Source organism: Loxodonta africana, chromosome 1, assembly GCF_030014295.1.
Source record: "Loxodonta africana isolate mLoxAfr1 chromosome 1, mLoxAfr1.hap2, whole genome shotgun sequence".
In the NCBI taxonomy this organism is placed as follows: Eukaryota; Metazoa; Chordata; class Mammalia; order Proboscidea; family Elephantidae; genus Loxodonta; species Loxodonta africana.
In genome coordinates, this window is record NC_087342.1 from 230,201,419 (window position 1) to 230,343,787 (window position 142,369).

A 142,369-nucleotide genomic window follows, 5' to 3' on the forward strand; every position below is an offset into this window, starting at 1 on the left:
GGCATCAGGTGGTGGGCCAGTTGCCATGTTTTCACATAAGGGTTCGCAAATACGATTATCAGGAAGATTTTAATGTACATAAAGTGCTTGTACACAGAGTTCAATAAATGTCAGTTTCCTTGGCCTCTCAGCTCTATTTGATGCAACTGACCACTTTAGATCCTAAGCCATTCTTTCCATCTGGCAATTTTCTCTTTCATGTTCCCTATTTCTATACTTAATTGCGGTTTATCCCCTGTACTCAGTCATTGCCTACTGCTTTTCTCTGGTGACACTTCATTCCCACGGGTACAAATCGCCACCCTGGATAATGACCTAGCATGGAAGCGTTGTGCTGAGGAACTGTTGAGCTACCCCTAGTGGTAAGGAGTGTGCTGCTAACCTCCAGTATGTGTCTAGCCCACTTTGGTGATTCGTTTTCCCTTATTGGTAAATTCTGCCTCTGGCCAAACCCTGCTGCACTCCTACAACTGTTTGTGGAACTTAACCAAGAATGGTTGTCAAGGTCCCTTGGGGATAACTGGCTGGGCCCTGCTGTAATGGTGGCCCATCTGAGGCAGCTAGAGATCATAGCGGCTCCCTGCCTACTCACTCCTGCTTACCACTCTAGGTAGCATATGATCTTAGATCTAGAAATAATTTTAAAAATTATTCTTTTCCACAATGAATATCAAAAAACAATTTACAAACAATTTTTTAATTATTCTTTTCACTCCCCAATTCATTATTCTTGGTCACCATCTGGCCCAGACATAACTATGAGGTAGATAGTAATGAGCAGTTGTAATGAAAAGTCCCCAGAGGAGAGGTGCTGTGTGTATGCAAATACCTTCTAGAGATCTGCTGTAAATTGGTTCTGGGTAGAGTCTTCAGGTAGGAGACAATGGAATATATCCCTTGGATCCAGAACAACATTTGCATATTCCTGTGCTAAGCACTGTGTAATAAAGAATGTATTTGTATTCATTCACATTTAATGTCTCGCAGTGGTTAAGAGCTATGACTGCCAAGGTTGGCATTTCAAATCCACCAGCCATTCCTCGAAAACTCTATGGAGCAGTTCTATTCTGTCCTATACGGTCGTTATGAGTCAGAATCGACTCTACAGAAATGGGTTTGGTTTTGGAATGTGCTAGGAACTGCATAAAGCTGTGTAACAAGATCACCTTGCAAAGTTTATAGTCTAGTAGAGGAAACAAATGAAACTAGGAGTCATAAAGTGGTAAACGCGAAGATAAAGTTATGTATAAGATACCGAGGGGACACCAACTGCAGGAGACAGAAAGGCTTGGAAGAAGTGATGCCTGAGGGAAGTACAAGAGGGAGGTTTCTGGCTTGGTTAATGTAAGATACTTGTACCACACACTGACAATTTGAGTAGAAACAGATGAGAAAGATTGGAAGAGGTGCATATAATGAGATTGTTAAATTTGAAGTACTCATGGGACATTTAAATAGACTAAGACTAATTATTTGGAATAAAATGGATATTGAGAACGTATCACCATAACTGAAGGTCCCTGAGTGGCGCAAATGGTTTGCACTCAGCTGATAACCAGGAGGTCAGAGGCTCTAAACCACCCAGCAGCACTGAGGAAGAAACAGGCTTGGTGATCTGCTTCCCTAAAGATTACAGCCAACTCGACTCTGGAACACATGGGATTTCTCCAAAGAACACCTCAGCGACACAACAAAAACAAAAATCAACAACAATCACCATAACTGGATATGTCCATGTGAAACCAGTGAGTCCATTCCAAATGCACATGAAATTCCAGCCATCACTGAGTACCCCATCCAAGTCCTTACCCTTTACTCAAGCACGCCTTATCATTTTTGACACATACGTTGATGACGGCTCAATGTTCATTACTACTCAAATGGTTGTAAGTCTCTATACCTGTGGCTGACTCTAATTCCTACGGGGCTTCATGCAGCCCTCAGGAATTGTTATAAGGAATGCTTCCGGATGATAATCATGAAAATTCATTAACATTTATTTAACAAACATTAAAGTCCCTACTATGTGAAGATTTTTACCAACTTCTGCACTCTGAAATTGATCAAACATGCAATCAAGATGCAATTATAATTACTGGTGATTGGAATACAAAAGTTGGAAACAAAGAAAGATCAAAAGTTGGAAAATATGACCTTGGTGATAGAAATGATGCCAGAGATTGCATGATAAAATTTTGCAAGATCAGGAAAATATGAGCCCAAAAGACAGAAAGGGCCATATAAACCATAGACTACATCAGCCTGAGACCAGAAGAACTAGATGGTACCTGGCTACCACCAGCGACAGTCCTGACAGGGAACACAACAAAGAGTCCCTTACAGAGCAGGAAAATAATGGGATGCAGAACTCAAATTCTAGCAAAAAGACCAGACTTAATGGTCTGACTGAGACTGGGGGGACCCCAGAAGACAGGGCCCCAGACTCTCTGTTAGCCCAAGACTAAAACCATTCCCAAAGCCAACTCTTCAGACAAAGATTAGACTGGACTATAAGACATAAAATGATACTCACGAGGAGTGTGCTTCTTAGATATGTAAGACTAAATGGGCAGCTTCTGTTCAGACAAAAGATGAGAAGGCAGAAAGGGACAAGAGCTGGTTGAATGGACAAGGGAAATCCAGGGGTCACATCACAATGTGTGTAAAAATTTTTGTATGAGAAACTAACTTGGACTGTAAACTTCACTTAAAGCACACACACACACAAAAATCTCAAAAAAAAAGTTTTTTGCAAGACCAATGACTTACGGAAAATACCTTTTTTTAACATCATAAACAGCAACTATATTTTTTATATATAGAGAGAGAGACCTTGCCAGATGGAATACAGAGGAATCAAATCAACTACATCTGTTGAAAGGGATACTGGAGAAGCTCAATATCATCAGTCAGAACAAGTCCAGGGGCCGACTATGGAACAGACTGACCATCAGTTGCTCATATGCAAGTTTAAGTAGAAGCTGAAGAAAATTGAAACAGTTCACTAGCGCCAAAATAAGACCTTGAGTATATCCCACCTGAATTTAGAGATGATCTTAATAGATTTTACTCATTGAACATTAATGACTGAAGACCAGACTAGTTGTGGGATACCATCAAGAACATCAGACATTAAGAAAGCAAGAAGTCATTAAAGAAACAGGAAAGAAAGAAAAGGCCAAAATGGATGTCAGAAGAGACTCTGAAGCTTATTCTTGAATGTAGAGCAGCTAAAGCAAATGGAAGAAATGAAGTAAAAGAGCTGAACAGAAGATTTCAAAGGGTGGCTTGAGAAGAAGACAAAGTATTTTAATGAAATGTTTAAAGATCTGGAGTAAGAAAACCAAAAATGAACACGTTCAGCATTCCTCAAGCTGAAAGAACTAAAGCAAAAAAATCAAACCTTGACTTGCAATATTGAAGGAGTCTATGGACAAAATATTGCATGATGCAGGAAGCATCAAAAAAAGATGGAAGGAATATACAGAAATACTGTACCAAAAAGAACTGCTCCACATTCAACCATTTCAGGAGGTAGCATATGATCAAGAACCAATGGTACTGACGGAAGAAGTTCAAGCTGAGCTGAAGGCACTGGTGTAAAAATACGGCTCCAGGAATTGACGGAATACCAATAGAGGTGTTTCAACAAACGGATGCAGGATTTGAGATACTCACTGGTCTATGCCAAAAAATTTGGGAGACAGCTACCTGGCTGGCTGACCGGAAAAAAAAAAATTTTTTTTTAAGAGATTGGTATTTGTACCCATTCCAAAGAAAGGTGATCCAACAGAATGCAGAAATTATCGAATGATATCATTAATATCACATGCTAGTAAAATTTTGATGAAGATCATTCAAAAACAATTGTAGCAGTACATCAGCAGGGACCTGCCTGAAATTCAAGCTGGATTCAGAGGAGGACATGGAACAGGAGATATCATTGCTGATGTCATGTGGATCTTGGCTGAAAGCAGAGAATACCAGAAAGAGGTTTACCTGTGTTTAATTGACCATGCAAAGGCATTCGACTATGTGGATCGTAACAAATTATGGCTAACATTGCAAAGAGTGGGAATTCCAGAACGCTTACTGTACATAGACAAAGAGGTAGTCATTTGAATAGAACAAAGGGGATACTGCGTGGTTTAAAGTCAAGGAAAGGTGTGCATCAGGATCATATCCTTTCACCATACATATTCAATCCGTATGGTGAGCAAATGATCTGAGAAGCTGGACTACATGAAGACTCATTAACAATCTTGCTTGCAGAAAACAAAGAGAACTTGAAGCACTTACTGATGAAGACCAAAGACTACAGTATGGGTTATACCTTAGCATAAAACAAAAATCCTCACAACTGGACCAATAAGCAATATCATGATAAATGGAGAAAAGACTGAAGTTGTCAAGGATTTCATTTTACTTGGATCCACAATTAACACCCACGGAAGCAGCAGTCAAAAAATCAAGTGATGTATTGCATTGGGCAAATGTTTTGCTAAAGACCTCTTTAAAGTCACTTTGAGGACTAAGGTGTGCCTGACCCATGGCATAGTGTTTTCAATCGCATCACAGGCATGTGAAAGCTGGACAATGAACAAGAAAGACCGAAGAAGAATTGATGCATTTGTATTATGGTGCTGGTGGAGAATATTGAATATACCATGGACTGCCAGAAGAATAAACAAATCTGTCTTAGAAGTACAGCCAGAGTGCTCCTCAGAAGCAAGCATGGTGAGACTTCGTCTCATGTACTTTGGACATGTTATCAGGAGGGACCAGTCCCTGGAGAAGGGTATCATGCTTGGTAAAGTAGAGGGTGGAAAAGAGGAAGACCGTCCATGAGATGGATTAACACGGTGGTTGCAACAGTGGGCTCAAACATAGCAACAGTTGTGAGGATGACCCAATACCGTGGTGTTTTGTTCTGTTGTACATAGGGTCACTATGATTCGTAACTGACTCGATGGTGCCTAACAACAACATGAGTCAGACGTGTTCTAGGTGCTGGGAAGACCTAGTACCAGAACAATGTGAGAACTCTCTCTGGGAAGGAGAGGCTCGTACCACTGCATGTTGGTGGGGGTGGCAGAAATATGAACCTCTGGTTACTACAGCACAAGAAGTGATACACAGAGTTGTACACCATGTGCTAATGGAAGCACAGAGGAGGGAATGGTTAATTGGGTGGGGGAGGGGGAAAGATACAAAAAGTTTTCACAAAGAACTTTGTGAGGGTTTCACCTCCATCAGGGAGTAGGTGATTAGGCAGAGCCAGCTGCGTGAAACCAAGATACAGAGAAGAGGGCGAATGCTCCTTGAGAACAGTAGGAGCCAAGCACAGCTAGACTGGGGTGTGTATGGGGGGAAAAAGGAGGGGTAGCCAGAGCTGAGGCTGGAAATTGGTTGAGGCCATGTGTTGGGGTTCCTAGAAAGCTCTGAAAAGTTTTGAACTTTGCCCAATAAGCAATACGAAGTCATGAGGGGTTTTAAAAAGATGAATAGCCCCACATGCTTCTCTCCTTTCAGTCTATGCAGACCTTCAACCCAAGGAAATGCTTTTTGATTTGGGGGACATGAAGACACTCCTGCCTCCCTCACACAGCCGCCTCTAGAGCTGATATTCTAGGACAGAAAGGCTAGTGGTGCCAACCCTAAAGGAGGCACAGACAAGTCCTCCACAAGTCTGCATAAAGGAGAACCCAGTTGCTACCTAACGTGGATGAACGATTGTTGGCGCCCAGGCAAAATGCATGGGGACTTCTTTGGGCCTGAGCGCGAAACCGCACTTCTTAACAGCCACTTAGGCCTGCAGTCTGCAGGAGTCAAATCTGTGATTACCAACTCTGGGACTCCAGTGTTGGGCTAACCTGAGATAGTGTTCTGTTACCCACACTCATGGTTGTTGTTAGGGGCCGTGGAGCCGGTTCCGACTCATAGTGACCCTATACACAACAGAACAAAACGCTGCCCGGTCCTGAGCCATCCTTACAATCCTTGTTATGCTTGAGCTCATTGTTGCAGCCACTGTGTCAATCCACCTCGTTGAGGTCTTCCTCTTTTCCGCTGACCCTGTACTCTGCCAAGCATGATGTCCTTCTGCAGGGTCTGATCCCTCCTGACACGTCCAAATTATGTAAATATGTCCCAAGTATGTTTTTACTGAGTTTTTTTTTTTTTTTTTTAATGTTTTTACTGAGTCTTTACTGACTCAAAAAAACTGTAAGTAAAAAATAACAAGAAAAGCATCGGGTGTCTGTAGGAGAGTCTGGGGGTTTCCGTCGGAGTGTCCACAGCCCAGCCCCCACTGGGGTGTCAGTGGTAGGGTCTGGGGGTGTGAGGGTGTTGGGGTCCGCAGCCTCACCCGCACTGAAGTGGCGGTAGGAGGTTCTGGGGGAGCGCAGCTGTCGGGGTCTGAGCCCCACCTGCACTGGGGTGTCAGTGGGATGGGCTGGGGGTGTCTGGGGTGCCGGGGTCCACAGCCCCGCCTGCACTGGGGTGTCCGTCTGAGGGTCCGAGGGTGTGGAAGTGTCAGGGTCCGCTGCCCCGCCCACACTGGTGAGTCAGTGTGAGTGTCGGGGATGTGGGGGTTTGGGGGCCCGCCAATCTGGAACGCCGCCCCGCCCCCACCCCTGGCCTGCGCACTGGCGGCTGCGCGGACGGGACGGGGCGGGGCGGGGCGGACGGGACGGGGCGGGGCGGACGGGACGGGGCGGGGCGGACGGGACGGGGCGGACTCTGTCTACGGCCCCGCGCGGCCTGTGTGCTGCAGGCCGTGCGGGATCTCACAGTAGCAGAGCCTCGGCAGCGGCGGCAGGATGAGCGCAGGCTCGGACCCCGTGGTCATCGTCTCGGCGGCGCGGACCGCCATTGGTGAGCAGCCCGCAGGCGGGCGGGGTGGCGTCCGAGCAGCGCGTCTGAGCTGCCTAGCCATCTGCACGCTCACCAGGCGGCCGGCAGTGCACAGGCGAGGGGACCCGCGGCGGAGGAGGGCGCGGCCGGCGGCGCACGGGGCGAGGGGACCCGCGGCGGAGGAGGGCGCGGCCGGCGGCGCACGGGGCGAGGGGACCCGCGGCGGAGGAGGGCGCGGCCGGCGGAGCACGGGGCGAGGGGACCGGTGGTCGCCGGCGTCTGCCGAACCCGGGCTTCGCCCCTCCTGGCCTTTGCCCCCCACCCCCGCCTTTACCCCCCGCCCCCTTGGCCCCCCGCCTTTGTCCCCCCCCCGCCTTTGCACCCCCGCCATTGTCCCCTCCCCGCCTGGGGCTGCGCCCGGTGCCTAGCGGGGGTGGGCCGCCCTCCTGCGGGCTCTGATTGGTTCCCTGAGGATAGAGCCACTGTCGTCCCGGCACTGCCATTGGCTGACTCAGGGATGCGCTCTCTCGTGAAACTCCTGATTGGCTACCGTCAGGAAGGGCCACCGGTTACCCCTCTGGTGGCGGCGGCGGGGCGCCTGGGTGATCTGAATTGAGAGAACCAGGAGGGGGAATGACCTGGGGGGGGGTGGTTTGAGCTGAGGGGATGAGCTGTTGGAGGGGGGACAGACGGGGGGGCGAGGGGGAGTGAGATGTGGCTTGGGGCTTAGAGAACGTACTGGGGGGACAAACCGTGAGGGATCTGAGGGGACTGGCGGGTGGGGGGCATGGAAACGGGGCTGAGGGATCAAGTCGGAGAGACAAGCTGGAGTGGGATAGGGAACGAAATGGGGGCCTAGTTGCGGGGACAAGCGGGGGAGGGGGACAAGCTGTAGGAGGACTGAGAGGGCAGCCTGGGGAAATGAACTAGGGGAGAGCTAGCGAGTAGGATCGAGGGAGGGGAACCAACTCGGGGGATAAACAGGTGGGGGCAAGAACTGAACTGAGGGGACAACCAAGGGGACCAAGCCAGAGAGTATAAGCTGAGGGGATGACCTGGGGGGGATGAGGAGGAGAGGAGGGATTGAACTGAGGGGAGGCGTGGGGGGGAAGAAACAAATGGAGCATGGTGGGGGTGGGGGTAAGGGGAAGCAGGGCAGAGATGAGCTGGAGGGAAGTGGGGGGATGGGTTGAGGGAACCCCTGGGGGGATGAGAGGGGGAAGAGCTGTGGGGGAAAGTTGGGAGCACCACCTGAGGGGACCAAGTTGGGGTTGAGCCAGATGGTGGAAAGTACAAGCTGTGGGGACACAAGCTAGGTAGACTGAGCTGGAGAGGACAAGCCGGGGACTCCTCCGGTTGGTTAATGAAGAATGGTAGCTGACGTCCATGTCCTTAGTTTTTTAGAATTTTCAAAGCGTTTCCACAGGGATCTCCTGGCTTCTTTTGTTTGGAAATCACTGGGAGGTATCCATCCCCTCAGTTTTTTAAAAATAGATGGCAAAGTTTCCCCACCCCCCTGGCCAGAGCTTCTGTGGAGCCCTGGTGGTTCAGTGGTTAAAAGCTCAGTTGCTAACAGAAAGGTCAGCAGGTCAAATCTACCAGCTGCTCCTTGGAAACCTTATAAGGCAGTTCTAGCCTGTCTTATAGGGTCACTATGAGTAGGAATTGACTCAAAGGCAACAGGTTTAGAGGCTTCCATAAATCTTTCTAGTGTTGCATATTCCATTCTGAGCTGTGGCCAGTGTGACAACTGCCCTTGCCCTTTACCCAGACTCGCTGGTATGCAAGCCTGTCAGGTAAAAGGGCTTGCCACATGGGCTCATCTCGCAGTTTGGGTGAGGGGCTCTGTAGCCCCAGGCATGGGTGGGCTTCCTTCATCAACCTCAGGATTCAGCCGTCCTCTCTCTCCCTCAATGTGTTTTAGGTTCCTTCAATGGTTCCTTATCTACTGTTCCTGTGCATGAGCTGGGTGCAACTGTCATCAAAGAAGTCCTGAAGAGGGCTAGTGTGGCTCCAGCGGAGGTGTCCGAGGTCATATTTGGAAATGTTTTAACAGCAGGTAACTCCTCAGTGACCCTGGCAGAGGTCAGATTTGTTAGGAACACCTTGTTCACACACAAACTTACATTCTCGTCTCATATGTTTGCTCACGGATTTCCCTCTGTTAGAATGCCTCCTGTCCCCCATCTGCAAAACTCTGCCAATAGCTTATTTAATACGTGTTTCCAGAATGAATCTAGACATCTTGTCCTACACCATTTTTTCATTCTTCAGAAGCAGGGCCTGCCCGATGCATAGGAGGTTATACATGGCCCTCCATGCTCCCCAAAATGTCACCTTCAGTAGAATGTACTGAATTTCTCATATGTGCCAGTACTGTGCTAGGTGCTGGGGACCTGGCTCCAACAACACAGATAAGCTCCTTGCTCACATCAAGCTCGCTTCTGAGCTGGATAAGGAGAGTAAAGAAGGATATGGCTGATGGATAGGGATAATGTGAAAAGTCACCAATCTGGAAGGAGTCCCTGGGTGGCGCAAATGGTTAAACACTACTAACTGAAAAGTTGACAGTTCAAACCCACCTAGAGGCTCCATGGAAGAAAGACCTGGTGACCTTCTTCTGAAGGTCATGGCCTTAAAAACCCCATGGAGCAGTTCTCCTTTGCGCACATGGGGTTGCCACGAGTTGGGATCAATTCAGCTGCAACTGGTCTGTGGTCAAAGAATTGTACTCATGTGCTGGTGAACAGGTAGTGGAGTGTTTGGTTAAGTAAACTGAGAATTGTGCAATTGCTGGTGATGATAAACAAGGTCTAGGGCTTGGCCATTAGTGTGGGGGAGTTGAGTTGGAACAAAGGAAAGATGGACAGGAGAGTTAAAGGAACTGGGAGTTGGGTGTGTTGGCTGGGGCCACCATATGGGCGGTGAGGCAGCTGTGAGAATGAGGCAGGAGGAGAAAACTAAGGGATTACATTTAGAAAGAATAAGGGGAGCAGCCGGAGTGATGCTTTGGGGGAAGGGAAGAATGCTGCCTGCGGGCATGGGCTGCAAAGGAGCAAGGGGCAGGGTCTTATGGTAGGTCAGCAGGGTCATGGTCCGTGAGTGACACTGAGGAGCAAGAACAGGGCCCTGCTTTCACTCTTTTTATCAGTGAAACTCGAGAGAATGAGCACCTCCCACTGATGAGGCTGCAGGAAAAGCAGTGTGCTCCGGGGAAAGCTGTACAGAGGAGAGGTGGAGGAAAGGGGTAGTTTTGAATCACTGAGTGGGAAATCTATATGGAGCCATGTAAGGGCGGAATGAAGAGGTTATGGGCTGGACTACAGATTCAAATCTCAGTTCTACCACTTGTTCTGGCGTGATTTTAAGGTTTTTTTTTTTAAGCTCTCTGTGCCTCATTTTCCTCAGGTATAAAATAGGGATGAAAGTAATAGTATTTCCTAATGTGAGGATTAAGTGAATTACTGCACACAGAAGTGATAAAAGTTGACTTCTGAGATTAGTGTAATTGTTGTTGTTAGGTGCTGTCTAGTTGGTTCCGACTCTTAGCGACCCTGTGTGCAACAGAATAAAACACCGCCTGGTTCTGCGCCATCCTCCCAATCTTTGCTATGCTTGAGCCCATTGTTGTCGCCACTATGTCAGTCCATCTTGTTGAGGGTCTTCCTCTTTTTTGCTGACCCACTGCTTGACAAAGCATGGGGTCCTTCTCCAGGGACTAGTCCCTTCTGATAAACGTCCTTCTCCAGGGACTAGTCCCTTCTGATAAACGTCCAAGTTATGGGAAATGAAGTTCACCATTCTCGCTTCTAAGAAGCATTCTGGCTGTACTTCTTCCAAGATAGATTTGTTCGTTCTTCTGGCAGTCCATGTTCTATTCAGTATTCTTTGCCAACACCATAACTCAAAGGCATTAATTCTTCCGTCTTCCTTGTTTGTTGTCCAGCTTTTGCATATATGAGGCGATTGAAACTACCATGGCTTGGGTCAGGCAGACCTTAGTCCTCAAATTGACATCTTTGCTTTTCAACACCTTGTTGTCGTTAGGTGCCGTCGAGTCGGTACCAACTCATAGTGACTCCATATACAACAGAACGAAACATTGCACGATCTTGTGCCATCCTCACAATCATTATGCTTGAGCTCATTTTTGCAGCCACTGTGTCATCCATCTCATTGAGGATTTCTTAGTCATCTAGTGCTGCCATTACAGAAATAACCACAAGTGGATGGCTTTAACAGAGGGAAATTTATTTTCTCACGGTCTGGTGGGTTACAAGTCCAAATTCAGTGTGTTGGCTCCAGGGGAAGGCTTTCTCTCTCTGTCAACTCTGGAGGAAGGTCCTTGTCCTCAATCTTCCCCTGGTTGAGGAGCTTCTCAGGCGCAGGGACCCCATTTCCAAAGGACGTGCTCTGCTCGTGGTGCTGCTTTCTTGGTGGTATGAGGACCCACTCTCTGCTCGCTTCCCTTTCCTTTTATCTTTTGAGAGAGAAAACTTGGTACAGGGAAACTCCCTTTACCTTGGATCAGGGAGATGACCTGAGTAAGGGTGGTGTTACAATCCCATCGTAATCCTTTCGACATAAAATTACAATCACAAAATGGAGGACCACCACACAGTTCTGGGAATCATGGCCTAACCAAGTTGACATATATTTTTGGGGGGACACAATTCAATCCATGACAAGGATCTTCCTCTTTTTCACTGACCCTCTACTTTACCAATCATGATGCCCTTCTCCAGGGACTTGTCCCTCCTGATAACACGTCCAAAGTATGTGAGACGTTAGTCTTGCCGTCCTTGCTTCTAAGGAGCATTCTGGCCTTACTTCTTCCAAGACAGATTTGCTGTTCTTTTGGCAACATCTGAAAGTGTTCCTTTGCAGCAGTTTGCCCAATGCAGTACATCATTTGCTTTCTTGACTGCTGCTTCCATGGGTGTTGATTATGGATCCAAGTAAAATGAAATCCTTGACAACTTCAGTCTTTTCTCCATTTATCATGATGTTGCTCATTGGTCCAGTTGTGAGGATTTTTGTTTTATGTTGAGGTGCAATCCATACTGAAGGCAGTGGTCTTTAATCTTCATCAGTAAGTGCTTCAAGTCCTCTCCACTTTGAGCAAGCAAGGTTGTGTCATCTGCATAACCCAGGTTGTTAATGAGTCTTCCACCAATCCTGATGCCACATTTTTCTTCATATTGTCCAGCTTCTCGGTTTATTTGCACAGCGTTCGGCGTGAATAAGTATGGTGAAAGGATACACCTCTGACACACACATTTCCTGACTTTAAACCACACAGTATTTCCTTGTTCTGTTCAAATGACTACCTTTTGTTCTATGTACAGATACCTCATGAGCATAATTAAGTGTTCTGGAATTCCCATTCTTTGCAACGTTACTCATAATTTGTTATGATCCGCACAGTCGAATGCCTTTGCATAGTCCGTAAAACAAAGGTAAACATCTTTCTTATATTCTCTGTTTTCAGCCAAGATCCATCTGACATCAGCAACGATGCCCCTCGTTCCACATCCTCTTCTGAATCTCGCTTGAATTTCTGACAGTTCTTGTCGATGTACTGCTACAATCGTTTTTGAATTATCTTCAGCAAAATTTTCCTAGCATGTGATATTGATGGTATTGTTTGATAATTTCCACATTCTGTTGGATCACCTTTCTTTGAAATGGGCACAAATATGGATCTCTTCCAGGCAATTGGCCAGGTAACTGTCTTTCAAATTTCTTGGCTTAGGCGAGTGAGCGCTTCTAGCACTGCATCTGTTTGTTGAAACATCTCAGTTGGTATTCCATCAATTCCTGGAGGCTTATTGTTCACCAATGCCTTCAGTGCAGCTTGGGCTTCTTCCTTCAATACCATCAGTTCTTGATCATATGCTATATCCTGAAATGGTTGAATGTAGACCAGTTCTTTTGGGTGCAGTGACTCTGTGTATTCCTTCCAACTTCTTTTGATGCTTCCTGTGTCATCCAGTGTTTACCCATAGAATCCTTCAGTACTGGAACTCAAGGCTCACTGTTATTAGGTACATGCAATCCCTCCGCTAAGGATTTGCTTATTGATGTTAAGCATGGTCCTAATCCTGAGCTAGTTTTTAAAAAACAGATCGCTCAGGGATAGCTAACAGCCCAACGTGAGGTTATTACGTTTCTTTCCCCTGGTGCATGCAAGTGGCTTTCATGAGGAGAAGATGCAGAGAAGTGATTAGACACTGAAGCTTGTCCTACCTTCATTTTTCCTTGAGGTGATTTTGCTGTTATATTTACTATGGCTCATCCTTCCTTTGTTGCCTTATTTCTTAATTTCTTTGTGCTGTGCTTATTTCTTTTTCTACATGTAGCTGGGCTCCAGGGCGGGACCAGGGTGAAGGACCCAAGAGTCCCAGTTCTAGCTGGGTCTAGAGTCGTTAGCAATGCTTCTAGCCTCCAGGTAAGGACGAGGGTTTCTTCATCTCTGTAGCCCTACCGCATGCCTACTGAAGTGAACAGCCCCCTTGAGGAATTCATGGGAATGGTTTGCTGGCTGCCTGGAAAACCCCATGTTGGCCTCTGCACTCCACACACCTGGCTTCTTGTCCAGAGAAGCTCTTGCTGAGGTGCTACTCAAAGGTCCTGGATGTGCAGCAGAAGACAGGTGCTGTACCTGCGCCCCTCACAGTGGGTGGGGGGGCAGTCTCTGGGTTGGAAGTAGAGGAGTGAGGAGAGCGCTCACATCTCGCTTCTGATTCCTGCTTAGATTGTAGACCAGTGACCCCTGACCACTCCTAATAAGTTACTGATCACTAATAATTTTGTGCTCACTCGGCAGCATACATTCTGATTACTAGTAATGAAAACTGGTAATGTTCACCCAAAACCACCTTTAGCACTTACTCTGTCTCAGAGCTGCCTTGTTTTTTTATGTATTTACTTGGTAGTTTTGTAGTTCCTTCTCCTCATTCCCCCTTTCCTAGCTTGTCCTTACAGCATTGATGTCCAGTGTAAAGCACACCACTTTCCTATGATTTTCCAAGGCCCTTGCAGACCCCTGACTCATTCTTTCCTGATTGTGAAGGACACTCTGCTGGTGCCCCTGCTATCTCCTTCCATGTCTCTCACTTATGGATAATCTCCCACACAATCAGTAGTAAAAGTAATAGCCATGTTTATTGTGTTCTAACCTTTAACAGCAACAACAGGCCTTTAAAGCTGTGCTAAGTGCTTTACTTTTATTAGCTCGATCCTGTGAATAACTGTTGGATCTTATTATTTCCATCTTTATTATCTTCTGATTATCTTCATCTTTAGGGACAAAGGGCAGAAAGCATATAACTAAAATAACTAGAGAGCAGTATAAAAAACCAAAAACCAAAGCAGTTTTCGAGTTGATTCCGACTGATGGCAATCCCGTGTGTGTACAGTAGAACTGCTTCATAGGGTTTTCAAGGCTGTCCTCCTTCGGAAGTGGGTTGCCAGGCTTGTCTTCTACAGTGCTGGTGAGTGAGTTTGAACCACCAGTCTTTCAGTTAATAGTCATTTGTGCCACCCAGGACTAGAGAGCAGGACATGGTAATATGTATTCAGGGGCTCAACTGTGTCTGGCATAGATTGCACGCAGGCCTGTCTGCCTCTGGAGGGAGCTTAGCTGGCCCATGGGCTTTCAGAAGTGGCAGGAGGCAAGCTTCTGATTTGCATCTATTCTTGCTGTGACATCCTGTCGTGTTCCTTCTCCCAGGTTGCGGGCAGAATCCTGCCCGACAAGCCAGTGTGGGCGCAGGGATCCCCTACACTGTGCCGGCCTGGAGCTGCCAGATGATCTGTGGCTCAGGCCTGAAAGCTGTGTGCCTTGCAGCCCAGTCAGTAGGGACTGGAGACTCCAGTATCGTGGTTGCAGGAGGCATGGAAAACATGAGCAAGGTAAGGTAGAGGGGACAGCTCTTGGCGACTTCTCGCAGATAAGCTCACTGCTGTGCCACAGCCGGGTAAATGGAGGCATAGCAGAGCTCAACCGCAACAGGAAACAAACAAGCAGACGAAAAACTAGATTCATCCTTGAGCCCGCCTGGATGTTAACGTTCATCATGGAGGATGGGAAATTCAGGTTGAAGAAAAAAACTTGTCAACCAGCACCATTTGGAACAGAATGTATTGTCTAAAATGTTGTTACTGAAGCGTTAATTTCTCCTGAATTAAACCCATAACAGTAGTCACTGACAGCCCTTTTTAAAATGTCTTGTGAGGCAAAGTCAGAAACAGATGTTGCCACTTGCCTTCTTGCAAATGACAGGGAGGATCCTAGGGAGCAGACTTTGCTGACCTTTTAGAGGCATTGACCTTGGAAGAGTGATCTGTGACTCTGCTCTTTTCTAGTCAGTGTGCCAGATGGAATGTGTTTCTGCAAGTTCCATCCTTTTGATTGGGATAGCAGTAAAAAGTGTACCTCCTAGACCCCAAATTCTTGTAAAAAGACCAGACTTAGTGGTCTGACCGAGACTGGAAGGACCTCAGTGGTCATAGCCCCCAGACCTTCTGTTAGCCCCAGACAGGAACCATTCCCAAAGCCAACTCTTCAGACATGGATTGGACTGGACAATGGGATAGAAAAAGATGTTGGTGAAGAATGAGCTTCTTTGATCAAGTAGACACTTGAGACTATGTTGGCATCTCTTATCTGGAGGGGAGATGAGAGGGTAGAGGGGGTTAGAAGCTGGTGGAATGGACAGGAAAAGAAAGGGTGGAGGGAAGGAGCGGGCTGTCTCATTAGGGGGAGAGCAATGAGGAGTGTATAGCAAGGTATATATAAATTTTCATTTGAGAGACTGACCTGATTTGTAAACTTTCACTTAAAGCACAATAAAAATTAAAAAAAAAAAAAAAGTGTACCTCCTGCCTCCCAGTGAGGCAGCTCAGCATCTGACCTGGGAATCCCCAGTCAGAGGCCAGTTCGGCCCAGCCACTGCCGAGGCTCAGGAGCAGGGAGGCTGAAGGGAGCAGAACAGTCACTGATTTTGATGGGAGCTTACAAAACTGTACTAAAATCTGTGTCATACTTTACTGGGTGCTTTTATACATGAGGTCTTTCTGAAGTCCCCAAATAGCCCCCAGAGTTGTTGTTGTTAGTTACCATTGAGTTGATTCCAACCCATGGTGGCCACATCTGACAGAGTAGAACTGCTCCATAGCGTTTTCAAGGCTGTGATCTTTTGGAAACAGACTGTCAGGCCTAACTTTTAAGGCACCTTTGGGTGGGTTGAATCGCCAACCTTTGGGCTACTAGTCGAGTTCTTAACTGTTTGTACCACCCAGGGACTCCACATAGGTTAAATTATTCCTAATTTACAGATAAGGAAACTGAGGCCCAGAGCTGGGATTCCAGTACAGCTCTTCTGACTCCAAGTTGTACTCTTTCTACTCTGTTAGAGTTGCAGTCGAGTGGTTGGGAGTTAAGCACACCCCGCAACCCAGCAGTCCCTCCTATCAGTTAATTAGACAACCTGATTAGTCTCACCGTAGGCATTATTTCTCCCAGCAAAGTAAGCAGCACATTGTTGGTGTCTCTTCAGCCCTAGGTGAGCTATTCATTTAATGGCTAAGTAGTGGTCTCTTTGGAAAGAATAAATGGATTTCTTAAAGAATTGGGAGAGGAGCCCTGGTGGTGCAGTGGTTAAGTGCCTGGCTGCTAACTGAAAGGTGGATGATTCAAACCCACCAGTAGCTTTGTGGGAGAAAGACCTGGCATTCTGCTCCCGTAAAGATTACAGCCTCGGAGACAGCATGGGGCAGTTCTTCTCTGTCCTAGAGGGCTGCTATGAGTTGGAATTGAGTCGACAGCAATACAGTGGGTTTCAGTTTGTTAAGGAGCTTGCACATGGAATGCATAGGTTTTGATGGAGAAATGGGAATGAGTAGATAGAGTAATGGGTTCCTGAGATAGGCAGGGTGGAGTAGTCTGCTCACTTTAGGGACCTTCAAGCCTTGGGGCCTGCGTGAGGAGGGGAATGAGCAGGACGAGGGGAGAAGGGGTAGCAAGGGGCCTGGGTGAAGACTGAGGAACACTGGATAGTTTTGAGTGGGATCGTAAGGAGAGGACTGATTATAACCAAACAAATGTATTTGTATTTCTTTTCCCAGGCTCCTCACTTGGTTCACTTGAGAACAGGAGTAAAGATTGGTGAGATGCCTCTACTTGACAGCATACTTTGTGATGGTCTTACAGATGCATTCCACAACTATCATATGGGCATTACAGGTAAAGCAGACATAGCCGAAAGCATGTCAATTTAAAAAAGTTTCAGGAAATACATATTTATGGTATAAACGGTATACGTGTCTAGAAAGAGGCCTAGCTAGAAAAAGCGATATACTGGTAACAGTGAGCAATCCTCACACCTAGTTCTTCGTTTCTAAATACCATTCTCCACTAACAGGAACTAGAATTCCTTGGAGAAATGCCTCATGCCAGCACGGGGACAAAACTGCTGAAAAAATAAACAAGTGCCCATCCTGGGGACCTGTCAAAAGGACACAGGAGCCAGCTTAAAGGGGCTACCACTGCCCAAATCCTGGGCAATGAAAATAAATAACGATACCAGTGGCTGGAAGGAGGGCAGGGGAACAGGTGGAGCACAGGGCATTTTTAGGGCAGTGAAACTACTCCATGACTGTCATGGTGGACACATGCCAGGTGCATTTGTCCAAAGCCATAGGGCTGTACAACACAGAGTGAACCTTAATGTAAACTATGGACTTTAATTAATAATGTGTTGATACTGCTTCATCAGTTGTGACAAATGTCCCACAGAAATGCAAGATGCTGATAACAGGAGAAACAGCAAGGAAGAAAGGGGGCAGATGGGAACCCTCTGTACTGTCTGCAGAATTTTTGTGTAACCCTGAAACTGCTCTAAAAAGTAAAGACTGTAATAAAGCATAAATAATGATAGTAATGGATTATAACTGATTAAATGAAATGAGAATACATGTGTCCATATTGATGTAAGTAACTGAATAAGAGAGAAAGGAGGGAGAGCCCTTCTTTACAGGAGAATGCCGGTTGGTGACGTCTAGGAGGAACGTGGGAGTTAGAAAATCATGAATGAGTGCTACAATTAGTGGGGTGAGCATTTGATGAGGAGACATTTTAATAACCTGCAAGTAACTTCTCATAGATTACTTATTAATTATAAATGGAAAAATAGTAACTTTGCAATGGGGAAACCTGGTGGACACATCTTTAACCAAGTGAGGAAGGCTAATGTCGCCTGAGATACACTGGCTTCAGGTGTCCTGAGAAGATCATAGCGTCAGTCGGTGTCTGTATGCCTCCCTTTCACATAATCTTAACCTAATGAGGAAACTAGACAAGCCCCAATTAGGGGACATTCTGCAAAAGAACTGGCCCTGCCCTTCAAAAATATCAGTGTTATGGATGTAATTGTGTCCCCCCAAAACATGTGCTGGAATCCTAACCCCTATCCTTGTGGATGTAACCCTATCTGGGAATAGGGTTTTCTTTGTTACGTTAATGAAGCCTTATCAGTGAAGGGGGTGTCTTAAGCTAATCATTGCAGAGATATAAAAGGAGCAGATTAGGCCCAGAAGCAAGCAAGCAGGAATGGGAGAAGATAAAGGCCAGGCCACATGAAGATTGCCAAGGAATCAAGGAACACTAGTGGAAAAGAGACAGGGACCTTCCTCCAGAGCCAACAGAGAAAGCCTCCCCTTAGAGCTGAGGCCTTGGATTCAGACTTCTGTCCTCCTAAACTGTGAGAAAATAAACTGTTTGTTTAAGCCACCCACTTGTGGTATTTCTGTTATAGAGCAGCATTAGAAAACCAATATAGTCAAGGAACTCAAAGATACTTTGAGGAACTGCACCAGATAAAGGAACTGTAATGCATGACCCTGGGTTAGCTTCTGCACTGAACAAATAAAATAGCTATACAGGGCATCATTGGGGCAATAAAACCATAAAAACAAACCCAGTGCCATCGAGTTCATAGCGACCCTCTGAAACCCTGGGGGCATAGTGGTTAAGTGGTTAAGTGCTACAGCTGCTAACCAAAGGGTTGGCAGTTCACATCTACCAGGCGCTCCTTGGAAACTCTGTGGGACAGTTCTGCTCTGTCCTATAGGGTCGGTATGAGTCAGATTGGGGCAATAGATGAAATTTAATTGGACCAAGGATTTGATATAGTGAATACCAAAACCAAACCCGTTGTTGTCAATTCTGACTCATAAGCGACCTTTATAGGATGGAGTAGAACTGCCCCACAGGGTTTCCAAGCAACAGCTGATGGATTCGAACTGCCCACCTTTGGGTTAGCAGCTGAGCTGTTAATTGAATACTCATTAGAAGCAGGGATGGCAAGACTTCATCTCACATACTTTGGACATGTTATCAGGAGGGACCAGTTCATGGAGAAGGACATCATGCTTGGTAGAGTAGAGGGTCAGCAAAAAAGAGGAAGACCTTCAATGAGGTGGATTGACACAGTGGCTTCAACAGTGGGCTCAAACATAGCAACAATTGTGAGGATGGCACAGGACCAGGCTGTGTTTCATTCTGTTGTACGTTGGATTGCTATGAGTAGGAACCAACTCGACAGCACTTAACAACAACAACAAATTGTATTGAGGTTAAATTTCCTGATTTTGATAACTGTGGTTATATAAGAGAATGACCTTGTTTTGGGGAAATATATGCTGAAATTAAAATTTAGGAGTAAAGGGGCATGACATCTCCAACTTTCTCTCAAATGGTTCAGAAAGAGAGAAAGACAGGCAAATGGAGCAAAATGTAAACAAGTGGTGAATTTGTTTAAAATTATACCGAAAAGGTGGAAGAATGAAAGGAATGTGTTATGGGTTTGATTAAGCCCCCCAAAACGATATGTTGAAGTCCTAACCCCTAGTACCTGTGATTGTGACCTTGTTTGGAAATACTCTTTGAAGATGTTATTAGTTAACATGAGGTCATACTAGAGTAGGGTCGGCCCTAATCCATTAATTACAGTTGTAAAAGAGGAGAAGAGACAGAGACAGACAGAGGTTAGGTGCCACGTGAAGGCTGAGGCAGATGCTGGAAGGATGCATTTACAACCCAGGGAGCACCAAGGATTGCCAGGAGCCGTCAGAAGTTGGAAGAGGCAAGGGAGGATCTTTCTTGAGAGCCTTCAGAGAGCATGGCTCTCCTGACACCCTGAATTTGGCCTTTTAGTTTCCAGAACTGTGAGAGAATTAATTTCTCTTGTTTTGAGCCTCATAGTTTGGGGTAGTTTGTTATGGCAACCCCAAGTGACTAATACAGAAGGAAAGAAAGAAAATGCCTTCTCAGGAGTCACTGGGACATTTCCACATTCTTTGCTGTGGTTGCAGGATTGCCACAGAGAAAACACCCACCTGAGAGCCTGCTCGTGCTGCATGGTCAGTGCTGGTTTAAATGTGAAAAGCTTGAGCTACCAAGAGAGAGTTCATGAAAATGTCTGTTTTTTGCTTTTTTTCCTCTTCACCAGCTGAAAATGTAGCCAAAAAATGGCAAGTGAGTAGAGAAGATCAAGACAAGATTGCCATTCTGTCCCAGAACAGGACAGAGAGTGCACAGAAAGCCGGCCATTTTGACAAAGAGATCGTACCAGTGTTTGTGTCTTCCAGAAAAGGTGGGTTTACTGATAAGAGTAATATCCAAAAGAATAGTATATAGGAATGTTTTGCAAGGCCAAAATAGAAATCGTGTCTTAGGTCTTTCACAGGAAAGATAGACCTGGACACATCTGAATGTGGAAGTGGAGATGGGGGTCTTACAGGTTTACGGAGTGAGGAAACACGGGAAACCGTCAGCATTCAGATACTCTCGGTTCCCATGTCCAAGGCTGATAAGCTGATAACAGCAGGTTTCATGAAAAACTGGAGCATTTGTTCTTGGTTGATAGGAAGCTACAACTGACTTGCCATCCCTGTAGGCTGAATCTCCTCAGGAGGGAACGTCCCCTACTCCCTGTTCCTTCTGTGTGCATCTTACGTTTAGATCTCTCACGAGTGAATCTTTTTGGGTCGGTTGGCCATTGTCTACTATGGAGTGCTCTGGTCCAGTTCCCTTATTGATGACCGATTTTTCTTAGGTCCCGCACTTAAGAGATTGGCCTTGACATTCCCTGATCTTTCTGTTGTAACTAGCAAAGTCCTGTGACTCAAACATAGCAACTTTTTGTACAAGGAACTTGAACTGCTTTCCTCAGAAAGGACTGTGGATATGAAAAAGGTCAAAATGTCTCAGGGACTGTCAGATACACATATGGAATTTCATATGGACCAGAGACCAGTTACTGCGAGATAGCTCATGTAAGAGGAGTGACTTGGAAATGATTTTTGAAGGAGCAATTTAAGCAACACTTTAATAGAAAATAAGTAGTTGGTAAAGGGAAGCCAAAATACTGCATGGAATTATGTGAACAGCATTTGTGTATTAAGCAGGTTCACCAACGCATTATCTGTAGGTCCAATGGAAAACATTACTACTCATTTTTGCATTCTGGGGTTTTATCTAATTAGTTTTTTAAAAGATGTTGTGTCTTGTTTGTGTAAAGTTGGTAAATTCCACCTTCATTGTCAACTACGTGGTAAGGATCAACATGAATCCAACCCTCAAAACGTGGAGATTGGCCCAGCTCCCACCTTCCCATTCTTCCATTCTAATCGCCAGCTGACCCTGTGGCCGTCCAACCCTAGCCACCCAGAGCTAGGTCAGAGCTCACAAATTAAAAAGGCTACTGTCTTTTAGACTGCCAGATAGGAAGATGCCAGCTGCACGTTTGGGGAGTACACGGTACCCCAACCTTCTGCCCTGCTGGCCTCAGATTTGGGGCTGGTTTCCTACTACCCCTTCAGGATGCCAGCTGCAGGCTCAGGAGTCCACTCAACATCCTCACTTTCTGGCCTGCTGTGGCTCTCTGTGGGCCCAGTAATTTCTCTGGAACAACTTACAGAACTCGTGGCGAGTATACCATACTTATGACTAGATTTATTATAGCCAAAAAAGGACACAAATGAAGAAATGCATAGGGTGCGGTCTGGGAGGGTTCCCAAAATGGAACATCCATTTCCCAAGGGACACTTTACCCTCCCAAGAACAGATGTCCCCTCCAAACAGGAAGCTCACTGAGTGTGTTCAGGCTCAGTCATGCCTCCCGAGTCTAGTTGATATTGTTCTCCCAGGTGAGTCTTCTGGTCTGGCAGTCCCCAACGCAACAGCACGAATCTCGGAGCCAGAGACAAAGGCCACTGCACTTAGGGTAAAACTAGGTTCTTTACCCCACATTGTTCATTCCATGGAAACCAGGAGGGCAAAGGGCGCTAAGCTTGTCCAGTGGAAGTTGGTGGGTGCATCCTCTGACGTGGTGTCCAGCTTCATGGAAGCTGGTTTCCTAACTGTGCACATGCCGGGGGCACACTGGGGTGGGTACTCTGATGGCCTGAAATGCAGCTCTTGAGAGGGATCCCAGACAAAAAGTATAGATTCCCAAATAATTGCTGTCTTGAATGTTAAGGGTTTTCAAAAAGCAAACTGATGTTCCTTGTACTTGAAATCCAAATTTGTGTTCCTCTTGAGGTCTCTTAAAATTTTTTTTTATTGTGATAAAAATATGACGTAAAATCTGTCATTTTAACTATTTTTAAGTGTACAATTTGGTGGCATTAATTACATTCACAATATCTTGCTACCATCACCACTAGAATATTTCCACATCTTTTTCATCAGCCAAAACAGAAATGATGTACCCAATAGGCAATAGTCCCATTCCCGCTTGAGCTCACTTTTGAGGAGAGTTCTCATGAAATGTTTCAAGAAAAATAATTGTTAGTGTGTACTTTCCTCCTACTGGAATGAAAGTGGACGTATGTTAGTAAGCTTTGATTCCAAATCGGAACCCTAGATCACGCCTGAAAGATCCTTCAGACATCTGTAGTCTGTGCAGTGCCACCTTTGTACTCATCTTGCGTAACTGCTTTTCCTTTTTTCAGGTCTTACTGAAGTTAAAACAGATGAATTTCCTCGACACGGAAGCAACATAGAAGCTGTGTCGAAGCTAAAGCCTTGCTTTCTTACAGACGGAACAGGCACGGTTACCCCAGCTAATGCTTCAGGTTAGAGACTTTGTAAGGCAGTTCCACAAGTCTGCTACCAAGTCAAGACCTTTTTTCTAACTTTTCATTAACTGTTCATACAGTTATTTTCAAAGTTTGCTTTAGGAAAAAAATGTACTTTATATTTGGTAATTGATTTAACCTATATTGAAAGGATGGGTTTCTTTTTCTGACGTCCTAACTAGATATAAAAATGAAGAAATTATGGAACCCCAGCGTTTGTCCATTCCCTTTGAATTTTTCCAGTATCAGAAGCCCCTAGGTCTGAGCTTAGTTTTTCCATTTCTTTCCCTAAGCCTCCCCTCCCCCACTCTAATCTTCCCGTTCACTCTTCAGTTTGAAGGTTCTGTGGTCAGGTATGTCACATGGCCAAACTTCCCATTTATTTTTTTAATTGTGCTTTAGGTGGTTTACAGAGCAAATTAGTGTTTCTCATTAAACAATACATACACATATTGTTTTGACATTGGTTGCCAGCCCTGCAATGTGACAGTACTCTCCCCTTCTCAACCTTGGGTTTCCCATCCCCATTTCCATTCGTCCCCACTTTCCTGTCCCCTCCTGCCTTCTCAGCCTGTGCCCATTTAGTCTCATGTATATGGTTGAGCTGTGTATATTATTGTTTCTCTTATGGTCCTGTCAGATCTTTGGCTTAAAGGTGAACTTCAGGAGTGACCTAAGTACTGAGTTAAAAGCATGTCTGGGGACCATACTCTCAGGATTTCCCCAGTCTGTCAGACCAGTAAGTCTGGTCTTTTTTTGTGAGTTTGAATTTTGTCCTACATTTTTTTTCCACCTCTGTCCAGGACCCTCTATTGTGATCCCTGTCAGAGCACCATCTAGTTGTGCTGGGCTCAGTCTGGTGGAGGCTGTGGTGGTGGTGGTCCATTAGTCCTTTAATCTTTCCCTTCAAACTTACATCTCTAACTACACGGTAAAGCCTGTTGAATTATGGGAACAGTTCTGCCAAGAGGTTTTAAAAACTATTTAATTCCTATCTTCAGGTGGAAGGGAAAGTAGGCACAGATACCTGATTAGAGTTAACAAGCATTCTTCTAGAAATGGAAACATTTGTATTTTGCAGGAATGAACGATGGTGCTGCAGCTGTGGTCCTTATGAAGAAGTCAGAAGCTGTGAATCGGGGGCTGACACCCTTGGCACAGATAGTTTCCTGGTCACAAGTAGGTGTAGAGCCTTCCATCATGGGAACAGGACCGATTCCAGCAATAAAGCAAGCCGTGAGTGTCACAGTCTCAGTTCACACCGTTTAGTAACCTCATCTCTTGGGAAGCAGACAACCTGCAATGCCAAATGAAGTTCCCCACACTTCTTTGAGCCTTTATTTAGATCTCCTTCCCACTGCAAAATGCCAGGTGTTGCTTGACTTTGTTTCCCTATTTATCCCTAATAGGTGTCATTTGTTCGTTTCCTTATTGTGAAACAGTACTTCAAACCTTATTAAGCTTTAATAAGCTTCACCATTTAGTTTCCTCTCTGCTGTACTTTCCCCACCATCAAGAGACAGCCATTTGGATTGTACGTATCCTAGGGGACTGAGTCCGTGCCACCTTGCCTGTTCCTGACAGAAGCTACTGGTGCAAAACTTAGTACCCTTTAGAATTCCTAAGGGATATTTTTAACACAGCCACCTTCTGAAATTGCTGTCAGCAGGCAAAACGTGTGCAGTATGATTGGACGTACCTAGGAACCCCAAGCAGCAGTTTTTATATATTCTTCAGTATCAGGCAGCATGTTCTGCTGCTGTCTTCACGTCCTCAGTGAATGGTTTATCTTGAGCCTTTTTGTGAGCTTGACCTCTACTCCATTAATGGAAACCCTGGTGGCGCAGTGGTGAAGACCTAAGGCTGTTAACTGAAAGGCTGGCAGTTAGAATCCACCAGGCTCCTTGGAAGCCCTACGGGAGAGTTCTACTCTGTCCTCTCGGGTCCCCTTGAGTCCGAACTGACTTGACGGCAAGGGGCTCGGTGGTTTTTTCGCTTTACTCCACTAATCCCTCTCCTTCAGGTTGCAAAAGCAGGCTGGTCACTGGAAGATGTTGATCTATTTGAAATCAATGAAGCCTTCGCAGCCCTCTCTGTTGCAATAGGTAAAGACCTGGGATTAAACCCAGAAAAGGTAAGCATGAGCAAGTACTCCTAACAACTCAACTACCACAACTTTAAGACTGTAAACAGCAAAACCCATGCATATGAAATGAGCAACTTCCCAGGTGTTAGCCATACAGTAACGAAGACAGACTGAAGCTCTTACTGTGATTGGGTGTGGCGGCGGGGGCCATCTATTATTACTTCACCAAGGCAAAAACCCTCAACTACATTAATTCACTTCCTACATTAACAGGACATTTTAAGTTCTTAAAAACGTTTTTGAAGTTAAGTTTTATATTAAGGAACAAGAGCAGGTATTCAGGTACGAGAGTCAGAGGCATGAGGTAATTCCTAAGTAGTTTAAAATGCAAATTGAGAGGGGGAAATAAAAAAGGTTTAGGATTTTAACCCGAAGCCCATGGAACAATCTAAAATAAATCTTTACCCCCATAGGTCAACATTCAAGGAGGAGCCATAGCCTTGGGCCACCCCCTCGGAGCATCTGGCTGTCGGATTCTTGTGACCCTGTTACACACCATGGAGAGAACTGGTGGGAAGCGTGGTGTTGCCGCCCTGTGCATCGGGGGAGGGATGGGAATAGCAATGTGTGTTCAGAGAGGATGAATGTGATCTAACCTTGAGCCTTCTTTTTAAACTTTGTATGCTACTCAGTTAAAATGTGAAAACAGGACCAAAATGAGGATGGAAAGGACCTTCCACTTCACAGTAACCCAAGGCTTGCTAGATTGTTGTACTTTAATGTGTAATACTTGGAGTACAGGACAAGTGCATTTAACATTGTTATAAATAAAGGAGCAAGTACATCAGTCTTCAAGGGCTCCCGAGTGAACAGCATCTTCGTAACCGCCATGTTTGTCATCTTTACTGTCTGGGTGTAATTTAATGAGATCATCAATCCGTAGAATGGTTATTGCAGCTTCTGTCGCAAATTTCAAACTCTTCACTTTAACTATAGTTGGTTCAAACACCCCTGCTTGTTTGTTGTCACGAGGTTTGCCATTGACCAAATCCAGACCAATCCTGTAGGGAAGAAACAAACGACTAAATGGCCCTCTTACCTAACATACCCCATCCTCTCTCTCTAAAAGCTAATACAAAACTAACAGCCCATAATTCTATCTGTTCCATGCAAATGTTAATCTTGGGTAATGCTGGGACTTTGTGGCAAGGTCACTTTAGGACTAAAGAAATTGACACAAACCAGCAGCACTGACAGTAGAAAAGCCTAAGTGGTAGTAAAGACAAGGAACTCTGTATGCAAACATTTCCAGTGGGACAACTGCCAGGGTAGAAAAGAGCCAGGTCTTTGAAGCATTCGCACCACCAGGGCTCCTTCAAGAAGCAGGCAGAAGTCAGGAATTGAGCTAAGACACACCCATGCTAATAACCCCTCGTCAGCATCCTTTCGTTAAGTATTTGAGAGGTCTGTAATTTTCCAAAGGTCTAGGAGGGCCAAAATACAATCTACCATGAATTTAAAACAAAACCACCACGTACAGTACGTAGTCGAGGATGAAACTGACTGAGAAATCGTATGCTCACCACTTTAGATTTTTACGTTCTGGATTAACTTGAGCCTCGTTGTGAAAAGCTCTTAACTTTGCAACCAAATCTGTGGAATCTTGGGCAGCATTAACTGCGAGCGTGTTAGGAATAACAAGAAGAGATCTTGCAAACTCTGCAATAGCAAGTTGTTCCCGAGACCCCTAGAAGAAAGGCAGTTAGGCATGTTCACAAAAGGAGAAAAATTAAAGCCCGCAGTGGCAGCTCAGACAAGACATAATAAAATGCCAGAGTCTCTCCCTTGCCCATCTTGAAAGAAAGGCTTTCTTACCATGCTAGTCGCGTAGTTTTCGAGATATATGGAAAGGGCTGCTTCTACAGCACCCCCACCTGGAACCACAGATTTTGACTCCAGAACTCTCCTCACCACACAGAGAGCATCATGCAAAGAGCGCTCCATCTCATCGCACATGAAATCATTTGCCCCCCGTAAGATCACGGACGCAGATGTACGAGCCTTAGTGCTATTAAAAACAAAAGTAAGCCAAGTTCTGAAATCAGTATTTTCATATAGTCAGTCTACATGGTAATTCACTGCAAACATCCTTCTTAAAACCCTACTTACAGGAGTTCAACATGCTGTACCAAAAAGCATGTCTAGACCATGCAGAAGAGATAAAATATAGTGACTTCATCTCTATTTACAAACGTCCAGCATATTTTATCCCATGCGTATAACTGCTCATATCACTGAGAGACGATAGCAGCAAATAAATGGGAAGATGACCTCATTTTACCTTTAACGCTGAGAAAACCTATATAGCTTTGTCATTTAGAAAGTGGCCCTTACTTTTTGATTAGAATCAGTTCATCATCACAAATTCTCTCCTGTACCACCTCTTCAGCTTGTCCCAACATGGCAGCTTCGAAAGTTTCTTCGCCTTCCAGATTGGCCAGAGTTGACAGAACAGTTGCTGTTAAGAGAATTAGCAAAGACACAATAAACGTTGCTCCTTCACTCTCCTCCCGAAGACTTTAACATTCTGTCTTCAATTCAGAAACATTTACTTACAGTAAAGTGATGTATAAAATACAAGTTTAAGGTTTCCAGATAAAAGCAACTGTCCCTTTAAGATGAACTCTCATTTTCTGAAGTGACTACAGATTAAAATCATGAATTTTTCAATAAATTCAGTATGTTGAAAAACTTTCACAATTACACAAAAAATGGCTCTATCAATATATATGTAACAGCATTAAGGAAATGAAAACTTTGTTTTTGGAATGGCTTAGTCTCAATCTTCCAATGTGAAAAGATTTTTACATGGTCATGTGTAACAGCATGAAGGACCACGTCAAAGTTGGCAGAAGACATACCTCCAGAAGCTTTAGCAATACGTTTAAGGTCTCTTTTTAACACTCTTCTAACTGCCATCGCACCAGCCTCCACAAAATACTTCAGACACATATCATCAATGCCACCAGTTGTTAGAATAACATTGGCCCCAGTTGCCAGGATCTTCTGAATTCTTTCCTTGGTGATATCAGATTCTCTATAGTGAAAATGTATTTAAGTATTAACCCGATTTTGTTTCTGTGTGATACAACTACACTTTCCGAGTATTTTTCACAAAAGATAATTCTGGATTAAATTATATTAACCATCCATTCCCACCTATGACCAGAACTTAATTCAGCCTCACTAGCAGAAAATTTCAAGACGTTAAAACACACTCGGCTCTCTTCTGCCCCAATTTGAGTTCCTTGGTCCTAACTAAAAACTGTGCTTAGAAAGAAATAGGTTCCTGGCCTTTACTATCAAGGTTCATAAACCCCGAATTCACAAACACGCCAATTTTCATAGGTTTAAGTCATAACAACCCAAATCTCTTAAACACACCACTACCACCCTTTCTTTTTTTAAGTTTATGTACAACAGTCTGACTAGAGTTAACAACGCTAATCTTTAAAGTCCCCGAAGACATGCTTAAAAATCCAGCTGTATAAACAACACATTCAGCTTCCTAGTAAACAGTTCTGCTCATATGCTCCACTATCTATGAAATGAAGCACTCGTTCGTTTAAGTTTACCGTCACAGTCTTGCTCAAACACCAGGGTAATTTATAAACAACCCTTTAAAGGCCACAAAGGACCTCTGTACACACCTCTGTCTAATTTGGTCCAGTTTTTCAGGGTCTGTAATCACCACTTGTACACCAAGCTTCATTTTTGTTTTCTGCAGGCTGAAGTCAAGGCAAGCAATTTTTGCATTAACTATTCTCTTGGGCATACCTATAATTAAAAATGGTATTTAGTTCCTTTACAGTAACTATGACAATCTATTTTATACAAAACACCCTTAAATACATAATAGAAACACAAAGGTATTACAGAAACCGGGATTGTAATTTATATTTAACCTGAGAAAAAAAAATTACATCATTAAATACCTCTAATTTAAACTTGTGCTGAGTTTTATGTCCTTAAATTACAAGAGACTAATGTGATAAACAATTTTTTGCTGGGCTCCATTTAAAAGAGTGGTTAGTGTACATCTTGGACAGTTCATCTGAGAAGGTACAGTATGCAACTCATTTTAACTGTGGTCCTCTCATGACATGGCCTAAGCCCGGCCCTTACCTTGCGATCCCACCACACAGTTGAGTGCGTAGCCATTGATCAGCAGACTCTCTGTCTGACTTCTTCCATGCGCTTTCAGAATATTAATAGAATTGACTGGATAGCGAGGCTGGCCTTTTCCATCTGTGTATTTAATGGCAAGTACCGCATCTACCACCATGTTAGCAAAGAAATCACCATTTCTAAGCCAACAGTTAAGGATGGTAACTTAAAATGGACGTTACACATAAAAACAAAGCGTAATTCAAAGGGATTTGTTTCTCTTTAGCAATTTCATTCTCCAAAGAAACATGTGTTACTCATGTCGTAAAAATACCACAGTGCTATTTGTCAGTACCTTCACTTCATACCATTTTTATCCACACTTTATATTACCTTTTCTCCCACCCCTGAAAAGCAGAGAAAGCAACAGGCAACTTTAATGCAGTATAATCTATCTATAACGCATTTTATCAATTTGATATAGACTACTAAGCCAAATATAAAAACTAAGATAAAAATCTAACTTAAAAAAAAAAAAAAAACCCTAAACTTTATTGTACCACCACAAAGATACATTCCAATGATTTTGGAAGACATAGACGTCTTAGCAGCATTAATCAGGCAGTCTCTTCCAAGTTCATCTGTGTTAATAATTAGGTTTTCACTGATGTAACGCACTGCTTCCCTGTTTAAGGTATGGGGGAAAAAGTTCACATAAGCTTTTTTGGTATTTGTCAAGTTTAATATATAGTGTCAACATGTTATTAGAATTAGCTTTCTGTACAACCATTACATACAAAAGGAGGACACAAAAAACCCTCCCTCTTCAGATCACGGCAATTTTAATCTATCCCACAAGCATAACCACTAAAATCTATTAAGATCTGAAGTGGTAGTCGAATGGGAAAAAAAGATACTGGCCCTACTTCTTACTTCAAATATTACTACTTAAACACTAAAATACAATTTTTTCAAATTAAAATTATCACTAATAAAACATTTAGCCAATATTTTTAAAACTATTACATCAAGTAACATTGCTGTAAATTCAAACCATCTTACTTGCAAGCAAGTCGATAGCCACTAATAACTGAGGTGGGATGGATTTTCTGTTTGACTAGTTCATCTGCATTTTTTAGAAGTTCTGCTGCGATAATAACCTGTTGAAAAACATTCATTGTTCTTAATTCTAACGCTCAATATGTGCAACGCCTATGTACATACAACCCTCAACCATCAGACATTAACCAGAACGGTGACAGTGGTAAAACAAACTGGCCGTCGGAAAAGAGTCTACACTGTCTGGCACACAAACGGCCAGAACCAACGAGGAGCCAGAAAGATGTTCCCGCTAACAGTAGTAACACAAGAGAAAACCACACACCCATCACCTCTAGAGATTAATGATCAACAAACGATAAATCAGGAGTCTGACTACTCAAATAATCTGAACAATTTTAGCTTATGATTTACTTTATTTTAAACATAATTCTTCTAAGGAACACTAAGAGTCCTTGGGTGGTGCAAACAGTTAACTCGACGAATTGAAGGCTAGTGGTTGAAGTACACCCACAGGTACCTCAGAAAAGCTGAATACTATTCCTGAAAAAGATTAGCCATGGAAACCCTAAAGAGCATTGTTCTCCTCTGATACACACAGGGTCACCATCAGTAGGAACTGATTCCATGGCAACTGGTTTACTGGTTAAGGAACACTAAGAAATAATTACCAGAAACTTAAAAAAAAAAATCCTGTCAGTGAAAATAGGGACTGGAAAGGAGTTGCTGTCTCATTAGGAGGACAGCAACTACGAGTATATAGCATGGTGCATATAAATTTTTGTATGAAAGACTAGCTTGATTTGTAAACTTTCACTTAAAGAACAACAACAACAACAACAAAAAAGCCTGATCTGGCCTGACAGACTGGAGAAACCCTGAGTACGGCCCCCGGAAATCCTTTCAGCTCAGTAATGTAGTTACTCCTCAGATTTAACCTCCAGGCAAAGACTGCACAGGCCCATAAAACAGAACAAGACTGAAAGGGCACTTAGGCCCAGGGGCAAGGACTAGAGGGCAGGAGGTAACAGGAAAGCTGGTAACAGGGAACCCGATGTTGAGAAGGAAGAGTGTTGCCATTTGTGGGGTTGTTAACCAATGTCATAATACACTATGTGTGCTGTTTAATGAGAAACTAGTTTGTTCTGTAAACCTTCATCTAAAAAAAAAAAAAAATCCTGTCTACTTGATTTTTGTAAACTATATTGTTAGAGACATCACCATAAAACAAATTACTCAGATAAAAAACTATTTTCATTATTTCAAGAGATTATTCTTTCAGGGTTAAAAGATTAATCCATAAATACTAACTCTCCCCTGTCCCCTCCCATAAACTACCTCTTATTTTGCTAGAATTAATATCCTCCTCATCAAACAACAGTGTTTCTACTACACCAGTGTGCTGGATGGTCTTCGAGAAGTTTACATCACCTTATTAATCGCGTCTACTGATTTTTTCTATCACCGTCATACTGTGGTGCATTAACTTCTCACATTTCCGTTTTAAAATCCTGAGACTGTCAACCTCTAAAGTATAAGCTTGAAAAATACATAAGTAACATTTTTCTCACTAGGTAATCATAAAGACAAAGTTCATAAATGTCACTAATTTTCTGTACAGCCATTTCATATAGAAGGAGGACACAAAAAATCCTCCCTCTTCAGATCACGGCAATTTTAATCTATCCCACAAGCATAACCGCTAAGATCTACTATTAAGATCTAAAGTGGTAGTCAAATGGGAAAAAAAAAAGATACAGGAAGAAGGTTGGGGGGACAGATAAAACCCTTGTGTGATGTATGAATACTGTCAAAACTTTCAAAAACCAACATTAAAAATGCAGATGTTTTGCCACCCTACTAGACGAGTACCTACCACTGAAGTAGTTCCATCTCCAACTTCTTTGTCCTGAAGATCGGCCAGCTCACAAAGAACCTTAGCTGCAGGATGTTCTACCTCCAGTAACTTCAGAATGGTTGCACCATCGTTAGTGATGGTTACATCCTAATAACGGGGGGAGAAAACAGATAGCCCCTAAATTAATACAGGAAACCCTCAGGGTGGAGTGGTTAAGTGCTACAGCTGCTAACCAAAAGGTCGGCAGTTCGAATTCACCAGGTGCTCCTTGGAAACTCTATGGGGCAGTTAGTTCTACTCTGTCCTATAGGGTTGCTATGAGTCAGAATCAACTCGACCGAAACAAGTTTGGTTTCAAATTAACACAGCCCCATTATAATACATACTCACCTTTTACATCTTCAAATACCAAGGTTTTGATAAAAAAATTGATGCAGCAAAACTTTAAGAACTCTTATTTTTCTTCACAATAACATGAACACAATAGTTGTACTTACGCCAATGTCATCCACCAACATTTTATCCAAGCCAACTGGACCAAGAGAACTTTTTACGATGTTGGCAATAGAAGCTGCAGCCATAACTGTGGTCAATCAATGGAAAAAGAAGCACAATTAGAAAAACCTACAACTCCAAAAGCAATCATTTCAGCCCGAGTAAACTAAACTTCCCCAAATTCACGAATCTTCTCTGTTAAAAACCTGATGGGCCGGGGAATCTCGGAAAATTCATTTTGGATATACTTATAAAAGGGACACAAAATCTTTAAAAGAATAATCCTTTTGCTCCCTTCTAGAATTAAAAAAGCAATTTACTGGTCAGTTTTATGTTCTACCACTCCACACACTGTAACTATACATCACCCTTTCCTTCAGATCCTGACACATTTTAGGGCAGGAAAAATTACATTAGCAGTCTCTTTACCAGGAACTAAAAAAGCTGTAATGGAATGAAAAAACAGTGATTTTACTTCAAATTCGCCCAAGAAATTAGGAACCTACAAAAACGTTTTCAAAACAAGCTCAGGAACAGCAACAACAGCTTTGACTGACATAAAGCATATCCACGTTTACTAGTCACCCAGGAATCGCCTTCCCTAATTATTTCGGGACGAAGAACACTAACATACAATTCCAACTTCGCCAGCTGATTTTATTACGGGACGCCATCAGCGATAAGCGAGGTAACGACCGGATCTGGAGGTCGGGGACCGGCATCCGCTGCAGACGAGAGCCGGGGCGCTACAACCGGCGTGCCACCTATGCCCTGCGGCCATTTGTTCATCTGTAAAGGCGAGCCCCAGGGCTGAGGAAGACGCTCCTTCCCGCTTTCCCGGCCCCGGCCTCCCCGCCCAGCCGGCGCAGCTCTCATGGCGTGCTCCTCTCTCCAGGATGCTTCCCCTTCGGCGAGAGGGCGCTGCTGCCCGCCCAAAAGCGGCGACGACAGCCGACGGGACCCCGCCAAAGGAGCCCCAACGCCTCTTTTCTGGGGGTGGGGGAGGCGGCGAGATGAGAGCAGGGCAGCCGCGGGCCCAGGGCTGGGGCTCGGCTCGACCAGGCCTCGCCGCCCTTACCGTTCTGGGAGCGGATCGCCTCCCCGGTGCTGCGGTCTCCGAACACGGACAACGGTCCCTCCATCCTCGCAGCAGGGCACACGTTCCTCTCACACCGCGGGAGACTAGTCTCTCGTTCCCTGGGCAGACAGCGGCGACGGCGTGCACCTACCCGACCAACGCCGCAGGGACTGCTGGGTAACAGCGCCCGCCGCGCTTCCCAGCTCCCCCGGCCCGGCCGCGGGGCAGGCCGGGAAAAAGAGAAGGGCTCGGGGGAAGAGGAGGGTTAATATGCCGGAAGTGGGGAACAAGAAGAGGGCGTACACAAAGGCGTGTCAGCATTTTTGTCCAATTAGAGTGCGGATGAGAAGGGCGCGAAGGTCGGGGAGCGGAAGTCAGATTCCTGGGCCTCTGGAGGGAGGAGGTGCTCGGGTGAGCGCTCACCCGCGGCACGGTTGCGCATGCGAGTTGGGGCATTCTAGCGGCTTCTAGAAAAGATGGCCGGCAAGGCGGAGTTTGGAGTGGAGGTGTGGCAGCAGGGGGCCATCCTACGTCCTAGGCTCGTGCTCTCTTCTTTGTTCTGCTCCCTTGTCGATGGGGCTCAGGGAGCACGGGGCAGGTCGGCCAGGTTTCGTTCTAGAGCGCTTAAGTTATGGCCTTGGGGCCTGAACCTCGGTGGAACGCGACAGGCATCCTACAAGGCTTATACGTATTACGGGAGAAACTAGTTAGAGGAAGGCAACCACCCGTTTTAAACCAGGGAATTGTAATCTTGCCCGGCCTCATTTCCTCAGTGCCCAGGTGGGATGTGTGCGGAGCCGACAATAGTTGGTCTAAGCTTTGCGACTAATGCTCCCAAATGTGGGAATGTGAAGTTAGGGGCTACCTCGAAGCTGGAAGCTCCTTGGCCCGACCGCAACCAGCTTCGCAAGCCGGGAACGGAGATGGAATGTTAATGCTGGAGACACATGAAGCGTTTCCCTCACATAGTGCCCCACCCCCTAATGCGTTCCTGTGAAATGGTTGGTCCGTTACATGCCTGCGTGCGTCTAAACGTAAGCGGTGATTGGAGAAACTGACATGACAGATGGCCCTCTCGACCACTCAACTGCAGAGGTTTGTTAGTTCCGGGGGCGAGAGAGGCTCACGTTGAGAATTGATAACCTCCACCGGCCTCAACCTCTGGAGTGGATATGGCTGCGGCCGCGGACCGCTGAGACGCCTGCAAGGAGCAGGAGGCGAGGCTTTTCTGAGGCTTTGCTTGAGGTCCCTCAGCGATGGCGCTTCGGTCGCGGTTCTGGGCTTTGTCGGTTTGCAGAAACCCCGGTAACTAATTTTGCCCCATTTTTCTCAGATCACTCCCCAGAGTCTTCACAATAAACGTAGATATGCAAATCGCATTTTTTACTCTGTATCCACCTTCGAAAAGTAATCAAGCTAATAGCATTATGATGAAAATAGTGAAAGATTAAGGATTCATTGATCAAACGTATTTCGTTCTTCTAACAGGGCGGGAAGATTGGGGGAGCGATTGGGGATAGAGGTCAGATCATATTCCTGATTTGTTAATATTAGGCTTAGGTAAGTATGGTTGTGTCCATTTTTTAGAGTTTGGGTTTGCAGCCCTCTCAACCAGTTCCAAAGCAGCGGTGAAGCCTGAAGTGGACCCTGTGGATAATGAAGCCGTTGCCCCGGAGTTCACCAACCGGAATCCCCGGAATCTCGAGCTCTTGGCTGTAGCCAGGAAAGAACGGGGTTGGGGGACCGTGTGGCCCTCTCGTGAGTTTTGGCACAGGTAATTAAGTCTGTGTTTGTGCGGTAGCCTCCAAATTGTTCTCATCCGTTTATTCAACAAACGTTTATCCATCCCTTACTATGTGCGGGTACTGCGTGGGACTCTCTCAGGGGCGGAGTGTCCAATAGGGAGGTAAGCACTGTGCTTACTGGGCGCATTTATTAATCTGCAGTGACCAATTTCGGAAATCCTGGTGGCTTAGTGGTTAAAGTGCTACGGTTGCTAACCAAAAGGTTGGCAGTTCAAATCCACTAGACGCTTCTTGGAAACTGTGGGGCAGTTCTACTCTGTCCTATAGGGCCTCTATGAGTCGGGAGCGACTCAACGGTGGTGGTTTTTTTTGTGTGTGTGTGTGTGCTTTAAGTGAAAGTTTGCAAATCAAGTCAGTCTCTCATATGAAAATTTATATACACTTTGCTATATACTGCTAGTTGCTCTCCCCGTAATGAGACAGCACACTGCTTTTCTCCGCTCTCTCTTTCATGTCCATTCAGCCACCTTCTGACCCCCTCTGCCCTATTATCTCCACTTCAGACAGGAGATGCCAACATAGTCTCATGTGTGTACTTGATCCAAGAAGCACATTTCCTCACCAGTATCATTTTCTATCCCATAGTCCAGTCCAATCCCTGTCTGAAGAGTTGGTTTTGGGAATCTTTCCTGTCTTGGGCTAACAGAAGGTCTGGGGACCATGACCTCCAGGGTCCTTCTAGTCTCAGTCAGATGATTAAGTCTGGTCTTTTTATAAGAATTTGGGGTCTGCATCCCACTGCTCACCTGTTCTCTTGGTTTCTCTGTTCTGTTCCCTGTCAGGGCAATCATCGGCTGTAGCCAGGCACCATCTAGTTCTTCTGGTCTCAGGCTAATGTAGTGTCCAGTTTATGTGGCCCTTTCTGTCTCTTGGGCTCATAATTTCCTTGTCTTTGTTCTTCATTCTCCTTTGTTCCAGGTGGTTTGAGACTAATTGATGCATCTTAGATGGCCACTTGTTAGCACCTAAGACCCCGGAAGGGTGGTGGGTTTTTTGTGTTGTTTTAGTGACCAATTTCATACGGATTTCACCATGAAACCCGTGTGAAATTGGTCACTACAGATTAGTAAGTATGCAGAAGTAAGCCTGTGCTTACCTTGCTTATTGTGTTCTCCATCCCCGGACTCTCTCAGGAAGTTGAAATGTGGTGAAACAATAAATAAACATGTGTCATGGAGAAAATGTAAAGAGGATGTCAGAGTGAGGGACTGGGTGCCTATTAAGACTTCTATGAGGAGATGACGCTTAAGAAAGTGAGATGTGAAAGATAGGAGGAAACCAAACTGTCTCTGTGAAATGCCAGGGAGAGCCTTCCTAACAGAGGAAACAGCTGGGCTGGAAGTGAACTTGGTGAGTCTGTGGAACAGAAAGGCCTGTGTACCTGGAGCTCAGTGGGCAAAGGGGTGAGTGGTGTGGTGAGAATGGTGGAGTAGGGAAAGGACAGATCATTGCCTTTGTAGATCAAGGTAAGCAGATTAAACTGTATTTTCACTGCAGTGGTGTCTTAGTCGTTTAGTGCTGTTATAACAGAAATACTACAATTGGGTAGCTTTAACAAAAAATTTATTTTCTCAGAGTTTAGGAGGCTAGAAGTCTGAATTCAGGGTGCTGACCCTAATGGTAGGCTTTCTTGTCATCTCTGGGGAGGGGTGGGTTCTCCTCTCTTCAGCTCCTGTTTCCTGGTTCCTTGGAGATCTCCCTGTGGCTTGGCATCAGTCTTTCCTCCGTCTTTCTCTCTGCTCGATTGTTTAGTCTCTTTTTATATCTCAAAAGAGACTGACTCAAGATCCATTCTACACTAATCCTGCCTCATGAATATAGCAAAGACAGCCAGTTCCTGAATGGGATTATAATCACAGGCATAGAAGTTAGGATTTACAACACGTATTTTGGGGGGACACAATTCAATCCATAACAAATGGGAAGCTATGAAAAGTTTTAAGGTTTGAGTCTGAATTATGTGGTTTTTAAAGATCATTCTGGCTGTTTGGGGGAGAGTACATTTTTAAGGGGACAAGAGTAGAAGCAGGAAGACCAGTTAGGAGTTGCAGATTCCAGGCATGAGATGTTTTGTTATAAAGATGGTACCTTTTTTTTTTTTTTTTTAATTTTTATTGTGCTTTAAGTGAAAGTTTACAAATCAAGTCAGTCTCTCATACAAAAATATATATACACCTTGCTATGTTTTTTTTTATGTACTCCTAATTGCTCTCCCCTTAATTACACAGCACACTCCTTCCCTCCACTCTCTCTTTTTGTGTGCACTGTGCCAGCTTCTGACCCCCTCTGCCCCCTCATCTCTCCTCCAGATAGGAGATGACAGCATAGTCTCATGTGTCTACTTGATCCAAGAAGCTCATTCTTCAGTATCATTTTCTATCCCATTGTCCAGTCCAATCCCTGTCTGAAGAGTTGGCTTTGGGAATGGTTCCTGTCCTGGGCTAACAGAAGGTCTGGGGACCATGACCTCCGGGGTCCTTCTAGTCTCAGTCAGACCATTAAGCCTGGTCTTTTTACAAGAATTTGGAGTCTGCATCCCACTGCTCTCCTGCTCTCTCAGCGGTTCTCTGTTGTGTTCTCTGTCAGGGCACTCATCGGTTGTAGCCAGGCACCATCTAGTTCCTCTGGTCTCAGGCTTATGTAGTCTCTGGTTTATGTAGCCCTTTCTGTCTCTTGGGCTCATAATTACCTTGTGCCTTTGGTGTTCTTCATTCTCCTTTGCTCCAGCTGGGTCGAGACCAATTGATGCATCTTAGATGGGCACTTGCTAGCATTTAAGACCCCAGACGCCACTCTCCAAAGTGGGATGCAGAGTGTTTTCTTAATAGATTTTGTTATGCCAATTGACTTAGATGTCCCCTGAGACCAAGGTCCCCAAACCCCTGCCCCTGCTATGCTGGCCTTTGAAGCATTCAGTTTATTCAGGAGACTTTTTTGATTTTGGTTTAGTCCAGTTGTGCTGACCTCTCCTGTATTGTGAGCTGTCTTTCCCTTCACCTAAAGTAGTTCTTATCTACTATCTAGTTAGTAAATACCTTCCTCCATCCCTCCCTCCCTCTCCCCTCTGGTAACCATCAAAGAATATATTTTTCTCTGTTTAAAGTATTTCTCGAGGTTTTGTAAAAGGGTTTTATATTATAAATGACCTTTTGCAGCTGACTAATTTCATTCAGCTTAAGGCCTTCCAGATTCCTCCATGCTATGAAATGTTTCACAGATTCATCACTGTTTAGAGATGGTTCTTTACTCAACATTTTCTAACTTCCAGCAACTACACAAATTTCTTTATATGGGCTTTCTCATTTAATCCTTAAAACTACTTTATGAGGCAGTACAATTACTTTTTCCATTTCATAGGGACAGGGGAATTGAAGCTTAGGGAGGCTAAGTAATTGCCTCAAAATGACATGGTTTGTAAGTTCTAGAACGAAGATTCTAACTTGCTCTGTCTGACCTCATGGCCAGGGTGCTAAATTGTTACCACTAAACTGCCACATATAGGTGTTTTATCTGTTGCTCGTCTGCTTGGTAAGGATTCATTAAAAACAGAATTTTCTTTGAGGACTATACAAAGCTATAAGAACAAGTTACAGATCATAAGCATGTAATGTATGCTTTCATTCAACAAACATTGGGCCTGTGCCACCAGTTAGACGTTATGCCAGATGCAGACGATGCAAAGATAAAGTAGATGTCATCCCTGTCCCCGCAAGTCTTACGGTATAACAGTGGAAGATGGGGGATGGATAATACAGTGTTACAGTTGTTAGAATGCATTTTTACTTACACTCCTAGGAGTGAAAGGGAGTAGGCAGTTCAAATTGGAAATGATCTGGATCTTCAGTCTAAAAGTCTTTTAAAACACCAACCTGTTACTTTCACGTAGTGTTGGGTCATTTAAATAACTAGAGCCCTTTTTTCTTCTACCTGCCCTACCACAATGTTATCAGTATAGAATTTTGGAGTATTACAGAGCTCAGGCTACTAAATTTTTTTCTTATTTAAAAATGTAATTGTGCTCATGAGGAGCCTGCACATAGATGAAGAGGCAGTTGTTTGAACAGAACAAGGGGATACTGTGTGGTTTAAAGTCAGGAAAGGTGTGCCTCAGGGTTGTATCCTTTCACCATACCTATCCAATCTGTATGCTGAGCAAATAATCCAGGAAGCTGGACTGTATGAAGAATGGGGCTTCGGGATTGGAGGAAGACTCATTAACAATCTGCATTATGCAGATGACATAGCCTTGCTTGCTGAAAGTGAAGAGGACTTGAAGCACTTACTAATGAGGATCAAAGACCACAGCCTTTAGTATGGATTACACCTCAGCATAAAGAAAACAAAAATCCGCACAACTGGACCAGTAAGCAACAACATGATAAACAGAGAAAAGATTGAAGTTGTCAAGGATTTCATTTTACTTGGATCCACAATCAACAGCCATGGAAGCAGCAGTCAAAAAGCAAAATACTCATTGCATCGGATAAATCTTCTGTAAAGGACCTCTTCAAAGTGTTGAAGTGCAAAGATGTCCCCTTGAAGACTAAGGTGCGCCTGACCCAAACCATGGAATTTTCAATCGCCTCATATGCGTATGAAAGCTGGACAATGAATAAGGAAGACCAAAGAAGAATTGATGCCTTTGAATTGTGGTGTTGGTAGAGAATATTGAATATTCCATGGACTGCCAAAAGAACAAACAAATCTGTCTTGAAAGAAGTACAACCAGAATGTTCCTTAGAAGCTAGGATGGCGAAACTCCTAATGTACGTTGGACATGTTATCAGGAGGGATCAATCCCTGGAGAAGGACACCATGTTTGTTAAAGTAGAGCATCAGCGAAAAAGAGGAAGACCCTCAACGAGATGGATTGACACAGCGGCCGCAGCAGTGGGCTCAGACATAACAACAACTGTGAGCATGGCGCAGGACTGGGCAGTGTTTTGTTCTGTGGTGCATAGGGTCACTATGAGTTGGAACTGACTCGACGACATCTAACAACAGGCTGCTAAGCAAAAGTTTGGCAGTTTAAATCTACCAGCCGCTCCTTGGAAACCTTATGGGGCAGTTCCGCTCTGTCCTATAGGGTCACTATGAGTTGGAATCCACTGGACGGCAACAAGTTTGGTTTTGGGTTTTATAGGAGAAAGCGATCTTAGAGATAATGAGTCTTACCACTTTGTTTTACACATTGTTTGATACAGGTTAGCCAACTATGGCCTGTGGGCTATAACTGGCCTTCTGCTTGTTTTGATCTTTATTTTAAATATTAGAAAAATCAAAATAATTTTTTGTGACATGTGGAAGTTACATGAAATTCTAATTTCAGTGTCCACAAAGAAACTTTTATTGGAACACAGCCATGCTCATTTGTTTACGTCTTGCCTATGCCTGGAGCTCTGGTGGTGCAGTGGTTAAGAGCTTGGCTGCTGACCAAAAGGTTGGCAGTTCGAATCCGCCATCCGCTCCTTGGAAACCCTGTGGGGCAGTTTTACTCTGTCCTGTAGGGTTGCTGTGAGTTGAGATGACTGGACGGCAACAGGTTTTATGGCCGTTCCAGTACTGCAGTGGCTGAGTTGAGTAGCCACAGAGATGGTTATGTTGCCTGCAAAGCCTAAGATATTTACATGTTGATCGTTTATGGGAACATCTGCTGGCCCTTTAGTGAAGAGATTATGTTTTTACCAGGACCGCCAGCAAAGCCTGGACTGTGGTCGTCTGTTGTTAATTGCCGGGGAGTCGGCTCCCATTCATGGCAACCCTGCGCACAACATAGTGAAACGTTGCCCAGTCCTGCACCGTCTTCATGGTGATTGTATTGAACACAGTTATGTTGTGGTCCATAGAGTGTTCATTGGCTGATTTTCAGTGGACACCAGGCCCTTTTCCTAACCTGTCATGTCTGGAAGCTCCGCTGAAACCTGTCTACCGTGGGTGCTCCTGCTGGTATTTGAAATATTGGTGGCAGAGCTTCTAGCATCCATTGTAACACATAAGCCATCACGATTTGACAAACTGACAGACGAGGCTATGGAAAAGCGTAGACTGGAACTCACATCTTCCAGATCTAGTGCTTTTTCTATTTCATACTGAGTATCCTAGTAAGAATCTTCTAATTTTGGTGTTTCTTTAATTTGACCTTATTTTTTTTTAATGTGTGATACATATGTTGTTTCAGGTGCTGTTGAGTTGGTGCTGACTCATAGCGACCCTGTGTACAACAGAACAAAACACTGCCAAACGCTGCACCATCCTCACAATCGCTCCTGTGCTTGTTGCAGCCACTGTGTCGGTCCATCTTGTTGAGGGTCTTCGTCTTTTTCGCTGACTCTCCACTTACCAAGCATGATGTCCTTCCTCAGGGACTGGTCCCCCCGATAACATGTCGGACGTGAGACGAAGTCTTGCCATCCTCGCTTCCAAGAAGCATTCTGGCTGTACTTATTCCAAGACAGATGTGTTTGTTCTCCTGGCAGTCCATGGCATATTCAGTATTCTTTGCCAACACCATAACTCAAAGGCATCGATTCTTCGTCAGTCTTCCTTATTCATTGTCCAACTCTCATATGCATATGAGACGATTGAAGATACCATGGCTTGGATCAGACACACATTAGTCCTTTAAGTGACATCTTTGCTTTTCAACACTTTAAAGAGATCTTTTGCAGGAGAATGATACGTATACAGGTGCCATAAAACCCAAATGTTTCTTGTGTCCTTTCAGAGATAGTCTATGAGCATATTGTTGTATTTTTTAAAACATAAATTTTAGTACACTATATGCACTGTTCTGCACCTTCCTTTATTTTTTTCCCTCCTTACTTAAAGAAGGACATCATGCTTGGTAAACTACAGGGTCAGTGGAAAAGAGGAAGGTCCTCAATGAGGTGGATTGATACAGTGGCTACAACAGTGGGCTTAAACATAACAATTGTGAGCATGGTGCAGGACCAGGCAGTTGTTCTGTGGTACGTAGGGTCACTATGAGTCGGAAGTGATTCGATGGCACCTGATAACAACTCAAAAGTTTATTGTGGAGATCTTTCATGGTGGTTAGGAGCATTGGTTATAGAGTCAGACGTCTGGACTTAAATCATGGCTCTATTACTTGGTATTGGTATTGTGCAAATTACTTCATCTTTCTATGCTAGTTTTCACATCTTAAAAAAAAGATAATAATAAGATTGCTTTGAGACATGGGTTATACCTATAAACAATTAGGACAGTGCCTAGCATAGAGTAAGTGCTCAGTAAATGTTAGCTATTGTAGTCATCATTATTATAAAGCCAATAACTTATTCTTTTTAGTAGCTGGATAAATTTCCATTGCATAGATATTTGGTTCCCTAGTGATGATGATCTTTTATGATTACAGTGTTGCAATGAATTGCCTTGTGAGATTGAAAATTTTTATGGGTTTAAAAGTCATTAACATTTATGTGAACCATCTGTTCAGATCCTTTGCCTGTTGTTCTATTTAGCGTTGGTCATTTTTTTATCGATTATAGAAGGTTTTTACATATGGAAGTTAGTCCTTTAAATGATATATGGGTTTAAAATATTTTTTCTATTGTTTGCCTTGTAACATTCTTTAACTGTTTATTGCTATTATTATTTTTTACCATGCAGAAAGTTTTCATTGTTATGTAGTCAAAGTTGTCAATCTTTTCTTTATTGGCTTTTGATTTGATGCCATATTTAAATGGACTTGCTTTACTTTGAGATCATAAAAAAAATTCTCCTGTGATTTCCTTTTGTGTTTTTATGATTTCAGTTCTTAAATTTAAATCTTTGATCCATCTCACATTTATTTTGGTGTGAGCTGGAATATCAAAGTGGAGAATAAATATATCCTTACCCAGTGGAGGGTCAACAACTTAACTTTCCTTCTTCAAATCCATTTTTAAGTAGAAGCTATGTAAGTAAATAAAACACAGCTCTTCAGAAATATCAGATTTCTCGTTGATACTTTGGGTTAAGTGGAAATATTTGGTTTATTATCATCGAGGATATCCACATAAAGGCAGAGAAGAAGACATTTCCCAAATAAAATCCAAGTGACGTGTGTTGAAGCAAATATACTAAATGTTGCATTCTTGAGATATATAGGCATTTATTTACTTGAAATAATTGGTTTAGATTATTTTTTGATTTTATCCTCTTCTCACTGTGTTTAGGTTGCGAGTTATAAGAACTCAGCATCATATAGAAGCGTTTGTTGAGCATCTAAATGGCCGGATTGTGGTTTCGGCATCCACTCGTGAATGGGCTATTAAAAAGCACCTTTATAGGACCACAAATGTGGTGGCTTGTGAGAGTATAGGACGAGTACTGGCAGAGCGATGCTTACGGGCAGGAATCAACTTCGTGGTCTGCCAACCCACCCCTTGGGAGGCAGCCTCAGACTCGGTATGCTTGTTTTCATGTTTGTATCTAAAGAGTACTGTGTTAATTCTCGACAGCATTAGATAATTAATGGTAATAATTACCATTTACCAAGTAATTTTCATGTGTCAGACCCTGGTGTGAGTACTCTGACATACCTCATTTGGCTTCACAGCAACCCATGTGGTGGTGGTTATATGCTGTCAAGTCAGTTACGACTCATAGTGACCCTATAGGGAAGAGGAGAGCTGCCCTGTCGGAATTTCTATGCTGTAATTTTTATGGGAGCTGATCACCAGGCCTTTTCTCCTGCAGAGCCACTGGTGGGTTTGAACTGCTGACCTTTTGGTTAGTAGTCGAGTGCTTAATCATTGTACCACCAGGTAGGGGCTATTATTCCCATTTTAAACATAGATAAACTGAGGGTCAGGTTGACTTGGCCAGAGTCAGTGAGTGCTGGATTTCAAACCCAGGGTACTTTCCTATTCATGTATTAGCATGTTTTCTGTATCATATTTTAGAAACAGTATTGATTTTTGGTATCTCCACATTCCCTTGTTTCTTAATCTATGTTGTTATTAACATCACCTTCTGAAAAACCAGTGTAGGCTGGGAAGTTAGCAAGGAGCACATCAGTTTTGTGTTTACTTCTGTCTTTGGGAATGAGCTGTATATTTTCAGCCTTACTTGTGCTAACTTCATCCTTTTCCTTTTTTTCTCATCTTCAAAACCAGATCAAACAACTACAGAGTGCTATGACAGAAGGTGGGGTGGTGCTGCAGGAACCTCGGAGAATCTATCAGTAAACTAGAAACGTTCATTGCTGTGAACTTGTACGTACAAAACTCTCGGCTATTGCATCCATCAGAAGAGAGCACGTGGAAGAACACCAGTTGGAAGTTTTACAACAATCATTTAACAGTGAAATGTTGCTGCAGGAAAGCTCACATTCTGCCCACCGCTTTGTGTGTGGGTTTTTTTTTTTTTTTAAATCGGGCTGAATTCTTCCTCTCTCATGGACATGAGAGAAGTATCTGAGAAAAGCAGTCAACAATTTTAATTAGTTTTTGCAGGACAAATTAAAAGTTGTTTTTAAGTTAAAGAATAAAGGCATATTGTTATTCACTTACCTTTTGGTGACATGAAATTTTCCTTGCCTTTGCCTCAGTGTGGCAAGAGCACACATAGCAGGTTTATGTAAAGCACTTACTACAGTGTCTGACTCGTAGTGGGTGATGTCAGTAAATGGTACTGTTTTCCTGCTCAGGCTCCAGGGTGTGTGTGGTGCTTAAAGTTATATGTCATCTTGGCTAGGCAATGATTCTCAGTGGTTTAGCAGACATTATGTAATTCTCCGCTTTGTGATCTGATGTGTGCAGCCGGTCAGTTGGAAGGGGAATTTCCTTGGGGTGTGGCCTGCATCAAATATGTATGGATGTTCTGGCAAAGTTCACACTCTCAGTGCTGCATTTGACTCGTCATCCTGTGACCTCTGGTTCGTAGGATGTGAGCCTCCACCCTGCCACCTGACCTGCAGATTTTAGGTTAGCCCCTGTGTCTTGATTATCTAATACTGCTATAACAGAAATACCACAAGTGGATGGCTTTAACAAATTTATTCTCTCACAGTCTAGTAGAAGTCCAAATTCAGGGCACCAGCTCTAGGGGAAGGCTTTCTCTCTGTGTTGACTCTGAGGGAAGGCCCATGTCATCAGTCTTTCCTGGTCAAGGAGCTTCTCCGTGCAGGGACCTCAGGTTCAAAGGATGTACTATTCTCATTTCTTGGTGGTATGAGGTCCCCCTGACTCCGCTGGCTTCCCTCTTTTATACCTCAAAAAAGATTGATTTAAAACATGACTTAATCTTGTAGATTGAATCGTCCCTCATTAACATAACTGCCTCTAATGCTGCCTCATTAATATCATAAAGGCAGGCTTTACAACACATAAGAAAATCACATTAGATGACAAAATGGTTGACAATCACAGGATATTGGGAATCATGGCCTAGCCAAGTTACACACATTTTGGGGGGACACAATTCAACCCACAACATTCCACCCTTTGGCCCTCAAAAATTCATGCCCTTGCCACATGTAAAACATATTTAACCCATTTTATCAGCAAAAGTCTTAACTCCCAAGTCCAAAATCCAAAAATTCCTCTTCATCTGTGAAATCTAGAATAAAGTTACCTGCTTCCAAAGTACAATGGTGCATAAGCTAGACATTTCCATCACAAATGGGAGAAATTGGAGGGAAAGAAGGGATAACGGACACCAAGGAAGTCAGCAGAACACAATTACATTAGCTCTCAGGGCTGGAAAATAATCCTCAGATCATTTAGACAGTGGCCCTGCCCTCCAGACTCTGGGTGTTGGCTACACTCTCGATTCTGGGTGGAGGCCCCTTCATCCTGGGCTTCAGTTCCACCTTCCAGGCCCACTGGGATGGTAACACTGCTCCTTTGGCTTTAGGTGGCCCCATTCTCCTGGTCCATGTGAGTGGCAACCCCACCCTTTGAGACCCCAGAGGTTGTGACCCCACCCTTTGAGACTGAGGCAACTCTGCTTCCTGTGTACCTTATTTTTTAAGCTTCTGCATCCTGACTCCTTGGCCTCTCGGCCCCTTGGGCCTGTCCGCCTGTGTCTGCCCTGTTGGGGCAAGTATTCCAAAGCTCTTTGGCTCCACCTGTAAGTGCCTGGAGGCACCCCACTCTGCCAGTAAGCCTCCTGTGCAAAGGCGCTCAGCTCTTGCTCCCTGTGTCAGCTCCAGCACTCTCTCTCACCAGTCTGGTTCTGCTGCTGTCGCTTCTGTGCTGCTGCCAGTTCTCACCATCTCCAGCGTAACAGCTCCCCTCATGTCCTTTTGAGTCCTCAGCAGGATTGTCCTTGATGTCCATAATTCCACCAACAGTCTCTTTTAAGGCAATCTAGGCTTTTGCTGTTAGGCACTTTAAAACTCTCCCAGCCTCTATCCATTCACAGTTTCAAAACTGCTTCCACGTTTTAGGTATCTGTTAGAGCAGCACCCCACTCTTCTGGTACCAAATTCTGTCTTAGTGCTGCTGTAACAAATACCTCTAGGGCATGGCTTTAACAAAGAGAAATTTATTCTCTCACAGTCTAGGAGGCTAGAAGTTCGAATTAAGGGTGCCAGCCTCAGGGGAAGGCTTTCTCTCTCTGTTGACTCTGGGGGAAGGTCCTAGTCATCAATCTTCCCTGGTCGAGGAGCTTCTCAGCAGAGAAGCCCCAGGTTCAAAGGACGCACCCGTGAGTCAGGAGAAGCCTCCAGCCTGCTGCCTGACCCACAGATTCGGGACTTGCCAGCCTCCACGATTGCCTGAGCCATTTCCTTGAAACAAATCTAAAGGAACCCTGGTGGCACAGTGGTTAAGCACTTGGCTGCTAACTGAAAGGTTGGCAGTTCGAACCCAGTAGCTGCTTCACAGAAGAAGGACGTGGAAATCTGCTTCTATAAAAATTACAGCCTTGGAAACCCTGTGGGGCGGTTCTACTCTGTCCTGTAGGGTTGCTATGAGTCAGAATTGGTGACAACGGGTTTTTTTTTCTTCTTTTTTAATGTGCATAGATTTACATGCACGCTTCGCTGGTTTTGGTCTTCTAGAGAACCCAGTCTAAGACGGGTTTTTTTTTTTTTTTTTCAAATAGGGAATATCATTATCAGTTGAAAAATAAACATTGTTAGTAATGTGAAGAAAAGGAGCAAATGCTAGCCTCAGTTGGGTGTTGCTAGTGCACTTCTGGATGCTAACAGGCAGAGAACTAAGTCTGAAGACAGGAGTGCCGTGAGGAACTAGAGGTGGAGACAGCAGGGTTAGTGTATGCTAGATTTCCCACAAAGTGGAAATTTATTAGGTGGACAAAACTTGGTGTCCATGCAAGTTAATGTAAAACTGAAGCTTGGGTAGATGGGAATCACGGCGGTTCTCTGAAAGGAGTTAACTATTTCTATTTCAGATAAATTTAGGGAGAAAGAAGCTATAAGCATTTAGGAAAGCTTCTAGAGCATCATCGCCAACTTGTAAATGTACACCACAGTGATAAGGAGCCCTGGTGGTGCGATGGTTAAGTGCTTGGCTGCTAGCTGAAAGGTCGGCAGTGGCTCTGTGGAAGAAAAGACCTGGCGATCTGCTCCCGTAAAGATTTCAGCTTAGAAAACCCTATGGAGCAGTTCTCTGTCCTCCAGGGTTGCTGTGAGTTGGAATCGACTTGTCAGCACGCAACAACAACCCCAATGATCGATTTATTAGAAGTGAAATGTGATGCTACTGTCAATCTGAGTATTCTATTTTTAAAAGGTAAACACAAATCTGTGGGCACCAGCATTAAAAGAAATACGATTGATTCTGGAAAGCCTTCATAATCCAATGGCTTATATATTTTCCCTTGTGATCGATAAACGTCACAGTGGAAACACTAAAAAAGATAGAATTCTAGCATTTTCTTCCCTCATCTTAAAGATTGATGTGAGCACCTCGCTTTGAAGATCACTGCTGGAGAAGGCTGTTGAAACAGAAGTTTAGGAGGACTCCAGGGAGGGACTATAGGAAGAGCATGGACTGAACCAGCAGCTTCGGAAATGGGCAGTGACAAAAAAAGGCTTCCCCCGTAAGTGTCCCTGTAGTAGGGATTTCTTCAGGTGTATGATTGTACTAGATAGTCTCTGTGCACCAGTTAAGGTTTCTTCAACTTATTGGGTAATTCTTGAGGCTTTTGTGTGCAAAATACAATACGAGGTACTATAAAGACAGCGGTGATGTGAACAAAGCCAGGTGAGGGAGAAGGCGTCAGGTGGAAGGGATGCCGACAGACCAGTACACTGATGGAGAAGTTGGGGAAGAGTGATAATTTAAAATACGGATTTAAATTCCAGCCTCTTCCTCAGCGGCAGCTCTTCAGTACTCTGTATTCACTTACCATTCCTTCAGGTGCTGTTTAAAAACCAACTGGGGTGAATCCCTCATGGCCACCCCATGTGAGTCAGAGTACAGCTATGCTCCCTAGGGTTTTCAGTGGCTGGTTTTCTGGAAGTAGATCTCCAGGCCGGTCTTCCGACGTGCCTCTGGGTGGACCGGTTAGCCACCAAGTGGGGTAACTGCACCACCCATGGGTCACAGCCCTTTGTGAGCAAGTTGTAAATTCAAACACCTGTAAGGAGGTGTGCAGCCGAGGTTGCCGAAGGGCCCAGGGACCGGTGGTCCGCTCCGGCCTGGTGCGCGCCCTTTAAGGCCACTGTGGCGGCGGGCGGGCGGAAGTGGGCAGCACGCGGCTCCACGCGGCCTCCGCCGGCGCCTGCGGGACCTGCGTGGCCATGGACGTGGGCGCCGAGGAGTTCGAGCAGCTCTTGCCCCTGCTGCAGGAGCTGGTTCTCCGCGCGGACTTCGTGGGTGAGACGCCGGGAACCAGGCTGGGGACGCCCGGTGGGGACGCGCGGGGGCGGCGGGGGAGGGATGGGAGGCCGAGGGGCGTCGGGACGGGGAGACTGGGAGACCGAGACGGTGCCAGGCCCAGGCCGGGGCTCCGCGCCCTCGGGCGTCTCCATCCCAAGGAAGGTGCCCTGAGCTGGGAGGTGAGCAGGTCACACCCGCTGCGCTGTCGGCGGGGCCCGCTAGTGCCAGCGGGGCTGGGCGGACGGACCCGGGTGGCCTGGCTTCTCCCTGCTTCGTCGGTCTCCATGTCCTCTCCTGACCATACCTGGCTTCTTGGGCAGCAGAGGATGTTTGCCATCTGAAACGTTTAGGGCATAAATAGCGGTGCCAGGGTCTTTGCGGGACTTTTGTCTTTTCTGCTCCCTCCTCCCCCCAGGTCTGGACATAGAGTTCACTGGCCTTCGCTCCACCCTGTCCAGGCCCCAGCAGATCAGGTAACGGGGACTGACCTGTGTCACCTCCAGATGCCATCCTGGCGTCGGGTTGGGGGCAGGGACAGCTCGATGTTGGGCGCCCCCACGTGCAGGGCCGCTGTCTGTGCACTAGACTTGGAATGTCCCTTCCCTAGTTGTGTGACAGGGAACAGCTGCCCTGGTGGAGGGGCTGATGGGGAGGACAGGCAGCGTTGCCTGCGCAGTGACTTGCCTTTTTCCACAGCCTGTTTGACTTGCCATCAGAGTGGTATCTAAAGAGCCGGCAGAGTGTCCAGCAGTTTACAATCTGTCAGATTGGTGAGTTAAACACTCAGCTGTTTGTTATGAATTATTTTTATTATTCTTGTGTGCTACTGGTAAAAAAACAGCTTTGATACTTCTCTGAGATAGCGGGTATCATTTTGTATGTTGTTTTGGTTTTGGCTATGGTTAGTATAGTGGTAAATATCCTGGCTGTCCCGCAGGAGACTGGGGTTCGATTTCCCAACAGGGAGGCATGGAGAACTTGAAGTCCTAGTGGCACAGTGGTTAGAAGCTATGGCTGCTAACCAAAAGGTTGGCAGTTTGAATCCACCAGCCGCTCCTTGGAAACCCTATGGGACAGCCCTGCGCTGCCCTTGTAGGGTCGCTATGAGTCGGAATTTGCTCGACAGCAACAGGTTTGGGTTTTTTATGTCTGTGGGACCTAACACTTTGGAACAAGCAGAAACTTAAACTAGCCACACTGTTTTCATGACTGTCTTAGTTGCCTGGTGCTGCTCTCCTGGAGATGCTACAAGTGGGTGATTTAAACAAACAGATTTGTTTTCTTACTGTTTAGGAGGCTAGCAGTGTGAATTCAGGGTGCCAGCTCTAGGAGAAGACTTGTTTTTTTCTGTCAGCTCTAGGGGAAGGTCCCTGTTCTTTGGTGCCTTGGTGATCTTCATGTGGCATGGCATCTGTCTTCTCCCATCTCTGCTGCTTTTATATTTTGTAAAAGATGGACTCAACACACACCCTACACTAGTCCTGTGTCGTTAGCATAACAAAGACAGCCCATTCCCAAATGGGATGATAACCACAGGCATAGAGGTTAGGAGTTACAATGAACATTTTTTGGGGGACACAGTTCATCCGTAACAATGAGTAATGCCTAAGTAAATCATCGTTAAGAAACTGTCATTGTTAATCTGTTTGTTGTCCGTCTTTCAAGGAAAAATGTGTTATGATTTTTATTTTTAAAATTTGCCCTTCCATTTTGCTCTGTACCTTGCTTTTTTCATTTAATAGAGTTTGGAGGTCTTTCTGTATCAGGCACACACAGATTTCTTGTTTGTTTTTTAACAACTGCATAGTATTCTAATCTATGAATATATCTATTGATTCAGTCTTTTAATAATGCATGTTTCAGTTACCACTTGTGTGTATTAAATCTTGATATTTATAAATTACTGTATTTTTGTGGGAGCCCTGGTGGCATAGTGGTTAAGAGCTTGGCTGCCAACCAAAAGGCCAGCAGTTCAAATCCACCAGCTGCTCCTTGGAAGCCCTGTGGGGCAGTTCTACTCTGTCCTGTAAGGTCGCGGTAGGTTGGAACTGACTGGATGGCACCTGACAACAACAGCAGCATGCTTTCGTGATTACGTGCATCTGCCACACTTGTAGTAGTGGAATTGCACGTTAGAGAACAAGTGGTTTAAAGTATCGATGTACCTTGTCAGACTAGTCCCCTTCCTGCCCAACCCAAAACCAAAGCAAGGTCTCGAGCCGGTTTGTTCCAGCTCGACCCTCTGCTGATAATTTGCATCTCTACCGGAGATATGCCCAATCAGAGTTTACATTTTAACAAGATCCCCAGGTGATTCTTATGTACACATGCCACACCTGGGGATCTTGTTAAAATGTGGATTCTGATTCAGTATATCTGGGGTGGAAATGCACATTCTCAGCAGAGGGTTGAACTAGACCAAAGCCCTGAACCAAACCCATTGCCGCTGAGTCAGTTGTGATTCATCGTGACCCTATAAAAAAAAATAGGACAGAGTAAAACTGCCCCGTCTGGTTCCAAGGCTGTGTCATCTTTACAGAAGCAGACTGCTACATCTTTCTCCCGCAGAGCAGCTGGTGGGTTTGAACTAACAACCATCTGGTTAGCAGCTGCGTGTTTAACCACTGCACCACCAGGGCTCCTTCTCTTCCTGCCAACCACCCACAGAGTTTACGGTGATTTACATTAACAGAAGCAGTGAACCTGTCTCTTTCCCTCACCAACACTGTGATTATGAGTTTTTTTGGTTTAGTAGAGGAAACATGATCTAATTGCTATTTTGATTTACTTGTTGTTGTTAGGTGCCGTCGAGTTGGTTCCGACTCATAGCGACCCTGTGCACAACAGAACGAAACACTGCCTGGTCCTGAGCCATCCTTACAATTGTTGTTATGCTTGAACTCATTGTTGCAGCCACTGTGTCAGTCCACCTCGTCGAGGGTCTTCCTCTTTTCTGCTGACCCTGTACTCTGCCAAGCATGATGTCCTTCTCCAGGGACTGATCCCTCCTGACAATTGTCCAAAGTATGTAAGATGCGGCCATCCTTGCCTCTAAGGAGTGTTCTGGCTGTACTTCTAAGACAGATTTGTTTGTTCTTTTGGCAGTCCATGGTATATTCAATTTTCTTCGCCAGCACCACAATTCAAAGGCGTCAATTTGGTCTCCCTTATTCATTGTCCAGCTTTCACATGCATATGATGCAATTGAAAATACCATGGCTTGGATCAGGTGCACCTTAGTCTTCAAGGTGACATCTTTGCTCTTCAGCACTTTAAAGAGGTCCTTTGCAGCAGATTTCCCCAGCACAATGCGTCTTTTGATTTCTTGACTGCTGTTTCCATTGGTGTTGATTGTGGATCCAAGTAAAATGAAATCCTTGACAACTTCAATCTTTTCTCCGTTCATCATGTTGTTGCTCATTGGTCCATTTGTGAGGATTTTTGTTTTCTTTATGTTGAGGTGTAATCCATGCTGAAGGCTGTGGTCTTTGATCTTTATTAGTAAGTGCTTCAAGTGCTCTTCACTTTCAGCAAGCAAGGTTGTGTTATCTACATAACGCAGGTTGTTAATGAGTCTTCCTCTAATCCTGATGCCCTGTTCTTCTTCATTTAGTCCAGCTTCCTGGATTATTTGCTCAGCATACATATTGAATAGGTATAGTGAAAGAATACAACCCTGATGCACACCTTTCCTGACGTCAAACCAGTTAGTATCCGCTTGTTCTGTCTGAACAACTGCCTCTTGATCTATGTAAAGGTTCCTCATGAGCACAATTAAGCGTTCTGGAATTCCCATTCTTCGCAATGTTATCCATAATTTGTTATAATCCACACAGTTGAATGCCTTTGCATAGCCAATAAAACACAGGTAAATATCCTTCTGGTATTCTCTACTTTCAGCCAGGATCCATCTGACGTCAGCAACGATATCCCTGGTTCCACGTTCTCTTCTGAAATCTGCCTGAATTTCTGACAGTTCCCTGTCGATACACTGCTGCAGCTGTTTTTGAATGATCTTCAGCAAAATTTTGCTTGTGTGTGATACTAATGATACTGTTCTATCATTTCCGCTTTCGGTTGGATCACCTTTCTTGGGGATAGGCATAAATACGGATCTCTTCCAGTCAGTTGGCCAGGAAGCTGTCTTCTATATTTCTTGGCATAGACGAGTGAGCGCCTCCAGTGCTGCATCTGTTTGTTGAAACATCTCAGTTGATATTCCATCAATTCCTGCAGCCTTGTTTTTCACCAATGCTTTCAGAGCAACTTGGTCTTCTTCCTTCAGTACCATCGGTTCCTGATCATGTGCACCTCTTGAAATAGTTGAACATTGACTAATTCTTTTTGGTATATTGACTCTCTGTATTCCTCCCATCTTCTTTTGATGCTTCCTGCATCGTTTAATATTTTCCCCATAGAATCCTTCACTATTGTAACTTGAGGCTTGAATTTTTTCTTCAGTCCTTTCAGCTTGAGAAACACTGAGCGTGTTCTTCCCTTTTGGTTTTCCATCTCCAGTTCTTTGCGCATGTCAATATAATACTTTGTCTTCTTGAGATGCCCTTTTAAATCTACAGTTCTTTTACTTCATCAGTTCTTCCTTTTGCTTTAGCTGCTTGACATTCGTGAGCAAGCTTCAGAGTCTCCTCTGACATCCATCTTGGTCCTTCTTTTCAATGACCTCTTACTTTCTTCATGTGTGATGTCTTTGACGTCATTCCACAACTTCTCTGGTCTTCGGTCACTGGTGTTCAATTCATCAAATCTGTTTTTGAGATGGTCTGTAAATTCAGGTGGGATGTACTCAAGGTCATATTTAGGCTCTCGTGGACTTGCTGTGATTTTCTTCAGTTCCAGCTTGAGCTTGCATATGAGGAATTGATGGTCTGTTCCACAGTTGGCCCCTGGCCTTGTTCTGACTGAAGATATTGAGTTTTCCATCGTCTCTTTCCACAGATGTAGTCAATTTGATTTCTGTGTGTTCCATCTGGCGAGGTCCATGTGTATAGTCACTGTTTATGTTGGTGAAAGAAGGTATTTGCAATGAAGAAGCCGTTGGTCTTACAAAATTCTGTCATTCGCTCTCTGGCATTGTTTCTGTCCCCAAGGCCATATTTTCCAACTACTGGTCCTTCTTCTTTGTTTCCAACTTTCGCGTTCCGATCACCAGTAATTATCAATGCATCTTGATTGCATGTTCAATCAATTTCAGACTGCAGCAGCTGATAAAAGTCTTCTGTTTCTTCATCTTTGGCCCTAGTGGTTGGTGCGTAAATTTGAGTAATAGTCATATTTACCTTGTAGGCATATGGATATTCTATCACTGACAGTGTTGTTGTACTTCAGGATAGATCTTGAAACATTCTTTTTGATGATGAATACACCACCATTCCTCTTCAATTTGTCATTCCCAGCATAGTAGACTATACTATTGTCCAATTCAAAATGGCCAATACCAGTCCATTTCAGCTCACTAATGCCCAGGATATCAATGTTTATGGGTTCCATTTCATTTTTGACGATTTCCAATTTTCCTAGATTGGTATTTTGTACATTCCAGGTTCGATTATTAATGGATGTTTGCAGCTGTTTCTTCTCATTTTGAGTCATGCCACATCAGCAAATGAAGGTCCCGAAAGCTTTACTCCATCCACGTCATTAAGGTCGACTCCACTTTGAGGAGGCAGCTCTTCCCCAGTCATCTTTTGAGTGCCTTCCAACCTGGGAGCTCACCTTCCAACACTGTATCAGACAGTGTTCTGCTGCTATTCATAAGGTTTTCACTGGCTAATGCTTTTCAGAAGTAGAGTGCCAGGCCCTTCTTCTTAGTCTGTCTTAGTCTGGAAGCTCAGCTGAAACCTGTCCTCCATGGGTGACCCTGCTGGTATCTGAATACCGGTGTCACGGCTTCCAGCATCACAGCAACACGCAAGCCCCCACAGTACGACAAACTGACAGACATTTTAAAATAAAGAGGTTGGCAGACTTGTTCTGTAAAGGGCTATATAGTAAGCATTTTAAGCTTTGTGGGCCATACTGTCTTTGTTAAAAACAAAACAAAACAGAACTGTTTATGCCACCAAGTTGATTCCAACTCATGGCAACCCCACGTGTGTCAGAGTGGAACTGTACTCCTTAGGGTTTTCAGTGGCTGATTTTTTGAACATAGGTTGCCGGGCCTTTCTTCCAAGGTGCTTCTGAGTGGATTTGAACTGCCAACCTTTTGGTTAGCAGCCAAGCCTGTTAACTGTTTGCACCACCCAGAGACTCTGTTACAACTGCTCTGTTCTGCCATTGTAGTGTGAAATCAACCATGTGTAGTATGTAAATGAACGACCATGGTTGGTATTCCAATAAAACTTTATTCACAAAACAGGCTGTGGGCCAGATTTTATTGACCCCTGCTTTTGATGAGTGACAGTGAACATCTGTGTGTTTGTTCTCTGAATTGTCTATCGTCGTCCTTTCCTATTTTTCTATTGTGGTTGTTTTTCCTAATTGTAAGACCTCTGAAAAGAAAGGGGAACAGCTCTTGGTTTCATGCTTCTATTGTTACCCTTTATTTGAAGCCTTTTTCACTTTGTGTGTGGTCTTTTTAACAACACAGACATTTTAAAGCAGCTAAATTTATAAATCTTTAGGGTTTCTGATGTTTCCTCAGGTTAGTTCTGAAGCTAAAAAATTGTCAGTATTTACTTCTGTATTTGAAGAACCATCCGCAATTATATTTTAGCCACTTCAGTGTGGATTACAATTCGATAGCTCACATACTTCACATCTGTCTTTACTTCATCTTCCTCCTGCCTAGACTTAATAGGCTGAATTGTGTGTGTGTGTGTGTGTGTGTTTGTAGGCTTTCAGTAGTTGTTGTCTATTTTTGTTTTTCTATCTCATTTTTTTTTTCCACGTGAGATTTCAACTAAACATGCTGTTTATAAGTTAGTATCTTGGAAAATAATAAACTTTTCTCAATTAAGAGGCTGCATTGACTTCTGAAACAGCTCTCTGTGGTTCTGGCAGCTTGAATGGTTCTCGGCTCTTCCACTATATAATGGTTCTGTGGTGAGTCAAAGAGGGTTCTGTTAATGTTTATCTTGAGGCAAGAATGCACCTGAACAGTGACTTTCTAATTTGTAAGCATTACAAAGTTACACCATTCTAAAGCCCAGGGTAGTATCTTGGGATGCAAAGCACTTTTCAGAATGTTTTGGCTTGTTGGGTAACTTCAGGTCGCCTACATATTCATTCTTTCTGTTGTCGTTCTAGGATTGTCTGTGTTTTCCAGAGTCAAAGGAGAGTCCAACAAGTACGTATAAAGACCTTCAGCAAAACATGGCTCTTGTCTGTTTACCTTCTACAGCTGCTGCCCTTCAAGTTTTACCTCAGGCAGCTGAGCCTCGTGCCCCAGACGCTCCACATTCCCCCCTGCTTGTGTGCCCTTCTCTGTGAATCCCAGCTCACCCTGCCAGGCCCGAAAGCAGTGCCATTCCTGTGGGGCCTTTCTGGCCACCCTGCCCTGTGCCGTAGTGCTGCCTTCCCTGTTTCCGTTGTTGGTCTATGCACCTTTGTTAGAGCGATTACCACAGCGTGTTGTAATGAGGGTGATGTTTAAAATGCCTATCTGGCAGATCACAGGCCCCCACGAGTCAGAAGGGCCATTCCATCTGTTAAGACGGCCCCGTCTGTCACAGTAGTGTGCTGAGCTGCACGTTCTGACTAAAGAGCGGCCCTAGTGGGGCCATTCACAATCTGTCCCTGTGGGGACTCTTCCCTGAGGGCAAGTCTCTGCCTCATCTCTTTGGTCCTTCAATGCCAGTCATAGTACTTGATATATAGCAGACATTCAAATACTTCTTAAATGAAAGAGCCAACTCTGAAGCCTGCTTTGTGAGCCAGCGTTTGACAGATGGTTTCGCTTCTTCTCCTTATGTTTATCTTTTTGTAGGTATGTATCCCATTCATGTAACTTCTTTCTCTTCCCTACAACGTTTGGGATTTTGGATTCAGAATTCTCTTTCCAGGCTTCTAGTGTTCAGTTTTTGAATCAGTATGGCTTCGACTATAACAAGGTATGGCATTGGAGGAGGGAAGCGGGACCATTACAAAAGTTACCTGGTCTGTCGGCTGGATTTCTTCCCCGTCTTCCTTGTCCACGTGAACCAAAAGGCTTCTTTTCACTCTGAGTACAGAAAATACTCAGACCAGTCTCATTGCTTTGTTTTTTAGTTTCTCAAAAATGGAATCCCATATATGAATGAAGAACAAGAGAGGAAAATTAAACACAGTATCCTGTGTGGGAACTGGAGAGTTCGCAGGTAGAGCTAATTTTGCCAAGCGTTTTTTGGGTTTTGTCATTGTTTTTTCATTCCTGTGGATAGGTACACTCAGGGCCGGATTACCCAATAAGCAAGGTACGCATGGGCTGATTTGTGCGTATTTACTAATCTGTACTGAGCAATTTTACAACCAAAGGTGTGGCAAAACCCACGTGAAATCGTTCACTGCAGAATAGTAAGTACGCACAAATCAGCCCGCGAGTACCTTGCTTACTGATTATTCCGTCCCTGGTGGTGAAATCCAGTTTTCTTTCTAGGTATGGCTGGCATCTATCTGTCTGTCTCCTAAACCCATAGCACTTTCCTACAGAATCAAAGCCCGTTTTCAAGTTTACAATCCGTGACAGGGACGGATTACCCATTATGTGAGGTGCACAGAGGCTAACTCGTGCTTACTTACTAATCTGTAGTGAAAGACTTCACGTAGGTTTCGCCACATCAAAGGTACCCACAAATCAGCTATACATACCTTGCTTAGTGGTTAATCCATCACTCTTGGTGAAATCGTTCACTACAGTCACAGGGATGGTTTAACCAGTAAACAAGACATGCATGGGCCGATGTGGGCATATATGCTAATCTGTGGACCTCTGGTGCTGCAGTGGTTAAGAACAAGAGGCTTTGATTCTGTAGGAAGGTGCTGTTGGTTTGGGAGAGAGGCAGAGTCTTTGATGTGGTGAAAACAATGTGAAATTGTTCACTACACATATTCTGGTAAGCAAGGAAAGCACTGTGCTTACCTTGCCTCTTGGATAATCTGCCCCTGGATACACTGTTGCTAGAAGAAAGGTGACATCGTATCATCCACATTTAACTGGGATGGAGTCCACTCATGTGCTCAGCCAGAACAGAACCCTCTGTGGGGCTGGTGATTCCTTTCCTACACATGAGATGAAAAATGGCAGTCAGCTGTTTGCGCCATCAGGTTCAGCTCTTAGGTGACCCCCTGCCTGCACTGAGTATGGTGTTAGTGTTTAAAAGTGAAGGGGGAAAAAAAAAAAAAACTGACTCTTAATTTGGGGGTGAGATAAAGAAACAGGAGCACCATTCCAGCACTGGAGGGAAGAACGAAGGCTCTGTCGGACTGCTGGGAGATGTTGTGTTGGTCTTCCCTGGGGTCTTCTGACGGTGTGGGGCAATGAATCCCCTCATCTGGCATTTGCCCTTGGTTTGTAGAAAAATCACCATAAGGGATCTCATAAGTAATTGAGGTATCTCGACTATACCTGAGGGTTTGTTGGTGCCAGTCTGGCTAGGGAGCCTACTTGGTGACATAATGAGCGCATGGACTGGCTGATAAAAGCCCTGGAATATGGTGGCTCAGGGGAGCTTCTGGGTTAGTGAGAGCGAACATCTGCTCAGAAGAGTAAGTGCATCTCCCAGGGGTGTAGGAGTTCTGAGCTGGGACCCCTCCTGGGCCTTGCCCTATGTATCTCTTCATTTGTATCCTTTTTTGTTACATTAAAGCTGTTATTGCAGGTATGTTGACTCCTGTCAGCTCCATGAACTGTTCCAGCACATGACTGGACCCAAAGGAACAGGGGGAGCCAGATGGTCTGAAGTGGAGGGAGTCAAGAGGGACTCCCAAGCTTGCAGCTGGTACCCACTGACCCATCCCTGAGTGGCTGGGGGCACGGGAGGCTTGTGTGAGCAGCTAAGGTCTGAACTGAACAGGGAGGGAAGCTGAGATTTCCAAACAGTGCAGCTGGTGTGTGGAGTGGGATCTGTCATCCACCACACAGTTTGACATTAGAGGTGGGTGATCTTAGTTTGCATAGACTGGTTTGTATAATTGGTGCTGTGAGCGGGGTGAGCAAGAGAGAACCCCAAGACTGCTCAGGGGGAACTCCCGGGTGACTTTGGCTGTCCCAGCTGTGTGCTGTGCACAGACTTTCAAACTCAAGCCTCGGCGTGGGTGGATTTGCTCTGGTGTGTTAGTTTCTGCTGTTTTCCCTGAGGGCAGGATGTCTGTCTTCTGTCTTTGGTCCCCAGTACCAAGCATAGTTCTCGAGACTTAGTACTTAAACCCAGGACTGCTGTGGCGTTAAGAGTCTGTGTGATGAGGGTGGGCAGGCAGGGTGGTTGTGGCAGGCAGAGCAGGCCACTGGGTTCTGGTCCGGCCACTGCTCTGAATTCAGTGGGTGATTGTGAACAAGTCAGTTAAGCTCTTGGGGCTTTAAATTCTTTGCCTGTATCACGAAGGGGGTTAAATTAGCTTTTAACTCTAAAATGTTGTGATTGATTACCTGGTCCAGGAATTCTCTTATGTAATGTTGGAGTTTTTCCTTTTTTTTTAATCCTGGTGGTTTTCATACTAAAATGTAGCTCTTTGTAATGGAAAAACACAAACTGAATTTTTAACCTTATTTTGAAATGTTGGAAAAAGGTCTTTCCTTACCTCCAAATCACATTATGTTCTTATATTTCTAACACAGGAGAAGATCTATTTACCAGAGTCCCTGTCTTTTCCTTATTTCACCAAATGGTACTTCACCACCTCTGAAAGTGGCATAAAGAAGCCAGTACTGATAGTAGTGCTCAAACCAAAACCAAACCCGTTGGCGCAGAGTTGACTCCGACTCACAGCGACCCTATAGGACAGAGTAGAACTGCCCCAGAGAGTTTCCAAGGAGCACCTGGTGGATCCAGACTACCAGCCTTTTTGGTTAGCATCTGTAGCTCTTAACCGCTGCATCACCAGGGCTCCATGTGGTAGTGCTCAGTACTGACCAAATCCCAGTAACTTCTCTGAAGTCCTGGGGAAGCAGTACGGGACCTAATGTGTTCCCAGGAATGCTTGGAAGCGTATGGGCCAAGTGTTTGGCTTCTTGTTGCATGATAAGACCTGGAAATAAATGATCTTTTTGGGTCCATTTTCTCCACTAGCTTCCAGCATCAACACTGGAGACCTCAGATGCATTTTAAGTTGTCTTACAGTTCTAGTGCAGTGTCTCTGATATTTCTGCTTTCCTGTGCTTTTTTCAGTTCTTTGGATAAAGACCAAATCAAGATGGTAATTGATAGAGTTACACGGTGGCTGGCCCTGGCAGAGGAAGGCGATTGGATGACTCTCCCTGGCATCACTGGTAGGTGTGAGGGGTGTTGGGGCAGGCCCCTATCGTGGGCCAGCCACTGGGGATAGCACACCGTCTCTTACCCTGGGTTCCTGGGCCTGAATTTCCAACCACTGGGTCTGATGCCAGCATTAGCTGAGAAGATAAGTAGCTCCAGGCTTAGACAAAGGTCTGGCCTGAATGAAAAAGCTGGAGGCTTTCTGACCTACTTCGAATATTAAGACTAGGAAGTAAAATTCCGTTCAGAGACATCCTTTTTTTTTTTTTTAAATAATTTTTATTGTGCTTTAAGTAAAAGTTTACAAATCAAGTCAGTCTCTCATACAAAAACCCATATATACCTTACTACACACTCCCAATTACTCTCCCCCTAATGAGACAGCCCGCTCTGTCCCTCCGCTCTCTCTTTTCGCATCCATTTCGCCAGCTTCTAACCCCCTCCACCTTCTCATCTCCCCTCCAGGCAGGAGATGCCAACCTAGTCTCAAGTGTCCACCTGATCCAGGAAGCTCACTCCTCACCAGCATCCCTCTCCAACCCACTGTCCAGTCCAATCCATATCTGAAGAGTTGGCTTCAGGAATGATTCCTGTCTTGGGCCAACAGAAGGTCTGGCAGCCATGACCACCGGGATCCTTCTAGTCTCAGTCAGACCATTAAGTCTGGTCTTATGAGAATTTGGGGTCTGCATCCCACTGCTCCCCTGCTCCCTCAGGGGTTCTCTGTTGCATTCCCTGTCAGGGCAGTCATGGGTTGTAGCCAGGCACCATCTAGTTCTTCTGGTCTCAGGATGATGTAGTCTCTGGTTCACGTGGCCCTTTCTGTCTCTTGGGCTCGTAATTGCCTTCTGTCCTTGGTGTTCTTCATTCTCCTTTGCTCCAGGTGGGTTCAGACCAGTTGATGCATCTTAGATGGATATTTGCTAGCGTTTAAGACCTCAGACGCCACTCTTCAAAGTGGGATGCAGAATGTTTTCTTAATAGATTTTAACATGCTAATTGTCTTAGATGTCCCCTGAAACTATCAGAGCCATCCTTTTTATGCCGACTGTCTTAGTTATCTAGTGCTGCTATAACAAATATCACACGTGTTTGGCTGTAGCAAACAAATTTATTTCTCACATTTTAGGAGGCTAGAAGTCTGAATTCAGGGTGCCAGCTCTGGGGAAAGGCTTTCTGTCTCTGTTGACTCTAGAGAATGGTGGTCATCTCTAGTTTCTGCTGCCTCCGTCCTTGGAGATCTCCATGTGTCTTGGCATCTGTCTTACCCCATCCGCTTCTCTTGCTGGTTTAATCTCCTTTATATCTCAAAAGAGGTTAATTTAAAGCACACCCTGCACTAATCCAGCCTCATGAACGCAACAGAGACAGCCCATTCTCAAATGGGCTTGTAGCCGCAGGGATAGAGGTTAGGATTTAAAATACATCATTTGGGGGGACACAATTCTGTCCGTAACACTGACCCTGAGTGCCCTATATTCTCTGATCTTAATTACTTTCCTTAATCTCTGAAGTTTTTCCCCACAGTGAACATGCTCTAGAGGGCGGTTCGTCATGCCTGATCTGTGGACCCCTGGGGCTCTCTGAGACCCTTTCCACAAGATCAGAAGTTCTTAGGATATCAGCTGTTACTTGCTATTATCATTTCACCACTTACGCAGGTAGTGCCACAGCAATGGTGGTAAACCTGAAGCACCTTAGTACAGGTAAACCTGAGGCGCCTTAGTACAGGTAAGGCTGTGGCACTAATCACATGCGTGCTGTTAAAAAAAAAAAAAAAAAACTTAAGAACCTGCTTGGTGAAGAAATAATTATTATTGATTTTATCAAATCTCGATCTTTGATTACACAATTTTTTAATATTCAGTGTGTCAAAATAAGTATGCATCAAACATGGCAGCTGTGTACCTAAGTACGTACCAGGGTTGTCCTGAGAACCACGTACATAGTTTTGAGCTCAGAGCTGGATTAACCACCCTTTTTCATGGAACATCATCTTGGAAGAACTGTGGTTATTTAGACTTGGGTATTTGTCATTTTCTCGGATGAAAAGAGGGAGTCTGTCACGTCAATGAAAATAACTGACAGTATTTATTAGTGATAAAATTCGAGCTTTCAATCAGGAACTGGAATTTTTGAAAACTTGCGTCTACCACCATAAGCTTGATGGTTTCCCAGGGCCGGCTTTTCAGATGAGATCAGTGGGGATAGTTAGCTCTGTCTTTTGTTGGTATCGTGGAATGAAATGTGTGCATGTTTGGAAGCCCTGCATAACTTAGCATACCAGTATATTCCAAAGAACCGATCATGGTGTTACAGAATTATGGGTAAAAGATCCAGTCAAAGTGCAAGACAGACCAGTTGGTTTTAATGTGACAGTATGAGAAGTTTGTTGTCAGATTCTGTGTTGCTGCAACTCATCTTTAAGAAACTACCACTTACTGGATTTTGGAGTCATACTGAAGAGGAACACCCAGGGTGATCTGATGAGGCTACTAATTCTTTCCCTTTCTAGCTGCATATCTGTTTTGAGGCCGCATTTTCATTGTGTGCTTCCGCGACAATGTTTCCATGACAACAACCTGTGACGACAGATTGAATGTAGAAGCTGATAAAAGATTCCAGCCAGACGTTAAAGGGATTTGCAAAAATGTAAAAAGTGCCAGTCATTTCACTAAACTTTTTTCTTTTGTGAGAAAAAGTTAATTTTCATTAAAAATGTTAGTTATGCTAAAGTACAGTGGGTCTATTATTTTAAAACAAAATTTCAAATGTTTGTTCAGAGGTTTTATTTCTAACATGATAAATGTCAGTACCTGTAATGCTCACAAACACACACTCTTTGCCGTACTCAATAATTTAAGAGTGGCCCTGAGACCAGAAACGTTGAGTAGCTGCCCTAGATCATGTTCTGTGATCACATACGTGGGCTCTTGAGCTTCAGGAAACCTGAGTGCTGCCTTTTTTCACTTGCTCCGTCTGTTAGCTTCTCTTCCTCTGGGCTTCTTTTCTGGTGGAAGTGGGATATTGTTCCAGGGCTGCTGTGCGGCTCAGTGAGGGCCGGTGTCTCCTTGCCATAGGGTTCCAGGCCTTTGAGGTCCAGTTGGTGCTGCAGCAAGCCCTCCCCAACATCTGGACGGTGCCGAAGGACCAAGGGGTGAGTTTCTGCTTGGGATGGGGAGTCTTAGTGGCTCTGTTGTCTCTCTCTTTGGACTGGATTGGCCGCTGTGAAAGACTTCTCTTGCTGCTTTCTTCTGTTTTTTTTTTTTTTTTTTGATTGTGCTTTAAATGTAAGTTTACAATTCAAGTCAGCTTCTCATAGAAAAACTTATACACACATTGTTAATGTGACGCTAGTTGCTCTCCCTACTATGTGACAGCACACTCCTCCTCTCCACCCTGTATTTCCTGTGTCCATTCAACCGGCTCCTGTCCCCCCCCACCTTCTCATCTTGCCTCCAGACAGGAGCTGCCCACATAGTCTCACGTGTCTACTTGAGCTAAGAAGCTCACTCCTCACCAGTATCATTTTATGTCTTATAGTCCAGTCTAATCTTTGTCTGAAGAGTTGGCTTTGGGAATGGTTTTAGTTTTGGGCTGCTTTCTTCTGTTTTGAGATGAAGAACCATTTCTCTTACCTTTGTTGCCAGGAACCAGTAACCTGGTTTTCCAGGACCTTGACCCTACTTTTCACTTCAGGTGACAGTGAAGAAAGTGAGTAAACAGCATCGCTGGTACCTTGAGAACACTTCTTGTGAGCGCGAGAGGTGCTGGAAGGAGAAGATTCTTCTCTCTGCAAAGGGGTTTTCTGTCTTTTTCCAGATGCTGGTGAAAGCCCAGAAGGTAGGAAATCCAGTCTCCTTTCTTGGCCTGTAGGCAGTGTTCTGTAGATACTGATAGATCAATCACCAATAAAAGCAGATTCCATAACATAAGTGATCACTTCTCACTGATAGTGGTTTCCTGGATCTAGCCTAGCTTTCACCAAATCGTGGTAGGTTAATTTGAGAAAAGACTGTTCCATATGAAACATTACTCTTTCTTTGTTCTTTTCAGGTACACGGGAATTTCAGTACTGACCGACCTAAGGCCACCTGGGGACTACGTGTGTCTACCCGGGGACCTGCCCCAAGTCCCTACTGCTTTCTTCTTTCCCTTCTTTCTTTGGCATTTAAGCAGTTGGGCTGCCTCTCATGGGGGTGGAATGAGGGTGAGGATGGGTGATTGTATGACTAGACTTGCAGTAGGTCCTAAAGCGAAATCCTTTCCAAGAAACTTCTGTTAGTCTGTAGTGTCTGTTTGTTTTGTTTTTTAAATTCCATGTCTCTAATATGTTGATTTACTCCGAGTAGCCCTTAGTGGGACATAACATGTTGATGGATCTGCTGCATCTTCATGAGAAGTTCTTCAGGCATCTCCCAGGTAGGGAAATGTTTGCCATCCTCCTTCCCTTTTGTCCTCCCGTGCATCTGGTGAGGGGAGTGGTCCCCAGTTGTGCTCCTAAAGCAGCCCCCAAAATGCACGGCCTCCAGGTATCTGTGGTTTCTGGAGAGGTCGGGTAGGGCTCTTTACTCTGCTGTTACCGTGTCCTGGAGTGGAAGATAGGAGACTTCCTCAAGGAAGAAGAACAGATGTACTGTGAATTGACTCCCCTCCCCCCATTACAGACAGCAGAAATGTGAGAAGGAGGGAAGTCACCTTTATTCTCAGCTCTAGTCCTAACACTTCCTGTTTTCTTCTCTGATGTGAGAGTTTACATATTTGATTACATTATGTATCAGGTCTTTTTCACTTTCTGGAAGGACTTATTTATGCCATTGAAGACTTTGTAAATGTCCTTTTTAATGGCTGTGTGATTGTGTCTTAGGGCCATGTCATAATTCCCCATGACTGAGTCCATTGTTGGGCATGTGGCAGATATGTAATGGTTAAAGCTTGGCCTCCAGAGCTCTGCCCGAACCCCCCGTCCCCCCAGCATATGTGTCTTCTCGAGCAGGCTACTTTATAACATCTCTGTTTTCAGTTTCCTTACCTGTTAAATTGGGGTAATGATAGTACCCATGTCATGGAGTTGTGGGGATTAAGTGAATTAATAAATATAAAGAGAACAGTAGTCTAGATTAAAAGGAGTGAGATGGTACCAGGAGAGATTTCCCCAAGAAATGATAAAACACCTGAGTTTGAGCATATTGAGATTGGGAGAATTGGGAGAGAATTAGGGGTAAAATTAGTAGTAAGCACTGGTGAAAAGCTAAGCAAACAGCAAAACAAAACAGAACAATCCCTAGGAGAACAAAAGCTGTACAAGAAAGGAAAAGTTTTTGTAGAATATCACACAGCCTTTTGTGACTACTGCGCGCCATGGTTGAAATGCTGAGATGGCGTAATGGCGAGGAAGGCCGAGAGTGCTAGGGAATGTGTGTGATGGCAGAGGCAGGACGAAGGAGTTAGTGAGCATCTTACCTGGCAGGAAGCCAAGAGCTATGAGTCTAGAACAAAAAAAATCAACTAGCCGCATAAACAGGCTACTTAGAGATATGGGAATTGAATAACAACAGAATCAGAACTGAACGTGGCTGCCTGTGGGCAACACAGAAATGGGAGGGAAGAGGGAACAGGTTGCAGCTGTTTGTTTTGCAATGAACCTCATTAAACGGCATGTAGGTATAACTTTGATAAATACATAAATTCATAGTTTTTATTTTCCTTTTATCATTACAATGATTCAGTATAATGAATTGTAGCTGGTTTTTCTTGGGTTCTCTGAACATTTATGAGTGATTTCCTATGTGCTTTTCCAATCATGCCTCTTTCCTCCTCTTATTCCATTGGCGAAAACTTAATGGAAACCATTTGGCTCTTCCTGTTAGATGTTGTGATGGCGGGTTGGTTTGAGACTAGCAATCCTTAATGATAAGATTAAGGACATTTTCAATTGCTATTTTGGCTTTTGCTCACTTTGTTTAAAGCTAGGTTGGGGGATTTTCCTTCCCATTTTTACCAACAAATGAGCTCACTTCTGACTGTCTGGGTCTTTCTCCTCAGAAAGCTATGATCAGTTTAAGCTGAATATCCATCACCTATTTCCTATTCTCATTGACACCAAGAATGTAACAAAGGATATCTGGAAGGTAAATTAATGAAATATCTCTGGGTTAAGGAAAGCCTTGTTGGTCCCATTAACACTTAGCTTTCTGTCTGTTTTCTTACCTTTTTTTTTTTAATGTTCTTTGAACCCTTTTTATTTTGAAACTGTTACCAGTTTCCTTTTGTATTCTGGTACCTCAAGGTCATCATATTAGCTTATGTATACTTTCCTTCCTTCACCCAAGTTTCCATGTTTTGACTTACTTGTGTGTATTTCAGGCGCTTACTTAGATTGGACAACAGAACAATGTATTTTAGAGCTTGATGCCTAGTATTTGCAGAGTGCTTGAAGAGTGTCAGGGTGGGTTCCCTCTTGAAACTCTTGAGAAAATGTCATCTTTGCCTGACCTTGAGGGGAATGGGTTCTCAACCCCGACAGCATAGTAAAATCACCTGGGAAGTTAAATACTGATTCCTGGGCCTAGACCCAGCTTCTCATCTTGACTTCAGCGGTGCCCAGGTGATTCTCGTGTGCAGGCAGGGAGTCCACATGGAGTTGGGAAGGACCCAACTGATTTAAATGCTTCTTAGAAATTAAACTGAGGGACAGAGAAAGGGGAACCAGATCACTATTCAAGAAGGGAACCAGCAAAATGGGAATGGGTTACTTGGTACATTTTGGCCCACGGAGGCATCTGTTGTTTCTACTTGATATATTTTAGTGAGGATAGCATTCTGTGATGCCTGCCTGTCTCCGTACATCCAGGGATGCAATGGGGAGGATTTGGGACTGGTCCGACGAAACCATTGTGTGCTCCTTTCCAACAAGATGAGACAGAACTCTGAAGATGTTTTAACCTGGCACTGCTCCATGGTTCTTGTGCTGCCTGGTGTTCTCAATATAGGTTCTTTGCCTGGGTCTAATACCTTAGATTCCTGTCTTTATAGAATCCCTTCAAAACCTGTTTTCTAAGGGAGAAGGGTATGAGTTGGTTTCCGTGCTTCCTGACCCCCAGCCTGGGTTATGGGGACCCTTATAGGAGACCCAAGGATACTAGGTACCCTGACACCATAATTAAGGAATGAGGACAGTTAGAATGTTTGAAAAAGGGAAGCTGTAGGAGTTAGCATTTTCCAGGTCATTCTAATGGGCATTTGATAACACTGAGATAAAAATTGCAAATGTTTTATTCTCCCTGATTTGTTTTCCATCATTTCAGGAACTGAATTTCCCAAGGGTTTCAAATCTTTCAGAAGTTTATGAAGTCCTTAACAGGTAGGGAAAACATTATTTTGGAGTTGCTTCTAGAAAGTGGTTCTCAATTGGGGCAATGTCTGAGCCATTTTTGGTTGTCACAAAGTCATTGGGATGGTGGTGGTGGTACTCCTACTGGCCAAGATGTCAATAGCACTGAGGCTGAGAAACCCTGTTCTAGAGGGCAGGGAGCTTGGTAAAATGTCTACCGTTAAAATTGCTCTTGATTCGGCTGACTCAAAGCAGCCTTATGACCCGGTCCTGCACCGTCTTCAAGATTATCGGTGTGTTTGTGTCCACTGTTGGTGACTGTTGCGTCAGTCCTTCTCATGGAGGGTTTCCCTTGTTTTCTCTGACCCTCTACTTGATCAACCATGATGTCCTTTCCTAGAGGTTGTTGTTTCCTGAAGACGTATCCAAAGTAAGTGAGCTTTAATGTCGTCATCCTTGCTTCTGGGGAGCATTCTGGTTGTATTTCTTCTAAGACTGATTGTTTTTCTGGTGGTCCCTGGTGTATTAGTATTCTTCACCAGCACCACAGTTCAAAAGCATCAATTCTTCTATCGTCCTTTTTCACTCTCCAGCTTTCGCATGCATCTGAGGCAACTGAAAAGACCACGGCTTGGGGCAGGCACACCTTAGTCATCAAAGTGACGTCCTTGTTCTTTGATACTTCCGGGAGATCTTTTGCAGTGGATTTGCCTATGCAGCGGTCATTTGATTTCTTGACTCCCTGCAGCTGCTTAATCCTGTGGGATTTTCAGTTGGCAGGGATTTTGTTTTTCTTTCGGCCTGTCCTCACTGGAGTGATGAGCTCTGCTGTGTTGTAGGGGAAAAAAAAATCACAAAATTCAGGAAAGCAAAAAGGAAGTTTTATTCGGCATATATTCAAAAAGGCAAAAGTGGGAAATGGACAAGCATGTTGCTAGAGCTAATGTCTGCCTGAGTCCAAGGAAATACTACAGAATAGACAAGAATGGGAAAATGGACAAGCATGCTGCCACAGCCATGTCTACCCAAGTCCAGAGAATACTACAGAATAGGCAAGAATTGGAAAACAGACAAGCATGCTGGCATAGCTGTGTTTGCCCAAGTCCAAGGAATGTTAGAGTCATCAGTATATAACATTACCACTGAGCAAAACCATTGAAAGCTTCGCCCTTTCAGATTGTCTAGAAACTGTGATCTTACATTTTGAATTGTCTTTCTTAACAACCATTGGTGCGGGTTTCAGTAGCAAAAGACAGGAGGGTCATCACTGGTCCAACAAATTCCTATTCACTAAATGTTGATAGAAAAAGATAAGAGTGGGAGGTCTTTCGTGTTCTGGATTGTGTGCACCCCTGGCTGTCTGGTCAATTCTGACTCATAGTGACCCTATAGGACAGAGTGAAACTGTGCCATAGAGTTTCCAAGGAGTACCTGGTGGATTTGAACTGCTGACCTTTTGGTTAGCAGCCGTAGCACTTAACCACTGTGCCACCAGGGTTTCCGGCTTATGTGAAAGTTTCCCTAAAAGGTATTTTCCAAGATTATCCTATTTATTGTCTTTGTACCTCAGGGCCCAGTCGATGGTCCTTGTGAGCCCTTGTCAGCCCTTGTGAACTGAGCTCCTGCAGGGTCACGTTCTCTCTGCTCCAGGAAAGGGAGTAATGACTCCAATATTATTTCGTAAGTCAGCTGGAACAGGCCTTTTTACTTTTCTTCCCTGTTCCCTGTGGGCTGCACAGCAGGGGCAGGTTAAACATTCAAGTGAAGAAATGGCCCTCATTGCTAGGCCAACCCCTGCCCTTTCCATAAAGAAAGTAACCCCTACTTTCCTTCCCAGCCCTGTGGGTGGTGCTGGTGTAAGGACACAGTTGCCTGAAAAGCCATGCTCTGCTGGGCTGGTTGGTCCCTCCTGCCTGGGGCCCAGCAGCCCACAGGAGGGAGACGGTGGCCTCAGTGGCCACACATAGAGGGGCCTGTCTGAAGAGAGCGGTGCTCTGTGTTCCTCTTGGCCGCTTGTCTGCCTGTTTACATGGGCACTGCCATGTGTTCCCGCTTGGTGGCCATTTTCTAACGAATGCTGTTTCCCTCTGACACTGTAGATCATTTCAGACCTATTGTCTCCTCTTGCCCTTGCTGCTTCATATTCTTCTTCTTCTTCAGAAGTCTGTCTGGCCCCCCATTTCCCAAAAGAAAATAAGAGGCCAAAGACATGAAATCCCTCACCTTTCTCCTGCCCCTCTGGAACATTGTTACAGTTTTGCTATCTTTCTCATCGTCTCTCCCATCACTCAGCAGCATGCCTGCCTGCCTGCTGGGCGTGAGGCACAGTGGCAAGGAGGGCAGCCGCCTAACTTACCCTTCTTCTGGGCCCTGTGTCTGCACCTGCCCCCGGCCCCCTTACTCCATGTCATCCCTTCTGGGGTCTGTCCAGGCTTTCCCTCTCTCGTAGATCCTTTCCCTCAGCATCAAAATCTGTTGCCCTAACTTAAAAAAGATAAAGTTTTTTTTTGATTCCACCCTCAACTCTAGCTCTGCTGCGTGCGTTCTTCCCTTCACAGCAAGTCTCTTTAGACGCCCCTACTTCACCTCAGCTTACTGCAGCCAGATGTCCCCTCACTGGAATTGCTCTCAGGTCACTGAGTGGAGACTCACCTGTCATCTTGATGGGATGATACGTGAACAGCATCCAAGACAGAGTTTGGCATGTAGTAGTGGTCTGATATCAGTTATCCTTTTATCGTGGCACTGACACTCTGGCCTAGATTTCTCATTTTCTGGTGGACTTTTTGTTTGTTTTTAAAATCTGTCCCTTGTAGGCTCTTGTTTTTCTACTCATATCTTAAACTTTCCCTCAAGGGTCTCTCCTCAGCCCTATTCTTACTTATTATTGCATCCCTGGGTGACCTCATTCATGCCCCTGGCTTCAGCTCCCACCACTGTGTGCGACCCCATCCAGACCTCGCCAGCTCCAGGACAGTTAGTTCACCCGCTGTCTCCTGGATATTCCTGCCCACAGGCACCTTCACCTTGGATTCATCTCTCCCACTCTCCTCCCCTGTCCCCTCAAATCCAGTCCTGTCCTTGGTTAAGTCCTTATGGTGTCAGGCACTATGCTGAGGGTTTGAGTGTATGTGTGTGGGAGAGAGAGAGAGAGACTGTGTGTTTGTGAGACTGAGAGACTGTATGTGTGAGAGAGACTGCGTGTGTGAGACTGAGAGACTATATGCGAGAGAGACTGAGAGCATGTGCGTGTGAGAGACTGCGCATGTGAGAGAGACTGCGCGTGAGAGAACTCTGTGTGTGTGTGAGAGAAAACTATGTGCGTGAGAGACTGCGCGTGAGAGAGACTATGTACGTGAGCACATCGAGGCCCTGACAGATGTTAGAGAACAAATGAAGATTTTTTTGCTGTTGAATGCTAGGACCCTTTTCCCCCTACCACCACCGGGACTGGGGCCAAGGCCCAGAAGGGTGTCCCTGAGCCACCACATCTAGTCAATCAGGTCCTGTTAATTTTGCTTCCTATGCGCCTCTAAAACCTGTTCCCTTTCTCAGTACCCCAGTGTTGCCTTGGTTCAGGCTGTTACTTCTTATCCCGTAGTTGCAGGGCCTGACTGGTGCTCCAGCCTCATGACTTGTCCTGCTTCATGGCCCAACTGCCCCTGGAATGGTTGTGCTAAGTGTGAATTTGACTGGGCTGTTTTTCTGTTTCAAATATTCCTGTGGCTCTTGAAGCCTCCATGTGTCTTCATGGGCCCTTCACTCTCTGGTGCTGCCCTTTGCACTGTGGTATGGCCATGCTTCCCCTGGGGGCCTTGGCTCTCTCCTTGCTGTCTCCTCTCAGCTTGAAACACCTGACTCCACCCTGTCTCTTCAGCTGAGTCAGCTCCTGAGCTCTGGACTCCCCTGAGTACCACTGCCTTCAAGAAGCTTCTTCTCTGGGGCCTTTAGCCTGGAGTTTCCCAGAGCATACCCCTTACACCTTAGGTACAGTGTTTAAGGATACAGTCATTCTTGTATCTGTGTGTGTTACCCTCATTGCCAGACACTGGACACCTGAGGGCAGGGATGGTGTCCAGTGCTTTTTTGAGTGCCACAGGGTGGTTTCTTTGGTGTCTCTTGCACTGAGGTTCTTTTAACTGTTCTCGTGTACAAGTACTCTGTCCTCTTGCCTCCTTGCTGAGACCTTAGTGGTCCACACCCTTGTCCACACTTCTGTTCTTAAAGGCACCCCAGGACTGAGAACATATTTTTATTTACATTAACTTAAGGGGGTGGGGAGAACTAGAAGGATTGTCTTCAGAGAATTGTTCTTATCTCGTTTTTCTCCAATAGTGACTTGAACCCCACTAAGAATTCTGGACCCGTGATTGTTCATGCAAGCAAGTGTGAAAAGTATGGTATGTTCCCACTAGCTCCAGCTCCTCTCATGGTCAGCAAGCAGTGGAGTGCTAGAGCTAAGAGCTCTCCTTTGTCTGGGCCTCACTGCACAGTAGGTGGAGGGAGGGCTTATGCCCTATTCCTATATGTTGTTTTGTGCCATCCAGTTGATTTCAACTTGGTGTGACCCCATGTGACACAGTAGAACTGCTCCATAGGGTTTTCTTGGTTGTAATATAAAAAAAAAAAAAAATTTTTTTTTTTTTTTAATATTCATGGAAACAGATCGTCAGGTCTTCCTGCAGAGCCACTGGGTGGGTTCGAACTGCCAACCTTTCAGTTAGCAGCTGAGTGCTTAACCTTTGCACCATATAACCCCCCCTCACCTTGAGTGACCCTAGAAACTGAGTGTTTGTTTCCACCTTCGTGGGGTGTTCAGTCTCCCTGGAGCTCTTGGTTCTTTACTTTTTTCCTCCCGTGGCTCCTTTTGCCTCCGTGGAGAGGACCAAGGTAAAGATGGCAGCTGTGTGGGAAGACACAGTGTTGAGAACAACACTGGTGGTTGTTGGTGCCTCAGTGAGCATGGGTGCTGAGTCTGGGTGGGGAATAGGGATCCCTCCTTCCAGGCCATAGTTCTCATCACTGCTCAGTGCTCTCTTTTCTCCTCCTGGATGTTTCAGCTGAGACCAAGTGCCCCCACGAAGCAGCCTATGATGCCTTTCTCTGTGGGTCAGGTAAGGGTTGATGTTCTTTCAGAGAAGACTCCATTTTATGTTTGTGTTGAGTCCCTGCCAGCCTGGGCACGCCATTTATCTCCAGTTAGTTTGCACTTCTAGACATAAACATGAGTTTCCATGTTTGGATGAACCATTCACATTGTGACTTGAGGTGTATTACATTTCTAGTTTTCTTTTCCAGTTCTTTTGAAAGTGGCTCACTTGCTTCTACAGAGAGTACATGGGTAAGTGCTTCTTTGTGTTCATCCTCTTATCTAGTCGTTGGTCAGGATTCACTGAGCCCTTGTGCAGGCCTTGTGCTCCCACGGCTACACCAAAAGAGGAAGGATGTGGAGAGAAACGTGTGCCCAGCTACGGACCGCGCATTCTCACTGAGGGGCTGGGCTCAGGGTGTGGTGGTGTCTGGACAGGGCGGGGCTGATGCTGGAAGGGGACTGTAGGGGCATCATGTCAGGGGGTGACAGTGATGTCTCTGAGCATGTGGCCTTGCACTGAGTCTCTGCTGCTAATGTTTGTCACCAAACTGTCACTAGAGGGTGGTGATCCCTTGAAGCTCTGCTCTTGCTTGGGCCATTGGGAGGGGCCTTGAAGTTGTTAGTTGGCACGTTGACGGAGCCCCAGGACGTGTGAGGGGTGGAAGGCAGGCAGCAGTTCTGTCCTCAGGCCCTTGGCTACAGCCAAGGACGTTGTGAATGAACCCGTGGGCCTGAGTGCTGGGGGCTTTCTCTGTCCCTGTAGCAGCTGTTCCACACCGGAGCCCTCCTTCCCCCAGTACCTGGATGTGCTGGCCCCCTATGTGAACCAAGTGAATCTTATCCGAGCTGGGGTCCCGAAAATCGTGAGTAGACTCCAGGTTGCTCCTTCACCCTGTTTGGAGGCTTTGGGGGTGGGAGGCGGAGCCGCTTGACCTTCTCTGAGATGTGTTTGTGGGTTTCCAACAATAACACACCCTGCTAAGCCTGCTGTTATTGCTGCTTGTGTTTTTCTACCAAAACCTGACATGGACTCATTTCACTCCTCCCTGCCCCCCAACCCCACACAGAGCCTTTCCTAGTTTAACCCAAAACCCAGTGCCCTCGAGTTGATTGTGACTCATAGCGACCCTGTAGGATGGAGTACTAGCTTAGCTTTTAGGATTTTCAGATTGGAGAAGATGTCAGCGAGAATTACAGGAAATTCCCTTTTTTCTTCTCCACATCTTCTAGAATTTTTCTGGTCCGGATTTTCCCAGTATCCGACCTCCCATCCTCATCCTCAGTGTCAAGAGGTGGCCGGGGGTCAGTGAGCAGCAGGTCTACCGGGAGTTCCAGAACCTCTGCAAGTTTGACATCAGGCGCCTCACACGGAGCCAGTTCCTGCTTCTGACCAATAAGTTTAAGGAGTGGGTGCCTTGGTTCCCATTCGGTCTCTTCCCTGCAGCCATCCTACCTCGGTGCCTTTATCCACTCTGGGCCATTGGGAGCGGGAGGTCTAGTGACCTTGCTTGACTGACCTGAGAACACCTCTGTTGGCAGTGCTCGGGCTATCTTAAAGGAATACAGATGTCACCCCGACCTCCAGGTGTCCGTGTATCGGTACTGGAGACATTCCCCAAACATCAACTGTGTGTTACAGTAAGTAGCCAGGCCCGAAGCATCGCCTTCCTGACGGCTCTGCATTTCCGTCGGTTCTGCATTGAGCCCCATTCGCCAGCTGGTGGGCATTGTAAAGGGTGTTGACGAGGGTGATGGTGGCCTGTATTTGGCAGCGTTCACCAACGCTTACTGAGCATCAGCTGCGGTGGACACGGTTCTAGGGATTCATCAGTGAAGAAAAGAACAATCCCTGTTTTTATGGTTTTTATGCAGGAAGTGGTGAACACTAAGCATAAAAATAGTGAATTCTGTAATACATTGGGTGATAAGTGTTTATTAAACCAGGAATCCCTGAGTGACACACATGGGAAGCTCTTGATTGCTAAGGTTGGCGGTTCAAACCCACTCAGAGGCACCTCAGAAGAAATGCCTGGCGGACAGCTCCCAAAAGGTCACAGCCGTTGAAGACCCTGTGGAGCAGTTCCACTCGGATGCACGTGGGGACTCCCATGAGTTGGAATCAGCTTGATGGCGGCCGATACACATGATTTATTAAACACTAGGGCAGGGTCAGGGGGTGGGGTGGGAGTAGGGCTGGGGGAGGTTGTAATGGGGGAGACAGCAAGGGTGGCCCTCATTAAAGAGGTGAGACTTGAGCAAAGATTTGGAAGCAGCAAGGGCAGGAGCCACCCAGGGATGCCTGGGGAACAGCGTTCCAGGCAGAGGGAGCAGTGAGGGCAAAGGCCCTGGCGGGACTGCGTCCAGTGTGCAGGGTGGCGAGAAGGTCCCGTGGCTGGAACAGAAGGAGCTGGGAGAGCAGCAGCAGGTGAGGCCAGAAGTAACCAGGTCCAGATCGTGTGGTAAGGACTGCGGGTGCACAGCTGGGAGAAGCTGGACGTTATCGGAAGGTTTTTAATAGGGGAGTTACCATCCAATTTACATTCTGAAAGGACTGCTCTGCTGTCTGTGTGTCTGTGGAGAAGGGACTGTAGAGGAGACAAAGGTCGGGGGCAGGGGTGGGCAGTTGGGGAACAGGTGCCGTCACCCTACGGTGGGGGTGGTGGGAAGTGGGACCACTGACACACTGGATCCAGGGTCAGGTGTGAATCCAGGCCTGGCTTTTGACCTGAGCTAAAAAGATGAGGCGTGGTTAATTAAGCTCGATGAGGATTTTGGCTGGCTGGTTAGGAGCCATAACTAAGTAAAATTCATTGTTGGAGAAAAGCGTTTGGCTCCTAGCCATTGCTTTTTTCTGTCCGTGAACAGTGTATGTAAGTCACTAGGAAAAATGCATCTTCTTGTCTGTATCCCAAAGCCACTCTGACTTTGAGACGAGACACACAGCATTGGCACTGGGAGAACGCCTGGGAGCAAACAGCATTTGGGTGAACAAAGTGGGAGCCTGTGTCGGCTGCTTTTACAACTGCCAGTGCTCAGGGTCCCCTGGTGTCCTGGCTCCTACCCGGCCACCTGGCGCTCTGACTTGTGTCATTGCCTTGCAGGGTCTGTGGCATAATCAGCACGTGGGCCCTGGTGGCCTTTCTGCTCGGAAGACCTGGCGCCTGAACACAGCATGGCCACCGCCCGCTGGCCCTCCTAGGGACACCCATCTGGGGCTGACTGTGGGAATCCTCTTGTCTGCAGATGCCACTGTACAGTGCTTTCTTGGGACTTTGTGGTGTTCTGCATGTGAAATTCTGTAAATATTCTCAATGATAAAGAAATCCTGGGATGTGATACCCTTGTGGCCAACACTTTTCTTTCTCTAAATGATTGGGAAGTGGTCCCCACCTCTGGGGAGTTGAGCCAGTTTTCCAGAGTGTCTTATGAACTGATAATTACGATAGGAGCAGACCCCAAATGAAAGGCTAGGTAACTTCAGGGAGAAAAAATAATGGCCAGTAGGCCGATGGGGATTTAGATCTGAGAAGTATCCTAAGTTTAGTAAAGAAAAAAAATGAAGCTTGGAAGAGTCAGTGTTCTGTGCATTGGTGACGTTATGGTGAGTATTATAAACCAAAAAATGTGAACATTCATTTTAGAAGAAAATACATACAACCACAGGTGTATTCCTTGAAAGCCAGGGTGTAACCCCGTCTTTTTTTTCCCTGTACGGTGTCCCACACTTGACGCAGCTTTGTCCTCACTAATTCTCCTAAGCATCTGAACTCGGCTGGGCTGTTCACAGAAACTAACTTACAGATTCAGCTATTCTTCTTAAATTCAGTTTTGAAGAAAAATTTTTCTCTCTAAAAACAAGCATTAGTGGCGATGGCTGCCCAGATGGAGAGTTGTAGAGCTGCTTTTCCAGAGGTCAGAGCCCAGTCTTGAGGGCTGGTGAGTGTAGCCAGGGACCAGTGGGCCGCTGTCCTCAGGGGGTCAGGCCACCTCCTGATGGCTGAGTCAAATGGGGAGGGTCCGGGGTTTGACTCATTTGCCCAAACAGCATCATAGTGGATGTGTTGGTTGGTTTTTGTTTTTCTATTGAATATAACTTCTGAAAAGACTCTCCCTGTTCTTTTGTGGGCTTTTGGGGCCCGCTTGCTTTTTGGGTATGCCCTGCATTAATTGAACAAACCTGAAAAGTGAAAGCAAACTTCCTGGATGAGTATCCTGAAAGGGCAGGAGCAGGACTGAGCAGTGTCACTTGTTTATATGGTTCTAGAGGATGAGAGAAGGAGCCTTGGTAGCACAGTGGTTAGGCACTCAGCAGCTTACCCAAAGGTTGATGGTTTGAATCCACCAGCCACCCCGTAGGAGAAAGATGTGGCAGTCTGCTTCTGTAAAGATTCCAAACCAAACCCATTGCCGTCAAATCAATTCTGACTCACAGCAAACCTACAGGACAGAGTAGAACTGCCCCGTAGGGTTTCCAAGGAGTACCTGGTGGATTCGAACTGCTGACCTTTTGGTTAGCAGCCATAGCACTTAACCACTATGCCACCAGGGTTTCCCTGTAAAGATTACAGCCTTGGAAACTCTGTGGGGCTGTTCTACTCTATCCTAATAGGGATGCTAAGAGTCGGAATGGACAGCATTGGGTTTGGTTTTGTTTTTTTAGAGCATGAGAGACACTTCAGTAGTTTTGGCTGGATCTGGTTTATTTAATTCTTATGCACCTAACAAGTCTTTATTGAGCACCCACAGCTTGTGCCTTAAACGGGGCTCACAGAGTCATCATAGCATCTGCCTCCTGGTGTCCTGGCTGACCACACGGCCTGCACTGCCCCCTTCTGGTCTCCCAAGGACACGCAGGGTGGTGTGAGGGCCCATCACCGCATACTGGGTTTTTATTAACTCACCTCAGAGTTCTTTGGCAATCCTGGTGGCACAGTGGTTAAGAGCTATGGCTGCTAACCAAAAGGTCGGCATTTCGAATCCACCAGGCACTCCTTGGAAACCCTGTGGGGCGGTTCTACTCTGTCCTGTGGGGTTGCTATGAGTTGGAATCAGCTCGATGGCAATGAGTTTTCAGAGTTCTTTATCTTTGGGCACACAGTCAGAAATGTGGAGGGGTTCAGGGAACACCCCTCGTATCCTTACCAGCTCATCCAGTCCCTGTGGAAGTAGAGCCAGCTGGGGCGCGGGCGGCTCTGAGCCCTTTCCATCTGTGAGAGCTTGGCGCTGCCTCCTTCACCTCCTCCATCCCTCCTGTCTTTCTCCTCAGTGTTGCCAGACACATACCTCTCCCATCTTAAACAAGAATCCGGTAACCCAGGCGCTCTGCTCTTCTTCCTTACCTCTGCCCTCCTGTCCTGCGGCTCAGCAGTTCGCCCTTCAGCCACGTCAGCGGGAGCGCTGCACCTCTTCTTCACCACTGTATGCGCCTGACACCTCTGGGTTTTTTCATCATCATCTCGCTCTTCAGGGAGCATTGGTGGCACTGTGGTTAAGAGCTTGGCTGCTAACCAAAAGGTTGGCCTTTTGAATCCACCAACTGCTCCTTGGAAACTATGGGGCAGTCCTACTCTGTCCTAAAGGGTTGCTATGAGTTGGAATTGACAGCAATGGGTTTGGTTTTTCTGTTCGGGTCACGTCTCAGACCTCTCTGCATCTTTTCTTCACCACTGTTGGCGCCTCAGATCTCTGGGTCTTTTCACCATGATTCGCCCCTCAGAGCTCTGCAGTTGGCTGCGCCCACCCTCCTCTTAGAGACCCCAATCTACAGCGCCCAGCCTCATGCTGACTCCTGGGGTCTCAGTGCAGCCACACCTTTCCCGTGGTGCTCTCCTTAGTGTCTGGGTTTCTAATTTTCCCTTTTGTCTCTTCTCATTTTCATGAGCAGGCCTTCCGCCCTCAGACTTTTATGGAACTCCTCATCCTCAGCTATGTGATAGTGACTCTGAGGTTTGTTCTTTGGCTGACATCTCAGGAGGCCCAGCTCCACCTGTTGAGCCTTCCCACAAACCCTTCAAACTCCACCTGGGTGGTGGACAGGTTTCCTCCACATGGCCTCACACCAGGAGGTGTGGCCGCCTCTCCAGGTGTCCTGGCGGAGGCTTCCTCTCCCACACTGCTCCTGACCTCCGCCATGAGGTGTGGCTGCCTCTGCCAGACTCTTTCTGACTTGTTTCATGAGGCGTGGCTGCCTCTCCAGGTGTCCTTGTGGAAGCCTTCTCTCCCACACTCCTCCTGACTCGCTCAATGAGGTGTGGTCTCCTCTCCCAGATTCCTCCTGGTTCACGCCATGAGGTGTGGTCTCCTCTCCCAGACTTCTAGCTCGTGCATGAGGTGTGGCCGCCTCTCCAGGCATCCTGGCAGAGGCCTTCTCTCCCAGATCTTCTTGACTGGCTGGCATATCTTTGGTTTCTGCCTGCACTTCCTCCCGTGGATCGGTTCCTCCACTGCTGCTGTGTTGGCGCAGATGCTGGTATATTCCATCATCTAACACAAGAGGAGGCCTGCTGGCGTGGTGGTTAGCACTCTGCTACTAACCACCAGTTGCTCAGAGGGAGAAAGATGTGGCAGTCTGTTTCTGTAAAGACTTAAACAGCCTTGGAAACCTTATGGGGGCATTCTGCTCTGACCTATGTTGTTGTTAGGTGCCGTCGAGTCGGTTCCGACTCATAGCGACCCTACGCACAACAGAACGAAACACTGCCCGGTCCTGGGCCATCCTTACAATCGTTGTTATGCTTGAGCCCATTGTTGCAGCCACTGTGTCAATCCACCTCCTTAAGGGTCTTCCTCTTTTCCGCTGACCACGTATTCTGCCAAGCATGATGTCCTTCTCCAGGGACTGATCCCTCCTGGCAACATGTCCAAAGTATGTAAGACGCAGTCTCGCCGTCCTTCTAAGAAGCATTCTGGTTGTAGTTCTTCCAAGATGGATTTGTTTGTTCTTTTGGCAGTCCATGGTATAGTCAATATTCTTCACCAACACCACAATTCAAAGGTGTCAACTCTTCTTTCGCCTTCCTTATTCATTGTCCAGCTTTCACATTCATATGAGGTGATTGGAAATACATGATTTGGGTCAGGTGCACCTCAACCTTCAAGGTGACATCTTTGTTCTTCAACACTTTAAAGAGGTCCTTTGCAGCAGATTTACCCAGTACAATGCCTCGTTTGATTTCTTGGTTGCTGCTTCCATGGCTGTTGATTGTGGATCCAAGGAAAATGAAATCCTTGACAACTTCAGTCTTTTCTCCATTTATCATGTTGTTGCTCACTGGTCCATTTGTGAGGATTTTTGTTTTCTTTATGTTGAGGTGTAATCCATACTGAAGGCTGTGGTCTTTGATCTTCATTAGTAAGTGCTTCAAGTCCTCTTCACTTTCAGCAAGCAAGGTTGTGTCATCTGCATAATGCATGTTGTTAATAAATCTTCCTCCAGTCCTGATGCCCAGTTCTTCATTCAGTCCAGCTTCTCGTATTATTTGCTCAGCATACAGCTTCAATAGGTATGGTGAAAGAATACAACCCTGACGCACACCTTTCCTGACTTTAAACCACTCAGTATCCCCTTGTTCTGTCCGAACAACTGCCTCTTGATCTATGTAGAGGTTCCTCATGAGCACAATTAAGTGTTCTGGAATTCCCATTCTTCTCAATGTTATCCATAATTTGTTATGATCCACACAAGTCGAATGCCTTTGCATAGTCAATAAAACACAGGCAAACATCTTTCTGGTATTTTCTGCTTTCAGCCAGGATCCATCTGACATCAGCAATGATATCCCTGGTTCCACCTCCTCTTCTGAAACCAGTCTGAATTTCTGGCAGTTCCCTGTGGATATACTGCTGCAGCTGTTTTTGAATGATCTTCAGCAAACTTTTGCTTGTGTGTGATATTAATGATATTGTTCTATAATTTCCACATTTGGTTGGAAGGCACTCTGACCTCTAGGGTCCCTCTAAGTCCAAATGGACTGAATGGCAATGGATTTGTTTTTTAATGGAACACAATCTAGATCATACTAATGCCTCCTGGGAGCTCTCCTTCCCCCTCTTCTCACCCTCACAGGCACAAGCAGGATCTTGAAGGCAGATCTGCTCAGAATACTTCCGTGGACTCTGCACCAGGGTCCCCGAACCTCCAAGGGGGAGGGGGTCCTGACGCCTCTGCCTTCCCAGTCTGATCATACAGCCTGAGTGCAGACCTCAACTTGCTTGTGTCCCCCCACCTCCTGCCCTCACTGCGCTCCCTCAGAGCTCAGTTCGCTGACATCTTCCTCGTGGTTTTCGCCTGTGGCCTGTCACTTCCACCCTGGTCACCTCTGAAGCTCAGGCTGGTGCCCAGGTTCGTCCAGACTCCCCGTGTGCGTTTGGAGCCCGCGTCCACCGCGGCGAGGCCGCCTTGCCCTTTGGGATGGGGTCTGAACTGTTAGTGCTGCTCACGCGAGGTACTTCACAGGTGAGGCCAGGTGCTAGTCACTGAAGACCTGACCTGGTCCTGCCTCTGCTGTCGGGGGCGTGGGCGGGGCCAGGGCGTGTGGGCGACGCCCAGGGTTGGGCGGGGTCGGCGGGTGTGGGCGTGATTGGCGGCCTGGGCAAGGGGGGTGGGGTCCCCCCCGGCTGAAGCCAGCGGCTGTGGGCGGGGCGAGAAGGGACATGGGTGTGGCCATGGCCGTGGCCTGGGCTGGTGGGCGTGGGCGGGACGGGGGCGTGGGGCGGGTGGCTGCCTTGCGTCATTCCTTCTGCACCCCCCCATCTTCCTCCAGGCCTTGTTCTGTGGGGGGTGGGGAGGGGGGTCCTAATCAAATGGTCCTTGCTGTCAGAATTTTGAACCTTGTTTCTTTGTAGTTTAAACTATCTTCATAACATTTTTGTGTGAGAAAGTTTTTGACTAGAAATAAGTCTTAAAAATTATCTTAAAATTAGCTAGCCTTTCTCTTTGTATCCTTCAACTGCCTTTCATTTTCTCTAAAAGATACAGAGGTTCCTGTGATTCAGTGTTACTACAGAAAGCTTTTATCTCTTTCTGTCGTCTTTACTCACATTCAGTGTTTCTCCGGGTACAACATGTTTTGCTGGATGCCATCCAGTCGGTTCCAACTCGTGGCGACCCTATATGCAACAAGGAAACACTGCCTGGTCCTGTGCCATCCTCGCTATCATGATGGTGGCTGTAAACTTTGGAATACTTTTTGACCAGGGAGAAAGCAAAGCCTGTTACTCTCTGACCATTAGGCATGCTTGGTGTCATATATATGTTTGTCTGACAATCCCATGCAGTCCTAATTAAACTTTCAGGATTTTTTTTGATGGTGGTAGTGATTTGCCAAAGTATAAAATAGATTTGGAAAAGTCAACAGGTAATCAGGAAAAGTCTGAAAAAGTTAACCAGGGTGACTTTGCCCTGGCTAACACTGCATGCTGCATTGCTCTCAGGTATTCGTTTTCCCCATTTGAACGACTTTAAGATGGAGATACTTCTTGCAATCAATGGTGTGTCATAGTTTAATTGGCAGTATTTTCTTAAGGTACCTGACCTAAAATGGTGCAGCTTGTAATTGCATGTTACATTTGAGGAAACTATGGTATCATAAAGCTATAATGAATACGTTGTGGGACTAACCTAGAAATAGAAAGAATATAGGTATAGAGATCGACTGCATATAGGAATTTTGCTATGATAAAGGGGTTATATTAAATCTGAGGGAAAGATAAATTTAACAAGCTTTGGAAGTTGGCCATTTAGAAAAAAATAGAGTTGATCCTTAATTTGGCCTTTATACCAAAATAAATCGAAGACAGTTCGTAGATTTCAAGATAAAAAAAGTATATAAATAATAGAAGGAAATAAACATTTACTCTTGGGATGAGGAATGCCTTTCTAAGCATTAAACAGAAGCTTAAAATTGTAAATGTAAAGGCTTTCTCTTGTTTTTCTGTATTTTCGTTTTTGTGTGTGTGCGATGAGCATGCATTTCTATTATTTTAACCATGAAAATATGTTTTTAAAAATGATATCTGTGTTGAAAATAGAAGTGTCCCCTCCTGCTTGGGGGAAGGCCTTCTGAGATATTTTGTAATGCTTAATTTCATTTAATTCCATGCAGTCACTCCTATTTGATGCCGTAAGAAATCATCGCAAACTTAGTGGCTTAAAACAACACAACCGTGTTGTTTTAAATGGTGATCTCCTTCCAAAAAATCAGCCATTGGAAACACAGTTATACTCTGACACACATGGAGGTGCCATGAGCCAGAGTCGATTCAATGGCAACTTTTTTGTTTTTTTTCTGTCAGTTAGAAGTTCTGTACACACAGCTCACTGGCCTAAAATAAAGATATCGGCAGGGCTACGTTCCTTCTGGAGGCTCGAGGGGAGAAACCCTCGCTTTTTCTAGCTTCTAGAGGCTGCCCACATCCCTTGGTCGCGGCCTCTTCTGCTGTCTTCAAAGCCGGGAATGCTCGCTCACTCTGAGCCATCTCCTGACCACAGCTGGGAAAGGTTTTCAGCTTTAAGGACCCTTGTGGTTACACTGGGCTCAGCCGGGTAATCCAGGCTACTCTCCCATCTTGAGATTCTTAATCACATCTGCAAAGTCCCTTTTGCCAGGTAAGGTAACATGTTCTTAGGTTCCTGGGATTAGGATGTGGACATCTTTAGGGCCATTATTTTGTCTACCACACTGCCTAGTAACATTAATAGTTATTAACCCCGTTGCTGTTGAGTCGATTCTGACTCTTATCGACCCTATAGGACAGGGTGGAACTGCCCCATAGGGTTTCCAAGGCTATAATCTTTATGGAAGCAGACTGCCACATCTTTCTCCTACAGAGCGGTTGTGGGTTCAAACCACTGACCTTTCGGTTAGCAGCCGAGTGCTTAACCACTGTACCACCAGGGTTCCTCTTACATTAAGTACCTGCTTATGTTTTTTTTTATGTTAGCTGTCATTGCAATCTTATCAGGTGAGGAGTATTATCATCCCAACCTTATAATGAAGAAGCAGAGGCTGGGTGTAAACCTTGGAGATGGTGACTGCAAAGCCATTGCTGGTGGCGGCACCACACTATTGATACCGTCTTCTGGAAAGTTCTTCCCAAAACTCTTCCAGGGTGCTTACCTAGCCTTGGCTTAACGTCAGCGCTCGGGAGCTCACGGGCACAGGTTCCCTCAGGGGCACGGGCTCCCTCAGAGGCACGGGCTCCCTCAGGGGCACGGGCTCCCTCAGAGGCACGGGCTCCCTCAGGGGCACGGCCACCCTCAGGGGCACGGCCTCCCTCATGGGCACGGCCTCCCTCAGGGGCACGGCCTCCCTCACGGGCACAGGTTCCCTCATCCTTCCCCGGTTCCAGGCTGAACTCGCCGTCATCGGTCATCGGCCTGCGTGCCTTTTTCCTGAGAAGATTCAGATCATAATGTTTTAGCTGCTGGTGACAGCATTTCTGGGGAGAAGAATACAGGGGGAGAGCCAGGGGCTCAGCTGGCTTGGTTGTTTCCATTCTGTCCCTCGTCCGTCTGCTCTGTGCACCAGGCTGGGGGCCATGTGACACCCCTCACACACCACTCCAGCCCTCCCTCTGCCCACTCTGTCTTCCTCCAGCCCTCAGAGGTGGTACAGCATGGGCCAGTCCCTGGCGTCCCCTCAGTCACCAACCCTCGTGGGAAATCGCCCCAGTGTTCACAAGGACTCTGCCAAAGGCCCTGGCTCAGCCTAGAAAGTGGAGAGGTGCGAAGATGACTTCTCAGGGTGGCTCGAGCCCAGGGAAAGCTGTTCTAAGTTTAGCTCCAGCTGTGGGGCTGATGCTTTTGCTTGCGAATTTGCAAAGGTCCCTTCAGCCTGCCCTGGACCCAGTTCACCTGCTCTCGTGTCCCCAGGATGCCAGGGGCCACCGGCTGCGCGGTCCCAGGGAAACCTCGCGCTCACCTTTGAACTGGGATGCCGCGAGCACCTTGACAGCCAGAGGTTTATCTGTACTTTATTAAAAACAGTAAAGGAATAAAGGAAGGACTCGTTCTCACACAGCCCTCATCCCTCTGCACTTTTTCCTGTGCCTGCCCAGCATTTCCACAGTCGACGCTGGAGTGGGTGTTCCCACATTCCACAGAGGGTTACTGAGCACCTGGGAAGTACCTGCTGCTGGAACCACAGCACCCCCAATGCTCAAGAATGGCAGGAATTGGCACTCTCGTGGCCAGTCAGAGGATGAAGAGGATGAAGGGCCTGGTAGGTCCTAATGCCAGCTAGGAGGGATGGCCGGGTTACAGTTTTACACAGAGTGCTCCAGGAGAGGCTCCCAGAGGTAGGGACTGTCATGGATTGAGTTGTGTCCCCCAAAAATATGTGTCAACTTGGTTAGGCCATGATTCTCAGTATCATATGGCTGTCCTCCATTTTGTGATTGTAATTTTATGTTAAGAGGATTAGGGTCCGATTGTAACACCACCCTTACTCAGGTCACCTCCCTGATCCAATGTAAAGGGAGTTTCTCTGGGGTGTGGCCTGCATCACCTTTTATCTCTCAAGAGATGAAAGGGAAGCAAGCAGAGAGTGGGGAACCTCATACCACCAAGAAAGAAGCTTCCTGCGCCTGAGAAGCTCCTCGACCAGGGGAAGATTGAGGACAAGGACCTTCCTCCAGAGCCCAGAGAGAGAGAAAGCCTTCCCTTGGAGCTGACACTTTACTGTGAGAAAATAAACTTCTCTTTGTTAAAGCCATCCACTTGCGGTATTTCTGTTATAGCAGCACTAGATGACTAAGACAGGGAGTGTGAGTGAAAGCCCAGTGGAGAGAGGGACTGAGTTCCAGGCTGGTGCCCAGCAAGGGGGGCAGTGTAGCTGAGCTGAGCGAGCGAAGAGGAGGTCAGGCAGAAATGGAGGCCGGATCAGGTAGGGCTGGTCTCGAGCTAACCTCGGCTTCTACTCAGAGAAGATGGGAACACTGGAGGGCTTTGAGCAGAGGAGTGATGTGGTCAGGCTTATGTTTAGAAGGATCACTTAGGTTGCAGTGTTGGAGGGAGGAGGTGGGCATGGAAAGAAAAGGGAGGCTGCCACCGGCCTATGGGGGAGGGACAGTGGTGACCAGAGTTCCTGGGTGGTGCAAATGGCTGACACTCAGCAGCTGACTGTAAGGTTGGAGGTTCAAGTCTACCCAGAGGCTCCTTGGAAGAAAGACCTGGTGGTCACTTTTGAAAAATCAGTCACTGAAAGCCCTATGGAGCACAGTTCTACTCTGACACACACGGGGCTGCCGTGAGCTGGAGCTGATGGCAACTGGCTTTTTGGTTACACCAACACACTCCTGGCTTCCTCCGGCACGGGTGGGAACGGCCGTTTACCTCTCCCTGACATCTGATTTGGGCATTGGGCTTGGAAATCGAGCCAGTCGCAGGTTGCTTTGGTTCCAGGCTCCTGTGCCAGGGCCACTGAGGACGGTTGTGTGTCTTGTCTCCTGTGCTCACCTTGTCTCTCTAAACTGTCCCCCTGGTGTGGGGCTATACCCATCTGAAGAAGGGGAACTATTTCTGAATCCACAGAGAGAGGCTGGCCAGCCTGGGGGTGCCCTGACTGAGGCCTTGTCGGCAGCAGGGAAAGTGTCCTGTACAGTGTGGCTGAGTTCATGTCATTCTCCCGGGGTTTGGGGCCAAAGTTCAGCTCCCAATGTTGAGTTGCTTTGTCTGCTGTGTCTGGCTTATGGCACACTTATGGGGAAATGTCATTGGACAAGGAGGTTTGTGAGTATTTATGGGTTCCTTGGTTAAGTGCCCTAATGATATCATCCTTTAATTGTACCCCATGATATTATTTCTAATGGAATTTCTGACATTTGGCTGGGAAATTGAGGACAAATGGGGCCCTCCCAGTGTTCCTTAAAAAATGTACTAAATTGGTGGCTATTTACTTCACCTTTGAATCACACTTGTGGTAAAAACCAAGACATACATTGGTGTTTGGAAAGAAAATATGAGAACTTATTCTTAAAAATTTCTACTTTGTTTTATACACAACATATTAGAATATGTAGCCCCCCAACTGCTGTCAAGTCAATTCCGACTCATAGCAACCCCACAGGGTTTCCAAGGCTATAAATCTCTGTGGAAGCAGACTGCCACATCTTTCTGCCATGGAGCTGCTGGTGGTTTCAAACCACTCATCTTTCGGTTAGCAATCAATCGCGTTAGCCATTGCGCCACCAGGGTTCCCAGAACATGTAGCATATGTATATAATTTACAAATAAGTATGCACACTCAGGGTTAGTGTCCAACCTTTTTATGGAGATAAGGGGACATGATGAAAGTAGTTTGGAGACTGTTTGCTCTGATTACCCCCTCTGCTTTCAGTGTCCATGTTGAGTTTCACTGTGGATAACACAAGCTTGGGATACTGACACAGAGCTAATTGCACCTGGACCTGTGGGTGGTTGTTGGGAAGATGCTGATGAAGACTGATGCTGGCTCCTGGGCGAGGTGGCTCCCTTCCTGGCCCGCTTCCCTTCAGGTATATTTTGGGTGGAACAGAAAAGACGCTTTACTGCCAGGCAGGTGAAGTTGCACAGCTTCGTGGGTGGAGTAGATGTTCTTTCTCTAGCCATAAGTGGGAACAGAACTTTTGCAGCAGTAAATCTCAGCTGACCAGCTTGATCATCTCTAACAAAGCACTTCCTGATAAAGGCCAAAGACTACAGTTGTGAATATAGATTGAACCTGAATGTGAAGAAAACAAAAATCCTCACAACTGGACTGATGAACATCATGATAAACTCAGGTGGTCAGCAATTTCATTCTGCTTGGATCAATAGTCACTGTCCATAGAAGAGCCAAGAAATCAAAGGACGTATTCCATTGGGCAGATTTGCTGCAAAAGACCTCTTTAGAATATTAAAAAGCAAAGATACCACTTTGATGACTAAGGTGCGCCTGATCCAAGCCATGGTCTTTTCAGTCGCCTCGCGTGCATGTGAAAGTTGGATAGCGATGTCGTAGTGAATAAACTACAAGTCTGCTTAAAAGTAAAAAGAGCTTTATTATGGCAAAAAGACATTTTGCAAAACAGGGAAACACAGTACTGGGACAAATCCAACAATGTGCTCCCATGAGCCTCAGTGTTACAGAGGCTTACGAGGGAAAAAACCCTGAACAGAAGGGTACAGCTAAAACATTTTTGATTGATTAACATTTACAAAGTTGCAGATTTCAGGGTCTTGGTTGACTATCCTTGCAGGGGTTGACCTGTTTTGCAATGGTGGCTCCAGGTGACAGAATTTTGGTTGACTACTAAAATCACATGTTTCCTGGCATCCAGATATCGCCAGCCTATGTTACGCTGAGTTACTTCAGCGTTATAGTGGGGAGTGAGTTCTCTTGAAATAGAAAAGAGTTTGTTGAAGGAATAGGGTGAAAATGCTAAGTATTCTAATGCTCAAAAAGAGAAAAAGCGTTTTGATACAGAAAACTTATTCTAATTTAAGTCTTAAGGGAGGTAATCTTCTCAGAATCAGCTTTGTTGCTAAAGTCACATGCTTACCACAATGGCTAACACCTGTGCACACCTGAATCTTGTTGTTAGGTGCCATTGAGTCAGTTCCAACTCATAGTGACCCCATGTACAACAGAATGAAACACTGCCTGGTCCTGCGCCATCCTCATAATCGCTGCTATGTTTGAGCCCTTTGTTGCAGCCACTGTGTCAATCAATCTCGTTGAGAGTCTTCCTCTTTTTCCAAGACCCTCTACCAAGCATGATGTCCTTGTCCAGAGACCGGTCCCTCCTAATAACATGTCCAAAGTATGTGAGATGAAGTCTCACTATTCTTGCTTCTAAGGAGCATTCTGGTTGTACTTCTTCCAAGACAGATTTGTTTGTTCTTCTGGTAGTCCGTGGTATATTCATTATTCTTCATCAATGCCATAATTCAAAGGCATCAATTCTTCTTCTGTCTTTCTTATTCATTGTCCAACTTTTGCATGCATATGAGACGATTGGCTTGGGTTAGGCACACCTTAGTCCTCCAAGTGACATCTTTGCTTTTTCACACTTTAAAGAAGTCTTTTGCATCAAGTTTGCCTAATGCAATCCGTTGTTTGATTCCTTGACTGATGCTGAATAATCTCTACTTGGCTGTTACTAACCACAAACTCATCTATGAATACAGCAGGGTGGGAAAAACCATATTTTTCTGTAGAAACTGCTTGTATCTAGGTCAGAGGTACAGTAGAAAATTTTTACAGACAGAAACTGCATTTTAAAAGTACAAAATGGATTCCCTTAGGACAAAGAGGGATTTGGCCTAGACTTCAGCCAAGAGCCCCAATCATATCTAGAGTTTGAGTTTTTGGAATGCTTTTTCTCAGTGAGAAAGGCAGACAGAAGCAGAACTGAGGCATTCAAATTGTGGTGTTGGCAAAGAATACCGTATTTTATCAAAAATAATATGTGCATTTATTGTTTTGGCAAACTATGCAACCCCTTTGAGCATTAGCTTCCTATGTTCTATGCAAGTTACATGCATGTGCATGTTATTTATGTGGGTATGCTATTTGTGAAAAATACAGTAAATTATTATTATTTTTTTTTTACGAGAAGAACAAACAAATCTGTCTTGGAAGAAGTGCAGCCAGAATGCTCCTTAGAAGAGAGGATGGAGAGACTTCGTCTTATGTACTTTGGACATGTTATCAGAAGGACATCATTGTTGGTAAAGCAGAGGGTCAGTGAAAAAGAGGAAGACCCTCAATGAGATGGATTGACACAGTGGCTGCAACAAAGGACTCAAACACAGCGATGACTGTGAGGATGGTTCAGGACCGGGCAGTGTTTCATTCTGTTGTTCGTAGGGTGACTATGAGCTGGAACCGACTCGGCGTTACCTAACAACAACAATGGACCACCACCACCAACAACAAAAAGCCGAACAAATTAGTCTTAGAAGAAATACGACCAGGATGCTCCTTAGAAGTGAGGGTAGTGAGACCTTGACAGATCACTAGGAAAGGACATCGTGTTTGGTAAAGCAGAGGATCATTGAAAACAAGGGAAAACCCTCCATGAGATGGACCGACACAACAGCCACAGCAATGGACTCAAACATACCAATAATCACGAAGATGGCGCAGAACTAGGCAACGTTTCGCTCTGTTACACACGGGGTCACCATGAGTCCAAGCCAACTCAGCAACTGAGAACAACAAATCAGGTTGGAAAGAACTGGAACTTACTAGTTATCATATTTTTGTTTTGGCTTTTTGTGTGTGTGTAAAATTATTGTTTATAAAAATGGCACAGAAGTGAATCCAACAGTCACACTTCATTTACATCGTCAGCAGTGAAAGTTATTCTAACACTATAGAACTGAATAAGAATACCAGCTTCAATGGCAGCTGTTAAGCACTAGTCGCATAAGTTACACCAGAATGGGCAAATATTGCCCAAGTAAATTTCTTTGTTAAAGTCGAAACAGGTTAAAGGCCATTCATGGTCAAGCACAGAGATACAAATCTTTCACAGCCCCATCTATTTGTGTTTGAAATACATGACCTTTCTCCCAACTTGTGGTCTTACACTTCTGTTTTACAGAGTCCCAAAGGAAAATACAGAAGAAATCAATACAATAGAGGTTAAATTAATTAAGAGTAACATACAAAGGTATAATTAAGATAAAGTAAGGAAAGCCAAAACGTTAAAATTAGAAAACTTGCTTGCTACTTCTTAGAACAAGTCCTACACTAGGAGTGAGATAAAATATATGATTATTTTCAAGTAGATTACTTTAGGCAGCAGATTTTGAATAGTCCTAGCATGAAAAATCATTCAACTTGCTTCTTATTTAATTTAAGCTTTTAATCAATTCTTCCACATAAAGACCTAATCACAGAGCGGCCTTGGGCTCGTGAAGTTCAATTCTGTACAGCCGGAAGCACAAAGCTCCCTGCTGTCAATTGGAATCCAAGCTTCCACAATCCCACTCTCCAAAGTCACAGCATGAGTGACTGCATCCCCAAATTTACCTTCATTGCGGGTTCTAAGGGCTAGTCTGAGAGCTTCCTACAAAGCTTTACTCTAGATTTTTAAAGATTTATAGATATGTTCCTACCCCCCAGGAATTTCGCAAGGCACAAACTCAGGTGTGCACAGTGTAACTCCCTTTATTATCTATAACTCAATTTAATTCCTTGCGGCAAACTCCTGGTCTGCCCAGAGCAGAAAGCATCATCTAGACAGCACCAGACAAACCTCACACGGTCAGGGCTTCTCTTTGTTTCCCAGAATCTCTGCTGATCCACTCACTTATTTATTCCATTTAACAAATTGTTACTGAGCCCCTCCCCTGTGTCAGGCACTGGGCTAGCCTGGGAATGCAAGGATAGGGAGCTACTCTCACAGATCTGATGGAAGAAGGATAGGAGGGTGGGAGACAAATGTTAAGAAAATTAACACAGAAATAAGTAATAATTACAAACTGTGATGAACATGGTAAAGGGAAAGCTCCAGGTGCCACGCAGACAGTGTAGAGTGATGGGAAAACCTTAGACTTGGGGAGAAATTCCCCAGGGATACTTTTCTGGGGAAATGCCACCTGTTCTGAGACCTGGATGATGATGGGGCTGTGCACACATTTATTTGACCTTGGGAGAAAAGCATTTAAGGAGGATAAACAGTATGTAAAATCGCCATATGAGAGAGTTTTTTTTAAAAAAAGAAACAGAGGTGTAATAATAACTATTATTATATGGGACATTACATCATTTCACCAAATCCTGACAACAAACCTAAGTGTTACGGATGGAATTGTGTCTCTGAACGAGATATGTTGAAGTCCTAACCTCCGGCACCTGTGAACATCACTGTCTTTGGAAATTGGGTCTTTGGAGATGTTATCAGTTAACATGAGGTCTACCGGAGTGGGGTGGGTTCTAGTCCAATATCAGTGATGTCCTTATAAAAGAGAAGAGACACAGAGAGACACAGAGGAAAGATGGCCATGTGAAGATGGAAGCAGAGATTGGAGCGATGCATTTACAAGACAAGAAGCCAAGGATCACCATGGCCAACAGAAGCTAGGAGAGAGGCATGGAACGGGTTCTCCCGCAGAGCCCTCAGAAGGAATCAGCATGGCCCGACACCCTGATCTCGGACTGCCAGCCTCCAGAACTGTGAGTCAATACATTTCGGTTCTTACAAGCCACCTAGTTTGTGGTACTTTGTTACAGCCGTCCTAGGAAGCGAATGCAGGTAGGTATTAATGCTGTGGGCATTACTTTTACAATCACATATTTGGAAGTGGCACAGTGGTTAAGTGCTGCGGCTGATAACCAAGAGCTCGGCAGTTTGAATCTGCCAGGTGCTCCTTGGAAGCTCTACGGGACAGTTCTACTCTGTCCTATAGGGTCGCTGTGAGTCGAAATCGACTCGATGGCAATGGGTTTTTGGTTTATTTGGAAGCGCAGAAATGTACTTTGATCATTCCTCCATTATTAAAATTAACTCAAAAGCCCCCATTTCCTCTAAGTTGTAGGGCGGTAGGTACTCAATCTTACCACTTCAGATAGGATCAGTCACTTGTGATGTAAAGCTTAGTCTCAGGATTCCCCTTCCTCCCTCTTTCCCATCTCCCTGGCCAAGATCTAAGCTCCTGGGGACAGGTCTGGCTTGTGTTCCTGCATGGGAAAGGGCATCTGGTCCTCCGTTCCCGTCCCCTGGCTTCTGTTGAAAAGCCATTGGCATTTTTCCTGTCTCTCACACGCTGACCTTTGCCGAGGCCCCACATCCTGGCTTGGGCTCTGGGTCACTGGGTTCTCTCTCACTGCGTCTTACTGGTCCCAACTCTACACCTCTCAGGACCGCCAGGTTTGCACAGTCCCCTTGGGGGTGTGCTAGCCCTAAGTCCATCTGCCCTAGATCATTCCCCGCCCCAGCCCCGCCCTGCTACGTTCTGCTGTCCATCACCAAAGGCAGGTCCCTGGGGGCCCTGTAGAGAGGTTGAAATTGGGAGGGAGGGATGAAGGAGCCAGGTGTTTCTTCCCTTCACACTTGACTCTGAGGCTTCTTGGGCAGCAGCTGCATAGCCCTTGTGGCCCAGTAACACCCTCCTCCCTTTGCCCTCCAGGTGAGGGTGATGGTGATTTTCTGTCGCTAGTCTCCCGGTTCCCTCACATCTCCTGTGTCTTAGTCTTCTGGGGTTGCCATAGCAAAGCACCACAGACTGGGTGGCTTAAAACAATAAATATTTATTTTCTCACAGTTCTGGAGGCTAGAAGCTAGAATTCAGGGTATTGACAGGGGCATGTTCTCTCCGAAGGCTTTAGGGGAAGACCCTTCCTTGTTTCTTTCAGCTTCTGCACCCCCAGGCATCTTTTGGCGTTCTTTGGCTGGTAGACAAGACCTCAGGTGGTGTCTTCCTCATGTGTGTGACTTGGTTTCTGTGTCTGGTTTCCCCTTTATAAGACACCACTCAGAAGGGGTTGGGATTAGTACCCTCCCTACTCTGGTATGACCTCGTTTAACATAACTGATGACTAAAGAACAACCCTATTTCTAAGCAAAGTCACACTCACAGGTACAGGGGTTAGGACTTCAGCATGTCTCTTTGGGACACTGTTCAATCCGTAATACCTTGTTGGGCTTTTGGCTCTTCCATCATCTGTATAGACCCTGTTGCATAGAATTCCCTTAAGTGGTTCTGTTTTCCTGATTAGGCTTTGCCTGAGACAAGGGTCCAAAACTCCTGCCCTAAACTCATCCTCGCTTCTTCTTCTCTGCGGTTGTAGCCAGGGGTTTGCTATGAAGCATGCGTGAAAGATCCTATGCTGCTCCCGGAAAGGCACCCTGTAGCCAATCTACTCGGGGTTCCGTTTTCTGTAGTCCTTCCTTCCTACTGGCATAAGATACTCAGAGACCTTTCATCTTAAAGCTCTGGCTCCCCACAACCTCAGTCAGTAGATAACTTATCTCTTTTCAGATGGAAAGATCATTCCTTTGCCATCATGCATTTTTTTTTTTTGACTCATAATTTCCCTTGTAACCTCCGTGCAGAATTCAAGAGGCGCTGTTATAGATGTGCCATGCCAAGTCTTCACAATCATGAAAAAAAGTATGTAAATAAACCCCCTTTCAAGAGCCAGCCTTTGTAAATCAAAAGCACTTTGGCTTTCATAGAGTTCCCTCTGCTCTGTTTTCCCCAAAATTCTATGCAAATTAATCTCAGCAGCCAAGAATTTGACTTTTTGGTGGAGCTCTGCCCTACGTCCCCTGGGACAATTAATATCTCTGGCTTTGATGGATGGCTGGAGGGCTGTTGTGTGAGGGGGCTGGGAACCTCAGCTTAAAAATCTCCAAAATCTATCCTGTTACTTTATTGTTATCAGTCTTGGAGTAAACAGCCAGAATGGTTTTTAGACCAGTGAATGGTGAGACTTCATCTTGCCTACTTTAGACCTGTCAACAGGAAAGACCAATAGCTAGAAAAGGATATCACATTTGGTAGAGGCTTAGCAAAAATGAGGGAAATCTTCAATGAGATGGATTGATTGATGGCTGCAACAATGGGCGCAAGCATACCAATGATTGTGAAGATGGTACAGGACCGGGCAATGTTTCTTTCTGTTCCATATAAGATCTCCGTGAGTTGGAGCCAACTCGATGGTAATGAACAACAACAACAACTTTATTGTGCCATTTTACAAACGAGAAAACTGAGAGAAGTTTTTCTCTTCATCTCCTACCAGTTGATTATTGACAAATCAACATCAATTTTATCTCTTCTATGGTTGAGCAAATTGTGTGTCAGTTCCTGGTTTGACAAAGACAGTTGGGAATTAAAGAAAATTCCTGATCAAGCGGCAATGAAGTTGAGGACAGAAGAGACCACCCAGAGTCTTCTCAGATAAAAATCTTATGTATAAGAATTATGTGAAGTATTCTTTGAGATACTCTTCCCCTCATCCTGTTTTTACTTCGAGTCCCCTCTACCCAACATGGGCAGCGAGACAAGAGGGCAGTTACTGTTTTAGAAGTGGTCAGCAGTGACTGACCTGGAGAAACAAAGACACATTCTTCGCTTTTAAACTAAAAGCCAAGTAAGACAGGAATGATTTGAAAGGCTGTCCTATTTAAGGAACCCGCTTTCCCTCCACCCATTCTCCACCTCTCACCCTCAGACCAGATACCTCAGGAATTGAAGAAAGAAAAAAGTAGTCAGAAGAGAATTGGGAAGTTTAGATTTTAGGAAGTTTCTGGATCCCTGGAACTGGGCAGGGACAGAGTGGGGTTGATGATAGGAGCCCACATCCCTCAGAATAGCTACGGAGCCAATTCAAAGGACTTGAGATGCCAAAATTTCTTTGATATACTATGGAGGAAGGTAACCCAAGGCTTAGGGAAACAACGTTGGGGTGGGTTTATGATGAATGTTCTGCTTGTTTACTGTCTTGGTCATCTTGTGCTGCTGTAGCAGAAATACCACAAGTGGATGGCTTTAACAAAGAGAAGTTTATTCTCTCAGTCCATTAGGCCAAAAGGCCGAATTCAGGGTGCTGGCTCCAGAAAAGTCTTTCCATATGGGCTCTGGAGGAAGGTCCTTGTCATCAGCCTTCCCTTGATCTGGGAGCGTCTCAGTGCAGGAACCTCAGGTCCAAAGGATGCGCCCTGCTGCCAGCTCTGCTTTCTTGGTGGTATGAGGTTCCCAACTCTCTCCTTGCTTCCCTTTCCTTTTATCCCTTTTAAGATAAAAAGTGGTGCAGGCTACACTCCAGGGAATCTCCCTTTAAAAGGGACCAACGATGTGACTTTAGTAAGGGTGTTATAATTCCACCCTAGTCCTTTTTAATGTAAAATTACAATCACAAAATAGAGGAAAACCACACAATACTGGGAGTCATGGCCCAGCCAAATTGATACACACATCTTTTGGGGGATATAATTCAGTCCATGACATTCACCTACTGTGTTCACTGTGAGGACCCAGAAGACACTATCTTCACCAAGTCTTGTTGTTGTTGTTGTTAGGTGCTGTCGAGTCAGTTCTGACTCATAGCAACCCTATGTGCAACAGAGCAAAACACTGCCCCGTCATGTGCCATTGTCACAATCATTTTTATGCTTGAGCCCATTATTGTAGCCACCGTGTCAGTTCATCTCATTGAGAGTCTTTCTCTTTTTTGATGACCCTCTACTTTACCAAGCGTGATGTTCTTCTTCAGGGATTGATCCCTCCTGATAACATGTCCAAAGTATGTGAGAAGAGGCCTCACCATTCTTATTTCTAAGGAGCATTCTGGCTGTATTTCTTCCAAGAAAGATTTGTTTGTTCTTTTGGCAGTCCATGGTATATTCGATATTCTTTGTCAACACCACAATCCAAAGGCATCAATTCTTCTTCGGTCTTCCTTATTCATTGTCCAGCTTTCGCATGCATATAGGGCGATTGAAAACACCATGGCTTGGGTCAGGCACACCTTAGTCTTCAAGGTGACACCTTTGCTTTTTAACAGTCTAAAGAGGTCTTTTGGAGCAGATTTGCCCAGTGCAATACGTCGTTTGATTTCTTGACTGTTGATTGTGGATCCAAGGAAAATGAAATCCTTGACAATCTCAATCTTTTCTCCGTTTATCGTGATGTTGCTTATTGGTCCAGTTGTGAGGATTTTTGTTTTCTTTATGTTGAGGTGTAATCTATACCGAAGGCTGTAGCTTTTGATCTTCGTCAATAAAAGCTTCAAGTCATCTTCACTTTCAGCAAGCATGGTTGTGTCATCTGCATAACACAGGTTGTTGATGAGTCTTCCTCCAATCCTAATGCCCCGTTCTTCTTCATGCATTCCAGCTTCTCAGATTATTTGTTCAGCATACAAACTGAATAGGTATGGTAAAAGGATACAATCCTGACACATATCTTTCCTGACTTTAAGTCACACAATATTCCCTTGTTCTGTTCAAACAGCCGCATCATGATCTGAGTATAGGTTCCTCATGAGCACAATTAAGTGTTCTGGAATTCCCATTCTTTGCAATGTTATCCATAATTTGTTATGACCCACACAGTCGAATGCCTTCAGATAGTCAATAAAATGCAGATAAACATCTTTCTGGTATTCTCTGCTTTCAGCCAGGATCCATCTGACATCAGCAATGGTATCCCTGGTTCTGTGTCCTCTTCTGAACCCGACTTGAATTTCTGGCAGTTCCCTGTTGATATACTGCTGCAGCCACTTTTGAATGATCTTCAGCAAAATTTTACTGATTTTACAAAATTTTATACCAAGCCTTAGAGAAATATATTAGTGAAAGGAGCATGGCCTCCCTGAGAGGGTTTGTAATGAGTGTTCTCTGCAGGCCAGCAATGTTAATGGGAGGTGCTGCCATTGACACATGGCCATTGAGCAGAATGAGTGAGCACTGGAGAAAGGGAAATACCTGTTCTCTCAGAAAAGGGGGAGGTTTCTAGACAGTGTAATTAAAAAAGTTGGCACTAATTCCTAGGGACCCAAAATGCCACTGTGGTCTAATAGAAGGAGTAGGTAAGTAGAGGCTTAGAGAGTGAAATTTTGGCTTGTTCCATCTGATTCAAATTAAACAGGATTGAAATAGGTGAATATGGATAGTACAGTGACAAAAGGGTATATTGTGCTGGACTGTGTGATGTATTTAAGCCTGGAAATTATATTTCCCAGAATCCCCTTTCCTATATGGTCCTGAGTTAAAGTTGGCCAGAAAAGGAACTCGTGAGAGATTTGGAAGACGGAAGGGAAGAAGACACCTTCATCCTGAGAAGGTTTTGTGGTCAAACAGAATAACAGACACAGAGGTGCCCATCAGGCTCCAGATTTTAGCTTGTCTTCCCAACTCCTGGCTCTGACAACCAACAGTGAGCCCAAACCAATCATTAAGCTCTTGGCTGGAGTTTCCACAGTGGCAACGGCTCCCTCATGCCCCCCCATGGGCTTACCATCTGTGCTCCCACCTCAGGGGCCTGACATGCACAGCTTCTGGAATTTTCCTTCAAGACCACTTGCACCAGTGCTTCGGGCTATTGTGGTTAGTGACTTCTAGCATCCTCTGACTCCTCTCTTCCAGACTTAGTTCCTCCTCATCCCATTGTGCCTTTAGCAGCTCTGTTTTTCTGACTGAGCCCTCACTGATACACACGTCTTATTTGTTGTAGGCATCATTGTCATTATGACCGATGTCCATATGGTCCCATCTTAGACTAGTGAGAACCCCTCCGAGCTGTCTCCTGTCCACTGTCCTTTTGACTCCACTGCAGCTGCCATGACTAATCTCTAAATAACTTTGCTTTACTCACTCTAGATTCAGAGTCAAATGACGTTTTTCCTCACTTCAGTCAGGTCTTTTCTCAAATGTTGCTTCTACCAAGAGGCCTTCCCTGGCTACCATCTCTAAAATCACAGCTATCTCTCTTTAACCCTTTATTCTGCTTTATGTTTATTTGTAGTGCTCATTGGTGCCTTACATACATTTCATTTTTATTGCTTATCTCCCCAGTAGAATGTAAGCTCCTTGAAGGTAGGGACTTTGCCTTGTAAAAATGGTTTGACGGTATTGTCAGACCTCCTCTAACTTCTTGAGGGGAAGAAGGAGCCACCGTCAGCATCAGCCCAAGGCTAATTGCTATGAAGTGAAGGTCAGACATGCCTCCTCCAACTTTTTTACCAATTTTGACACCAACTGTCCCTTCCTCGGCTCTTTCTACTTCTCTTCTAGGTTCGGTAATTTGTTGCAATGGCCACACAAAACTTACAGACAATACTCATGATTATGAGGTTTATTAGGAAAGTAACAGGTTACAATTCAGGATCAGGAAACACTCAGGATACAGTTCTTCAATCAGGACAGCCTCTTCTCAGCCATGCCCGGAGGCTGGCCTCTCCCTGGCCCTCGGCCTCTCGACCCTTTGAACCCCTCGGCCCGGTCTCTGCCCTGCTCAGACAAGTATTACAAAGCTCTTTAACTCCACCAATAAGTGCCCAGGAGCACTTCACTCTGCCTGTAAGCCTCGTCCCGGAGGCACTCAGCTCTCTCTTTCTCTGGGTCAGCACATCCACTGTAACCGCCTTGCTCCATGGGCTGGGAAACCCCCTGTGCCATCTCACCCTGGTTCTGCTGCCTCTGCTGCCACCATTTCTCTGCTGTTGTTTCTTGCCGTTTCTCACTGTCTCTGGTGTTACAGCTCTCTGTCTCCTGGGTCTAGGACATCCCTAGTGCAGGGACCGCAAGTCCAAATGACGCACTCTGCTCAATTCTCTTCTTCTTGGTGGTAGTCAGGTCCCCCTTTCCACCTCTGGGATGGCTCATTTTAAGCCTAGCAGGATGGCAAAACTGACTAATCCCCTCATTAGGGTTCCATACACTTTATTCGCATGGTCCCAATCCCTATAGGATTCCATGCACCTTATTTGCATTGTTAGCAAACTGTTCAGTCCCCTTGGTGGACCACAAGAACCTTATTTGCATAGTCTCACCCAATCATTTGGTGGATATTACAAGGCCATGGTGAGAAAGTCCATAAAAAAATGATCCATCGTACCACACTTGTTCCCTGTTGTGTCCTCAGTATCTGGAACAGTGCCTGCCATATGCAGATATTCAGAAAATGTTTTTTTTTTTTTATAATTTTTATTGTGCTTTAAGTGAAAGTTTACAAATCAAGTCAGTCTTTCACATAAAAACTTACTCTCCCCCTAATAAGACAGCCCGCTCTCTCCCTCTACTCTCTCTTTTCATGTCCATTTCACCAGCTTCTAACCCCCTCCACCTTCTCATCTCCCCACCAGGCAGGGGATGCCAACATAGTCTCAAGTGTCCACCTGATCCATGAAGCTCACTCCTCACCAGCATACCTCTCCAACCCATTGTCCAGTCCAATCCATGTCTGAAGAGTTGGTTTCAGGAATGGTTCTTGTCCTGGGCCAACAGAAGGTCTGGGGGCCATGACCACTGGGGTCCCTCCAGTCTCAGTCAGACCATTAAGTCTGGTCTTTTTATGAGAATTTGGGGTCTGCATCCCACTGCTCTCCTGCTCCCTCAGGGGTTCTCTGTTGAGTTCCCTGTCAGGGCACTCATCGGCTGTAGCCAGGCACCATCTAGTTCTTCTGGTCTCAGGCTGATGTAGTCTCTGGTTCATGTGTCCCTTTCTGTCTCCTGGGCTTGTAATTCCCTTGTATCCTTGGTGTTCTTCATTCTCCTTTGCTCCAGGTGGGTTGAGACCAATTGATGCATCTTAGATGGCTGCTTGCTAGCGTTTAAGACCCCAGATGCCACTCTTCAAAGTGGGATGCAAAATGTTTTCTTAATAGCAGAAAATACTTTTTTAATGGATGAATTAAAGTCCTGGTCAGGAGTTTCTGATGGATATTCTTCAGTTCCATGACTAAGCTGTGGTTGTCAAGAGCAGAGAGAAGGGATATAAGTAATTACTTTCTATGACTAGAAGAGGCAGGAAGGGTTTTTGGATGCTGGGACAGAAACAAAGGGCTACCGAGAATGAAAAGATAAATATCCCCCCATATTATTGTTATCAGAAGGGCAGTGGTTGTTCAGTGGTAGGGTTTTTGCCTTCCATGTGGAAGACCCGGGTTTGATTCCCAGCCAAGGCACCTCATGCTCAGCTGCCACCCATCTGTCAGTGGAGGCTTGCATGTTGCTCTGATGGTAAACAGGTTTCAGTGGAGCTTCCAGACTGACTTACTAGGAAGAAAGGCCTGGTGATCTGTTGCCGAAAATCAGTCAATGAAAACCCTATGGATCACAATGGTTCCATCCACAACTGATCATGGGGTGGCGCAGGACCAGGCAGTGTTTTGTTCTGTTGTGCATGGGGTTGCCATGAGTTGGGGGTTGGGGAGGGGGACATGACTCAGCTAACGACAACAAAGAGTTCTTTTAATAGATAATTGCCCTAAAATCTAAATACTGTCAGGATGAACATTTTAATTTAAATTTACTTAATTAAAACTAAAATGATTTTATTTCGGCAGATATTTGGCCCAAATTTAAATGGTCTATATCCAGTAAGTGTATACAGCAAGTGAACTAATTTATTTACTTAAAGGTTCATTTTGCAACCTACTGGTAGTAGTGGGCTCATTTGAAAGTTACATTGTCAAATTCAAGCTTTGTAGGGGCATTGTTAGAATTTTTCTATGATAACCTGCTGCCGTTGAGTCAATTCTGAATTGTAGCAACCCATATAGGATAGAGCAGAACTGCCCTATAGGGTTTCCAAGGATTGGCTGGTAGATTGGAATTGCTAAACTTTTGTTTAGCAGTTGAGCTCTTAACCACTGCGCCACTAGGGCTCCTTTTCTATGATAAAAGTGGTGGGCAATTGTTAACTTATGCTCTGAAAATCTTTGAGATCAAAATCTTCTCATAATGGACCACAATTACCACAACCTGCACCAGACTGAGTCCAGCACAACTAGATGGTGCTCGGCTTCCACCACCAACTTCTCTCACAGGGATCATAATAGAAGGTCTTGGACAGAGCTGGAAAAAAATGTAGAACAAAATTCTAACTCACAAAAAAAGACCAGACTTACTGGTCTGGCAAAGACTGAAGAAACCCTGAGACTATGGCCCCCCTCCAGGCACCCTTTTAAGTCAGCACTGAATTCACTCCTAAAGTTAACATTTCAGCCAAAGATTAGATAGGCCCATAAAACAAACAATAATACTGTAGCTCAACCATGTATGCAAGACTAAAAGGGCACACCAGGCTAGGGGCAAGGACCAGAAGGTAGGAGGGGACAGGAAAGTGGGACAAATGGAAATAGGGAGCCCAAGGCTGAGAATGGGAGAGTATTGACACGTCTTGGGGCTGGCAACCAATGTCACAGAACAATATGTGTATTGTTTCATAAGAATCTAATTTGCTCTGTAAATCTTCATCTGAATCACATCAAAAAAATGAAAAAAAAAAAAAAGAAATCTTCTCAGACATGCTCTATGCAGCTTTGTGGTCTTGATTATGTTTTGTTCACATGCTGGAGAAGATCCAGAAGTTTTCTAAGTAAAACCTGTCTCAACCTTCAAAGGTTTATTTATAGCCCCTTCTATCATTAAAGTGGTTCACCAAGACAGAGTGAATACTAATGGATAATATAAATAACTGCAGGTTTGGGGGAAAGATAATGATAGTGACAAAATAAAAGCAATAAGCAAACCTAACACCTGGTTGGTACATGGTCCTGTATAGTTGTTTAAGATAGGTCATAAATTCGTTCTGAACTTCCTGTCAGTCAAAGCGAAAAGAGAAAAATACTTCATAAGACTCATATTGTCCATACAAATCTCTAAAGAACACCTATTCCAGAGAAGGTACTTCTTCCTGATGCTGAGATGTCATAAAGAGGACATTGTGTGATGTGGTGGATAATGTCCTCAACTGTATCTCTTCAACAAACACAGTGAGAGGTTTATTATAACAATTTCTTACAATGCTTCTGAGGGCAAGACAAATATATATACCACCAAAGAGCAATTTTGCAAAGGCAGATGTTATTTTAATTTACATTTTTGATTACTAGAGAGTTTGAGCATTTTGCATGTTTATGGGCCATTTGTATTTGTGTGTGTGTATGTGTAAATTATTTACCATGTTCCCTACCAATTTATTTATTGGTGTCTCAATATCTTTCTTCTCCATTCCATTGAGTACTCCCTATACTATGGAATATTAATCAATCAATATATTTATTAAAAATGCTTTTTCTAATTTATGTTTTATGAAGCACATCCTTATCCTTTCTTAGATCTGTCCAGACACCACCAAGTCGTAATACACTGAGTAAAATTCCTGGTTGAGTGGCATTTCAACTTAGTGAGAACTTATTATGTGACAATCTGCTTGGACCACATGATTATCCCAGTAAGAAATGGATGGATGACCAGAATCTATAAATGGTCCCAGAGAGTGCCCTGAACTTAGTTGGTTTAAAATAGTGAAGTCCAGCAGCGGTGCCTTGGGACTATGGCAAAACATTTTTATTTTAATAAAAAAAGAAAACACCTCATTCCAACAAGAATTGGCAGCAGTCGAAACTAGCTACTTAGGAATGACTTGAGGACTGGTGCATGGTGGGCTGGGAGAGATTGTGTAACAGCTATTTGCTAAATACTCTGGAAAATATGTGTGTTTTTACACATCTTGCAAAGAAAGTAGTCTTCAGTATGTTACAATTTATGCATGAGTATATACCCGTCCCACACACACGCAAATGTGGAAATTTCCATGCCCGGGCAAAGCTACACTGATTCTGTTGAAGCTCTTTCTCAGTCTTATAGAATGACAGTCTGAAGGGGCTACGGGACATCTTATTTTTTTCCCAGCTCATCCGGGGGTGGGCACTCAGTGCTGTGAATGACGAGGATGTCTCTATAGAATTGTCCTAGCATCGCCTGTAAGTATTAACAATAATTCCTATTCCTTTCTAAGAAAAAAAAAACTTTTTCCTCTGACAAATAGGGGACACAAGATTAAAAAAAAAAAAAAAAAGATGCAAGTGAAAGAAAGTGGGGGAATGGTATTTAGGACAGCATTATAAAAATTTCAAAACATGACCTTTGAAAGACTGTCCTGGGTATTTCGGTTGCAAGTATTAGTTTGGGAGTCAGATTCCTTGAGTTCCATTTTGGCCCTGCCACATCTGAGCCCTGTGACCTTATGAAACTACTTAACCTCTCTAGGCCTCAGCTGTTCATCTGTAAAAGTGAGTGTCTTAGTTACCTAGTGCTGCTATAATAGATATACCACAAGTGAATGGCTTAACAAACAGAAATTAACTTTTTCACAGTCTAGTTTTTTTTTTTAGGAGCTTAGAAGTCCGAATTCTGTGCACCAGCTCCAGGGGCAGGCTGTCTCTCTCTGTTGGCTGTGGGGGAAGGCTCTTGTCATCCATCTTCCCCAGCTGAGGGGCTTCTCAGGGTAGGGACCCCAGGTTCAAAGTACATGTTATTCTCCAGTCTCTTGTTTCTTAGTGGTTTGAGATCACCCTATCTCTTTATTCTCTTCTCTCTTTTATATCTCAAAAGAGATTGGTTTAGAATACAACCTAATCCTTTAGATTGAGTCCTGACACATTAACATAACTACCTCTAATCCCACCTCATTAACATCACAGAGATAGGATTTACAACACTGAGGAAAATCATATCGGATGACAAAATGGTAGACAATCACACAACACTGGGAATCATGGCCTCGATGGGTTGACACACATTTTTGGGGGACACAATTCAATCCATGACTGTGGGATAACAACATAATCTCACAAGGTTGTTAAGAAGATGAAATGAGACAGTGTATGCAACACACTTAGTACGTGACCATTGTAAGTGCTCAAAAATATTAACGATCACAAAGTCACCAATGGAAAAGTATACGATATCAATAATGAATGGTGTCGTTATTATTAATTCCCAGGAGGAATTAAGGAATTTCTTTTTAATCTTATGTGAGCTACCAGGTTGGAAATTAGAGAAGTGGTTTCCCAAAAGTCTTATCATTTCACACACTGAGATAACATAGAATACACTTCTCTCAAGAGGTGTCCTAGTTGAAGGACATTGAAGTTGGAGAGGATTATGAAGAATTCCCACCCAAGCCTGGCATGGGTTTTTTCCTCAACGGCCCTTTGTGGTGCTTCTTTTAGGGACTTTCTGCTTTTCTTTCTCCTAATACTACCTACCACAAAATAGGCAATTGGGTTGACACTGCGATTGATAGTGGACAACATATTCAAATGAGGAAAGAAATGCCGTATAGATTCATCATGGCCATAGTAAGCCAGGATGAGCAGGGCCTTCATGGGCATGGCAAAGACAAAAAACAACACCACAGTGGCTGTGATGATGACATAGATCCTGGTTGGTTGATGTGGCTTCCGGTTACAGCCAACTTTGATGAAGAGGATCAGACTGGAGAGGACCATAAGAGGAACAAAGGCAAGGAAGATCAAGGTACATGAAAATATGTACATGTATCGACATTCTGGGAATTTAGGCTGCTTTTGCAGGAGGTAGAAGAAGTTCTCTAACCCAGACTCAAGGAAAGAAAGTGCCCACAGTAGGGTGTATGTAATGGCAGATTGGTGGCTTGGTCATTGGCACTGGTACCGGATGTGGTAAAGCACTGAAAGGCACCGTTCCACGCTGATGGTCGTGAGGAGGTGGAGATGCGTGTTGTAGCTGAAAATCACCAGACAGATGATGTAGTTTAACTGGATATCGTTTTTGGGGTGGTTTGAAATTATGCTCACCAGCTGCAAGACAGACATGCAGAGGAGGACCATGAAGTCAGCAATGGCGAGGTGCAGAATGTAGACAGTGAAAGGCTCCCTCTTGATGTAGAAAATGAGAAAAGATATCACAAGTCCATTCCCAGATACTCCCAGTACACAAATGAGCTGGGAAATGTAGACGTGACTGGCTACAGTTTTTGAATCTAAAAGAGGCTGGGTCACTTGCTCTGATGTCCGGGTTGCTTGATCCAAGGACTCATTCCTAGTGTAGAGTATGGATTCCAAAAGATTCAAGGTCATTGTCAATAGCTCCATTCTTGGGAAATCGCCAGTCTTCTCCTGTATACCTGTTGTCAGAAATGGAAAATGGAGATTATGGGTGCCATTTGTTCCACATTTCATGGGGCATTAAGTGTCATTAAGGATCATCCTCCATATACTGGTATGAGAGGGAGGCTGGGAAAGCAGAGAGGATCCTGTTGTGTTTTACCTTCCTCTTTTGTCCCTCTTTCTCCTCTTCTATTATTTTTGGAAACCCTGGTAGCATAGTGGTTAAGAGTTTGGCTGCTATCCAAAAGGTCGGCAGTTCAAATGCAACAGGCGCTCCTTGGAAACCCTATGGGGCAGTTCTCTGTCCTATGATTTGGAATCAACTGGATAGCAATGGATTTTTTTTTTTTTTAAGTTATTTCTCTATCGAGACAGAACTCATTGTAGTCTTCACATCCCCTTCACTGAACAGTGAGCAATCATTGCCTCAGACTGGGGCCCCTCTTCGTCCTTGGTCCAGCAGGAAAGCCCATTGGATTCCCAGTTTGTCCCCAGCTGCCTGAAAGAGATTTTCTAAGGGTTCTTACCAGAACTAGGTGGCAGAATCTGGAACTGGATTTAAAAAAGATACTTATTTAAAAATGCACCAATGAGTAAAACCCAGTGCACAAAAGAAGTAAAGAAAGTAATTGTAGTGCATTTGGAAATTTGTCGATCATTTTTGCCCCATCTTTCATCAATTCTGTCTTCCCCATGCCCTGGTTTTGAGTTTGTAACATCTACATCATCACCCTGGAAGTTTACCCACTCACCAATAAACACAAGCAATAGATGGTCATGCCTACCTGTCCTGTCCATTGAGGGCCATCCACTCAGACTTAGCTGACAGGACAATCTAGTCATAAATGGTAGAGTTGGAAGGGAACAGAAAAAGGGAAGAGACAGATGTTCTGTTGGAATTGGGGTTCAGTGAGGGAAAGGCTACTTAGAATTGACAGACATAAAGGTTTGTTGTATCCAAGACCAGGACAATGTGAGGTTCACAGATTTCACTAGATGTTGTGACTTCTGGATTGTCAGCATGTCTTGGTCATTACCCAAGTGTCTGTCAGTTTGTTGTACTGTGGGGGCTTGTGTGTTGCTATGATGCTGGAAGCTATGCCACCGGTATTCAGATACCAGCAGGGTCACCTGTGGAGGACGGGCTTCAGCTGAGCTTCCAGACTAAGACAGACTAGGAAGAAGGACCTGGCAGTCTACTTCTGAAAAGCATTAGCCAGTGAAAACCTTATGAATAGCAGCGGAACATTGTCTGATATAGTGCTGGAAGATGAGCCCCCCAGTTTGGAAGGCAGTCAAAAGATGACTGGGGAAGAGCTGCCTCCTCAAAGTAGAGTGGACCTTAATGAGGTGGATGGAGTAAAACTTTTGGGACCTTCATTTGCTGATGTGGCACGACTCAAAATGAGAAGAAACAGCTGCAAACATCCATTAATAATCAGAACCTGGAATGTACGAAGTATGAATCTAGGAAAATTGGAAATCGTCAAAAATGAAATGGAACGCATAAACATCAATATCCTAGGCATTAGTGAGCTGAAATGGACTGGTATTGGCCATTTTGAATCAGACAATCATAAAGTCTACTATGCTGGGAATGACAGCCCAAAGAGGAATGGTGTTGCATTCATCGTCAAAAAGAACGTTTCAAGATCTATCCTGAAGTACAACGCTGTCAGTGGTAGGATAATATCCATAAGCCTACAAGGAAGACCAGTTAATACCACTATTATTCAAATTTATGCACTAACCACTAGGGCCAAAGATGAAGAAATAGAAGATTTATCAGCTGCTGCAGTCTGAAATTGATCAAACATGCAATCAAGATGCATTAATAATGACTGGCGATTGGAATGCAAAAGTCGGAAACAAAGAAGAAGTATCAGTAGTTGGAAAATATGGCCTTGGTGATAGAAACAATGCCAGAGATCGAATGATAGAATTTTGCAAGACCAATGACTTCTACATTGCAAATACCTTCTTTCACCAATATAAACGGTGACAGTACACATGGACCTCGCCAGATGGAACACACAGAAATCAAATTGACTACATCTGTGGAAAGAGATGATGGAAAAGCTCAATATCATCAGTCAGAACAAGGCCAGGGGCTGACTGTGGAACAGACCATCAATTGCTCATATGCAAGTTCAAGCTGAAACTGAAGAAAATCAGAGCAAGTCCACGAGAGCCAAAATATGACCTTGAGTACATCCCACCTGAATTTAGAGACCATCTCAAGGATAGATTTGACACATTGAACACTAGTGACCAAAGACCAGAGGAGTTGTGGAATGACGTCAAGGACACCTTCCATGAAGAAAGCAAGAGGTCACTGAAAAGACAGGAAAGAAAGAAAAGACCAAGAAGAATGTCAGAGGAGACTCTGAAATTTGCTCTTGAGTGTCGAGCAACTAATGCAAAAGGAAGAATTGATGAAGTAAAAGAACTGAACAGAAGATTTCAAAGGGCCTCTAGAGAAGACAAAGTATTATAAAGACATGTGCAAAGAGCTGGAGATGGAAAACTAAAAGGGAAGAACACGGTCGGCGTTTCTCAAGCTGAAAGAACTGAAGAAAAAATTCAAGCCTCGAGTTGCAATAGTGAAGGATTCCATGGGGATAATATTAAATGACTCAAGAAGCATCAAAAGAAGATGGAAGGAATACACAGAGTCATTATACCAAAAAGAATTAGTTGATATTCAACCATTTCAAGGGGTGGCATATGATCAGGAACTGATGGTACTGAAGGAAGAAGTCCAAGCTGCTCTGAAGGCATTGGCAAAAAACAAGGCTCCAGGAATTGATGGAATATCAATTGAGATGTTTCAACAAACAGATGCAGCGCTGGAGGTGCTCACTCATCTATGCCAAGAAATATGGAAGATAGCTTCCTGGCCAACTGACTGGAAGAGATCCATATTTATGCGTATTCCCAGGAAAGGTGATGCAACCGAATGTGGAAATTATAGAACAATATCATTAATATCACACGCAAGCAAAATTTTGCTGAAGATCATTCAAAAATGGCTCCAGCAGTATATTGACAGGGAACTGCCAGAAATTCAGGACAGTTTCAGAAGAGGACATGGAACCAGGGATATTATTGCTGATGTCAGATGGATCCTGGCTGAAAGCAGAGAATACCAGAAGGATGTTTACCTGTGTTTTATTGGCTATGCAAAGGCATTCGACTGTGTGGATCATAACAAACTATGGATGACACTGCAAAGAATGGGAATTCCAGAACACTTAATTGTGCTCATGAGAAACCTTTACATAGATCAAGAGGCAGTTGTTCGGACAGAACAAGGGGATACTGAGTGGTTTAAAGTCAGGAAAGGTGTGCGTCAGGGTTGTATTCTTTCACCATACCTGTTTAACCTGTATGCTGAACAAATAATATGAGAAGCTGGACTATATGAAGAAGAATGGGGCATCAGGACTGGAGGAAGACTCATTAACAACCTGCGCTATGCAGATGACACAATCTTGCTTGCTGAAAGTGAAGAGGACTTGAAGCACTTACTAATGAAGATCAAAGACCACAGCCTTCAGTATGGATTACACCTCAACATAAAGAAAACAAAAATCCTCACAAATGGACCAATGAGCAACATCATGATGAACGGAGAAAAGATTGAAGCTGTCAAGGATTTCATTTTACTTGGATCCACAATCAACAGCCATGCAAGCAGCAGTCAAGAAATCAAAAGACACATTGCATTGGGCAAATCTGCTGCAAAGGACCTCTTCAAAATGTTGAAGAGCAAAGATGTCACCCTGAAGACTAAGGTGCTCCTGACCCAACCCGTGGTATTTTCAATCACATCATATGCATGTGAAAGCTGGACAATGAATAAAGAAGACCGAAGAAGAATTGATGCCTTTGAATTGTGGTGTTGGCGAAGAATATTGAGTATACCATGGACTGCCAGAAGAACGGACAAATCTGTCTTCGAAGAGGTGCGGTCAGAATGCTCCTTAGAAGCAAGGATGGCAAGGCAGCGTCTTATATACTTTGGACATGTTGTGAGGAGGGATCAGTCCCTGGAGAAGGACATCATGCTTGGCAGAGTACGGGGTCAACGGAAAAGAGGAAGACCCTCAACAAGGTGGATTGACACAGTGGCTGCAACAATGAGCTGAAGCATAACAACAATTGTAAGGATGGCGCACGACTGGGCAGCGTTTTGTTCTGTTGTGCATAAGGTGGCTATGAGTCGGAACCGACTTGATGTCACCTAACAACAACAACAACCCAAGTGTTGCCTGGATGATGGCCTGACCCCACCCAACTGTGGTATGGTTGGAAGCAAGGTTCAGGGAAGGGTTTATAGAGTAAGCTCCTCCTAGGCAGAAGTGCTCTATGTGACATGAGATGAATTCCCTTGCGGACTCTTGACAACAAAGGACAGGCAGTCCCCTCATGATGAATGGGCACCGTGCTCAAGAGTCACTTGTCAACCCCCGCCTTGAGAACTCAGATCACGTTCCTAGAGATTTACCCAGTTTTCCGGGGCAGCAGATGGGCTTACTTAACCTTTATTGTAGCTGGTGTACACGACTGAACCGTCTCTGTTGGGGCTGCACTGGAGGAGTGAGTGAAAGAGGGAATGGCTTCAGCCAGGGTTTTTCCTCCCTTCCCTGCAGCTGCTTCTTATCTGGGCTGACTCCCCTTTTGCCTTCCTTCCTTCCTTGGACCCAGGAATTGGCTCTCCAGTTTCTCTTCCTACAGCAACGAACTACATCTGGGTGAACATCTCTCTTCACCCACACTCTCTGCAGAGAAGGAAAGCCCTTTGTGGGTTCACTCTGTCCCTAGAACAGGCCCAGGAACCTCTGAGCATTTCCTAAGAGCTTATACTGCATGATTTGATGAGCGAAAGGGAACAAACAGGAAACTTACAGTTTCTGGAACTCTCTGGTCTTCACAGTCACCGGCTCTGGCCCTTCTCTGAGTCATTCCTACTCTCCCCCTGCCCAGCCCCAATCTTTCTTTCTTCACCCTAACAAGCCACAACCCCCCAGAGTACAGGAGCTTCTGCTCTAACTTGTTTACATCTTTGGAATAATATGTGTCATGGATTGAATTTTGTCCCCTCAAAATATCTGTTAGCTTGGCTAGGTCCTGATTCCCTTGTATGACTGTCTACCATTTTATCATCTGAGGTGATTTCCCTGTGTGTTGTAAATCCTGTCACTATGATGTAATACAGTGGATTAGTGGCAGTTATATGGATGAGGTCTACAAGATCAGATAGGGTTCTAAGCCAACCTTTTTTGAGATATAAAAGAGAGAAGTGAGCAGAGGGACATGGGAACCTCATACCACTAAGAAAGCCACGCTGGGAGCAGAGCTCGTCCTTCGGACCTGAGGTTCCTCTGCTGAGAAACTCCCAGACCAAGGGAAGACTGAAGATGAGGACCTTCCTCCAGAGCTGACAGAGAGAGAAAGCCTTCCCCTGGAGCCTGTGCCCTGAATTCGAACTTCCAGCTTACTAGTCTGTGAGAGAATAAACTTCTCTTTGTTAAAGCCATCCACTTGTGGTATTTGTGTTGTAGCAGCACTAGATGACTAAGACAACACGTATGACTTTTCTTGATTATAAAAGTAATACAAATTAATTTCACAAGGTTTGGACAATGCAGAAGAAAGAGAAAACTACCAGTGGAATGGGCAAAGAACGTGAAACAATTTACAAAAGAAGAAATATAAAACACCAATAAGCATATGAAAAAGATCCAACCTCTGTGCCCATTCCTGCCCTCCTCCACTGCCATCCAAAGGTAACATCTATTACTCTGTGGAAATATTTCCTGGCAGCTACAACATTAGCAGTTTTGTTCCTGCCTTTTTAACTTAAATTTTTGCCATCAGTATTTTACCGCTATTAAAATTTCTTCAAAAATATGATTGCTAATGACTAATAACATGTTATCAGGAGGGACCAGTCCCTGGAGAAGGACATCATGCTTGGTAGAGGGTCAGCAAAAAATGAGATAGATTGACACAGTGGCTGCAACAATGGGCACAAGCATAGCAACAATTGAGAGGGTGGCACAGGACTGGGCAGCGTTTGGTTCTGTTGTGCACAGGGTTGCTATGAGTCGGAACTGACTTAATGGCACGTAACGGCAACAACAACAACAGCAGCACGTAACAAGTTGTTTTATCTTTTGGTTAGTCTTTATTTTACAATTCCCCTAATATTAAGCATGTACGTGTTAATGATTTTCCATAAATAGCAGTGTGGTGAACATCTTTGTATGTGCGTGTTTCCCTGTATCTCTGATTTCTTTCTTAGGCTAGATCACCTCAAGTATAACTACTTGTGGAGACCCTGGGTGGTACAAACAGGTTAAGGAGCTCAGCTGCTAACTGAAAGGCTAGGGGTTCAAGTACACCTAGCGGCACCTTGAAAGAAAGGCCTGGCCATCTATTTCTGAAAAATAAGCCATTGAAAACCCTATGGAGCACAGTTCTACTCTGACACACATGGGGCCACCATGAGTCGGAATCTACTTGAAGGCAACTGGTATAATTCCTTGTTTAAAACCATAAGGAATTCTAAGACTTTGAGACAGGCAAACACAGTGGTTGTGAGGATGGACTTTGGGGTCTGAAACTTGGTTTTGAATCCTGACTTCAGATTACCAGTGGTCTTATCTTGGGCAAGGAGACCCTGAGTGGTGCAAACATTTAAGCACTCAACTGCTAACCCAAAGGTAAGCGGCTGGAACCCACCTAGAGACACCTTGGAAGAAAGGCCTAACAATCTGTTTCTGAAAGGTCACTGCCTTGAAAACCCTGCAGAGCTCAGTTTACTCTGCAAAACATAGGGTTGTCATGAATTGAACAGACTCAATGGCAACTGGTTTGGTTTCGATTTATCTTGGGCAAGGTATTAACCTTTAAACCTCAGTTTTCCTGTCTGTAAAATAGAATACTGTACATGGTTGTTGAGAAAAGTAAAACAACTTCATGTTGTAAAGTGCTAACCACAATGCCTGGCAGGAGTGCGTGCTCAGTGAAGCCAGTTACTACCGACCGTTCTCAAGAAGGTTTGCACCAGGCTTTACTCCCCTGTGAAGTGTAGGAGACAGTGTGTCACACAACCATTGTTAGAATTGACCATTACCACAAAACAAAACAAATGTTGCTTGTTTGATAAGAAAAAAAAGGTATCTGAAAGTTTTAATGTGCATGTCCGATAACTAGTGAGGTTGAATATTTTTTATATGCGTATTGCTGTTTTATATTTCTTCCTTTGTAAATTGTTCTGTGTTCTTTGCCAATTTTCTCTAGTAGGGATTGACATTCTTACGGCAAACGGTTTGTACTTGATTACTAACCTAAACGTTGGCACTTTGAACCCAGCCAGGGGGTTTGGGGAAGACAGGGCTGGTGATCTGTTCCCATAAAAATTTACAGCCTAGGAAACCCTATGGGGTGGTTCTACTCTGTCATATAGGGTCCCTATGAGTTGGAATCAATTCGACGGCACCTAACAACAGCAAGTGCTCGTTGGAGTCCCTGGGTAGTGCAAACCGTAACTAGCTCATCTGCTAACTAAAAGGTTGGCGGTTCAAGTCCACCCAGAGGTGCCTTGAAAGAAAGTCCTCATTATCTACTTCTAAAAATTCAGCCATTGAAAGCCCTGTGGAGCACATTTCTATGCTGACACACATGGGGTCTCCATGAATCAGAGTCAACTCCATAGCAGCTAGTTAAGAGCACATTGATCTCATCTGTGTTTCACCTTGCCCCTCCAGCTGAAGCGCCAGGCCCCTAGGCCAGGCAGTTTAGCCTTACAAAGGCTCATCCGATAAGGAGGTGGATGTAGATCCTTTGCTTACTGAAACTCCATGTCTTCTTCCTTTCCTTTTCCTGCCTCTTCCCCTCCGCTAAGTCTGCTGCCACGACCGCCCCCACCCAGGTACCTGGGGCACAATGAGAAGCAGAAAGCTGGAAGAGAGCATGTAGGGTGTCTTTTTCTGCAAGTTTAGAAGCATGGAAGGAAAGCAGCAGCAGCCCTGCAGAAGGGGGACCTGGAGGCAGCCTGCAACTCATGTTTACAGCTGCTGTTAGAAAGAAATACGAACGAATAAAGGAGTTAGGCTCTGCTGATATCATGTTTCCCAAATCAGCCTTCCTGCCTGGACTCAAGTGCTTTAGTAAACAAGAGTGCACGTGCCTAAGTTTTTTAAGTCTTATTACTCCTGGCTGTGGGAGTAAGTCTCGATTTAAAAGGAAAAGAACATTTGAGAGAAGAATATATAAAATTTTGTCAGACATGTGCAGACCACTTGGTTCTATTTCATGTTAATTCTTGGAAGAGCTTGGTGTAGTGGGTATTGTCCTCATTAAAAATGGAAGTTGAGGAAAGGGGGATTTTGGTGACTAGCCCAAGGTCTCACAGCCCATGGTTATACCCTTTCCTGTACGCAGGTGGTTTCTAATCTCATTTCTGCCCCTCCAGGTGGTTCACATGCACCCTGCAGCCCCATCAACATTGTCTCTTATTGTACATGGAGATTCCCACTGTAAGGAGGAAAGGGAAAGGTGTAGGGGGGTGGGGAGGAGCTTCCATGGAGAAGCCTGCTGAATCCTTGAGGTGGGGGTAGTCACCCTTCTCCACCCTCCAAGTCTGCTTTAGACCACGTTGTCTGAAATATGTTTATTGACATTCCCAACTGTTCTTCTCAGCCTCTCATTACTGGCTGTGATATCCAGCCATCAGAGGAGCTCAGCAGGCGTTAAAGGTGACAGTGTTACAGCGGGTAACTTTTAAAGTTAAAGTCATGCCACATTTCATTACTAGTGTTTAATTTGTCCAAACTGAGCAGGCACCCCAAGTGCGCCCAGACCAGCACACTGCCTGTAGCACACACAAGTGGGCACAGTGGGACAGAATGCACCACGGCACTAAGAGCAGTAAGGGGTCCTCCAGCTCTTTCAGATGCTCTTGAGGATGGCTTTGTGGTACCAGCCCAAAGAGAATGTCTCTGATACAGAACACAGACGGAAGGCTCCTGTCCACCAAAGTAGCCCCTGGAACTTGGGGTCCCCTTAGAGGGGGCTCTCTCTTCCCACCCAGCACAAGCCTTTTGCAGAGTGATGAGTATGGGAGTTCTCTGCAAACCCTTAATCCTAATGATCTTTCTAGAAGGAGCTAATGGGAACACTTACCAGTCCAGGGATTTGGTCTGTCTTTTGATCCTGCGTACCCACCTTGGTGATCATTAGTCCTTCCCGTATGACGTGTTATTTCTGCAGAGTTGTTTGATTCCTTAACTTAGAAGGCAAGAAAAGCCCAGAGAAGATTTCTGAAGGCCCTAAGAGCTAATTGTTTGGCAACAATCTGTTCTCAGGATTTTATCTTGGCCTCAGGTCTGGCCCGGGAGCTCTGAAATCTCTTTTGCAGCCTGAGAGGGCAGAGGCTGGGCCAGCCCTACTCTGAGACACTGTCACTCAAAAGGACAGGGTCAAGAGCCACTCACCATGCCGGTCAACATGCCTCAAGTCCAAAGGCATTGGAAAGCACCCAGTTCTGCCCCTGACATTGAGCCTAAGACATTTAATCATTTCAGATTATTGCTACAGGAAATGCGTGTTATTCTAAGTGTCTGTAGCTCCCATTGCTGGCTCTGGAATCCTTCTGTTTACCATCCCTACTCACAGACAGAAGGGCCAACCCCTTGGGCAGGATGGGTTCTCCTCCTCACCCACAACCCATGGCAAGTGCTGTTGGCTGTCCAGACCCACAGTGTTTGTCCCCAGGCCCTGCCTCCACTCCTTCCTTCTCTAGTGGCCTAAGAGCCAGACACCTACCTTCCCTACCTCTCTTGCCAAAAGGCCCAGTTGTGTCAGAGAAGCATGGGGAGGTTGGCTGCAGGGTGGGGATAGGCGTTCCTGGGAGATTTTCTTTGCTGATGCATGCCAGCCCTGAGCCTGTGTGTTTCCACATGGTTGCTCTTAGAGCCGTAGCCACTGTGTTGTGGTCCTGAGAGCCCTCGTGGGGATGAAAGTAGGCATTGTGGAAAGGCTGACAGACTGGATCCTGTGAGGTGTGGTGGAGGAGCTACATCAGTGCTAGCACCACCCAGCTCAGTTCTTCTCATGGAGGAAAACTCCTTTCTGTATAATCATTCCAAATATACTCTATATAGGCCTGTGATTTTTTTTTTTAATCAAATAGTACAAGTGGAAGACATACCCTAAAGTGACCCCCGTGAGTCACACTCTTGTGTAATTCCCTTCCCTTGAGTACAGGTGGAGCCTCTAATTTACTTCTAACCATACTATGTGACAAAGGTGATGGGATGCCAGTCCCATGATCACACTATGTTATAGAAGCCTCTAAGACTCTGTCTTAGCTGAATGGAGTGTTGGCCTTGAGTGTAAGTTATGTGAACAGCCTCTGGGGAGGGCCATGTGGCAGGGAACTGTGGGCATCCTCTAGGAACCGAGGGCCTCAGTCTTATAACTGCAAGCAGCTGAATCCTGTCAATAGCCTTGTAAGTTGGAAGAGAACTCCATCTCAGATGAGACACTAGTCCCAGTTGACATTTTGATTCCCCGGCTTATAAGGCCCTGAGCAGAGGACTCAGTTAAGCTAGACCAGAATTCCCGACCCACAGAAACTGAGATAATAAATATGTGTTATTTTATGCTGCTAAATTTGTAGTAATTTGTTATACTGCAACACAAACTGAATATATTACATGAAAAATTACTGTATTCTAGTTAAAAATTAAATAAAACTTAACAGCTTGTATTTGGCCACTTCTGGTTTCTGTCTAACATATAAAGAGCTTGTAAGTTGTCACTCCTATCCTCACAACAAGAAAAACACTGAACAGACTGAAAATCAACAATTCTTCTTAGATCCATCAGATAATTGAGGTCATAGGGCGAACTACTGTCCTGAAAACTGGAGAGACAGACAGTTGGATGCAGAGAATCATAGCTTTCTGGGAGCAGAAACCCTCCACTGGAGTAGTGCTGGTACAAACACTTAAACTGTAACTGATTAATTGCTAGAGGCTCAGTAAAACCCCCAGGTGGGGTGCCCTGTCTGAGGGAGGCCCCCATACTTTTATGAGTTTTACCTCCAGAAGCCCCACCAGGTTCTCAGTGTAGAGATCAGGAAAAAATCCCCTTGTGCCCTGGTAGAAGGAGAGGCAAAGTTATGATTTTGAAATATGCCCAGGATTCTCTGTTCTCCTGTACAAAGCCTGACATCGAGGGAAACTATTTTACCACGGCCTAAAAATATATATATATATATATATATATATATATTTTTTTTATTTAACCAACTTGGTTTGAATTATGGTGCTGGCAAAGAATATTGAATATGCTATGGACTGCCGGAAGAATGAACAAATCTGTCTTGGAGGAAGTGCAGCCAGAATGCTCCTTAGAAGAGAGGATGGTGAGACTTCATCTCACATACTTTGGACATGTTATCAAGAGGGACCAGTCCCTGGAGAAGGACATCATGCTTGGCAGAGGGTCAGTGAAAAAGAGGTAGACCCTCCACAAGATGGATTGACACAGTGGTTGCAACAATGCGCTGAAACATAGCAACAATTGTGAGGATGGCACAGGACCCAGCAGTGTTTCATTTTGTTGTACCTAGGGTTACTATGAGTTGGAACTGACTTAACAGCACCTAACGACAACGACAAAAATCAATTTGGTTTTTTCCAAAGCCTACCCAGCCCAGGAGCAAGAAACGCCCAACTCCAGCCCCCTCTATCCTTGTTACACCTAAGTGGGAGAAGGAAATCTGAGATGCACTTGTGAAAGTAACAGTCCAGGTACAGAAGCTCACTAAAAAACAGAGACCTAATCACAGGACTACCAAAGGCTTGCCCTCCCCACACACCTCACCGTGGCATCAATAGGGCTGCCGTGTAATAATGGGATTACAACTAAAAGAACTGCAAGCCTCAGGCTCTACGTAAGAAGGCATCTCTAAGGAACCCCAAACAGAGGAGACAAAAAACAGGGGAAACAAAAACAAGGATACTAGAGGAAATTTTGGCCTCTGACACCACAGCTGCAACAAACAGTAAATGCAGCCTAACTCCTAGGCAGATAAAAGTAAAATCTCGTGCCAAATACCTCAATACCTTTTAGTTAATACGTCACATCCAGGTTTCAACGAAAAATTACAAGTCATGTGAAAACCTAAAAAACATAGTCTGGAGAGAAAGACCAAGTATCATAACCAGATTCAGATATGGCAGGTATTTTGAAATTATCGGACTGGGAATTTAAAATAACTATGCTAGGGGCTTGTGATGGTTAATTTTATATGTCAGCGTGGCAAGGCTATCCATATTACACTGGGTGCTGTCCATAGTGTAATACAATGTAATCACTTTCTATGATGTGGTCTGATATGATCAGCTGATCAGTAGAAAGGGGAGTGTCCTTGGGGATGTGGCCTGCCTTCAGTATATAAATGGATGTTCTGGCAAAGCTTGCTCTCTGTCTTGATCCTGTACTCTTCTTGTTGCCTGACCTCCAGTTCTTGGGACATAAGCCTGCAGAAGTCTCCAGCCTGCCACCTGACCTACAGATTTTGAATTCACCAGCCCCTGCAACTCTGTGAGCCACCAGAGGTGTCCAGCCTGCCACCTGATCCACGGATTTGGGACTTGTCAGCCACCACAATTGCACGAGCCATTTCCTTGAAGTAAATTTCTGTATTTTCCATTTCACTGGTTTTGCCCTTCTAGATAACCTAAACAAAGATACGGCTGTAATGGGAAAAGTGGACAACATGCAAGAGCAGATTGGTAGTGTAAGCAGAGAGATAGAAATGCTAAGAAAGAATTTTAAAAATGCTAGAAATAAAAAACATTGTAACAGAAATGAAGAATGCTTTCGACCAGCTCATTAGTAGACTGGACATGATCGAGGAAAGAATTAGTAAGTTTAAAGATATTTAAACAGAAACTTCCCAAACTAAAAAGCAAAGAGAAAAAAATAATGAGAAAAATGGAATAAAATACCCAAGAACTGTGAGATAGTTACAAAAAGTGCAACATGTGAATGATGGGAATAACAGAAAGAAAGAAAGAATCAGAAGAATATTTGAAATTGTAATGCCTGGGAATTTTCAGAATTAATGACAGACACCAAACCATAGATTCTGGAAACCTTTAGAATGCCAAGCAGGATAAATACCACACACAAAAAAAAACAAAAACAAAAACAAAAAAACTACGTCTAGGCGAACTGCCCATAATCAAAGGCAAAGGGAAAATCTTGGAAGAAATTAGAGAGAAAAAAATAAATAAATAACCCACCTTAATTTTAGAGGAACAAGAATAAGAATTACATCAGACTTCTCCTCAGGAACCATGCAAGCAAGCAGAAAGTAAAGTATTTACTCTGAAGGAGAGAAAAAAAAAAAAAAAAAAAAAAAACCATCAACTTGATGGCAATTGATTTAGTTTTTTTTTTTTTTTAGGCTTTCCAATACACCTCACCCCCATGCTTCTGTTAGTTCGTCATACTGTGGGGGCTTGTGTGTTGCTTTGGTGCTGGAAGCTATGCTACTGGTATTCAAATACCAGCAGGGTCACCCATGGCAGACAGGTTTCAGCTGAGCTTCAAGACTAACACAGACTAGGAAGAAGGACCCGGTGGTCTATTTCTAAAAGGAATTAGCCGGTGAAACCCTTATGAATAGCAGCAGAACATTGTCTGATATAGTGCCAGAAGATGAGCACCTCAGGTTGGAAGGCACTCAAAATATGACTGAGTAAGAGCTGCCTCCTCAAAGTAGAGTCAACCTAAATTACCTGGATGGACTCAAGCTTTCAAGACCCTCATTTGTTGATGTGGCACATCTCAAAATGAGAAGAACCAGCTGCAAACATCCATTAATAATTGGAACCTGGAACGTATGAAGTATGAATCTAGGAATATTGGAAATTGTCAAAAATGAAATAGATCACATAAAGATCAATACTCTAGGCATTAGTGAGCTGCAGTGGACTGGTATTGGTCATTTTGAATTGGACAGTCATATGGTCTACTATCCTGGGAATGACAACTTGAAGAGGAATGGCAGTGGATTCATGGTCAAAAAAGAACATTTCAAGATCAATCCTGAAGTACAACACTGTCAGTGATAAGATAATATCCATATGCCTACAAAGAAGACCAGTTAATATGACTTTTATTCAAATTTATGCACCAACCACTAAGGCCAAAGATGAAGATTTTTACCAATTTCTGCAGTCTGAAATTGATGAAACATGCAATCAGGATGCACTGATAATTACTGGTGATTGGCATGCAAAAATTGGAAACAAAGAAGGGTTGGTAGTTGGAAAGTATGGCCTTGGCGATAGAAACAATGCCAGAGGTTGCATGATAGAATTTTGCAAGACCAACGACTTCTTCATTGCAAATACCTTTTCTCATCAACTTAAATGGTGACTATACGCATGGACCTCGCCAGATGGAATACACAGGAATCAAACTGACTACATCTGTGGAAAGAAATGATGGAAAAGCCCAATATCACCAGTCAGAACAAGGCCAGGGGCCAACTGTGAATCAGACCATCAATTACTCATATGCAAGTTCAAGTTGAAACTGAAGAAAATTAGAACAAGTCGATGAGAGCCAAAGTACAACCTTGAGTATATCCCACCTGAATTTAGAGACCATCTCAAGAATAGATTTGACCCATTGAACGCTAATGACCGAAGACCAGATGAGTTGTGGAATAACATCAAGGACATCATACACAAAGAAACCAATAGGTCATTAAAAAGACAGGAGAGAAAGAAAAGACCTAACTAGATGTTAGAGGAGACTCTGAAACTTGCTCTTGAACATCGAGTAGCTAAAGCAAAAGGAAAAAATGATGAGATAAAAGAGCTGAACAGAAGATTTCAAAGGGCAGCTTGAGAAGACAAAGTAAAGTATTATGACGACATGTGCAAAGAGCTGGAGATAGAAAACCAAAAGGGAAGAACATGCTCAGCATTTCTTGAGCTGAAAGAACTGAAGACAAATTCAAGCCTCGAGTTGCAATACTGAAGGATTCTATGGGGACAATATTAAATGACACAGGAAGCATCAAAAGAAGATGGAAGGAGTGCACAGAGTTACTACACCAAAAAAAATTGATCAGTGTTCAATCCTTTCAGGAGGTAACATATGATCAGGAACTGATGGTACCGAAGGAAGAAGTCCCAGCTGCATGGGCATAGATGAGTGAGCACTTCCAGTGCTGCATCTGTTTGTTGAAACATCTCAGTTGGTATTCCATCAATTCCCGGAGCCTTGTTTTTTGCCAATGTTTTCAGTGTATCTTGGCAGTAGAGTTATAACAGATGGGAGGGAGGAATTGAGAATACTCTGTTATGAGGTTCTTAATTATATAAAATGCTTAATTAAAGCCAGAGAAGACAGAAGAAGAGTAGAAGACAAACACAGAACAAGGTCAGCAAACAGAAAAGAGATGAAGTATAAAAAACTCAAAACTCATTGCCGTCGAGTCGATTCTGACTCAGAGTAGAACTGCCCCATAGAGTTTCCAAGGAGCGCCTGGTGTATTTGAACCGCCAGCTTTTTGATTAGCAGCCATGGTACTTAACCACTACACCACCAGGGTTTCTGATGCAAGTATGGTAGATATTATTTCAGCTGTATCAATAATCACTTTAATGTGAGTGGGCTAAATACACCCATTAAAAGAGAGCATCAGAGTGGATAAAAAAACAAGATCCAACTATATGTTGTCTACTAGAAACCTATGTTAAGTATGAAGACACAAATGGATTAAAAGTAAAGAGATAAAGATATACCATGTTAGCACTAAAAGAAAGCTGAAGTAGCTACATTAATTTTAGACCAAGCAGACTTCAGAGCAATGGAAATTGGTGTTACATAATGACAATGGGATCCAATCACCAAAAAGACATACAGTTCTTAATGTGTGTGCTGCTAACAACAAAGCATCAAAATACCTGAGAACTGCAAAGAGAAATAGACAAATTCACTAACATGGTTGGAGACTTCAGCACCTTTCTATCAATAACTGACAGACCCAGCAAGCAGAAAACCAGTGAAGATATGGTTGAACTGAACAGCTCTGTCAGTCAGCTGGATCTAATCGACATCTATAGAAGACTTCACCCAATAACAGCAGAATACACATTCTTCTCAAGCTCACATGCAACATTCACCAAGTGAGATCAAATCCTGGGCCATAAAACACACCTTAAAAAATTAAAAAGAATAGAAATTATATAAAGTACACTTTCAGACCACAAGAGAATTAAACTAAAAATCAATAACAGAAAGATAGCTGGAAAATCCTCAAATAATTGGAGATTAAACAATACACTTTTAAATAAAGTATGTATCAATGAAGAAGTCTTAAGAGAAATTTAAAAATATTTTTAACTAACTGAATGAAAATACAACTTATAAAAATTTATGAGATGCAGCAAAAGCATGCTGCATTTCAATTTATGAGATTGAAAGCATATATTAGAAAAGAAGATCAAACCTCCATAATCTAAACTTCCATTTAGGAAACTAGAAAAAGAAGAGCAAATTAAACCCAAAAAGTGAACAGAAGGAAAGAAATAATAAAAATCAGAGCAGAAATCAATGAAATTGAAAACAGAAAAACAATGGAGCAAATTAACCAAACCAAAAGCTGGTTCTTTGGAAAGAACAATAAAATCGATAAACTTTTAGCCAGGCTAGCAAAGAAAAAAAGAAAAATGATACCAATATCAGAAATGAAAGCAGGGGAATCACTACTGATCTCATGGACATGAAAAGTATAATAAAGGAATATTATGAATGACTCTACACCCACAAATCTGATAACTTAGGTTAAATGGACCAATTCCTTTAAAGACCAAAATACACACAAAGCGAAAAAGATAATCTGAATAGATCTATAGCTTTTAGAGAAAAAGAATCACTAATTAATAACCTTCCAAATCAGAAAGCACCAGGCCCAGAGGGTTTCACTGGTGAATTTTATCAAACATTGAAAAAGAAATACCAATTCTTCACAATCAGTGTCTGGACTCCATGGCTTCCTCTTTCCTGTAGAGACCACAGGAATTGGATGATGTTGTAGTTGAATGTCATAGCTGTCAGTCACCTTGGGGGACAGAAAAGGAAGGTAGGTCCCCTCATAACAGAAGAAGTGAATGGGCCATGTTCTGGAACTCTGTCTGAACTATCTTTAGTCCACGGTTGTAAGTGGGGGCCAATCTCAAATCTCTACTTGGACCTTTGAAACAATTCAAGGAAAAACTTTGATGAGGAATGTGGGATGTCTTGGAAGGTTATCTTGAGTGGAAAATCAAAGGACTTCATTAAAGTCCCCTTTGAGAACTCCCCCTTAGAAGTTTAGAATGTCTCAATGACTTATGAAAACAAATTTATGTGGTAAAACATATATAACATAAAATTTGCCATTTTAACCATTTTTAAGTGTACCATTCCGTGGCATTAATTGCATTCACAACGTTGTGCAACTATCACCACCATCTACTTACAAACCTTTTCGTCACCCCAAAAGGAGCTCTGTACCTCTTTAGCAGTCACTATTTCCCCATCTCGCCTCCCTCCAGCCCCTGGTCACCTCTGGTCTACTTTCTGTCTCTATAAATTTAAAAGCCACTCATTGACCTTTTAAAACAGCCTATTTAACTAATTTGGGGTCAGCCAAGGTGAAGGGGTCTTCCCTGCCCTTTTTGGGAAAATTTCCCTAAAACAACAGTTCAAGAGATAAAAAGCCAACTTTTTAAAGAAGCAGGGACACGAAAAATAAAAATAATCATTAGAATGAATATTTTTTTATTTTTTAAGAAACCAAATCACCACTTGATGGCACCAAAAAATAAGGAACCCACAGGGCTTCTCCTGGGGCGGTCACTTAAAACTCTGTTTTTTTCCTCTGTGAGGCAGGGTTATGATTTCTGAAATGCATTTTGCTGCAATTTAATTCTGAAAGGGCTTGCTCCCCGTAACTCGTCCCTTGCAGAGGAAGGTGGATTGAGAAATGGGCTCTGTGGTAGGACAGGCAGCATTGTTTTCCAGACTTGAGTTTCAAAACAGAGTTTGAAGAATTAACGGCAGAGACTGTGGAAGGAGATGTTTTTTCCAGGAAATTCCAAGGTTGGGCTTTAAAATATCAACAGGTTTCTCCCTGGAGGACTGGAGTCCCTGGGTGGTGCAAATGGTTGACCTCACTTGGCTGCTGACTGAAAGGTTGGAGGTTCCAGTCCACCCAGAGGTGCCTCAAGAGAAGGCCCTGGAGATCTACTTCTGAAAAACCAGCCACTGAAAACCCTATGGAGCCCAGTTCTCTGACCCACAGCGGGTGGCCATGAGTTGGGGTAGGCTCCGTAGCAGCTGGTTATAGCCTGGAGGAAGAACAGAATGTTTGTTTAAAGACAGATCCCAGGTATCAGGGGCTGGTGCCCCCTTCCTTCTCCCAGCTTCCCTAGCTCTCTTCCACAGCTGTCTCATAAAGGTGTTTCCCCTAAGAACAACTTTGCACATTAATCCCATCTTGGCATTTGCTTCTCAAAGGACCCTGTAGAGTGAACCCTGTGAGAGCCTGAACTTGAGAGGACTGCCTTGTTTTTCCTGGTCTCAGAAGTCTTCCACCTTTGACAGAATGCAGTCTTACCACTTTTTCATCTCCCTCTGTTAGTGGAAAATATTTCAGTTTTCCTTCCCTATCAGGCTTCCCTCTTACACAGGTTTCAGCTTTCACAGGATGCTGTATTTGTTTCCCAGGCCTGCTGTAACAAGTTACTACAAACTAAAAAAAACAAACTAGGTGGCTTAAAATCGCAAAACGTATTCTCTAGCAGTTCTGGAGGCCAGAAGTCCGATTTCAGGGTGTCAGCGTGGCCATGCTCCCTGTGAAGGCTCTAGGGGGTGATCTTTCTTTGTCTCTTTCAGCTTTTGATGAGCCCAGTTGTTCCTTGGCTTGTGGCAGCATCACTCTAATCTCTGCTGCTGTCTTCACATGGCCGTCTTCCCTTTGGTTCTCTGTTTCTTCTTCTCTTTTTCTAGGGAACTTTCTAAAGAAGCAGGGACAAGAAAAATAAAAATAATCATTAGAATGATTTAAAAAATTTTTTTTTCAAGAAACCAAACCACAGAACAAAGTAGGAGGCCTCACACTACCTGATTTTAGAACCTATCTCACTGCCATGGTAGTCGAAACAGCCTAGTACTGGTACAACAGACACATAGACCAATGGAACAGAGTTGAGAACCCAGATGAAAATCCACCCACCAGTTAGTAGCTTACATTTGACAAAGTCTCTTAAGTGAGGGAAAAGAGAGTTTCTTTAACAAGTGATACTGGCATAACTGGATATTCATCTGTAAAAAAATGAAACAGGACCCATACCTCGCACTATACACAAAAACTAACTCAAAATGGATCAAAGACCTAAATATAAAATCTAAAACAATAAAGATCATGGGAGAAAAAATAGGGATAATGCTAGGGGCCCTAATAATGGCATAAATAGCATATAAACCATAACTAATAATGCACAAATACCAAAAAGGAAACTAGGTAACTGGGAGCTCCTAAAAATCAAATACTTTTGCTCATCAAAAGACTTCGCCAAAAGAGTAAAAGAGAACCTACAGACTAGGAAAAATTTTTTGGCCATGACATATCTGATAAGGGTCTAATCGCTAAAATCTACAAGATACTGTAATACCTCAACAACAAAAAGACAAATAATCCAATTAAATATGGGCAAAGGATATGAATGGACACTTTAGCAAAGCAGACATTCAGGCGGCTAACAGACACAGGAGGAAATGATTGAGATATTAGCCATTAGAGAAATGCAAATCAAAACTACAAAGAGATACCATCTCACCCCAATGAGACTAACATTAATCTAAAAAACACAAAATAACAAATGTTAAAGAGGTTGTGGAGAGTTTGGAATGCTTATGCACTGCTGGTGGGAATGTAAAATGGTACAACCACTTTGGAAAACCATATGGCGCTTCCTTAAAAAGCTAGAAATACAAACACCATATGATCCAGCGATACTGCTCCTAGGGATATGCCCGAGAGAAATAAGAGCCATCACACGAATAGACACATGCACACCCATGTTCGTTGTAGCACAATTCACAATAGCAAAAAGATGGAAACAACCGAAATGCCCATCAACAGATGAATGGATAAGTGAATTATGGTACCTACACATGATGGAATAGCATGCAATGACAAAACACAGTGATGAATCCATGAAACACCTCACAACATAAATCTGGAGGGCATTATGCAGAGTGAAATAAGTCAATCACAAAAGGACAAATATTGTATGAGACCACTATTGTAAGAACACAAGAAAAGGTTTAAACACAGAAAAAATCATTCTTTGATTGTTATGAGGGTGGGAAGGGAGGGGGAGGGGGGAATCATTTACTAGATAGTAGACACGGATCAACTTTGGTGAAGGGAAAGACAACACACAATACAGGGGAAGTCAGCAAACCACCACTTGATGGCACCAAAAAATAAGGAATCCAAAGGACACGAGTCATGTTGGGTTAGGGCCCCGACTACTCTAGTCTGACCTTGTGTTAAGTTAACTAACTGCTTCTGCAAAGACACAGGTTTCCAGACAAGGTCACATCCACAGGCAATGGGAGTTAGCAGCTGAATATATTTTTTGGGGGAAACACAAATCAACCTATAACAGACCCTGACTAACACACCCTCTACTGCTGGGAGATTCCATAGCTAACTTTGCATGAGGTATCATCTCTGCAAAGAAGAAAAGAGGAAAGAACTTTTTAGAGAGGAGAATAGCTGTGTCCTGGAGAACCCTGAATTGCCTGTTTACCTTAAAAAAACGATTTAAACCACAAGAGATTGAATAACATTGGGCCGTGAAGATTAAGTATGTTTCCAGAAAAAAGTGGGTGTTGGAGAGCAAAGGAGCTCAGTTCTAGAAAATTAAAGACAGATGTGTTGTGTTCTTACATATCTGAGTCAGAGTGAGTCAACCTTCACTTGATTAATTGCTCATTAAAGACCTACCTGGGATGCTCCTGAGTCTCCTGCCACCTGTGCTACCTCTCGGCCTCCAGCACCACTCAGGTGGGCTCTGTATGGCTAATGGGATGCAGCATGTGGGGAGAGACTTACCTTTTGTGGACAGTTGAATAGTGTCCCCTCAAAATTCATGCCTACCCAGAACCGCAGAATATGACCCTATTTGGAAGTAGTGTCTTGGCAGGTGTAATTAAGATAAGGATCAAGATACGAGCATACTGAATTAGGGTGGGCCCTAAATCCAACAAAAGTGTCCTTATAAGAGACAGAAAAGGACACAAAGAGTCACAGAGAAGACAGCCATGTGAGGCAGAGATTGTAGCGATGCAGCCACAAGCCAAGGAAGGCCAGGAGCCACCAGAAGCTGGAAGAGTCAAGGACAGGTCATCCCCCTAGAGTCTTTGGAGGGAGCATGCACTGCTGACACCTTGATTTTGGACTTCTGGCCTCCGGAACTGTGTTTTAAGTCTCCCAGATGATACTCCTTTGTTATGGCAGCCCTAGGAAATGAATGCCCTTTGCTAATGTTATTATGGTGGTAAGAACAGGCCCAACCCTAACAATGGGGGGTCTGGGCTGAAAGCACAAACGGAGGTCCACATTCCCTACGTCTAAGTATATAAAAGTTATAAATCAAGCCACTGCGCTGCTAAATCAAGTCTGTTTATTCTTCTACTTGACACTTTACAACAATTGGAAGGCCAGGTGCAAATGAAGGATTCTTGGACTCCTTGGAGTCCTCTGCCAGGACAGAGCCATGTGGGGAGAGCTGGCCCATGGCCATGGCCCACCCCCTTCTCTTCCTGCATTTCTCTCTGTCCTCACCATGAGAGACTTTCCTTGCACATGCGTAGACTCCCCTGGACACACCCAAGTTCCTTCTACACTGCTGTAAACAGTCCTAACTCAGCCACTCCTCAATCCAGGGGGCACTCACTGGCATCAAAGTGTACTCTTGGGGAATGGTCCCAGAGCCAAGGCCTGTGCAGAGGTTGGAAGTAGGCTCTGTGCTTGGGGGCTGGGAAGACCAGGGTGCTGGGAACCTGGAGCATGGCCTAAGGGAGGAGCACAGGCTGCAGGTGGCACATTGCCTGGACCTGGACCCCATGGGGTTTCACCTATGGGTGGGACACAATGAAGGAGGGACACGAAGACCTTTGAAGTATGGGAGCAGGGCCTGGTTAGTCAGGCATAAGGGCACTATAGGGTAGTTGGGGCCACTATCTGTGATCAGTCAGAATCAGGAAAGAATTAGAGATATTATTAAAACCAAACAAAACCCGAAGTGGGTCTTTGTCTTTCCTTTAGCCACCCAGAATCTGATCCCCTGCCCATGTTAGGGGACTCCCCACCTTACGGACCCCCCCTTCCTCCTCCCTTTCTGCAGGGTGTGCGTATTCACTCCTTGTCCACTAATGTCCTTGTCCTTGGCTGAAAAACGACAAAGGATACAAGTTTAATGGTTTCCAGATTTGATCTCCAAGTTAGAGATTTCAAACGTTGTTTGTTTCTAGTAGCCATATGGTGCATTTGCAAAAGACAGGTTAAATACAAGACTTCAGGTTTCTTAGCAGAAAAATAAAAGGGGGAAAAAAAGCCCAATTACACAAAGTAAAGCATTCTATTGATACAAACAAGGGAATTGCTGCTTGGGAGAAACTGAGCTGCTCTTGGTGCAAAAATCTCACAGAGGAAAGTTGGTAGGTATAGTGGGAAGGGCATTGGTTAATCTCTATGTGAACACAGTTTTGATATTTTTCTGACTTTTTCTTAGACAGCCCCTACCTGCTAGCTGAAGAGTATCTCTAGAGGCTAACTTGGAAATTATAGTCTATCAAAGACCAAAGCAATGCTGGCCAAGTATGCAGACTGAGCCCAGGATCACATTTAGAACATCCTGAAGAACAGACAGACTTCATGTCCCCAGGCGGTGCTCCAAAAATATTCTTTCTCGCAACTGGATTTTTTCATGATGTTTCGACAAGGGAGAGTACATGATTATAACGTAGGTATGGAATCTAGAGGCCAAAGCGTCCCTATTATAGATTAGTGCAGATTCATGTGCTGTGACAATCGGCCAGGCAGAGGATCCATTTATTAAGGAGTCTGCTGAATACTTGTGTGTATGTGGACGGCCATCTCCCTTTGGCCCAGAGAAGGCCCCAGGAATTCTGCCAAATTGCTTACCAGAAAGTTTTGTCAAGTAGTGTTTGTGGTAGGAACACCTGTCTGAATGCCTATTTCCTGAACACCCTTACCACTACCGAGGATTTTCATTTTTAAATGTTTGCCAATCTAATAGGTGAAAATGGTAAATGTATTTTTAAACATTTCATTTATTTGGTTAATAACAAGGCTAGAATTTGCCACGTCCTTTGCCTAGTTTTCTATTAGGGGTCTTAGTGTTTTTCTTATCATTTGTACCAACTCTCGTCGTATATAAAACATATTAATCCTTAGCAGTCTGGCTCTCAGGACCCTCCCAGTGGAAATACAGCTGGACAGATAAATCCGTGACCAGTTTTGGCAAGGACCATGGGGTTTAGTTGGGTTAAAGCACATAATTTGAATTTTGTACAATATAGTGCTGAAAGATGAACCCCTAGGTTGGAAGGCACTACACAATAGACACAGCAATGGACTCAAACCTTAATGATGTGAACGGAGTAAGCTTTCAGGACCTTCATTTGCTGATGTGCCACCACTCAAAATGAGAGGAAAGAGCTGCAAACATCCATTAATAACTGGAATGTGGAATGTATGAAGTATGAATCCAGGAAAATTGGAAGTTGTCAAAAATGAAATGGAATGCATAAGGATCAATATCCTACTCATTGGGGAGCTGGTATTGGCCATTTTGAGTTGGACAATCATATCATCTACTATGCCAGAATGACAAAATGAAGAGGAATGGTGTTGCATTCATCATCAAAAAGAACATTTCAAGATCTATCCTGAAGCACAGTGTTGACAGTGACAGGATAATATCCATATGCCTACAGAGAAGACAAGTTAATATGACTATTATTCAGATTTACACACCAATCACTTATGCCAAAGGTGGAGAAATTGAAGATTTTTATCAACTTCTGCAGTCTGAAATTGATCAAATATGAAATTGAAATGCATCGATAATTACTTATGATTGGAATGTGGAAGTTGGAAACAAGGAAGGATCAGTAGTTGGAAACTATGGCCTTGGTGATAGAAACAATGCTGGCGATCACATGATGGAGTTTTGCAAGACCAATGATTTATTCATTGCAAATACATTTTTTCAACAACATAAATAACAACTATACATGCAGACATCTCAGGAATCAGATCAACTACATCTGTGGAAATAGATGATGGAGAAGCTCAATGTCACCAGTCAGAACAGGGACAGAGGCCAACTGTGGAATAGACCATTAATTGCTCATGTACAAGTTTGAGTTGAAGCTGAAGAAAATTAAAACAATCCATGAGAGCCAAAGTATGACCTTGAGTATATCCCACCTGAATTTGGAGACCATCCCAAGAATAGATTTGATGCATTGAACACTAATGACTGCAGACCAGACGAGTTGTGGAATGACATCAAGAACATCATATGTGAAGAAAGGAAGAGGTTGTTAAAAAGACAGGAAAGAAAGAAAAGACCAAAATGGATGTCAGAAGAGACTCTGAAACTTGCTCTTGAACATTGAGTAGCTAAAGTAAAAGGAAGAAAAGATGAAGTAAAAGAGCTAAACAGGAGATTTCAAAGGGCAGCTTGAGAAGACAAAGTAAAATATTATAATGAAATGTGCAAAGACCTGGACTGAGAAAACCAAAAGGGAAGAACACACTCAGCATTTCTCAAGCTGAAAGAGCTGAAGAAAAAAATTCAAGCCTCGAGTTGCCATACTGAAAGATTCTATGGGCAAAATATTGAACAATGCAGAAAGCATCAAAGAAGATGGAAGGCATACACAGAGTCATTGTACCAAAAACAATTGGTTGACATTCAAGGAATTCTAGAGGTAGCATATGATCCAGAACCAATGAGACTGAAGGAAGAAGTCCAAGCTGGACTGAAGGCATTGATGAAAAACAAGGCTTCAGGAGTTGATGGAATACCAATTGAGATATTTCAACAATTCGATGCAATGCTGGAAGCGCTCACTCACCTATGCTTAGAAATTTGGAAGACAGATTCCTGGCCAGTAGACTGGAAGAAACCCATATCTGTGCCCATTACAAAGAAAAATGATACAACAGAATGTGGAAATTATTGAACAATACCATTAATATCACATGTAAGTAAAATTTTGCTGAAGATAATTCAAAAACAGATGCAGCCATACTTCGAAAGGCAACTGCCAGAAATTCAGGCCAGATTCACAAGAGGACATGGAATGAGGGATGTCATTGCTAACGTCAGATGGGTCCTGTCTGAAAGCAAAGAATATAAGAAAGATGTTTACCTGTGTTTTACTGACTATGCAAAGGCATTCAACTATGTGGATCATAACAAATTATGGATAACATTGCAAAGAATGGGAATTCCAGAACACTTATTTGTGCTTATGAAGAATCTACATAGAACAAGAGGTAGTCATTTGAACAGAACAAGGGGATACTGTATGGTTTAAAATCAGGAATAGTGTGTGTCAAGGTTATATCTTTCACCATACCTATTCAGTCTGTATGCTGAGAAAATAATTCTACAGCCTGGATTATATGAAGGAGAATGTGTCATCAGGATTGGAAGAAGACTTAACAACCTGCAATCTGCAGATGACTCAGCTTTGCTTGCTGAAAGTGAAGCGGGCTTGAAGCACTGATGAAGATCAAAGACCATGGCCTTCAGTACGGATTACACCTCATAAAGAAAACAAAAATCCTCACAGCTGGACCAATAAGAAATATCATGACAAGTAGAGAAAAGACTGACGTCATGGATTGCATTTTACTCGGATCCACAACCAATGCCCGTGGAAGCAGCAGATAAGAAATCAAAATTGCATTGGGCAATTCTGCTGCAAAAGACCCCCTTACAGTGTTAAAAAGCAAAGATGTCACTTTGAGGACTAAGGTGTGCCTGACCTAAGCCATGATATTTTCAACTGCCTCACACGCATGCAAAAGCTAGACAATGAATAAGAAAGAGAGAAGAAATGATGCCTTTGAATTATACGTTGGCAAAGAATATTGAATATACCATGGACCGCCAGAAGAATGAACAAACCTGTCTTGGAAGAAGTACAGCCAAAGTTCCTTAGAAGTGAGGATGGTGAGACTTCATCTCGCAAACTTTGGACATTGCCTTAGTCATTTAGTGCTGCTATAACAGAAATAGCACAAGTGGATGGCTTTAACAAAGAAGTTTATTCTCTCACAGTCCAGTAGGCTAGAAGTCTGAATTCAGGGCACTGGCTCCAGGGGAAGGCACTCTCTCTCTGTTGGCTCTAGATGAAGGTCCTTATCGTCAGTCTTCCCTTTGTCTGGGAGCATCTCAGCACAGAACCTCAGGTCCAAAGGATGCACTCTGCTCCTGGTGCTGCTTTCTTGGTGGTATGAGGTCCCCCTGTCTCCCTGTTCACTTCTCTCTTTTATATCTCGAAGAGATTGGCTTAAGACACTGTGTAGCCTTGTAGATCTCGTCATTATAACTGCCACTAATCCACCTCATTTCATCATAGTGATAGGATTTACAACACATAGGGAAATCACATAAAATGGTGGACAACCACACAATACTGGGACTCATGGCCCAGATAAGTTGACAGATATTTTGGGGGGAGACAATTCAATCCATAACAGACATGTTATCAGGAGGGATCAGTCCCTGGGAAGGACATTGTGTTTGGTAAATTAGAGGGTGATTGAAAAAGAGGAAGACCCTCAATAAGATGGATTGACACAGTGGCTGCAACAATGGGCTCAAACATAGCAACAATTGTGAGGACGACAAGGGACTGGGGAGTGTTTTGTTCTGTTGTACATAGGGTCACTACGAGTCAGAACTGACTTGATGGCACCTGACAACAACAACAGTCCCCCAAAAGACTTGCAGCAGGTAACATAAAAAAAATTAAACTAATATTAATTTAGGTGTGGGGTTTGGGGGAGATAAAATAGGGACAGAGAAATAGTGTGTAAGCTTAGCACGTAATCTGAAATTATTGGAAAAATGAATTCAGATTTTTGTTTCTTTGCATATTTTGCGATGAAGGTACTTTATTCGGATGGTGTGTATGTGTGTGCTTCCGCGTGGGTGTGTATATGTGTACATTACAGTTTAGTTAACAAATCACTTTCCTGAGCCACTAAGGAAAAAAATGTGTGAAAATTTCAGTGACTAAGCTCAGCTATTCTTTTTTTTTAAACTAAGACATATTTTTACTTTGAGGTAAAATTTATATAGAGTGAAATGCACAAATCTTAATTGTTCATTTTGATTAGTTTTGACAAATGTACATTTGTGTAACATAAACCTCATCAAGTTATAGAATACTATCACCTCAGAACATTCTCTCGTGTCCTTTCTTAGTCAATCTGTCCCCCCTAGTAAAAAATGATCAGGTTTCTACCACCATAGATTAGTATTGCCTGTTCTAGGACTGGAAACCCTGGCGGTGTAGTGGTTAAGTGCTACGGCTACTAACCAAAAGATCGGCCGTTTGAATCCACCAGGTGCTCCTTTGAAGCTCTATGGGGCAGACCTATTCAGGCCTATAGGGTTGCTATGAGTTGGAATCAACTCAATGGCAATGGTGTTTTTTGTTTTTTTTTTTTAATTCTAGAACTTTATATAGATGGACTCAAACACACCAATAGTCATGAACATGGCACACTGGGCAATGTTTCATTCTGTTATACACAAGGTTGCTGTGAGCTGGAGCCAACTTGACAGCAACTAACAACAACAATCGTGTATAGTTTTGGGCCTGGCTTCTTTCTCTCACATGATGGTTTTGAGATTTATCCATGTGGTTGCAGATATCTGTAGGTTGTTTCTTTTGTTGCCAAATAGCTGTCCATTCTATGAACCTATTTCAGTTTATTGATCTAGTCTCTTGTCGATGGATACCTGGACTGTTTCCATTTTTTTTTTTTTTAAATAAATCAGTGATGAACATTCTTGTACAAGGCTTTTTGTGAACATGGATTTTCATTCCTCATGGATAAATACCCAAGAGTGAAGTTTTTGCTTCGTATTGTAGATCTACGTTTAATGTTTAAGGAGTTTCCAAATGGTTTTCCAAAATGGTTGTACTGTTTACAGCTTCAACAGCTGTGTGTGAGAGTTTTCGTTATTCTACATCCTCACCTATATTTGGTGTGGACAATCTTTGTATCTTTATCCATTTTAAAACACACACACACACACACGCACACACACACAAAAAAGCCGGTTGCTGTGGAGTTGATTCCAACTCATAGTCACCCTATAGGACAGAGTAGAACTGCCCCATAGGGTTTTCAAAGAATCGCTGGTGGATTTGAACTACTGACCTTTTGGTTGGTAGCTAAGTTCTTAATCACTGCACCACCAGGGCTCCTTAAATATTTTAGTGGGTATGAAATGGTACCTCATTAATGTCTTAGTTGGCATTTCTCTGATTTTAATGCTATTGAGCACTTTTTTATGTGCTTATTGCCCATTTGTGCATCTCCTTTCATGAAGTGTTCGTTCAAGTCTTTTGCTTATTTTAAAATATAGGATTGCCTTTTTTAACTGAGCGGTAACATATCTGAATATTTACCTAGCATACAAGTCTTTTGTCAGATATATGTGTTTCTCGCAATCTGTCGTTCATCTAGACATTTTCTTAGTTTCTTTGATGAACAGAAGCTTATCATTTTGATAATGTCCATTTTACCAAATTTCCTTTAATAATTAGTGCTTTCTATGTCCTGTCTAAAAAAGAAATCTTGGTCTATCCCAGGGCCATGAAGATATTCTCTTATGCATTCTCTGGAAGCTTTGCAATTTTAGCTTTTATGTTTAGATCTATAAACTACCTCAAATTGATTTTTGTGTATGGCATCAGGTAGGGGCTGAGGTTCTTTTTTTCTGTGTGAATATTCAGATGTTGTACAAATATTTACTTTTCCATTGAATTGGTTTGTCACTATTTTTGAAAATTATTTTGTTGTATATGTGTGAGCCTATTACTGGTCTTGGTATTTGGTTCCATTGATCTATTTGTCTATTCTATCGCCCGTACCACACTGTCTTGATTACTGTAACGTTGTATTACATCTTGAAGTCAAATAGAGTACAACAGTTTTGGAGTCTTCCTTTCATATGCTATAAGGCTCCAGACATCTACCCTATCCAGCAATACTCAGATCATGTTGTTGTTGCTCACTGCTGTCAAGTTGACCTTGACTCATGGAGACCTTATGTGTAACAGAATATAACGTTGCATGGCCCTACGTTATCCTATGATCTCTGGCATGTTTGAGTCCAACATCACGGCTATTGCGCCAATCCATCTCACCAAAGGTGTCTCTTGCCCTTGTTGGCTCTCTACTTCACCAAACATGATGTCCTTCTCCAATGGTTGATCCCTTCTGATGACATATCCAAAGCAAGTGTGTCAGACAAGGTTCTTATGATCCATCAGGTTTTCATTGGCTAATTTTCTGAGGTTGATCATCAAGTCTTTCTTCCTAGTCTGTCTTAGTCTGGAAGCTCCACTAAAACATGTTCACCATGGGTGACCCTGTTAGTATTTGAAATGCTGGTGGCATAGCTTCCAGAATCGTAGCAACATGCAAGCCACCACAGTACGAAAAACTGACGTTTTATAAAATGCGTTTCCTAAACTCTTTGCCGTCGAGTTGATTTTGACTCAGAGCAACCATCTAGGACAGAGTAGAACTGCTCCATAGGTTCCCAAGGAGTGGCTGGTGGATTTGAACTGCCGACCTTTTGGTTAGCAGGTGAGCTCTTAACCACTGTACCAGCAGGGCTTCTCAGGGCCTACAGGAGTGTATTATCAGCCATTTATTTTCATACTGAATTGTTAATGCCGTGAATGTCACGAAGATCCCTGCTACAAGTTTGTTAAATGTTAACATACACCTTTGACCCCTTATCACCCCACAATTATTTCCAAACTTTTTTAAGAAAAATTTTCCACTCTCTAGTAAGACTTTCTGGATTTGGGAACAAGAGACCAATGAAAGAAAGGGAAGTAGAGAATGGAGGTGAGATTATAGTTTACTACTTTTATGTACTACGGGTAGGTAGAATTTTGGACTCTGGAGTCTTTCTGTTCTTGCCCTGTGATGGGAGCTAGGGCAAGTGACTTAAACTCTGAATGCCTCAGTTTCCTAATCTGTAAAATAGGGATAGGAATCTGTGGATGGCGTAAATGGTTAAGCACTTGACTACTAGCTGAAAGGTTGGTGGTTCAAATCCACTGAGCATCACCTCAGAAGACAGGCTTAGAGATCTGCTTCTGGAAGGTCACAGGAAACTCTGTGGAGCAGTCCTACTCTGCACACATGGGGTTGCTATGGGTAGGAATTGACTTGACGGCTACTACAAACAACAAATGGGGATAATATATTAAGTACTTAATAAAAGTTCTTGTAAATCCAAGAGCAAAAATGGAATTTATTTTGGACTTAGCCTATAGCTATAGCAATCTAATAGTGTTGTGTTGGTGGTGGGATAGACAATACACACATACATTAAGCACAGATGATCTATCAGGTTTGGTGACAGAGGAAAGTTCTCGAAGCCACTGCCCTGTCCCTCTTAACTGTAATGCCGGCCAATTCCATGCTTAACTTGTTTTCTCCTGCTGTAAACTTCAGCCAGCCTCGTATTCACAGGACCCAGTGATTTTGAGGGACTTAGGGAACATGGATTTATTTAGTGATTTCTGTTTGGTTTGGAAGTTCTCCTTCAGAGCGAATGAGGAATCAATTGTCTGTCATTTATTTGATAGGCAGACTTTCAGTGCACATTTCTCAAAGATCAAGTCATGAAGACAGATGACACCATCCCCCCATGTTGCTCCTTATCCAGCAATGGGACAGGCTCACATGGTCCATTACAGTGAGTTCACTACAAGGGGCAGAAACAAGATGAGGTAGGAAAGCAGGGGCCACAAACGCACCAGGAAATGAGGCAAGTGGCCCTTCTAGATACACTCTGGGAAGGGCACAAACGGTCCACAGCTGCTGATCAGAACACCGTGTGTGGGGCACCAAGGCCCCCAGCCCTGTGGTGCCCCCCACTTGTATTTGGAATTTGTCCCAAAGGACACTCTGCCTGCCAGCACCAGCGCCCTTTTGGGGCGAGGAGGGGATGTGAAATGACCTGAAGGAGGCAGGTGTCCTTCATCAAAGACAACTCTGCTCTGGGGACAGTGCAGAGACTCAGGGGCAGCTCCCACTTTGATGCGGAGCGTGAGAGGCTGCATGGAGACCAGCAAAGATTACCCAACTTGGGAAAGAGCCAACCAATCCCACGGCTCCAGAGGCTTGAAGAAGCCCAGAGAAGCTTCCCTGAGGCTGTCAGGACTCACTCTGTGGGGAGAGTTCTGTTCTCAGGGTTTTATCTTGGGCTTTTATCTGGCCCAGGAGCTTTGACATTTCTTGTGCAGCCCTGGAGGGTGGAGGCTGGGCCAGCTGTGTTCGGAGGCTGTCAGGCAAAGCGACATCAAGAGCCACTCATCACTCACTACTCCATCAACCAGCCTCAAGTCTGACTTTCCTGCACACTTCAAGTTGTTCTGCTCCCAAACGGTGACCCAAGACTATTTGAACTGCATTAGAGGCCTGCCATTTGGAGCATCTGCCATTTATTTGCCTGTTGTCTTTCTGTGAAAATGAACATTCTAACCTGCCCCCTCCGTGTGAGCTGACCCAGTGCCTTACGTTCTGGAAACCAAATGCTGTGCTATTTTTAACTGTCTCTGCCTTCCAACCCAGAGGGTAGTGCTAGGTTTTTGCTCAGCCCTTAATGGCTGTCTCACCTCAGATATCTATAAAGCATAGAGCTCCTTGCAGCTGAGGAATACATTCTTCCATGTGACTGGAACCCATTTGACTCAACTAGCCTCCTAGGGCTCTGGGAGGACTTGGGACTTAACAGTAAACCCCTGATGGGAGAAAAAGATTCCACCACTCACCTGGGTCTTCTGGGTTACTAAGGAGTCCCTGGGTGGTGCAAGTGCTTAAGTGCTCAGCTACTAACCAAAAGGGTGGTGGTTCAAACCCACCCAGAGCCATCTTGAAAGAAAGGGCTGGCAATCTGCTTCTGAAAGTTCACGGCCTTGAAAACCCTATGGAGCAGTTTTATTCTGTACACATGGGGTCGCCATGAGTTGGAATTGACTGGGTAGCTGCTTTGGGCTGCTAAGTGTCCTCCTGCCTTGCTCCCACAAGGCTCTCCCCAGGCCTTCTCCACCAAGCCTCTCTGCTGTTTGATGGGAGAAAGCTGGATGTTGTTTCTCCAGGGAAATTTGGAAGGTGAACTTGGCTCACGGAGGTGAAAGTTTGAACTTCTCCACTAAGCTGGGGGCACAGACTGTTCTTTCCCCAGCCTAGCTTTCTCTGTTACCCATTCTCCTTACACGTCCCTCCCCCGAAACTCTCCCACCTCTCAAGAGGAGGAAGGACGATTACTCACGAAGACAAGTCAGGCCCAGAAATAGCCAGCCTATTTGTGGTTTAAATGCAAGTAGTTTTATTTTTACAGCGAGTTGCTGTATTTTTTCTAAGTATAAATTGTTATCCACCCCAAATGAAACTCCAGTTCCATCTGCAAGAGTTCCTACTTGGTTGGCAGTGCCAATTAGTCACAAAACATTGGCACCTCCCGTCGCCCACTCTGTCTGGGGGAAGAAAGAGCTGTGACTTCCAGGGGCCCCCTAGCTCGAAACCAGCCCCTTTGGGTTCCCTCCCCTACCTATACACCATCTGGCCACTGCAGCTTCCCGGTACCTTGTTCCTTTCCAGGGGTGACAGTCATCATTTTCCACATTGGCCAACTTGTTGTCCTCTGCAGTGTGGGTAGACGTCTCCGTTCAGAGACAGTAGCAACAATTGGCCAGGCCCTCTCTTCTGTTGACTTAAACCATGACGTTGGAGTCTTCCTCTAGTTGGTCTCTCAGCTCAGGGCTGCAGAGCACCCGAGGGACCGTCATAAAGTCTGGATGGTCCTGATCTTTTGGAAAGCAGCAAATGGGGAACAGAGAAGTGGGACAGGTCCTTCTGCCCCCTCTCATTCTCCTTCACCCCTCTTTTCCCTCAGGGTCCCTTCCTTCCCTACTGTGATTTGGGGACCTTCTCCTCCAGCCGGCTATTTCTCTTCTCATCCTCTGTGTTCCAGGATATCTGACCCCCTTTCTTCCCTGTTCTTTTCTGCCTTGCATCTGCCTCCAGACGATCCCTGTTGTCTTTGCAGTTTCTGACTATCCTCCAGGAAACGCCAAGTTCTCCGGGAAGCTGACCCTCTCATCCATCGGAAAACCAAACCCAGGTAATGTAACCCCTTTCAGAGGAGTTGGGGCTGTGCTCACCTGACTCATTGCTTGGCTGCTCAGAACCTGCCCACCCAGGATGTTCTTGCTGCCCGCACTCTTCACAGTCCTTGGCTTGGGGTTGAGGGTCTTTAGGGAAAGCTCCCTTTGCCCTTTGTTCTTCCCTCGGAGAACAGAGCAGTGGCTGGGCTTCCCACAGCGGCAGTCTGGCCCAGCTCTGTGTACTTGGGCTTGTGCTTGCAGGAGCAGCGTGAGGAAAGCCCAGCCTCTCTGAGCTCGCTTTCCCAGATCAGAAACTGTCCTCTCTCTGTTTCCATCGGTCCAGGGCTCTGGGACTACCACTGACACAGTAGCTACAAAGGGAGACCTTTGATAAGGGAATGTTGCTGTACATGGTGTGTGGGTCTCGGCAGGTTTGGGGGGGTTGTGTGACCCCGAGTCCTCCTGCACTGCTCTTGGGGCTTTACATTAGGCCTATTGAAAAGGGAAGAGGGAGGAGGGCAGGGGCAATATTAGCTTGGGGGCACTGAGCTCCTGTTAGTGGGGGGGAGTGATTGGAAACCGATAGCGATGATAGCCACACATGATGGACTTGATCAACATCACTGAACTGAGCATGTAAGAACTGTTGAATGAGCAAATGTCCTGTTACACTTATTTTTTACCACAGTAAAATAATTAATGGCAACAACAGGTGGACTTATCTTATGGACCTTAAAAAACAAAAATGTACCCCCCAAACCCTCCAAAAAAAAGGTAGCAGGGGAGGGGCAGGGGGTGATCGAATCCTGTGTCCTGGCTGCGTGGGTGAGAGTTGGTTCCAACAGAAGCAGCTGCCCCAGGAGGAGTGTTTGAGGCAGGCTGCGAAAGGATGTGGGCATTGCGACGATGGGGACCGTCCCTCCATCCCCCAGAAACCCGCTCTGCGTCTGCTTGCCCTTCTCCACTACAGTAGGGGGTCCTTGTGCACTAAACCGGGCATGAGACAGTCTGCGAATGGGTGGTAGGGAGGGCACACATATTTGTTAATTATTTAATAACATGCCCCCCGCCCCTCGCATGGGTCTATGCATAAATCTCGTTTACTCATATACCTTCTTAAGGTAATATTAATATTACTTTACGGATGAGAAAACTGAGTCTTAAAGAGATTAGCTGGTTGGCCGAGTTCAAATGGCTAGTTATAGACTGAGCCAAGGATTTGAGCCCAATCCTGTGTTTCCACGATATGTGTGATTCTGCCTGGGTCCTCTTTCTTCTTCATGCTGGCTGGCCCGAGGGGGTCGAGGCAGCCAGCCACCTCCTGTGGCCATCAGCTCATCCCCACTCTGCATCGGTGGGAAACTCTTCTCTTGAATGTATCCCCAAGTGATGCCGTTTGAAGCGTGACTTCTGCTGATCAGTGTGGGACCTTCTGCTTGGCACATCTCAAATGTTTTCAGCAGCGGGAGAGCTGTTCTGTTTCCACGGAGGAGGGAGGCTGAGCTATTCGTGGAGGAGACACGGGGACCAGACCCTGAAGGCTGCTGGGGCATGGCGCCTCGGACGGGGACTCCAGGATGCCAAGGGGCAGGGTCCTCGCCGTTGTCCCTGACACCCCCTGTGTGGATGGCATTACTGAGTCTGAAACCAGTGCTCATTGTTCAGCTGTGCTTGGCAACCAGAGTAAGGCTCTCCGTTCTCGGGAAGCTGTCTCCTGGGCACCTCTTCCTGCGCCAGTTGTTTGTCCACCGGGTCAGATGTCCGCTGTCTGTGTGCGCTAGCAAAAACTCTGTCGCCTGCTTTCATTGTGGGAAAAGTGCTCCTTTGCCGTGTGCACTGTTCCCAGACATCACCTTTCAACTTCAAGCTTGAAACTTCTGTGTCTGCATTAGCTTTTCCGCTCATGAAGGGAGGCAAAAATCTTAGGCTCGGTTCACAGGTGGGACGGTGGGTTTGGTGGTTTTTGAGGTTCCTTTCTTAGATGTTATGAGGGGTGCTGGAGTCGGGGTTTGAAAGCATTGGGTTGATCTTTGATTCCTCTGGGAAATCACTTGACTCAAAGCAGTTGCCCGAGGTGAGCTGGGTGAATTTTCCTGTGCCTTTTCTTTTTTTTTTTGGTGTCACCAGCTTGAGTGTCAGCCTCGGGTGCTTACACAGGGTGACAAGCAGCCCACTGGCAGTACGGTATCTATCTGAAGAAATCTTCTGCTTAGTTTTGATCTTTGGTGTGAGTATCCTAGCAATAGTCCCAGGCAGGTGGGTAGGGGCGATTTACCCTGAGGAGGGTACAGGATGGGTCCATTGAATGCACGCAGCAGTAAGAAGGTGGTGACAACCTGCCTCTCGAGAAGGGTCCCTCTGCCTCGGCACCATTGACACATGAGGCAGGACCATTCTTTGTGGTGCGGACTGTCTTGTGCATTGTAGGATGTTCAGCAGCACTTCTGGTCTCTACCCACCAGATGCCAATAGCACTCTTCCCCTGGTTGTGACAACCAAAAATATCTCCACACATTGCCATGTCCCCTTGGGGGGACATCCCCACCCCCTTGGAACCAGCTCTCTGGACAGATCCTGCTGCACACTCTGCATGGGAACAAGGAGCTTCCTGCTTCTCGTGCAGATGGCACCGGCAGGAGGAAGACCAGGACAGGGCATTACTGAGGGACAGGTGTTCCTGCTAGCACAGCCCCGCCAGGTCCCTTACCTGCTGTAGAAAGTCTTTCTCACCAACCAGCTTCTGTGTGTCCAGTCGCTGCACACACACTCACAGGGAAGACTGAGCCCTTTTCTCCAGAGCTGCAAGGGCCAGTGTGGGTCAGGCAGCTCTTTCTGGTTGCATAGAAACAAGAGAGTTTTCAGAGGGCCCACCTTCCAACCCTGGGCTTGTTGGCTCTTTTTTCATTTTACACTTTCTTTTTTTTCTTCCTTCCTTCATTCCTTTCTTTCTCCCTCCCTCCCTTCCTTCCTTCCCTCACTCCCCGTTCCCTTCCTCTCTTCCTTTCTGATGTGAAGGAGTGGGAAGCCAGGATC

General features: G+C 44.6%; 5 protein-coding genes and 3 non-coding genes across 11 annotated transcripts; 3 read left to right on the top strand and 5 right to left on the bottom strand.

The window, feature by feature from the left end:
* Positions 1-6,746: 6,746 nt before the first annotated feature.
* ACAT2 (acetyl-CoA acetyltransferase 2) lies at positions 6,747-25,942 on the top strand. Its single transcript, XM_064292964.1, has 9 exons — positions 6,747-6,876; positions 8,780-8,914; positions 14,591-14,772; positions 16,987-17,104; positions 20,370-20,513; positions 22,876-22,998; positions 24,083-24,237; positions 25,025-25,135; positions 25,561-25,942. Exons 1-9 carry the CDS (start codon positions 6,822-6,824, stop codon positions 25,729-25,731), a joined length of 1,194 nt encoding a protein of 397 aa, XP_064149034.1. The 5' UTR covers positions 6,747-6,821; the 3' UTR covers positions 25,732-25,942.
* On the bottom strand, positions 25,845-33,943 carry TCP1 (t-complex 1). The gene is made up of 12 exons (XM_003419204.4): positions 33,745-33,943; positions 32,669-32,754; positions 32,190-32,318; positions 30,317-30,414; positions 29,829-29,939; positions 29,273-29,454; positions 28,798-28,924; positions 28,009-28,184; positions 27,482-27,605; positions 26,963-27,155; positions 26,671-26,834; positions 25,845-26,148 (listed from the first exon to the last, which is right to left on the bottom strand). Exons 1-12 carry the CDS (start codon positions 33,806-33,808, stop codon positions 25,932-25,934), a joined length of 1,671 nt encoding a protein of 556 aa, XP_003419252.1. The 5' UTR covers positions 33,809-33,943; the 3' UTR covers positions 25,845-25,931.
* Positions 27,283-27,413, bottom strand: LOC111753139 (small nucleolar RNA SNORA20). Its single transcript, XR_002787990.1, has one exon. It is a non-coding gene; the product is annotated as a small nucleolar RNA SNORA20 (small nucleolar RNA).
* Positions 30,027-30,162, bottom strand: LOC111753136 (small nucleolar RNA SNORA29). The gene has a single exon (XR_002787987.1). It is a non-coding gene; the product is annotated as a small nucleolar RNA SNORA29 (small nucleolar RNA).
* On the bottom strand, positions 31,921-32,059 carry LOC111753140 (small nucleolar RNA SNORA29). Its single transcript, XR_002787991.1, has one exon. It is a non-coding gene; the product is annotated as a small nucleolar RNA SNORA29 (small nucleolar RNA).
* A 147-nt stretch (positions 33,944-34,090) lies between the features above and the next one.
* On the top strand, positions 34,091-47,560 carry MRPL18 (mitochondrial ribosomal protein L18). 2 transcript variants are annotated; one of them, XM_023559346.2, is made up of 4 exons: positions 34,091-35,049; positions 35,332-35,518; positions 43,727-43,809; positions 44,669-47,560. In XM_023559346.2, exons 1-4 carry the CDS (start codon positions 35,001-35,003, stop codon positions 44,743-44,745), a joined length of 396 nt encoding a protein of 131 aa, XP_023415114.1. In that variant the 5' UTR covers positions 34,091-35,000; the 3' UTR covers positions 44,746-47,560. The 2 variants fall into 2 exon arrangements, with proteins under 2 accessions (XP_023415114.1, XP_003419253.1); XM_003419205.4 differs by having other exon boundaries at positions 34,231-35,049; positions 43,727-43,958; positions 44,669-45,072.
* A 1,703-nt stretch (positions 47,561-49,263) lies between these two features.
* Positions 49,264-77,708, top strand: PNLDC1 (PARN like ribonuclease domain containing exonuclease 1). Of its 3 annotated transcripts, none has more exons than XR_010323227.1 (19): positions 49,264-49,342; positions 49,761-49,818; positions 50,042-50,115; positions 56,612-56,651; positions 57,291-57,414; positions 57,572-57,660; positions 60,667-60,767; positions 63,834-63,910; positions 64,453-64,596; positions 65,106-65,175; positions 66,799-66,884; positions 68,061-68,116; positions 72,422-72,486; positions 73,147-73,200; positions 73,385-73,427; positions 73,942-74,041; positions 74,409-74,584; positions 74,718-75,603; positions 76,280-77,708. XR_010323227.1 is itself a non-coding variant. In XM_003419225.4 (19 exons), the coding sequence occupies exons 1-19, from the start codon at positions 49,267-49,269 to the stop codon at positions 76,341-76,343; spliced, it is 1,596 nt and encodes a 531-aa protein (XP_003419273.2). In that variant the 5' UTR covers positions 49,264-49,266; the 3' UTR covers positions 76,344-77,708. The 3 variants fall into 3 exon arrangements, 2 of the variants coding, with proteins under 2 accessions (XP_003419273.2, XP_023415115.2); XM_003419225.4 differs by having other exon boundaries at positions 74,718-74,816; XM_023559347.2 differs by having other exon boundaries at positions 73,945-74,041; positions 74,718-74,816.
* Positions 77,709-81,432: 3,724 nt separating this feature from the next.
* LOC100664021 (mas-related G-protein coupled receptor member H-like) lies at positions 81,433-105,777 on the bottom strand. Its single transcript, XM_010598873.3, is given in 4 exon segments — positions 81,433-81,581; positions 81,667-81,858; positions 84,296-84,570; positions 104,784-105,777. Coding segments are annotated over 4 exon segments (1,572 nt in total). The 5' UTR covers positions 105,740-105,777.
* Positions 105,778-142,369: the final 36,592 nt, after the last annotated feature.

Coding starts and splice junctions, on each gene's coding strand:
- ACAT2 (XM_064292964.1), top strand. CDS start 6,822: ATGAGCGCAGGCTCGGACCCCGTGGTCATCGTCTCGGCGGCGCGGACC. Junction 14,773..16,986: donor GCATGGAAAACATGAGCAAG/GTAAGGTAGAGG, acceptor TTCTTTTCCCAG/GCTCCTCACTTGGTTCACTT. Junction 20,514..22,875: donor GTTTGTGTCTTCCAGAAAAG/GTGGGTTTACTG, acceptor TCCTTTTTTCAG/GTCTTACTGAAGTTAAAACA.
- TCP1 (XM_003419204.4), bottom strand. CDS start 33,808: ATGGAGGGACCGTTGTCCGTGTTCGGAGACCGCAGCACCGGGGAGGCG. Junction 29,455..29,828: donor TCTTCCAAAATCATTGGAAT/GTATCTTTGTGG, acceptor CTGTTGGCTTAG/AAATGGTGATTTCTTTGCTA. Junction 26,149..26,670: donor GAACGTAAAAATCTAAAGTG/GTGAGCATACGA, acceptor TCTTCCCTACAG/GATTGGTCTGGATTTGGTCA.
- PNLDC1 (XM_003419225.4), top strand. CDS start 49,267: ATGGACGTGGGCGCCGAGGAGTTCGAGCAGCTCTTGCCCCTGCTGCAG. Junction 49,819..50,041: donor TCCAGGCCCCAGCAGATCAG/GTAACGGGGACT, acceptor CTTTTTCCACAG/CCTGTTTGACTTGCCATCAG. Junction 73,201..73,384: donor TGCCTTTCTCTGTGGGTCAG/GTAAGGGTTGAT, acceptor TTTCTTTTCCAG/TTCTTTTGAAAGTGGCTCAC.
- MRPL18 (XM_003419205.4), top strand. CDS start 35,001: ATGGCGCTTCGGTCGCGGTTCTGGGCTTTGTCGGTTTGCAGAAACCCC. Junction 35,050..35,331: donor GTCGGTTTGCAGAAACCCCG/GTAACTAATTTT, acceptor TCCATTTTTTAG/AGTTTGGGTTTGCAGCCCTC. Junction 43,959..44,668: donor GGGAGGCAGCCTCAGACTCG/GTATGCTTGTTT, acceptor CTTCAAAACCAG/ATCAAACAACTACAGAGTGC.